Source organism: Macaca fascicularis, chromosome 1, assembly GCF_037993035.2.
Source record: "Macaca fascicularis isolate 582-1 chromosome 1, T2T-MFA8v1.1".
Classification (NCBI taxonomy): Eukaryota; Metazoa; Chordata; class Mammalia; order Primates; family Cercopithecidae; genus Macaca; species Macaca fascicularis.
The window spans coordinates 81,737,054-81,881,232 of record NC_088375.1 but is presented as its reverse complement, the minus strand read 5'-3'; the positions used below and the strand labels follow the sequence as shown (position 1 = coordinate 81,881,232).

The following is a 144,179-nucleotide window of genomic DNA, read 5'->3' as shown; positions in this document are numbered from 1 at the left end:
CAGGCCCAGAGGCCAGCACTCAGAACACTGGAATGGTAACCTCCTGGCACACATCAGAAAACTAGGAGTACATAGGCATAAACTTGAAAGTCACTTGTTGCTGTAATTATCTGCTTAGAGAGGGGATCAGATTCTTGGTAGAGTCTGCTGGCTTAATTAAAAAATAGCTCTAAGAATGCCACACTTCCTTCTAATTAACCATTTAAGGAAAAAACCATATGGTAATACTCATAATATTCCTGCCCCAAACACCAATTACTTCATTTCCTTAAACTTTTATTGGGGAAAACAATTTCACTCTTGGGAGATAGGTAAAGGGTAGTTATGATGATGCATTTTCATGCTGCAGTTTTAGGAACTGATGGGACAAAATTTGCAGCAGCTTTTCATATCTGACCATCAATGAGCCACAACCCCCAACATTGTTTTATCTTCTTTCTTTTTCTGTGTAGGTAAAAGTAGGATAGTATCTCTCTGTTTGATTAGGCAAGGATCAGGAGGTTATGGTGGTGAACAAAAATTGGTGAGCAGTGTTTCTCTGTAGTGACTACATGCCAATTTCTTCATAGGCAGGATGAGTGACCACAGATGAAATGCTCTGTAAGCTATGATAAGGCCACTGAATCATCTAGTTTGACAGGGTACTATTAAAGTAAATCACACAGTGATGAAAGGAGACCAAAAAAGAAGTACTGACCTTCTTCTTTAGAAACCTTTTCATTTTCTTAGCTTAGGCTCATTTTATTTTTAGGAGGTATAATTGTTCTTTTCGGTCCACTCAAATAGGAGCTTCTTTTCTTACATTTTTTGGCAGGACTTGAATATAATAACCTTATCCTAGGAGACTTCCTGATTACCTTTGAAATGAGAGAGAGGGAGAAGCATAAGACAATTAAAAATAAAAGCCATGGTTGGAAAAAAACTTTTAGAGGTTATTTAATTTAACTCTCCTATGTAGTAGTTTTACTTGAAACCTGAACTATTTCAGGAAACTAAATTTCTTTGCTTGAAGATTCTTGGTAAAACACTCATAACTATCCTAGACATTTAGGCAAGTATTTAAGAATTGGGTCTCAGCTAAATTCACCCTGGTGTTTCTTGCTTCTAGAAAGGATTAAACCCAGTGATAATCTACAGAGCCTTTTTTGTTTTAAAAGATTCAATAGGGAAATTAATTCTTAAAGGGGGGCCAGGTGCAGTGGCTCATGCCTATAATCCCAGCACTTTGGGAGTCTGAGGCAGGCAGATCACTTGAGGCAGGAGTTTGAGACCAGCCTGGCCAACGTGGTGAAACCTCGTCTCTACTAAAAAAAATACAAAAAATTAGCCAGATGTGGTAGTGCATGCCTGTAATCCCAGCTACTTGGGAGGCTAAGGCAGGATAATCACTCGAACCTGGGAGACGGAGGTTGCAGTGAGCTGAGATCATGCCACTGCACTTCAGCCTGGGCGACAGAGTGAGACTCCATCTCAAGGAAAAAAAAAAATTCTTAAAGGGGGAAGCTACGGGTTTAATGCTCAAACTCCACTCAAATTTTCCTTTGGATCTCATCTTAATATTGGTAGTACACTTTTAAAACCAGTACTAGGTGCAAAATTCCTGAGGCAAGAAAAAAAAGTTAAAAAAAGAAACAGTACTAGGGCATTTATACAACTGTGTAAGGCAATTACAGATGGGGAAACTGAGGTACAGAGAGCCCTGGTATACTATTAGACCATCTGGCTTTTGGGACAAAGATGATGCTTCTTCTCTGGGTAAAGATTTATCCAGATAGTGGTTTCTACAGATGAAAAATGAGTCCCAGTAGAGCCCTCAGCCTTTGTCTGCTCCATATGATCACAATCTAAAATGTAAAGCTGGTGGTGATTTGTGAGGTGTGTGTGCTGTTCCTTGGAGTAATTTTTTTTTTTTTTTTTTTTTTTTTTTTTTTTTTTTTTTTTGAGACAGAGTCTCACTCTGTGGCCCAGGCTGGAGTGCAGTGGCACAATCTTGACTCACTGCAACCTCCACCTCCTGGGTTCAAGTAATTCTTCTGCCTGAGCCTCCTGGGTAGCTGGGATTACAGGTGCCCACCACCACGCCCGGCTAATTGTTGTATTTTTAGTTGAGACGAGGTTTCACCATACTGGCCAGGCTGGTCTCAAACTCCTGACCTCAAGCGATTCAGCTGCCTTGGCCTCCAGAAGTGCTGGAATTACAGGCATGAACCACTGCGCCCGGCCTTGGAATACATTTTTATATTTCAGGGAATTTTTTGTGAGAAAAGTTTTGTTTTTGTTGTTTTCTTTTGAAACAAGGTCTCGCTCTGTTGCCCAACCTGGAGTGCAGTGGCATGATCATGGCTCACTGCAACCTCAACTTCCTGGATCCAAGCAGTTCTCCTGCCTTGGCCTCCCAAGTTGCTGGGACTGTAGGTGTGTGCCTTGATGCCGGCTAATTATTTTATTTTATTTTGTAGAGACAGAGGACTTACTATATTACCCAGGCTAGTCTGAAACTCCTGAGCTCACACAATCCTCCTGCCTTGGCCTCCCAAAGTGCTGGGATTGTAGGCATAAGCCACGGTGCCGGGCCCATAAGGAAAGTTTATAACTGATTTTGAAAAAATTTAAGTAAAAACAGTTAAGAAAATTATTCTTAAAAATGACTAAATAACAATGGAATTTTCATATATCAATTGCCAGCCTGTGGGGATGGTTTCGTGGTTCACTTAGGTTGCAACTTCCTTGTACACTTTTATCTTTTACTTCCCTTCACTCTTCTGCCAGAAAGGTGACAGGTGCGGCCTTTCTAGGCAGTCAGAACATAATCACTGTTTACTTTGGCAATCTGTTCCTACAGAAGGTGATACGCTTTTCTTTAGGGTTAGGCTTCTGAAGTAATTGCTTGACCAGGATCATTTTGTACTTTATAAATCAAGAGCTTAAAAAACAGATTTTCTGAAAAGTCTCTTCTTTCCTTTGTATCTTAGTTTGCCTTCTTTGTTTTTCTTTTTCTTTTGAGATGTGACCCAGGCTACAGTGCAGTGGTGCAATCTTGGCTCACTGCAACCTCCACTTCCTGGGTTCAAGCGATTCTCAAGCCTCAGCCTCCTGAGTAGCTGGGATTACAGGTGCCTGCCACTGCACCTGGCTAATTTTTGTATTTTTAGTAGAGATGGGAGTCTCACCATGCTGCCCAGGCTGGTCTTGAACTCCTGACCTCAGCCTCCCAAAGTTCTGGGATTACAGGCATGAGTCACTGTTCCCAGCCTCTTAGTTTGTCTTCTGCATGGCACATTATCAGAGTTCAAAAAAATCTCACGATTGTCAAAGGAGTGATAAATAATAATAATAACAGTAACAACGACAACATCAGATAGACTTCCCAGTCACTGTTCTGAGATGTGTCTAGCAAGCTTTTATAAATAAAAAGCCAAGGAAGCTACCCCTGTTGTCTTGGTAAATTACTTAGCAAATGCTGTGTGCCAGTGGGTACTTTGGGATGAAGATGCCAGCCTTTGCCATTCCTCATTCAAACTCTATGCCAAACCTCACCTTACATCTCATGTTTTCTGAGCCTCTTTCTTAGGCTTTTGGGTGTCTGAGCTTGCTAGAAAACACAGTTGGCTTTGAAATCCTTCAAGATTCCCTTCCCTTAGTAAAAGTGCCAAAGTTCTATTACTGTAATAATCTTGCAAAAATTAAACTGAAAAACAAACCTGCCCTACAAAAAGATTTAAATCACTATTGCTCACAACTAAGAAATCTTTATGAGCTGTGGATAAAGTTTTGTAACAGCCAACAAATATTAGCAGCCATAAATCCATAAATTAACTATGAATGTCAATGAATGTGCCTCTTGAATCAGATACCTGATACATTAGATTGTTTGAAAAAGGAAGGCCTCAAATAACACAAACCAGGAGCCCAGGAAAACATCTTTTCGTCTCCTTTTGTCTAATGTGGGCATTGATAGTCGGGTTCACCCAGGGAGGTGGGAACCCTGGATCTGCTTTCTTTTCCTTCTCTGTTTTCATCCCTCCCATTGTTTCCCTAGCAGGTGCCCAGTGGACCCTCTGCAGGACTACTCTTTCAAAGATTTGGCTCTCCAACCAGAGATCAGGAGCTACAAAAAAAAAAAAAAAAAAAAAAAAGAGAGAGAGAGAGAGAAAGAAAAGATGTGCTCAGAATTCACTATCTTAACATGGTTTCTTTATTCTGTTCTGTTCTTGGGTTGCCCATTTCTGCTCATGTAAGCTCCCTGGCTCCTACATCTAATAAGGGTTTTTCTATTTTCTTTCTCGTATGTCTGGATTTAGAAGAGATATCCTCTTCGATTCTTTAGTTGCAGTTCTTGCTCCATCTTACAGATTTACCACTGTCTTCCTCATATTTGACTGGCCTCCTGTGCAGTGTTACTATATAATAAGTGCTTTGTAAATATTTGTTGAGATTTGAATGGAAATGAAGTCAGAAAGCTGGAATAGCCTGAGTTTATTACCTGTGAGCTGTGGACAGCTGTAATCCGAGAGCTGGCAGGAGACACCTGAGAGGAGCATGATGAATGCATGATAGGAGTCACAGCCTTGCCCCTCTGATTTCACAGGGTTTTCGGATTTTGTTCTCCCTTGGTAACTAGAAGTTACACTTGTAAATGTCAGATGTATTTATCAAATTGGAAAGTAGGAACTTAGTAGTTTTAGAAAATCGTATGACTCATTTAAAAACCTTCCGAAGCTCAATCACTGACAATATTCAATAAAAATGCTTTATTGGGCCGGGCGTGGTGGCTCATGCCTGTAATCCTAGCACTTTGGGAGGCTGAGACAGGCAGATCATAAGGTCAGGAGATCGAGACCATCCTGGCTAACATGGTGAAGCTCCGTCTCTACTAAAAATACAAAAAAAAAAAAAAAAAAAAAAAAAAAAATTAGCCAGGCGAGGTGGCCGGCACCTGTAGTCCCAGCTACTCAGGAAGCTGAGGCAGGAGAACGGTGTGAACCCATGAGGCGGAACTTGCAGTGAGTCAAGATAGTGCCACTGCACTCCAACCTGGGCAACAGAGTGAGACTTTTGTCTCAAAAAAAAAAAAAAAAAAAAGATTTATTGCGAATCATTTCTTTTAAATTGCAGAATAAAATGGCTTTATGAAAATGTCAAGCATAGTGATTATAATAATGCAAGCTTATACTGTACTTATCTGATAATTACCCTACAGGTGATTTAAATGTTTAATAAATGCCATTTTTGTGTCTGTGGACTTGTGAGTGTCTCTCTAGGTGAAGAATTTGGAGTGGTAAAAGGTTCATTTCTCGAAGATGGAAGCAAAACCTCAAGAACTCTGAGTAAAAGAAAACCTTTGCAATTCCCAACAAATCAGAATTGCTCAGAGATCCCATTGCAGCAGCCTGTTTCTTTGCTTCTTAGAAGAACCATTGGAGGAGCAGCATTGAACACTGACATGTGCACCCTCTTCTAAGTGGGGCGAGGTAGTGGTAGAAATAATGGAATTGAAGGCTATGACACCTTTAGAATTGGATTCTCAGTGGGCCACACAGTGTTCTGTGCAAATGAGCTTTTTAATGTTCATAAGGAGAAAGACACAGACTCGTTAAAAGGAAAATGTAAAAATTTCTGGAAGGGACAAAGGATTAGTGGCCCCCTGTGGCCTGATGTAAATTCCTTCCCTGGTACTCTTTTTTACATTTTTAAATTATTTTACTTTATTTTTTGAGATTGAGTCTCACTCTGTCACCCAGGCTGGAGTGCAGTGGCACAATCTTGGCTCACTGCAACCTCCGCCTCCTGGGTTCAAGTGATTCTCCTGCCTCAGCCTCCCAAGTAGCTGGGATTATAGGCACACACTACCATACCTGGCTAATTTTTGTATTTTTAGTAGAGACAGGTTTCCCCATGTTGCCCAGGCTGGTCTTGAACTCTTGTACTCAAGCATTTCACACATCTCAGCCTCCCAAAGTGCTGGGATTACAGGCATGAGCCACCGCACCCGGCCTTTTTTAAAAACATTAATCTGGAAATCAGCTCCACCTTCCCTGGTACTCTTTAGCCAATTCCTTCCTTCTCTGCTAACACTTAGAATCTTTTTCTATTTTGGCAACACCCTTTTTCTCCTGCCTATAAACATGTTCAAGTTATCTCCCATCTAAAAAAGAAGCTTTCTCACTTCAGTGAAATTTTTAGGGGAAAATGTAAAAAAATGTAAAAGGAAAAGAAAAAGAAAAAAGAAACTTTCGTGATACTGCATTTCTCTGTTTCCTCCTTTATGTCATTACTTGCAAGAGTAATAGTCTACACAGTGTTTGACATGTAGTAAGGTACTTTGTAGTTTTAGAATAGCAAAGGCATGCAAGTCGTAAAGACTGTCTTTAAAAAGGTTTTGTAAAATTTGTTTTGTAAAAAAAAAAAAAATTTCCTTGAAAAGTAGACATTGATAAGGAAGAAGAGGAGTTCTGAGCTTTGGTGGTTTTAAAACATGGCCCCCAAAATCTGTGATGCTGTTCTCATTGAGAAGTGGGGTCTATGTCCCCTCTCCTTGAATCTGGATTCTGTGCCTGCTTGGCCAATGAAATATAGCAGAAGTGAACAGTGCCAGTCTCCAGGTCCAGGTCTTCAGAACGTGGCAGCTTCCACTTCCTGTCTCTTGGACCCAGGCACCATGTGATGAAGCAGCCCAGGCCGCACAGAGAGACCATCCTTAGATGTTCCAGCTGAGGGTCAAATAAAATGGTTATGGTACAACAGATACGTTTTGAGGTGGTGTGGTATGTAGTCCTAGATAACTGGAACTGAGCTGGTCTGTTCCTTTTCTAATCTTGCTTTCCATTAATCCTAACTGGCAGATGTAACTCCTTTAACTGGCCTGCAGGCTCCCATTCACTCGCATCTGTAGACCTATCTTGCCACTAGGCAATAGTTACAAACTCAATGGCTTCAGGGCAGAGAACAAAAGAATCTAGACCAGCATAGCTTAATAGAATGTTCTGATGGAAAGTTCTTAATCTACGAATCCAATACTCTGGCACACAAAATGTGGCTAGTGTGAATGAGGGACTGAACTTTTAATTTAGTTTAATTTTAGTTTAGTTTTTTTTTTTTTTTTTTTGAGACACAGTCTCACTCTGTCGCCCTGGCTGGAGTGCAGTGGTGCAGTCTCAGCTTATTGCAACCACCACCTCCCAGGTTCAAGCGATTCTCCCGTCTCAGCTTCCCAAGTAGCTGGGTGGGACTACAGTCATGTGCCACCATGCCTGACTAATTTTTGTATTTTTAGTAGAGACAGGGTTTCACCATGTTGGCCAGGCTGGTCTTGAGCTCCAGACCTCAGGTGATCTACCCACCTCAGCCTCCCAAAATGCTGGGATTACAGGTGTGAGCCACCATGCCCACCCAATTTTAGTTAATTTTAACATGAAATGTAAAAGTCACATATAGCTAGTGGCTAATTATATAGAGTACAGTTCTAGACAATACCTGCTTATATGAAAGAAAACACAGGTCTAATCACATTGTTTTAGCATTTCTTAAGTCAAAGTTTTAGTGTTTTCTGATTCTTAAAAATTGCATTAGTAGTACTAAAACAGCAGATTCCTGCCCCATCTTTTAGTCTCACTCTGCAGAGGCACCCACTTTCACTTCTCTTGGGCATTTCTTTTGATATTTACCTCCATATATAAATAATATGTTTGAGTTGTTATTTTAAAATTTATCCTTTTTGGACACTATCAATTTATTTCCTGCTATAATAGATGAAGATTTAGCAAGTATTAGAGAATAGATAGTACCCAATCTTTTTAGCATCATAAAATAAGCCAGCTGGCTTGGTGGCTCATGTCTGTAATCCCAACACTTTGGAAGGCTGAGGTGGGCAGATCACTTGAGGTCAGCATGTCAAGACCAGCCTGGCCAACATGGCAAAACCTCATCTCTACTGAAAATACAAAAATTAGCCAGGCATGATGGTGTATGCCTGTGGTCCCAGCAACCTGTGAGACTGAGGCAGGAGAATTGCTTGAACCCAGGCATCAGAGGTTGCAGTGAGCTGAGGTCACGCCTCTGTACCCCAGCCTGGGTGACAGAGTGAGAATCTGTCAAAAAAAAAAGTGCTAATGTATCAGTTTCTTATCGCTGCTATAACAAGTAATCACAAGCAAGCCTAATGGCTTGAAACAACACACACTTATCTCACAGTTCTAGAGATCACTAGTGGGAGAAACACCTGGTTGGGCTAAAATCAAAGTGTTACAGGGCTGTGTCCCTTTCTGGAAGCTTTAAGGGAGAATCTGTTTCCTTGCCTTTTCTAGCTTCTAGAGGCTGCCAGATTTCCTTGGCTCGTGTCTCCTTCCTCCCTCTGTAAAGCCCACAATGTTGCACGTCTCCAACCATTCTTCTGTAGTCACATCTCCCTCTGACTATGAACTTGGCCAAGAAAGGTTCTCTGATGAAAAGAACCCTGTGAATGGATTGGGCCCGTCCGGATAATGCACGACAATCTCCCCACCTCAAGGCCCTTAATTTAATCACATCTGCAAAGTTGCTTTCACTCCGTCAGGTAATGTCTTCACAGATCCCGGGGATTAGAATGTGGATGTCTTTGGCGGGTTATTATTCCACCTTCTGGATGTACCTTTCCTCTTTCTATTTTCAGTGACATTACCTAACCTTTAAAAACACTGTGGTGGGGCGGTATATAAGATCTTCAAACTGTTCCTCTCAGACTTGTTCATTTACCTCTACTGGATTTGTATTTCGCCATGCAGGGCATAACAAACTGTACCTGCAGGTCGTATATGGAGGCTGGTCTTCAGTCCGTGACAATTGCATCAGAAGTGCTGTAAAGAATCCTGCTTCAGTGAATCCGAACTGATGGTCCAATGAGTCTTGTTTCTTGGAGCTCCTTGAGGGCAGGGACTATTCTCCATTATAGTCCAGTGCCTGGCACATACTAAGTGCTCAGAAAATGCTTACTCCAAGACTGAAGGATCTCTTCCTGACACTGGAGAACTAAGATTAAAGCCCCCTCCCTGGGCTGAGGGTCCTTAACATGTGTGGCCTGGAGCTTTGATCTGTAGGACCAATCCTGACCTCATAGAGAGGCACTTGACCACGTAAATCAACATTCTAGGACTGCCTCTAATTCACCCTTGCTTCTAGACTAGAGGAGTCTGTGAACTGGTTCCTATGCCTGGTTTGATGTGATCACTAATGTGCTTAGATCTGTCTAGTACCCTTTCTATTCAAATCTCAGAGTTTACTTTCTTCCCACCAGTACCATCTACTCCAAAAAGCCAGTCTGTCCAAGGGCCATGGCCTGGAGATTGGTGGCCTGCATTCAGTGAACAGTTACACAATGCTAACTCCCTGATTTCTGAGTATTATAGGTAGGGCTTCACCTGTCTCGCAGGACACCCTGAGACATCATGTTAGTCACTGGGTACTCACCATGACTTTGTATATCATCTGAGTCATTGTTCTGCCTTCCTGTGAGGCAGGAAAATAGGGTCTGGAGGCAGGGAACATTAGGCCAATTCACACTTACCCTATAACAGAAAATATCCTCTCCATAGGGTGTACGCTGTAAATGACTGTAACTTTACTTCATCCTCTCCATTTACATGGGGCGTACCCAAAGTTACCAATGGAATTTTGTAGGGGGTATTTAAACTCCCAAAAATTCTGTAACAGGGCCTTTTGAACCCTATGCTCAGGCCCACTCCTGCACTGCGGAGTGTACATTCATTTTCAATAATCCTTCCATTCCTTCCTTGCTTTGTGCATTTTGTCCAATTCTTTGTTCAAGATGCTAAGAACCTGGACACCCTCCACCTTTAACCCCTGAAGAATTTTCTCTTCGGTGCAGTTGCTGTCCTGCTACCTACTACTGGTCATTCCTCAAGCACCTACCACACCCCTGCTACCAGATCTAGTTCAGATCTACCCATCTTGCTGCCGTGCTAGCACTCAAACTGACATAGCGTGGCCATAGCATGACTCAGTGTATGGAAATGAAGATTACCAGATGGGACAGTGGTAAGTCTAAATAGTTTATGGTGGCACATGATTAGCGGTTTCTACATCATTGCAGAACAAGCAGAGCTGTGTTTTAAGGAATGATGAGCCTGCCATAAGGCAGATTTCATGTGTTTCCAAGTTTTATTATTTTCAGATCATTACAAATGTTTCCCTCTCTGGGAAGTTAAAAGGATATGCTCTTTCCTCCCTCCCACTAAATACACACTCCCTACATTTTGTTTATAGGTTTCTGCATCCAGAATGGGTTTTGAATGTCGTTACTCAGAGTGTCACAGGCGTCCATGTTTCTGCCTGACAGAAATCTCTTCAACTTGGACCCCCCCCCGCCAACCATACCTTGTGTAATTTACTTTTGCTGCCCAAAGAAGCAGAATATAAAATATTCCCTCTGTTGCCCCAGTGAGGGCAGAGCAGGGAACAGAATAGCTGAGCACAGAGGTCACCACCAGAGAACTCTCAAAGAAAGAAACACTCAGATCAGAGGCAGCAGAAGCTGTAACCGGCTGTGGGCATTTTGTATGGTGGGTGTGAGGGAAATAAAGAGCCCATGTTGGATTTCAGTTGAACTTGGAGTTGGTGTGGAGCAAAGTGAAAGACAGAGCCTTGATACGACGTGAGCATTGAGCCTCCTGCAGAGGAGCTGCAGGAGAAAAGGAGGAATAGGGAGGAGGCCCACGGAACCAGACAAGGCAGCGAGGGAAACTGGGGATGGAGGCATGTTAACATCACAATTCATCGTGGCCGAATTTGTCTTTCTCACTCCATGGTGTGGGTTCCTTCATTATCCTGGTTGTCTTTACAATCCCTGAGACTTATATACAGATGGTGGAAGGGGAAAGAAGGGGCCAGGGGAGCAGGGAAAGAGGCCCTACTTCTATTCTTTTTTTTTTTTTTTGAGATGGAGTTTCACTGTGTTGCCCAAGCTGGAGTACAGTGGCATTATCTCAGCTCGCTGCAAACTCTGCCTCCCAGGTTCAAGCCATTCTCCTGCCTTAGCCTCCCGTGTAGCTGGGATTATAAGCACTCACCACCGTGCCTGGCTAATTTTTGTATTTTTAGTAGGGTTTTGCCATGTTTTCCAAGCTGGTCTCGAACTCCTGACCTCAGGTGATCCACCTGCTTCGGCCTCCCAAAGCACTGGAATTATAGGCATGAGCCACCCCGCCTGACCCCTACTTCTATTCTTAAAGGCTTTGTAGCCATCTCTGACATGTGACGGTTAGGTAGATATCCAGACTCAGGACAGTATTCAATCCTAGTGCCAAGAGTAGGAATGCCAGATCAACAGTCCTGCCAACAAAATGCCGCCCCAGCAAGGGCTCTTTCTGCCTAGACATCGTGTAATAGCACAGTTAAGAGCATCAATGCTGGAGCCAGATAGATCTGATTTCAATTCCTGGCTCCTCCACCAAGTCATTTTGTGAGGTCATGAAATGTATTGCCCTCTCTGTGCCTCAGTTTCTTCATTTGTAAAAATGGATAAATAATAGTACATAGCTTATAGTATTCTTGTAAGAATTAAATGCCTTAATGCTGTTAAAAGGTTAGCATGGCTGGGTGTGGTGGTGCACACCTGTAATCCCAGCATTTTGGGAGACCAAAGGGGGAGGATTGCTTGAGTAGAAGAGTTCAAGAACAGCCTGGGCAACATGGGGAAACCTGTCTCTACAAAAAATAAAAAAATTAGCATGGTGGAGCATACCTGTGGTGCATAGCTGAGTGGTCCCAGCTACTCAGGAGGCTGAGGTGGGAGGATTGCTTCAGCCCAGGAGGATGAGGCTCTGGTGAGCCATTCATGCCACTGCACCCCGGCCTCGGCGGCAGAGTAAGACACTGTCTCAAAAATAAATTTTAAAAAATAAAATAAAAATTAAGAAGGCACAGTGTTTCATATACAAGCATTTAATACTTATCCACTACTATCTTGTAGTGGATACACTATGCGCTTGTTGCCCAGTCTGGAGTGCAATGGCATGACCTCAGCTCACTGCAAGTTCTGCCTCCTGGGTTCAAGTGATTCTCGTGCCTCAGCCTCCCAAGTAGCTGGGATTATAGGCATGTACCACCACGCCAGGCTAATTTTGTATTTTTAGTAGAGGCGGGTTTCACCATTTTGTCCAGGCTGGTCTTGAACTCCTGACCTCAGGTGATCCAACGACCTTGGCCTCCCAAATTGCTGGGATTACAGGTGTGAGCCACCGCGCCTGGCTCATCCACTACTCTTATTTGTGAACATAGAAGAGCAAACTCTCCATTGGACCAGATGGGTAGAGGACTTTAGGATTAATTAGGAGAACCTATGAGGCAAATCAATGCCTTCTCGCTAATGAGGGAAAAAAACTGGTAGACCCATGGTATGGTCTGGCTCTGTGTCCCCACCCAAATCTCATCTTGAATTGTAATCTGAATTGTAATCCCCACATGTTGGGGGAGTGACCTCTTGGAAGGTAATTAGAGCATGGGGGTGGTTCCCCCCATGCCATTCTCATGATAATGAGTGGGTCCCACGAGGTCTGATGGTTTTATAAACGTCTGGCGTTTCCCCTGCTGGCATTTTTTCTCTCTCCTGCTGCCATGTGAAGAAGGACATGTTTGTTTCCCCTTTCACCATGATTGTAAGTTTCCCGAGGCCTCCTCAGACATGTGGATCTGTGAGTCAACTAAACCTCTTTCCTTTATAAACTACCCAGTCTCGTGTATTTCTTCATAGCAGCATGAAAATGAACTAATACAGTCCACATAACCAAATAACGGAATCCCTTTCCCAATGATCACTATTACTACTCAACTTAAAAATGCTACTGATAGGAGAGCTGCAGGTAAACTCTCCCCTTTTCTCACATGAAAAACCTATCAGAAAATAGAGGTGAAGCATCTGATTATTGAATGTTCTATTTTTGTGTTTTCTCTTTTCTCTTTCTAGAAATAATCCCAAACTTACAGCAGAGTTATGATAGTACAAAAATTTCCACATTTGCTTTACCCCAATTCTTAACATTTTGCCACATTTGCCCATCACTCCCTATGTTATTACTCTCTATGTATTCACATTACTTTTTTCCTAAATGATTGGTGCCCTTTTACTTCAAAATACTTTAGCAGAAATCTCCTAAGAACATTCTCCCACATAGCCATATGTATTAGTCTGTTCTCAGGCTGGGTAATTTATGAAGAAAAGAGGTTTAATTGACTCACAGTTCTACAGGCTGTACATGAAACAAGACTGGGAGGCTTCAGGAAACTTACAATCAGGGAGGAAGGTGAAGGGGAAGCAAGTGTGCCTTACCATGGTGAGGCAGGAGAGAGAGAGGGAGAGAAGGGGAAAGTGCTATGCACTTTCAAACAACCAGATCTTGTGATTATTCTATCACAAGAACAGCAAGGGGGAAGTCTGTCCCCATGATCCAATCACCTCCTACCAGGCCCCTCCTCCGACATGTGGGGATTACAATTCGACATGAGATTTGGGTGGGGACACAGAACCTATTACCATGGCTCAATTAGAAAATTCAGGAAACTTAACCTTGATATGATATTGTTATCTAATATTATATCAGTCGCTGTTCAAATTTTACCACTTGTCTTAATAATCTCCTTGAGATAACTCTTTAGTCTCCTCTAATCTGGAACAACTCCTCAGTGTGTGTTTACTTTTCATGACCTTGCTGTTAAGTGTGTAGGCCTGTAGTTTTATAGACTGTCTCTCCATTTGGGTTTGTTTCATGTTTTCTCAGGATGAGATTCCAGTTGTACATGAGAACATGGTGAGAATAGCCAGAAGTGGTGGTTCATCCTTCCTGGGGCTGTACATCAGGAAACTCATAACTGTCAGTTTGTCCTGCTGTTGATGATGTTAATTATTTTTTGATGTTTTGATCATTGACAAGCAGAATAAGAACCAGGGAACAAAGAATAACCAATGTGTTGGAATCCAGTTAAGTGGAAGGATTTCTTAGAAGAGTGCCATGCATTATCTGATTTTTTTTGGTGTCTGTTTCCAAGTTTCCTTTTGTGTACACCTTCTCATTTTCAATTTGTTTGGGAAAAGTAAATAATAGTAGTACTGTGGCAAGATGAATTTAAGGAAGGAGGATTTGAAACATCTCCTGACTAAGCCCAGGCAGGCCCAGGCTGGAGATGGACTGAAGGGCTGGTGGGCACCCCATCTTTGAGTAGCAGGTGTTAAAGTGGATGGGGTAATGAAGGGCACACTCTGGTCCTGGGACTTACCAAAGCCACAGGTGGACCCAAAGATTGGGAGGTGAGGCCTGATCACCCCCTTAATGCCTTCTTTCATTCACATCCTGCGTTCTAATGTACAACTGGTGCTGGCCATCCTGTTTCCCACTTCTGGCCTTTGCACAGGCATGCTGGTCCAAATGGATGGGAAGAGGAGAGACTCATGTTTTTTGAGCTTCTGCTATGATCCACTCACTTTCATGACAAATAGATGAGGAATGGTCAACTGAGTAATCAGGAAGTAGAGCTCAGTGGAGAAGGGAATCAAACAAAAGCCCAGGGAGTCAGGTGTCAGTGTCCAGAAGTTCCTTTTGAAAGAGACTTTCCTTATCTTTTAAAATGCTTTTTACTTATTATTATCGTTATTTTTTTAGAGACAGGGTACAGCTCTGTTGCCCAGGCTAGAGAGCAGTGGCATGATCATAGCTGACTGCAGCCTTAACCTCCTGGGCTTAAGTGATTTTTCCACCTCAGCCTCCCGAGTAGCTGGGATTCGTGCGTTTTTAATGTCATATCAGGACTTGTCGCTTGGTGGGGGTAAGGGGGAGCTGTCTTTCAGGCAGAGAGACCTCTGCTGAGGGTACTAATAATAATTCTATCAAAAATAGAGCTGAAATTAAATGCTGCTATTTTAATTACTCAAACTATCTCAAAGGATATTCAAGAGTTGACTGGATGATGGGAATAGTGTTCAATAATGAATGAGTCACTAAAAAAAGATAGTGAAGCAAAATGCGTATTTGTCTTTGTGAATCAGTTATCATTGTTATTGTTTAATAACAAAATATGTATATTGCCATGTTTCTGGAGAAGAATTAGAGGGTGTGCTGACGCAAAGGGATGGTTTTGACTATTTAAATGCTAAATCTTGATCATTCACATGCAATAGTAATGAACTCTGCACGTGGCATTTTCAGAAGAAGGAAGATAGAGATATAGATTGAGTATCCTTTATCAGAAATGCTTAGGACCAGAAGTGTTTTGGATTTCAGATTTTTTCAGATTTTGGAATATTTGCATATATATTTAATGAGATATCTTTGGGCTGGGACCCAAGTCTAAGCATGAAATTAATTTGTTTCATATACATCTTATATACATAGCCTGAAGGTAATTTTATACAGTATTTTATTATTTATTTATTTATTGAGACAGGATCTTTCTCTGTTGCCCAGGCTGGAGTTCAGTGGTGCAATCTTGGCACCTTGCAACCTCTACCTCCCTGCAACCTCCACTTCCTTGCAAACTCCACCTCCCGGCCTCAAGAGATCCTCCCACCTCAGCCTCCTAAGTGGCTGCACGTGCACACCACCACTCCCAGCTAATTTTTTTATGTTTTATTTTTTTTTTTTGAGACAGAGTTTTGCTTGTCGCCCAGGCTGGAGTGCAATGGCGTGATCTCAGCTCACTGCAACCTCTTCCTGGGTTCAAGTGATTATTCTGCCTCAGCCTCCCGAGTAGCTGGGATTGCAGGTGCCCATCATTATGCCCAGCTAATTTTTGTATTTTTAGTAGAGATGGGGTTTCACTATGTTGGCCAGGCTGGTCTCAAACTCCTGACCTCAAGTGATCCACCCACCTTGGCCCCCTAAAGTGCTGGAATTACAAGTGTGAGCCACCGCGCCCGGCCAGCCTGGCTATTTTTTTTGTATTTTTGGCAGAGATGGGGTTTTGCCATGTTGCCCAGGCTGATCTCAAACTTCTGAGCTCAAGTGACCCACTTGTCTCGGCCTCCCAAAGTGCTGGAATTACAGGTTTGAGCTACTATGCCCGTTCTGTTTTATGCAATATTTTAAATAATTCTGTGCATGAAACAAAGTTTCGGCTGTTTTGACTGCGACCTGTCACTTGAGGGCAGGTGTGGAATTTTCCACTTGTGGTGTCAGGTCGGCTCTCAAAAAGTCTCAGATTTAGGAGCATTTTGAATTTTGGAATTTTGGATTAGGGATGTTCAACCTGTATTATGCTGATTGAAGGTGAGAGAAGGCGTGACTGAGGACCCTGGCAAAGATGAAGAGGAAGTAACAGGATTTGCCGGAAATAGTGATGATCTGTTAAGATGCTTCTGTATGTATGTGAAGCTAACCAATACATTGTGGTCTGTCTAGGTCCTATTTAGTTTTTCTTGTTGCAGCTGCCCTCCAGGAATCATCTGAGCTGTAATTTTCTGATATAGCCACCAGGTGGCCTTTAATTCCCTTGGGTGCCTGCAGGACAAGTTGAGCCGGCCAATTGGCCTGTCGCGGGTCCCAAGGCGGGTAGGGGCATCAGTAATTAATCCTGTCCCGGATATTCTTTCTTCTACCAGTACTGACCTATTACTGTGCCCATCTGGTCCTCCTTGTTCTGTTGGACTGCCTGCCAGATGGATAGGCTCTCTTCTGTGAATTTAAACAACCATTCACACAACATAATGAATACATTATAAACTATTTCCACTCCTCCAAATTAATTTTCTACTTTCGATCATGTCTCTGCATAGACTTATATAATTTTAACCAGTGCTTATCCATTATTTGCTATACTGCTTTTAATTCAATATTATCTAACATGTTAGAATTAGTCTATCTACATACTTACATTTTAGAAAGTAAAATCATGGCTGGATGCAGTGACTCATGCCTGTAATCCCAGCATTTTTGGAGGCCAAGGTGGGTGGATCATGAGGTTAGGAGTTCAAGACCAGCCTGGCCAACATGGTGAAACCCCGTCTCTACTAAAAATACAAAAAATAGCAGGGCGTGGTGGTGTGTGCCTGTAATCCCAGCTACTCAGGAGGCTGAGACAGGAGAATGGCGTAAACCCAGGAGGTGGAGGCTGCAGTGAACTGAGGTCTTGCCATTGCACTCCAGCCTGAGTGACAAAGCGAGACTCTGTCACACACACACACAAAAAAGAAAGTAAAATCATGTTTGTTATGCTTCTAATTTTGTTTATTAACATAAGTAGCATTGACATGAACCTGGGAGCTTTGGACCCAAAGTAGAACTAGAGGATAAAAGAATGATTTTATAATTCTTATATATTCCTAAATTGCCTTACAGAAATACAAAATTCTATTTAATTGCCATTTTTCCCTAAGGCTGCTTACCCCCAATAAACAAGTAAGTTGCTGGTGCTGGTGTCTTGAAAAGTTGTAAAATGCCTCCCTCCCCATCTCCTCTTCTTACCACTTGCCCTCTTTTCTGTGCAGCTGACATGCGAACTTGCTCCCTCCATAAGAGTAGGCTGGATGGGAACTTCCATGTATTTGAACGGACATGTATCAGCGTTATTTGGGAAAAGGTACGCACACATCATTCAAATGAGTGGAACCATTGGGAAAGTTCCAGTTTTACTGGTTTTCATTATTGATAGTATAATGCTTCTTGATGTTGCCTAAATCTGTGTTTCTTTCATTAGTAACAAGGCTCGGCCCTCCCCAGCAATGAACCTGCCTGTATTTACTTGTCTGAAACCACTTAATAACTCTGACCACTCATCAAGGGAAATCTGAGCACTAATGCTATCCATTTTGTAATACTATGCTGGTAGGTTTTTCACGCCTATTTTTTCAATTTTCAATTTTCATTAAAACCTTTAAGTTACATTTTTCTAGTGAAGAAGCTGTTTAATTGAATAATTACTTACGTTTAAATAGTTTAATAAAAATCCAAAAAGTTTAAGACAGCATAAGTGAAAAGTTGTTTCAACATCAACCCACCACACCCCCACCAAGTCTTCCAGCTTCCTTCCCTAGAAGCAACCACTGTTTGGGCTTTTGTTTTCAGATTCTTGTAGACATATTTAATAGATATAAACTATATATATGTCCTTTTGTTTTTAGACACTGAGAGTAACTACAAATACATCATTTTAGTGTCTTGCCTTTTAAAAAATTTAACAATGTATCTTGGATATGGTTTTTTTTTTTTTTTTTTTTTTTTTTTGTGAGACGGAGTCTCCCTCTGTCACCCAGGCTGGAGTGCAGTGGCGCGATCTTGGCTCACTGCAAGCTCCGCCTCCCGGGTTTACACCATTCTTCCGCCTCAGCCTCCGGAGTACCTGGTACCACAGGCGCCCTCCACCTCGCCCGGCTAGTTTTTTTTTTGTATTTTTAGTAGAGACAGGGTTTCACCGTGGTCTCGATCTCCTGACCTTGTGATCCGCCCGCCTCGGCCTCCCTAAGTGCTGGGATTACAGGCGTGAGCCACCGCACCCGGCCTTGGATATGTTTCTATGTCAAGATGTATGAACTATCTCATTGTTTTAACAGCTGGGTAGTATTTCATTGTATGGATAGATATATTGTAATTCAGTAAACAGTTTCTTTTGGATGGACAGAAAGGGTATCCGTACATTTTTGCATCCATCCATGTATGTCTGTAGGATAAATTTTTTTGTTTTGTTTTGTTTTGTTTTTTAGATGGAGTCTTGCTTCTTCACCCAGGCTGGAGTGCAATGGTGCAATCTTGGCTCACTGCAACCTCCGCCTCCTGTGTTCAAGCAATTCTCCTGCCTCAGCCTACCAAGTAGCTGGGATTACAGGCACATGACAGCATGCCTGGCTAATTTTTGTATTTTTATTAGAGACGGGATTTCACCATGTTGGCCAGGCTGTTCTCAAACTCCTGACCTCAAGTGATCCGCCTACCTCAGCCTCCCAAAGTGCTGGGATTACAGGTGTGAGCCACTGCGCCCAGTCATGGTAAGTGTTTAGAAGAGAAATTATGCGTCAAAAGTGTCTGAATTTGAAATTTGATAGCTATTACCATTTCCCCCCCATTGAGCTTTTTTCATTTGCGTTTTAAACATTTTAAGTAAAGTCAGGAATATTTTAAAAATTGCCTTGATTTTTTAGAGCAGTTTTAAGTTCACAGCAAAATTGAGCAGGAGGTACAGAGATTTCCAGTATGTCCTCTGCCCTACACATGCATAGCCTTCCCCATTGTCAACATTCCCCACCAGATGGGGTACACTTATTACAGTCGATGAACCTGCTTTCACTCATCATTATCACCCAGAGCCCATAGTTTACCTTAGAGTTTACTCTCCATGTTGTACATTCTATGGGTTTGGACAAATGTATCATGACATGCATCCACTATTATAGCATCATATATAGTAGCTTCACTACCCAAAAAATCATCTGTGCTCCACCTATTCATCCCTCTGTCCTCCTAACTCCCGGCAACTGCTGATCTTTTAACTATCTTCATAGTTTTGCCCTTCCAGAGTGTTATACAGTTGGAATCATACAGTATGTGGCCTTTTCACATTGGCTTCTTTTACTCAGTAAAATCGTGGTTGCTTCAAGTTTTGGCAATTATGAATAAAGCTGCTATAAACATTGGTGTATAGGTTTTTGAGTGGACATAAGTTTTCAACTCCTTTGGGTAAATACCAAGGAGTGTAATTGCTGGATCATGTGGTAAAAGCATGTTTAGTTTTGTAAGAAATCACCAAACTGTCTAATGCTGTAATGGCCTTTTAGAAAAAAAGAAAACAAACAAACAAAAGAAACCACCAAATTGTTTTCCACAGTAGCTGTACCATTTTGCATTTCCATCAGTAATGAACAAGAGTTCCTGTTGCTCCATATTCTCACCAGCATTTGATGTCAGTGCTCTGCATTTTGGCCAAATAGATGTGTAGAGTATCTTGTTGTTTTAAGGTTAAGCATTTTTTGATATAAGAAGTCAGTTTTGTTTTTTTTTTTTTAGACAGAGTCTTGCTCTGTTACCCAGGTTGGAGTGCAGTGGAGTGATCTCACCGCAACCTCCGCCTCCCGGATTTAATCAATTCTTGTGCCTCAGCCTCCAAGTAGCTGGGATTACAGGTGTGTGCCACCAGGCCTGGCTAATTTTTGTATTTTTAGTAAAGATGGGGTTTTCCCATGTTGGCTAAGCTGGTCCCTAATGTCTGGCCTCAAGTGACCCACCCGCCTCAGCCTCCCAAAGTGCTGGTATTACAGGCATGAGCCACTGCGCCCTGCCAAGAAGCCATCTATTTTTTCTCTCTTGAGTAATATCTGTTCATGTTCTTTGTGCTTTGCTGAGTTTTAAAAATTGATTTATAAGTGGTCCTTTATATATTAAGGAAATTAGCCCTTTGTCATATGTGTTACAAATGTTTTCTGGAATTTCCACCTATGTCTCATTTTGTTCATTATATTTTCCTACAGAATTAAAAAATATGTAAAATTAAATACATGAAATTAAAGCATATACAGATGTTCCTTGACTTATGATGGGATTACATCTTGATAGATCCATGGCAAATTGAAAATATTAAGTCAAAAATGCATTTAATACACTTCATCTACCAAACATCACCAGCTTATCTTAGCCTACCTTTGAATGTGATCAGAGTACTTATATTAGCCTACAGTTGGGCAAAGTAATCTAATACATTTTATAATAAAGTATTCATAATACAATACAGTGTTGAATATCTCATGTAATTTATTGAATACTGTACAGAAAGTGAAAAACAATATGGTTGTATGGGTGCTGAAAGTACAGTTTCTACTGAATGTTTATCACTTTTTCAACATCATAAAATAAAAAAATTAAGTCAGAGACCACTTGTATTAAATGCATATGCATACATAAATACATATCGTGAGTTGAGATTCTTATCCAAATATGACATCACAAGCTTCTTCCCCAACTCTTCCTATTCACTATCGTATCTCCCTTATGCTCAATTACTTTGCTCATTGTTCTATCCTATAATACATAACAAATAGTTGCAGCGCTGCATCACCAATGCCACTACTGACAATAAACCTGCTAAGTAAAGCTCAATATTTCTTTCTGGTTATGGCCACCAAAGGAGTCTCCATTTAATAGCATTGGTCCCCTCGACCCATTCCTGGCCAGCTATTGAGAAAATTAAGCCTGGATTTAGTATTGAACCTCTTCCTCAGTTCTTTCTGTCCTTACAATATGTCTCACTAATGGTGCATTATGTTCATAATTTATTGAAATAAACTTCATTTGTGTAGTTATGAAATCAATTTGAAATGTAATATAGTTTATCAGTTTTTAAGAAAAGGCATCTGGATTTTGTGTATACTTAGAACAGCTTCCCCTACCAAGATTATGTAGAACTTTCCCCATGTTTCTTTACGTACCTTAGTATTTTTTATTTTTACATTCAACTGAAGCGAGGAATGCAAAATTAAATAGAAGAGTGATAGAGGAAAAGAAAATGTTTTTAAAACCACCGAAAACTACAGAAAATGTACAAACAGGGTAGGGCTCTAGTCTTGGGAGAACCAGGGTAGTGGTGACATTAACAGAGAAGGGATCTGGGGACGCAGGATCAGGCAAATTCCCACTGCTGGGAGCAGGTGCACAGGGACGGGCTCTGTCCCAGGAGTGGATCGGAGGCCCATGCCTTACTTAAGGCCTTGGCGCTCAACAGCTGTGTCACCTGATGCTCATCCGGGCTGCTCCATGTGCCCTGATTCCCTTGTTTGAACACAGACTGGTTTTAGAGCTTGGGGAAACAGGTCCTCTGGCAGGTGATTTTCAGACCATCGTAGGAGATTTAATGACCAGAAACTGGATTCAGATGCTTCAAATACTCACTCCCATTCCCCTTATTAAGGATGCTAGTGGTATGGCTAATTTAAAAATATTTTGTAGAGACAGGGTTCACGCTCTGTTGCCCAGGCTGGCCTCAAATTCCCAGCCTCAAGCCATCCTCCCACCTCGACCTCCCAAAGTGCTGGGATTACAGGCATGAGCCACTGAGCCCAGCCAATGGTGTGGTTTTATTGTCTTGAGCCAGAAGTGGTCTCATAAACATTTTATTTTGTGATATGATTATTGTCAGAAAGAAGGATGGAGACTTCATATTTTAAATTATTGTTTTTGTGGATATTTTGAAAAGGTAGTTGTTATGATAGCCATTTAGCAGCTTGGTTGTTACTTAGGGATGTGTGTGTGTGTGTGTGTGTTGTAAATTTTTATTAAAGTGTAACACATCTACAGGAACCATAGAAATCGTAAGTGTACCTCCCTATGGTACCTTAATCAGAGAGAACATTACCACTCCCTGGAGGCTTCCCTCATGCTCCTTCCTTGCTCCTTTCTGTCCCTCTTGCAATTTACATCACCACAGATGAGCTTTGCCTGTTTTGAACTTAATATAAATGAATTATGCAGCGTGTACGTTCTGTGTCTTGAGGCTTTCATGCAACACTATGTTGTGGTGTGCGGCAGTAGTTGGTTATGCTCATCCCTGCATTTCCCAGTGTTTCTCCCCCATTCTACTGTTACTGAGAATTTGGGTTCTTTCCAGTGTTTGATTATAAATAGTGCTGCCATGAATATTCTTGTGCATGTCTTTTGTGAATATATGTTTGCATTTCTGCTGGGTATATGCCCAGGAGTGCAAATGCTCAGTTATGGGGTACGCATGTGTTCAGATTTGGAAGAAATTGCCAAAGGTTTTCCAAAGGAGTTGTGTCCACAAATGTGAATTTTTCTCCTAACTCATAATGATAGATACTCTGAAAATTAGGTTGCTCAAAACCAAGTATTTTACTGGGACCCTTTTTTAAGAACATTCTAAGTGAAAACTATTTTGCCACTGTTCTCCAGTTTAGAACCTTGGGATCTTGCTCACTTTTTCATGTGCTGTGAAATGGGGTATGGCCACCAAAGGACACTCCATTTAATAGCATTGGTCTCCTCGACTCATTCCTGGCCAGTTATTGAGAAAATGAAGCCTGGATTTAGTACTGAACCTCCTCCTCACCCCACCCCTGGAAAACACACAGTTTTTGACTTTTCATTTTATGGATTTGATGAAGCCTACATAGCTTCTTCAAGTGGGGGAGTGGAGCTTCATCAAATGGGGGAGGGGGGAGTGCTGGTGGGGGAGGATGATGGGGAGGAGGGAATTGCTGGTGGGGAAGGGGATGCTGGTGGGGAGGGGGTGCTGGTGGGGAGGAGCTGATGGTGGAGACAGGGAGGTGCTGGTGGGGAAGGGGGAGTGCTGATGGGGAGAGGGGAGTGCTGGAAGGAAGTGGGGTATCCTGGAGGGGAGGGGGAGTGCTGGAGAAAAGGTGAGAGTGTTTATGGGGAGGAGGGTGTGCTGGAGGGGAGGGGGAGTGTTGGAGGGGAGGGGGTTTGCTGGAAGGGAGGGAGTGCTTATGGGGAGGAGAATGTTGGAGGGGAAGGGGGAGTGTTGCAGGGGATGGGGAGTGTACTGGAGGGGAAGGGGGTGTGCTGGAGGGGAGGGGGTAGTGTTAGAGGGGAGGACGGTGTTGGAGGTGAAGGGGGAGTGTTGGAGGAGAGGGGGGAGTGTTGGAGGGGAGGGGGTTGTGCTGGAGGGGAGGGGTAGTGTTGGAGGGGAGGGATAGTTTTGGAGGGGAGGGGGTGTGCTGGAGGGGAGGGGGGAGTGTTAGAGGGTAGGAGGGTGTTGGAGGTGAAGGGGGAGTGTTGGAGGAGGGGGGAGTGTTGGAGGGGAGGGGTAGTGTTGGAGGGAGGGATAGTTTTGGAGGGGAGGGTTTGTGCTGGAGGGGATGTGGGAGTGTTGAAGGGAAGGAGGGTGTATTGGAGGGGAGAGGGGAGTGTTGAAGGGGAGGGGTACTGTTGGAGGGGAAGGGGTGTGCTGGAGGGGAGGGGGAAGTCTTAGAGGGGAGGAGGGTGTTGGAGGTGAAGGGGGAGTGTTGGAGGAGAGGGGGGAGTGTTGGAGGGGAGGGATAGTTTTGGAGGGGAAGGGTTGTGCTGGAGGGGAGGGGTAGTGTTGGAGGGGAGGGATAGTTTTGGAGGGGAGGGGTTGTGCTGGAGGGGATGTGGGAGTGTTGAAGGGAAGGAGGGTGTATTGGAGGGGAGAGGGGAGCGTTGAAGGGGAGGGGTACTGTTGGAGGGGAGGGGGTGTGCTGGAGGGGAGAGGGGATGTTGGAGGAGAGGGAGGAGTGTTGGAGGGGAGAGGGGAGAGTTGGAGGGTAGGAGGGTGTGCTGGAGGGGAGGGGGGAGTGTTGGAGGGGATGGGGGAGTGTTGGAGGGTAGGAGGGTGTGCTGGAGGGGAGGGAGGAGTGTTGGAGGAGAGGGGTAGTGTTGGAGGGGAAGGGTTGTGCTGGAGGGGAGGGGGGACTGTTGGAGGGGAGGGGGGAGTATTGGAGGGGAAGTGGGGGTGTTGGAGGCGAGGGTGAGTGTTGGAGGGGAGGGAGAGCAGGGGGCAGTGTTGGAGGGAAGGGGGGAGTTTTGGAGAGGAAGGGAGAGTGTTGGAGGGGAGGGGAGAGTGCTGGAGGGGAGGGGGGGAGTGCTGGAAGGGAGTGGGGAGTGCTGGAGGGGAGGGAGGAGTGCCAGAGGGGAGGGGCTGTGCTGGAGGTTAGGGAGGAGTGCCGGATGAGAGGTGGTGTTTGGGTCTACAATTCCTCGCAGCGGGCATTTGCAAGGAAATGTAGCTGCAAACCCCACCTCACCTCAGGCAGTCTGCCCTAACCTCCACAACAACCTTGCTTTCGGAGATCAGTGTGGTGTGTTTTTGCTGATCTGGATGCTGGCCACTGAGAAGGACCCATGGCCACTTTATCATTTTTCAGACCAAGCATGTATATTACGTAGGGCTCTACAGTGAAGAGTGCACAAGATCTATCTTACTTACGTGAACATTCCATTTCCTCTGGTATTTAGAGTGTTTACTTATACTGACAACTGATATCTGTCAAAAAAGAGAGGTTTTAGATTGTCATTCTGTCTTTTGTAAATATGAGTTTGTAAAACACCGTTCTAGTGGGCTCACCTAACAGAGGCAGCCTAGATGTTTTGGTGATTAAATTGGATGGAAGTAACTGGATGACTGTTCATGGGCTTATTTCCTGAAGGGCTGAGAAACTCTGCTCTGACTGGAAAATCTATGTAAAGACTCCAACATTGTCTCGCATGCAAAAGGATCATTCACCCATTCATCCATTCAACAAAATATTTAAAATACATTGTGAAAAATATATATATATAGCGGCCCATGTACTATGTTTCTAGTGTGGGAGGGAAACAAAGATAAACTAAAAGTAAAACTTAGATTTACCAAACTTATTCTTCATATCTAGAAAGGGGTTAGGCCAAATGCATACAGAGCTTGAAAAGAAAGTTCAAGTGTCAAGATAAAACATAAATCAAGTGTGCCAGGGGTCCAGATAAGAGGGAGGTTCTTGTAGCCTGAAGAATTTGGAAAAAATTATAAGGGAGGTGGGATTTGAGCAGGGCCTGGAAGGATGCGGAGGATGCAGACTTGTGGAACTGAAGGAAAGGAATTCTTGTCATAACTCTCAGTGCTGGGGGGCTGGGAGTATCTGATACCGAAGATCAGATGGGCACAGTAGAAGAGAAAAATAACAAAGGCGGAGCCCAAGCTGAGACGCAAAATGTCTACGAAAATGGAAACTTTCCAAGAGGGGAAACAGGCACAAGCTTCTTGGTAGTAGCTGGGGTATATCTGGGAGTGCGCTCTTAAAGGTGTCTGAGAGCGTGCTCCCAGCTGTGACTGACCCCTGGGAAACAGGATATGGAGGCTGTTTGTGGCTCTCACCTCTGCTGTCTTTTGGTGCACAGTAGGTGCCTTAAAGGGATGAGCTTCATATGCGAAATGCTGCCTGACTACGCCAGGGGAAGGGAATGTATGATCAAAGATCTGAGAAAGGGTTGCCTGGGATCTGTTTAGGAAACTGTCAACAGTGTAGCTCAGTTTGGTCAGCAATGGTGTGAAGGGGAACCAGGAGGCACATGATGTGGATGATAATTTGGGTGAGACCATGCAGGACCTTCATCACCAGGCAAAGTGCTCTGGACATTTTTTTTCTGAAGGCGATAATATTCCTTTGAAGGTATATGTGATCTGTGCCAGGAAGATGATTCTGGCAGCTGTGTAATAATGAACCCAATCTCCATGCTTTGGGCTGTTTTAGAAGGTCCTTGAGGCTAAAGGTACTCATTTATTATCAGTCACTGTTTACTACCATCATCCTCTTTAAAAGGACGAAGTCCGCTTTTTGTAGTGTCTGTGTTCCCATTCCCAAGGTCAAGGTGAGAAAGAGGAGGGGTTGGGAGATTTCCTGGGAGCAGGGAAGGGGGCTTGAGCCAGGAAGGGTTTGAGCCACATCCTGGTTGAGCCAGAAGGCAACAGGATGTGTTCCTGGAGTAGGCAGCCTCATAGAGGAAGAGAAAGCACAGCCAGAGAGCTAACAGTCACAACAACTTCGAAGGGTGAGCTGAGGATGAAACGAGGTCCTGCTCTAGACATCAGTGGCCTGCAGAGTTGAGACTAGGGCAGACACTTGGACAGTCTGGGACTTGTCTCTAACTTTTTACTAATGCCTGTACATATGAGTTGTGGTGGAGACTGTGGTTGAGATCCTGAGCACTCGAGTTTGTGTCCTGATGCAGAGATGTGTAAAAATGGTAAAGCAGGAGGAAGAGTGAAAATGTGTGTGTGTATTTGTATGTATTACGGACTATGTTCATTGTGGGTGGAAGGAAAAAAAATCAGGTATTTTCATGGGCAACCAAATACTGAAAAATTACTTCCAAGCAAGGTCTTTACAAATGGTATCATTATGACATAGGTGTGACTTCTAAGCATTCTGGTGTGAAAAGGGGTTCGTTGGAGGGGTGTGGTTGTTACTAATGGGAATCTAATGGGTCACACACAGGGCCCCAAGTGATACCTCTGAAGGGCTTGGCTCAACCCTTGGATTTTTTAGGTTCTGAGCCTGGATTTCCTTCATCCACCCTGCTGTGTGCTGAGCTGACCACAGACATGTTCATCAGAATTCCAGCAGAATGATTTGCAACAGGGATTTCCCCTTACAGTGACAGATCGCCTGGGTCACCAATCCATGCCCTTAGGAGGAGCATTGCCATCATTTCTAGTGGACGGGCTCTCAGGTGACGCATCATTAATCAGAGGGTTCTTTGCTAAGCATGGAACCGGAAAGGAAAGCACCATGGCTGTAGGGTATACGTCACCTGCGTTCCCATAAAGCCTGATGGAAAATCTCTTCTCAGCATAGAATACTTCTCCAGTGACTGGTCTGTGTGTTCAGTGACCCCAGATGCAGAGTCTCGGATGGGCTAGGTGTTTTTGACAACCTATGTCTCCTTGTATCTATTTTTTCTTCCTAGCTCAGTTCCTCTCAGACACATTGTTTTTTTAGATGGCTTTAGTGCCACTGATTAATGCTACAGTCAAGGGCTATTTCTGCTGGCCTGGCAGATGACGCAGAGTCAAATGTTGCAGAATTTGAGGGGTGGATTACTGTCTCAGCTAATACTGTTTATTAAATCAGGAGCTTGGGAAGGATTTCAGCTTCCCTGCATTTTTTTCTAAGTTGACTAGTCTGTTATTTATGTTGGGAAATCAACATGATCCCCTTTCCCAGAAGCCCTGATTACTGTCTTCTCTGCAGCCACAGTGAAGAAGAGCAAGCCATTCTACAGAAACCTTCTAGAGAATATACAAACTCCTGCAACACACCTTGTATTCCCCTCATTTGAACTCCTGAACTCAAATGATTCTCTGGCCTCTGCCTCCCAAAGTGCTGGGATTACAGGTGTGAGCCACCATGCTTGGCATTGTCTGATTTCCAGTTGCTTCATTCACAAAAGTAGTAGGTAGCTTTGCTACAGGGAGTGGGCCAGGTCATTACCCTTGACACATTGCTTTCAGTGTGAATCTTTAGCTCACATTTCTCTGGTCTCACTCAGGGACTCTTCATTAATGCCTAATCTCTGACGCTACTTCCAGCATTACATACACCATGTTTCAGGAGTGTGTGTGTGTGTGTGTGTGTGTGTGTGTGTGTGTGAATATGTTTCCCTAAGAACATCTTAGAAAATCACATGGTAGGCTGGGCACAGTGGCTCACATCTGTAGTCTCAGCACTTTGGGAGGCCGAGGCGGGAGGATCATTTGAGCTCAGGAGTTTGAGACCAGCCTGGCCAACATGGTGAAATTGTCTCTACTAAAAATACAAAAGTTACCCAGGTGTGGTGGTGAGCGCCTGTAGTCCCAGCTACTCAGGAGGCTGAGGCAGGAGAATCGCTTGAACTGGGGAGGGGGAGGTTACAGAGAGCCAAGATGGTGCCATTGCACTCCAGCCTGGGTGACAGAGTGAGGCTCCATCTAAAAAAAAAAGAGACAATCACATGGTAGAGATCCCCTTTTAGTCCCATTGCAACTCCCTCACAGAATGAGCCTGCAATGTGTGGACACTGAGGCAGAAGGTCCTTCAAATGGAAATCCCAGAGGATGGAAGTAGGTACAGCTCAGGGTGAATGAATGCCCTCAGGGTTGCTGGCAGGCTGATACGTGGGCGAGGATCATGTATAGTCCTCGAGCTAGGATGAGTCATCTCAGGAAACAGAGTAAACAGGTGGAGATGGGAGGTAATGTCACACTGTGTGCACTTGTTTTAGAGTTAACGTGTTTATTGATCTGCAATGATTTAAGCAAACCATTCGATTCTGTTCTAGAAAACAAACATGGAAAACCCCATGTAGTCACGAGGTTGAGGTAAGAGATTAAGGGCCGTTGACCCAAAGGAAACAGTGCTGACCTGTCTCCTCGGTGGCATATCACTCTTCAGCCACCAAGCCCCCAGGTAGGTCAGGCTTATGTAGTAAGAAGGGTGGGATTTGGAATGAAACTGACCTGGGTTTTAATTACAGCTCCTCCACTTACTTGGCTTAGGTTACTTTACCTTTTTGACTGTTGTTTTTTTCCTCTGTGAAGTGGAGATATAGTAAATAACTATTTCACAGAGTTGTGAGAAGTTAGTAAAATGATATCATAGATATGCTCTATAAATTGTAAGCACTCAATAAATGAAGGCTTCATTATCTAGGAGACTGAAAAATGCCCAATTGGAGCTCTGTCTAAAGAGCTTCTTCCTCCTCTTCTCTATACTTTGAAATGCAATCCAGCCCTCGACTGACAGTTCAAATGTAACCTGTACTCGTTTCTATTGCTGTGTAACAAACTACCACAAAAGTAGTGGCTGCTGTGGTTTGAATATTTGTCCCCTCCAAAATGCGTGTTGAAATTTAATGGCCATTGTAATGGTATTGGGAAGTAAGGCCTTAAGAGGTGATTAGGCCACAAGGGCTTCACATATATGGGTGGGTTTAATGCCTTAATAACAGGGTTTTCAGGAGTGGGCGCGCTTTCCTGGCCTTTCCACTTTCCGCCATGTGATCCAGCCGTCCTCCCTTCCAGAGGACACAGTGGGAAAGGCACCATCTTGGAAGAAGAGAATGGCCTCAGCAGATGCCAAACCTGCTGGCGCCTTGACCTTGGGCTCCCCAGCCTCCAGAACTGTGAGCCAAAAAGCTTCTGTTCATTATAAAATGCCCAGTCTCAGGTATTCTGTTTATTGCAGCACAAGTGGACTAGGACAGTGGCTTAAACCAAGAGCCATTTATTGCCTTTTAGTTCCAGAGGTCAGAAGTCATAGCAGGCTCAACTGGGTTCTCTGCTCAGGGTCTCACGAGGTAGAAATCAAGGTGTCAGTTGGATTGTGCTGTTACCTGGAGACTCTGGGCAAGAATCTGCTTCCAAGCTCCTCTAGGTTGTTGGCCAGATTCACTAGAAATGAGGTCCCTATCTCCTTGCTGGCTCTTGGGCAGGAGTTTCTCCAGGTCTTTCCAAGGCTCTTTTCCATCTCAGCAACAGAGGACCTTCCTCAAGTCAAATCCCCCCTTCACACTGAATTTCCTTGACTTCTTCTACCACCAGCTAAAGAAAACTCTGCTTTTAAAACGATTCATGTAATTAGATTGGGCCCAGCTGGATAAGCCCTCACTTTGCCATGTAAGGCAACATTATCATGGGAGTGGTATCTCTTCATATCCACAGAGTCTGTCCGTACTCAAAGAGGAAGAGATTATACCAGGGTGCGGGGACATTGGGGGGCGGAGGGACGGTGGGGGGCCATTCTTAGAATTCTGCCTACCATACCACTTCTTCCAGAAAGCCCTTTTCTGTCCCCTTCTTTTATTACTTATTTTTTTTTTTTTGAGACGGAGTCTTGCTTTGTCGCCCGGACTGGAGCACAATGGCGCGATCTCAGCTCACTGCAAGCTCCGCCTCCCGGGTTCACGCCATTCTCCTGCCTCAGCCTCCCGTGTAGCTGGGACTACAGGCGCCCGCCACCACGCCCGGTTAATTTTTTGTATTTTTAGTAGCGACGGGGTTTCACCGTGTTAGCCAGGATGGTCTCAATCTCCTGACCTCGTGATCCATCCACCTCGGCCTCCCGAAGTGCTTGGATTACAGGCGTGAGCCACCGCAACCGGCCTTCTGATCCCTTCTGGTGAGAGCTAGCTCCTTCCCCTGCGCCCCATAGCACTATATGCTAATGAACGCATTTTATATGCATGGGAGTTGCTGTGATCTAGCCTCCTCTCTGTACAGGGAGTAAGAGGCTCCTGGCTTAGCTTATCTTCCATTCGTCTTTCTTGGTATTGATTCCTCAAAGTTTCTGAATCATTTTTATGCCAAAATATATATTTAGTACTGTACTATATTTAAATATAGAGAGACACATGAAGGACAAAATCTCAAACTGTTCAAAGAAATGTACAGAGCAATGAAATAAGTGAAATTCTAGGGAAGAGAAGGTTCTCGAATCTAATTTTTATAAATGTTTTCCATGATATTTTTTGTTGTGTCTTCTTGGTGGGTTAAGTATGAAATATCCTTCTTTATTTCTTTTATTGCTATTTCTTTAAATTCTGTGGTTTTTTTTATTGTGGTATTAATTCTCTTTTCATAAGTGGTAAGGTGTATGTCTTACAAAGATCATTTAGGCTGGGCGCAGTGGCTCATGCCTGTAATCCCAGCACTTTGGGGGGCCGAGGTGGGCAGATCGCGAGGTCAAGAGATCGAGACCATTCTGGTCAACATAGTGAAACCCTGTCTCTACTAAAAATACAAAAATTAGCTGGGCGTGGTGGTGCGCCCTTGTAGCCCAGCTACCCGGCTGAGGCAGGAGAATCGCTTGAACCCAGGAGGCGGAGGTTGCAGTGAGCCGAGATTGCACCACTGCACACCAGCCTGGTGACAGAGTGAGACTCTGTCTCAAAAAACAAACAAACAAAAAGAGCATTTAACTGGAACTTTAAAATCCAGTCTAAGAGTCTATCTTTTAATTAGCATGTTTACCATTTACATTTATAGTGATTACTAATGTATTTAGACTTGTCACTGCTATCTAATTTTGTGTTTTCTTTTTCTCATGCCTTTTTTCTTTTTTTCTGTCTTTTATTGAACAGAAATTGTTTTCTTGTTATAATTCTAGGTGCAATGTTTTGGTGGGTTTCTTACATTTTTAACATCCATACTCTTTTTTTTCCCAAAAAAGTTTAAAGTTAATCAGTATTTATATCCTCTTCCTGAATGAGGCAAGAATTTAATGCATTTTAACTTCCTTCCAAACTGCACTCCTATACTTAGTCTGATATTGGTATTTGGTTCAGTTTGTTTTTAAACCTACCAAACCCATTATTATTATTACTTTTTTTTTTTTTTTTTTTTTTTTTTTTTTTGGAGACAGAGTCTCACTATGTCACCCAGGCTGGAGTGCAGTGGTATGATCTCGGCTCACTGCAACCTCTGCCTCTGGGGTTCAAGTGATTCCCATATCTCAGCCTCTCAAGCAGCTGAGACTATAGGCGTGCGCCACCTTGCCCAGCTAGTATTTTTTTGTAGTTTTAGTAGAGACAGGGTTTCACCATGTTGCCCATGCTGGTCTCAAACTCCTGACCTCAAGTGATCCACCCGCCTCGGCCTCCCAAAGTGTTGAGATTACAGGCATGAGTCACTGCGCCTGGCCCCATTATTATTATTGCTAATTGACTATTAGTGGTCAATACATTTTTATATTTAGCTATACAGTCATGCATCACTTAATAACAGTGATATGTTCTGAGAAATTAGTCGTTAGGTGATTTCATCATTGTGCAAACATCAAAAAGTGTACTCACAAAAACCTAGATGGTATTTTAAAATTTATTTGTATTTTTAAATATGGAAAATCAAATGTCCCAGCACTATTACTGAATATTGATGATTTCCCCCACTTGATCTGCAATGCCAATATCAAATGCCACATGCCAGATTTCTATATATGCTTCATTACAGTTGTATGGGACCACTGTTATATTGCATCCATTGTTGATTGAAATGTCATTATGTGTCACATTACTGTATTATCATCTATTACCAATATTTCTGTTCATTCTTATTTTTCATATTCTGTATCTTCTTTTATTTATTTATTTATTTCTCCCTCTCTTTCTCTCTCTCTTTCTTTCTCCCTCTCTCTCTCTTTCTTTCTTTCTCCCTCTCTTTCTCTCTCTCTCTTTCTTTCTCCCTCTCTTTCTCTCTCTCTCTTTCTTTCTTTCTCTCCCTCCCTCCCTCTCTCCTTCCTTCCTTCCTTCCTTCCTTCCTTCCTTCCTTCCTTCCTTCCTTCCTTCCTTCCTTCCTTCCTTCCTTCCTTTCTTCCTTCCTTCCTTCCTTCTCTCTCTCTCTCTGACTGAGTCTTACTCTGTCGCCCATGCCGGAGGGCAGTGTTGTGATCATGCCTCACTGCAGCCTTGACCTCCTGGGCTCAAGCAGTGCTCCCACCTCAGCCTCCCGAGTAGAGGGGATTAACCACACCTGGCTAATTTTTGTATTTTTTGTAGAGGTGAGGTTTTGCCATATTGGCCAGGCTGGTCTCGAACACCTGAGCCTCCAGTGATCCGCCTGCCTTGGGCTCCCAAAGTGCTGGGATTACAGACGCTGAACCACCATGCCCAACTTCCTTATTCATTTCTATCCTTTGGTAATTTTTCAGTGAGAGTATTTGGGCAGTAAACGTTCTAAGTCATTGTTTATTTTAAAATAATTTACTTTTTCCTCCCCTACCTATTCATCCCTGCTCCCTAACCCCTGGCAACCTCTGATTTTTTTTTTTTTTTTTACCATCTCCATAGTTTTGCCTTTTCCAGAATGTCTTATAGTTGGAATCATACAGTATGTAGCCTTTTCATATTGGCTTTTTTCACTTTGTAATATGCATTTTAAAGTTGTACTTCTTTTAAAATATTGTTTTGGTTATATGTGTCACTTTGTATTTCCAGATACATTTTAGAACCAATTTGTCAGTTCACACACACACTTGTGCATGCACATACACATGCACAAATACTTGTTAGGATTTTGGTTGAGATAATATTGAATATATAGATGAATTTGGGGGAAATTACTATATTTTAAATATTCAGTGTTACAATTTAACCTTTCATTTATTACATCATTCTTAATTTTTCTCAATAATGGCTTATACTTTTCTTAGTAGGGATGTTGTACATCTTAGAACCCTATTGGTTTTCTAATTATTCATCAATTAGCTTGGTAAATTGTACTTCACTAGGAATTAGCCAAGGTCACCTAAATTTGAAAATTCATTGGCTTAAACTTGTTCAGAGTCCTTTTAAAATATTTTTCATGTCTTCAGTTTCTATTAAGATGCTTCCCTTTTCATTTACAATGTTGATTATTTGAACTTTTTTTAAAAAAAATTCTTGATCATTATCATCAGAGTTTCATCATTTGATTTGGGTTTCCAAAGGGGCCAAGTTGGACTCTGTTGTTCTTCTGTCTTGTGTATTTGTTTACAATTTGTATTGTTGTTATTTTTATTATTTCCTTCCTTCTGCTTTCTTTGATTTTATTTTGCTATTCTTATATGACTTTCTTGGATTCTCATTGGCTCATTGCTTTTCAGCTTGTCTATGCTAGTCTGCTGGAGTGAAATGAAAGAATTACTTTTTTTATTTGTTTAAAAAATGTTTAATAACATAAAATTCAAATATATTCAAAAGTGAATGTGTCGTGATCTTTCACGTATCCATCACAGCTTCAACTACTAGCACATGGACATCATTTCATCTGTATCCTTACTTCTACTTGCTCCCACTGGCTATTGATTATTTTGAAGAAATTCCACATTATTCTTGCAGTGACAACAAACAATAATTCCTTACTATCATCAAATATCCAGTCAGTGTTTATATTTCCCCAATTCAATTCCCTTCTCTCTCCCTCTCTCCATAGTTTAATATTTAAATTGGGATTCAAATAAAGTGCAGACACAGTCTCTCGATCTGTGTGCTCTTCCTATGCCCGTCTCTCACTCCCTCTTTCCTTTGCAAGGTGCTTTTGAAGAAATGGGACCATGTAACCTATAGAGTTTCTCTTTGGATTTTTCTAATTGTGTCTCCTTGGTGTCATCTAACACATGGGTCCGTGGCCTATTAGGAACGGGGCCGCACAGCAGGAGGTGAGTGGCGGGCAAGTGAGCATGACTGCCTGAGCTCTGCCTCCTGTCAGATCAGTGGCAGCATTGGATTCTTACAGGAGCATGAACCCTATTGTGAACTACACAAGTGAGGGATCTAGATTGCATGCTCTGTATGTGAATCTAATGCTTGATGATCTGAGGTGGAACAATTTCATCCTGAAACCATCCCTCCTCCCCACCTGGGTCCGTGGAAAAATTGTCTTACATAAAACTGGTCCCTCATGCCACAAAGGTTGGGGACCGCTGATCTAACCTGTTGTTTGGTCCCCTATATTTCCTGTAAGCCAGTAGTTAGATAAGAGGCTTAATCCTTCAGGTTTGATTGCTTTTGGCAATGGTTTATATCCAGAATACATAAATAACTCCCAAAAGTCAATAATACAGAAACAAACAACCCAACTTTAAAAATGCATAAAAGATAAGAACAGATACATTTCACCAAAGAAGATATCTAGGTGGCAAATAAATACCTGAAAAGATCCTCATTATTAGTCATTACTAAATGATCTAATTTTAATTATTTAAACTAATTCATTAATAAAAATCAACTAATATGATTACATTAATAATAATTATGAAAGCAACCATGAAAATTACTTGCATTAATGTATTTAAATTTTTATGTTAAATACAAATTAACAGCACAATGAAACATCACTGTCTAATTAGTAATCTAATTAGAATGGCTATAATGAAAAAAGACTGACCATACCAAGTGTTGGCAAGAATGTGGAGTAACTGGAATTCTCATACACTCCTGGTGGAACATAAGATGGTGCAAATACTTTGGAAAATAGCTTGAAAGCTTTTAAAAAAGTTAAATATATAGCTACTATATGACCACTCCTAGCCATCTACCCAAAAGAAATGAGAACATGCTGTGTCTAGGCAGACCTATACACTAATGTGTTCATAACAGCTTTATTCATGTTTTTTTGTTTCTGTTTTTGTTTTTTTGAGACAGAGTTTCACTCTTGTTACCTAGGCTAGAGTGCAATGGTGTGATCTTGGCTCACTGGAACCTCCACCTCCTGGGTTCAAGCGATCCTCCCACCTCAGCCTCCCAAGTAGCTGGGATTACAAGTGTGTGCTACCACACCTGGCTGATTTTTGTATTTTTAGTAGAGGTGGGGTTTCACCACGTTGGACAGGCAGGTCTTGAACTCCTGACCTCAAGTGATCTGCTTGCCTCAGATTCCCAAAGTGCTGAGATTATAGGCGTGAGCCACTGCACCTGGCCGAACAGCTTTATTTGAAATAGCTCAAACCTGAGAACAACTCAAAGGTTCATCAAGAGATTAATGGACAAACAAATTTTGGTACATCCAGACCATGAAATACTACTTAACAGTCACGATAACAACAAAGAAGAAATGAAATATTGAGATACATAAAAACATAGATAAATCTCAAAATAATTATGTTAAGTGAAAAAAGCCAGCTCCCCTAAGTATATACTGTATGATTATACTTACATAAAATTCTAGAATATGCAGAGTAATCTATAATGAGAGAAATCAGATGGTGGCTACCTGGGGATGGAGTTAGGGAGGAAGGAAAAAAGAGGTAGGGATTTCAAAGGGTGCTGAATGTTAGGTTGAAACGTAATCCCCAATGCAATAATATGAAGAGGTGTGGTCTTTGGGAAGGGATTAGGTAATGAGGGCTCTGTCCTCATGAAGGGATTAGTGCCCTTATAAAAGAGGCCCAAGAGAGCTTGTTCACTCCTTCTGCCATGTGAGGACACAGCAAAAAGGTGCCATCAATGAAGCAGAGAGTCCCCACTAGACGCCAAATCTGCTGGTGTCTTGATTTTGGACTTCCCAGCCTCCGGAACTGTAAGTAATAAATTTCTATTTATAAATCATCCCATCTAAGGTATTTTATTATAGCAGCCTGAATAAACTAAGACAAACAGGCACCAGGAAACTTTGGGGTGTGATGGATATGTTCATTATCTTGATTGTTGTGACATCTTTTCACAGGCTTATGCATGTATCTAAGCCGTCACTTTGAATATTGCAACTTTTTATGTGTCAATCATACCTCAATGTGGTTGGCAGAATAACGGCCCTAAAAGATGTTCAAGTTTTGATCCCCAGAACCTGGGAATGAATATATTCCCTCTATGGCAAAAAAGGAATTCAGGTTACAGATGGAATTAAGTTTGTTAATCAGCTAACCTTAAAATAGAGAGATTATCCTGGATTATCTGGGTGGGCCCAATGTAATCACAAGTGCCCTTAAAAGTGGAAGAGGAGGCAGAAAAGTTGACCATAAGGATGCTACCGGAGAGGGATTTGAGTTCACTTTGAAGGTAGAGGCCGTGCGTGAAGGAAAACAACTTCTGGAAGCTGGGAACAGCCCCCATGTTACAGTCAGCAAGAAAATGGGGATGTTGGCTTTGCATCTACAGAAATTGAATTCTGCCAGCAGCAAGGAAATGGATTCTCCTCTAGAACTTCCAGAAAAGGGTATAGCGTGCTGACACCTTAATTTTAGTCCAGTGAAACCCATACTGGACTTCTGATCCACAAAACTGCAAAATAATAAGTTTGTGTTGTCTGAAGCCATTAAGTTTATGGACATATGTTATAGCAACAAACTAATGTACTCAATAAAGCTATTTTTATTTTAAAATGAATCTATTTTTAAAATTGCACTTCAGGCCGGGCGCGGTGGCTCAAGCCTGTAATCCCAGCACTTTGGGAGGCCGAGGCGGGCGGATCACAAGGTCAGGAGATCGAGACCACAGTGAAACCCCGTCTCTACTAAAAATACAAAAAATTAGCCGGGCGCGGTGGCGGGCGCCTGTAGTCCTAGCTACTCAGGAGGCTGAGGCAGGAGAATGGCGTGAACCCAGGAGGCGGAGCTTGCAGTGAGCCGAGATCGCGCCACTGCACTCCAGCCTGGGCAACAGCGTGAGACTCCGTCTCAAAAAAATAAAAAAATAAAAAAATAAAAAAATAAAAAAAAAATAAAATTGCACTTCATAGACAGTATTGCATACTTCTGTCAAGAGGCATATAAAGTCTAGTTAACTATCTGTGACGTTAGCTGCCATCAATTGCCTAGATTATTGCCTAGAACCATTAAGTCATCATCACTTCCTAGTGATGGCCTCTCAAGGCACAACATTTCCTTCTTGGTTAACTCAACCAAACTTCCTCCTGAGATTTCTACTCATTGAATCTAAGCCTTTTCTACGCTGTGGCTCCTTAAATATTTGAAGACATATCCTTACTTTTAAAAATCATTTTATTATGAAAAAATGGAAACACTATATAAAAATATAATAATATAATGAACCCCTTTATGCCCATTTCTCATCTTCAACAATTATCAACTCCAGACCAATCTCATTTCATTTACACCCTCATCTACTTCTTCCATCCTTTATTATTTTGAAGCAAATCCCAGATCTCATATAATTTTACCCATATATAGTTCTGTATATATAACTAGAAGAGAACTTAAAAAATAACCACAATATTATTATTACTCTTACGTTTACAATGATCTCATAGTATCATTAACTATTCAATGACTTACTCCTATTGGTTAAGCATATAATATTTATTTATTTATTTATTTATTTATTTATTTATTTATTTTTGAGAGAGTCTCAGGCAGGAGTGTAGTGGTGCCATCTCAGCCCACTGCAGCCTTGACATCCCAGGCTCAAGTGATCATCCCACTTCAGCCCCCTGAGTACCTGGGACTATAGGCACCTGTCACCATGCCTGGCTAATTTTTGTATTTTTTTGTAGAGACGAGGTTTTACCATGTTACCCAGGCTGGTCTGAAACTCCTGGGCTCAAGCGATACACCCGCTGTGGCCTCCCAAAGTGCTGGGATTACAGGCTTGAGCTACCACACCCAGCCTCATATGATCTTTTGTTTTGAAACAATTCTCATGAAAAGATCTTTCTGACTTAGAAAAAAAAAAAATGAGACACTCAGAAGAGGAGTAAATAATTTCACCTCCAAGTTCCATATGGTGACAATTTTTGGGCACATGATAATGATAGAAACAGGCTCACTGGGAAAGCTGAGTAACCATGTATACTTTGTCATTGGCAAAAACCTTATTCAGACTTACAAAACAATGATGTTAAAATGTAAAAAGTTATGCCTTTATATAATTCACAATTATATAAAAATGTCATTTTTTAATCCATTGAAAGTTTATTTTTGCAAATGTTTTATTGTTATAACTTAATTGTTAATTCAATTTTTCATAACCTTATTGCAACTATATGTATAAATGTATACATTTTTGCCGTGTCTGCATATTTACATATGCAAAACATATATGCATATGTATCACATGCAAAACAGATCTGCATATGCAGCACATGCAAAACATATCTGCATATGCAGCACATGCAAAAATATATGCATATTTTGCATATGTAATACCTGAGATGAAATAATAAGTCTGCTATTCCCTGGCGCTGTCTTACAAACCTCCAGTTCCTACACATCCTGACATGCTTCTTAGCAGCCACTCCATGGGTGCCCTAGTTGCCCCTAGATTATTTCAGTACATCATGCTGCTACTGCTGCTTGAGGTATCTGGGTGGCATTTCGTTTGCAGTTAGAACACCTACACCCAGAGATTCTGCCTGCCCTCTTTGCAGCCCTTCTGTTGTGGAAAGCACCTCTTTTCTGAAGCACACTGAGTGAGCAGCTGGATGATCTGATTTCCCAGCCTTCTACTTAACTGCTTGGGTTCTAGATACAGAGTTGACCACATGCTATGCACCCTATCTTGGTCTTGGACCATTTTGGTAGTTGGTAGCTAGGTTGCCTTTTCTTTTCCTCTGTCATTGCTGTGGTGGATGGCCTGAATTGTGCTCACTTGCTTGCTCTTTCCTGAAAGACACCTTTTTATTATTTTCCAAAATGGTTGACTCAACTCAAGAACCAGCATCTCCCCAGATTCAAAAGGGGTAAAGATTCTTAGTCTGTGCTGCTATAACAAAATAGCTGAGACTGAGACTGAGTAGTTTACAAACAACAGAAATTTATTTCTCATAGCTCTAGAGGCTGGGAAGTCCAAGGTCAAGGCACTGGCATCTCTTCAGATGTTGCTTTTTGAGTTGAATCAATCATTTTGACTTAAGTCTCCCATTTCTCCGTGAGGTTTCACTTCACCTGTATAATAATATCTGATCCCCATAGCAATCCTGTGAAGTAGGAAAAACAGGCATTATGATTCCCACTTAAAGACAAAAACTGAGGCTTAGAAAGAATCGTGTAGGGTTTTGAGAAGGCATAGATCTGTGAGGGAATGACTTGAATTAAAAATTCTGGCTGGGAGTTGTGGCTCATGCCTGTAATCCCAGCACTTTGGGATGCTGAGGCAGGGGGATCACCTAAGGTCAGGAGTTTGAAACCAGCCTGGCCAACATGATGAACCCCCATCTCTACTAAAAATACAAAAATTAGCTAGGCATGGTTGTGCATGCCTGTAATCCCAGTTACTTGGAAGGCGGAGGCACAAGAATCACTTGAACCTGGGAGGCAGAGGTTGTAGTAAGTTGAGATCGCACCTTGGCACTCCAACCTGGGCGACAGAGTGAGACTCCATCTCATAAAGAAAAAAAAAAGATTCTTAGTCTGTGCTGCTCTAACAAAATACCTGCGACTGAGACTGAGTAGTTTATAAACAACAGAAATTTATTTCTCATAGTTCTAGGGGCTGGGAAGTCCAAGATCAAGGCACCGGCAGATTCACTGTCTGGTGAGGACCCAGTCTCTCTGCTTCCAAGATGCCATGTTTCTGCTGTATCCTCTGGAGAGGAGAATCACTGTGTCCTCACATGGTACAAAGCAGAAGGGCAAAAGGGGCAAATGCCAGTTCCTACTATCCCTTCCATAAGGTCACTGATACCATTCATGACTTAGTCACCTCTTAAAGGCCTTGCTTCTTTTCTTCCTTCCTTTCTTTTTTTTTTTTTTTTTTGAGATGGAGTTTCGCTCTTGTCGCTGAGGCTGGAGTGCAATGGTGCCATCTTGGCTCACTGCACCCTCCGCCTCCCAGGTTCAAGCGATTCTCTGGCCTCAGCCTCCTGAGTAGCTGGGATTACAGGCACCCACCTTATGCCCAGATAATTTTTGTATTTTTGTAGAGATGGTGTTTCACCATGTTGGCCAGAATGGTCTTGAACCCCTGACCTCAGGTGGTCCGCCTGCCTCAGCCTCCTAAAGTGCTGGGGTTACAGGTGTGAGCTACCATACCCAGCCAGGGCCTCACTTAATAGTATCACATTGGCAATTAAATTTCAACATATAAATTTTGGGGAAACATTCACACCACAGCAGACTGTTTGGGGTAAGACTGGACAGCTACTTTGCTTGGGGAATGCAGAATCTAAAGAATACCATGGAGACCTGGGCTTCAGAGCCAAGGGAGACGAGGATTCTGGATAGAGAGATTCAGTTTTCCAAAGACTTTGCTTTACTAATCAACACCAACAGCAAGTAGTCCTGAGTGGGGAGGGATCTGACTCTAATACTGTGTAAAAATAGTTGCAGCTACCCCTTATGGAATGCTTATTAATGGGCCAGGGTCTTGGCTAAATATTTTACGTATACCATCTCCTTTAGTTCTCACAGTAAGTGTTTTCCTTATTTTACAGATGAGGAAATAGAGGCTTCCAGAGATTAAATACGTTGTCCAATACCACATGGCTATTAAGTGGCAGAGGTGGCTTCCAGTAGGGTTCTGTTTGACACTGCACCCATAATTTTAGCCATTCTATTTCTTTTCAGGGACTGACGTTCTTGAACACCAAGTGGGCTTTATTTTAGGGGCATAGCTAGGTGGACTTATGTTGTCCCTAAAGGAGCTAATTTTCCCCTGCTTGTGTCTAAGAAACATTTGTTAACAGAGACTCAGCAGGTCTTTGATATCTCTCTCTCTCTTTTTTGAGACAGGGTCTTTCTCTGTCACCCAGGCTGGAGTGCAGTGGAATGATTATAGCTTACTGCAGCCTTGAACTCCTGGACTTGAGCGATCCTCTTGATTCAGCCTCTCAAGCAGCTGAGACAACAGGCATGCACCACCATGCCTGGCTAAGTTTTAAAATTTTTTGTAGAGATGGAGTCTTGCTATATTGCCTGGGCTGGTCTTGGACTCCTGGCCTCAAGCAATCCTCCTGCCTTGCTCCCCACAAAGTATTGGGATTATAGGCATGAACCACCATGCCCTCTTGATGGACCAATCTGTTGCTGTCCTGAAGGTCTTGCTGCCCAAGAACTAACATACTTGGTAGAGGTTTTATTCTAGTCTGTTGAAAAATCCTTTTGTTTATTGCCCTGTACCTTTGTTTTTGGAAACTTATTCTGAAGTTTAAAATAAAAATAAATTAAAAAAAAAAAGGGCCGGGCATGGTGGCTTGCGCCTGTAATCCCAGCACTTTGGGAGGCCGAGGCAGGCGGATCACGAGGTCAGGAGATCAAGACCATCCTGGCTAACACGATGAAACCCCGTCACTACTAAAAAAAAAATACAAAAAATTAGCCGGGCGTGGTGGTGGGCACCTGTAGTCCCTGCTACTTGGGAGGCTGAGGCAGGAGAATGGTGTGAACCCGGGAGGTGGAGCTTGCAGTGAGCCGAGATCGCGCCACTGCACTCCAGCCTGGGCGACAGAGCGAGACTCTATCTCAAAAAAAAAAAAAAAAAAAAAAAGATTTAGGCTGCTGGCATTATCTGAAAGTGACCACTTACCTTACCGTTGTCCACCAAGATCTGCAAACACCGCTCACCATTTTTAGGTTCAATCTGTTTTGGGTTTGTAGGCTTAACTTACCCCTTGGTTTAATGTGCAGCTTCAGCTCATCTTTATAGTCAACATTGTCTTATCTAAACCTACATACATACTCACCGGAAATGACTGTACCAGCTTGTAGCTATGAGGCCTCAGTTCATCTCAACCTTGCCTTCCGGGAGTAGCCAGCCTATTATCTGGTTCAACGAGTTCTGTCAGTTAACCCGAAGCCCAAGAAGATACTAGTTGGTTCCATGTATGTCCTTGCTAGGATGTTTAGACCTGAGTCATGTATTTGGGCCCTACCTCAAAATCACAAGGGCTGTGATTTGTATCCCTTTTTATGGTTACCTAGAACTTTTGGTAGCCTTGAATTTGGGGAAGAAATCGGATACTTAGTAAACACCTACGCATTTGTATTCATATAAAGAAGCAGATAATCTGACCAAAAGAAACCTCTCCCAGTCCTCATGGAATTCTAAGAAATGATTAAATCCTTCTTGAGAATTTTTAATGCATACCCTATCCCACTTCAATTTTTGCAGCCTTGAGCATACTAACAAAAGTGACAAGCTTCAGCCTCTGCTGGGGAACACACAAGCTGTAGCTGCTGCTCTTACTGCTGCTGCTGCTGCTGCTGCTGCTGCTGCTCAGAGTTCCTGCAAGGTTTCATTCAGCTTTAGGAGGCACTACAACTTATGGTTAGGAGCCAAAGCTGTAGCTTCTAATTCTGGTCAAGATGCAATAACTGGCACTGGACTAGCCTTCCTGCCATGAACAAACATAAAACTAGATGAAACATATGAAGCAACTGTTTCAGGCATTAAACAACAAGACAGTCCAGGATTGTGATCCTTGAGGAAAAGAAAACGCATGGGGTGAGCCCCATTCGCCCTGGCTATCTATCTGGGAGCAATTCCTAGGCTATGACAGCACTAGGTAGAGACCAAACAGAGCATGAGAGGACTCCTCTGACCTGAGGAGGCAGAGATTAGAGATTAGGGCTGCTGATAAGGTTTAAACCTGTGGGACAGGGCACTGAAGAAGAGAGAATGCTTTGTAGGGGAAAGAGGGCATGGATACCGTGAGACATATAAATCAGTGGGACAGGATGGAGAGCCAAGGAACAAACCTGCATTTATATAGTCAATTGGTTTTTGACAAAAGGGCCAAGATAATTAAACAGGGAAAGGAACATCTATGCCACAAATTGTCCTGGGAAAACTGATATCCATATAGGAAAAAAAAAAAAAAAAAAAAAAGAACTTTGGCTCTTACTTCACAACATTGTATTAGTCTGTTCTCACACTGCTAATAAAGACATACCCAAGACTGGGTAATTTATAAAGGAAAGAAGTTTAATTGATTCACATTTCCACATAACTGGGGAGGCCTCACAATCATGGCTAAAGATGAATGAGGAGCAAAGTCATGGCGACAGGCAAGAGAGCATGTGCGTGGGAATTGCCCTTTATAAAGCCATCAGATCTCGTGAGACTTATCATGAGAACAGCATGGGAAAAACCTGCCCCCATGATTCAGTTATCTCCACCTGGTCCCTTCGGTGACACGTGGTGATTACAGGAACTATAATTCAAGATGAGAGTTGGGTGGGGACACAGTCAACCATATCAAACATATACAACAAATAACTAAAAATGGACAATTTCGCGCCAATCTTGACCGCGCGTTCTGTTTTAACGAGCGGGCTCGGAGGTGCTCCAGCTGCTGTCATGGTTCATTTGCTAAACTGCATCGTCGCTGTGTCCCAGAACATGGGCATCGGCAAGAATGGGGACCTGCCTTCGCCGCCGCTCAGGAATGAATTCAGATATTTCCAGAGAATGACCACAACCTCTTCAGTAGAAGGTAAACAGAATCTGGTGATTATGGGTAAGAAGACTTGGTTCTCCATTCCTGAGAAGAATCGACCTTTAAAGGGTAGAATTAATTTAGTACTCAGCAGAGAACTCAAGGAACCTCCACAAGGAGCTCATTTTCTTGCCAGAAGTCTGGATGATGCCTTAAAACTTACTAACAACCAGAATTAGCAAATAAAGTAGACATGATTTGGATAGTTGGTGGCAGTTCTGTTTATAAGGAAGCCATGAATCACCCAGGCCATCTTAAACTATTTGTGACAAGGATCATGCAAGACTTTGAAAGTGACACCTTTCTTCCAGAAATTGATTTGGAGAAATATAAACTTCTACCAGAATACCCAGGTGTTCTCTCTGATGTCCAAGAGGAGAAAGGCATTAAGTACAAATTTGAAGTATATGAGAAGAATGATTAATATGAAGGTGTTTTCTGGTTTAAGTTGTTCCCCCTCCCTCTAAAAAAAGTATGTATTTTTACATTAGAAAAAAAGCATTTTATTGACTTTAGATCTATAATTATTTCTAAGCCACTTGTTTTTATTCCCCACTACTCTTGACTCTGTCAGATACCATTTATGAAACATTCTTGCTATAAATAAGTGCTTCTCCAAGACCCCGACTGAGTCCCCAGCACCTGTTACAGTGAGCTGCCTTTCCACACCCATCGCATGTGACACTCTTGCCAGTCCTTGACATTGTCGGGCTTTTCAAATGTTGGTAATATTTATTAAAGATGAAGATCCACATACCCTTCAACTGAGCAGTTTCGCTAGTGGAAATACCAAAAGCTTCCTATGTGTATATCCAGAGGTTTGTAAATAAATGTTGCAGCCTTGTTTGTAACAGTGAAAAATTGAAAACAACCTGGAAGTCCAGTGATGGGAAAATGAGTATGTTTCTGTCTTAGATTGGGGAACCCAAAGTAAATTCCAAGACTGAAATTTCAGTGAAAGCAGTTTATTTGCTAGGTCATACCAGAAACCATGGGTTGAGGTATGGAAAAACTGAACTGAGAAGGTAAGAAAACCAGTTTAAAGTCAGCGAGCAGGTTCTCACTGGTGACAAGCTCCATACTGCTGAGATACAGGGAAATGGAGGGGGAGAAAACTGGAGTGTTGATTCCCCTCTCTTCCTTGGTTGTCAGCTCCCTGGCTGTGGGTGGGTGGAACGTACTCCAGCTGCTCTATAGTAAGTCCCAGGTGTTTGCAGTAAGAAGCTGCTGGCATGCACGGAAACAGCGAATGCCAAACACTTAAAGCAATTCCATGTTTAAGTATATAAGCTCTCCATATATATATATATATATATATATATATATATATATATATATATATATATATAGTTTTTTTTTTTTAGACAGTTTCCCTCTTGTTGCCCAGGCTGGAGTGCAGTGGTGCAATCTCAGCTCACTACAACCTCCGCCTTCCCAAATTCAAGCAATTCTCCTGCCTCAGGCTCCCAAATAGCTAGGACTAAGTGCACGCCACCATGCCCGGATAAATTTTTGTGTTTTGTATTTTTAGTAGAGACGGGATTTCACCATGTTGGTAAGGCTGGTCTCAAACTCCTGACCTCAAGTGATTCGCCCACCTCAGCTTCCCAAGGTGCTGGGATTATGGGCGTGAGCCACCACACCTGGCACATCTTCATTCTTTTTATGTAGTAAAAAGAATAAAACCACACATGGTTTATTTGAAATATTCTATAATTTTAAAAAATACAGAAGCAGGAAAACCAATTCTAAGTTCAAGTGAGGGATGATGGTTGCTTGAACCAAAGAGTTGCATGTAGTAAGAACTTCTGATTTAAGATATATTTTAAAGTTGTAAGTAGCAGGATATTCTGATGGAGTTTGACTTTGGTTTTGGGCCCACTGAGTTTGAGATGCCTTTGAGAAATGAAGGAAGTAGAGAGAGAATAAAAGAAAAACTAGCTGGGCACAGTGGCTCACGCCTGTAATCCTAGCACTTTGGGAGGCCAAGGCAGGTGGATCAGTTGAGACCAGCTTGGGCAACATAGCAAAGCCCCATCTCTACAAAAAACACAAAAATTAGCTGGGCATTGTGGCGCACACCTGTATTCCCGTCTACTCAGGGAGCTGAGATGGAAGGATCAATTGAGCCCATGAGTCCGAGGCTGCAGTGAGTCGTAGTTGTGCCACTGCACTCCAGCCTGGGGGACAGAAGAGATCTTGTCTTGAAAAGGAATCTGAAAACAATGGAACCATGCCTTCAGAATTCTAGAAAGTTATTTTCAACCGATAAATCTATATTCACCCAAATAATCAAAGGTGAAGGTAAAATACATTTTTAGACAAGCAAAGACTCAGGGGTTACCTCCATGTACCCTTTTTTGGGAAGCTATTGGAGAAAATACTCCAGCAAAGGGAAGGAGTACACAAACCAGAGAATGACATAGATCCAGCAAATAGGATCCAACACAGGCAATATTCCAGCTATGGAGCTGACTTTAAAAAGAAACAGTAAAAATATTAATAGGTTAGCTGGGTGGAATGGCCCATGCCTGTAGTCCCAGCTACTCAGGAGGCTCAGCAAAGGATGGCTTGAGCCCAAGAGTTCCAGACCAGCCTGGCTACCTTAGGGAGATCCATTCTCTTAAAAATAATAAGTTATTGCCAAATTTGGGGCATTTGGAAAGAAGTTCATTGAAGATAAAGCAGAAGTAAAAAAAATAAGGGGAAAGGGTTGGTTAGGCAATCATTAATTCTAGGGCAGAAAGAAGTACAGGATAGGAAGAGCATAATACACTGTTTTTCTCAACAAGGAGCAATACATACACAGTCATAATGATGTGGTGACTGCTTAGCCCCTAAATATGGTAACCGCTTTGGGACAATATGGGAGGAAGTGAAGATAGTGATGGTGTAAGAGCTAAATCCTCACCTGTTATATCCAGAAATCACTATATAATGTATAAAATAATTAAGAAATGACTAAGTAGTTATGTGAGGAAAAAAACAGAAGACATTGCTGGAAGTCATTGCTCTGGAGAATTAGGAGGGATGGGGCAGGGGACTGTTAGGATGCATTATAAACTGAAGAGGTTTTTAAAAATTTTATGTATTAATATATGCATTCACTTGAAAAACTAAAAAAATAACAATTTGGAAAAACCCATGAAGGTAACTAACAGAAGGAAAAACTAAGAGAATGAAAAGTGTTTGCCTCTGGAAAGAACAACTGGCAGGACTGTCGTTTTCATTGTAAGACTTTTGGAGCCATTTAATTGTACTTAACCATTTTAATCTATTTCTTGAATAAGAACAATTCTATCTTAAAAAAGAGTTACACTTGTTCATTAAAAAAATAACTAAAAATGGATCATGGACCTAAAATTATAATATGAAAGTGCTAGAAAATGGGAGAAAATGAAACCTTGGGTTAAGCAAGATTTCTTAGAATGCAAAAAGCACAGCACAAAAAAGAAAAAAATGGTAAATTTAACTTCATCAAAATTAGAATGTCTCCCCTTTGAATGACACTGTTAAGAAAATGAAGGGGAGGGGCAAGAAGGTTGAATAGAAACAGGAAGGGGAACATCACACACCGGGGCCTAACATGGGGAGGGGGGAGGGGGAAGGGATTGCATTGGGAGTTATACCTGATGTAAATGACGAGTTGATGGGTGCAGCACACCAACATGGCACAAGTATACATATGTAACAAACCTGCACGTTATGCACATGTACCCTACAACTTAAAGTATAATAATAATAAATAAATTAAAAAAAAAAAAAAAAAAAAAAAGAAACAGCTCCGGTCTGCAGCTCCCGGTGGGACCAATGCAGAAGGGGGTGATTTCTGCATTTCCAACTGAGGTACCCAGTTCATCTCACTGGGACTGTTTCGGCAGCGGGTGGAACCCATGGAGAGTGAGCAGAAGCAGGGTGGGGCATTGCTTTACCCAGGAAGTGCAAGGAGCCAGAGGACCTCTCAAGGGAAGCCATGAGGTATTGTGCTACCTGCCCGGGTACTGCACTTTTCTCATGGATTTTGCAATCAGCAGATCAGATTTCCTGGTGAGCCTACACCACCAGGGCCCTGAGTTTCAAGCACAAAACTAGGTGGCTGTTTGGGCAGGCACCCAGCTAGCTGCAGGAGTTTGTTCATACCCTAGTGGCACCTGGAACCCCAACAAGACAGAACCGTTCACTCCCCTTGAAAGGGAGCTGAAGCCAGGGAGCCAAGTGGTTTCACTCAGCAGGTTCCACTCCCATGGAGCCCAGCAAGCTAAGAACCACTGACTTGAAATTCTTGCTGCCAGCACAGCAGTCTGGTCGACCTAGGACGATTGAGCTTGGTGGGAGGAGGGGCATCTGCGATTACCGAGGCTTTAGTAGGCCGTTCTTCCCTGACAGTGCTAAGGAGACGGAGAGGTGTGGACTGGGTGGAATTTGCCATAGTGCGGCAAAGTGACTGTGGCCAGAGTGCTTATCTAGATTTCTCCTCACTGGTCAGGGCATCTCTGAAGGAAATGCAGCAGCCCTAGTCAGGGGCTTACAGATGAAACGCTCATCTCCCCGGGACAGAGCACCTGGGGGGAGGGGCTGCTGTGGGCACAGCTTCAGCGGATTTAATCTTTCCTGCCTGCTGGCTCTGAAGACAGCAGCTGATCCTGACAAGGGGGATTCTCCCAGCACAGCACACCAGCTCTGCTAAGGGACAGACTGACTCCTCAGGTGGGTAACTGACCCCAATGCTGACTAGACAGTTAAAGATGTGCTGAAGCTACACATTAAACCTCCCAACAGGGGTCAACAGACACCTCATACAGGAGAGCTCTGGCTGGCATCAGGCTGGTGTCCCTCTGGGATGAAGCTTCCAGAGGAAGGAGCAGGCTGCAATCTTTGATGTTCTGCAGCCTTCCAGGCAAACAGGGTCTGGAGTGGACCTCCAGCAAACTGCAGCAGACCTGCAGAAGAGGGGCCTGACTGTTAGAAGAAAAACCAGCAAACAGAAAGCAACAACAACATCAACAAAAAGGACCCCCACACAAAAACCCCATCCAAAGGTCATCAGCCTCAAAGATCAAAGGTAGATAAATCCATGAAGATGAGGAAAAATCAGTGCAAAAATGCTGAAAATTCCAAAAACCAGAATGCCTCTCCAGTAAGGGCATAAAACTGGATGGAGAATAAGATTGACAAACTGACAGAGGCAGGCTTCAGAAGGTGGGTGATAACAAACTCCTCTGAGCTAAAGGAGCATGTTCTAACCCAATGCAAGGAAGCTAAGAACCTTGATAAAAGGTTACAGGAACTGCTAACTAGAATAACCAGTTTAGAGAGGAACATAAATAACTTGATGAAGCTAAAAAACAAACAAACAAACAAAACAAAAAACAAAACATAGCACGAGAACTTCAGGAAGCATACACAAGCATCAATAGCTGAATCAATCAAGCAGAAGAAAGGATATCAGAGATTGAAGATCACCTTGCTGAAAAAAGGCATGAAGACAAGATTAGAGAAAAAAGAATGAAAAAGAATAAACAAAGCCTTCAAGAAATATGGGACTATGTGAAAAGACTAAACCTATGATTGATTGGTGTACCTGAAAGTGACAGGGAGAATGGAATCAAGTTGGAAAACACATTTCATGATATTATCCAGGAGAACTTCCCCAACCTAGAAAGACAGGCCAACATTCAAATTCAGGAAATACAGAGAACACCACTAAAATACTCCTCGAGAAGATCAACCCCAAGGCACATAATCATCAGATTCTCCAAGGTTGAAATGAAGGAAAAAATGTTAAGGGCAGCCAGAGAGAAAGGCCAGGTCATCTACAAAGGGAAGTGCATCAGACTAACAGTGGATCTCTCTGCAGAAACCCTACAAGCCAGAAGAGAGTGGGGGCCAATATTCAACATTCTTAAAGAAAAGAATTTTTCAGCCCAGAATTTCATATCCAGCCAAACTAAGCTTCAAAAGCAAAGGAGAAATAAAACCCTTTCCAGACAAGGAAATGCTGAGGGATTTTGTCACCACCAGGCCTGACTTATAAGAACTCCTGAAGGAAGCACTAAATATGGAAAGGAAAAACTGGTAACAGCCACTGCAAAAACACACCGAAATATAAGACTATTGACACTATGAAGGAACTGCATCTACTGATGTGCAAAATAACCAGCTAGCATCATGATGACAGCATCAAATTCACACATAACAATATTGACCTTAAATGTAAATGTGCTAAATGCCCCAATTAAAAGACACAGACTGGCAAATTGGATAAAAAGTCAAGACCCATCGGTGTGCTATATTCAAGAGACCCATCTTATGTTCAAAGACACACATAGGCTCAAAATAAAGGGATGAAGGAATATTTACCAAGAAGCAAAAAAAAGCAATTTTTTTTTTCTTGCTTGCAAGTAGGTTGCAATCCTAGTCTTTGATAAAACAGACTTTAAACCAACAAAGATCAAAAAAGACAAAGAAGGGCATCACATAATGGTAAAAGGATCAATGCAACAAGAAGAGTTAACTATCCTAAATATATATGCATCCAAAACAGGAGCACCCAGATTTGTAAAACAAGTTCTTAGAGACCTACAGAGATACTTAGGCTCCCAGACAATAATAGTGGGGGACTTTAACACCCCAATGTCAATATTAGACAGATCAATGAGACAGAAAATTAACAAGGATATTCAGGACTTGAACTCAGCTGCGGACCTAATAGATATCTACAGAACTCTCCACCCTAAATCAAGAGAATATACATTCTTCTTAGTGCCACATGGCACTTATTCTTAAACTGGCCGCATACTTGGAAGTAAAGGACTCCTCAGCAAATGCAAAAGAATGGAAATCGTAACAGTCTATCAGACCATAGTGCAATCAAATTTGAATTTAGGATTAAGAAACTTAAGACTTTCGCTCGCCGAGGTGCGTATCAGTCGGAATTTTGAGGAGCCAACCGCGCCGTCTGTCTCTGGCAAGCCAGTGGCGGTTTAAAGGACGTGGTGGGAAGCCTGTGTGTGCTCGACTTCGTGACCCTCATGGTCGCTCCGGTTTTTCACACCTGAAAATAACATAGCAAAATAAGCCAAGATGTCTGTGAATCCAATGACCTATGAGGCCCAGTTCTTTGGCTTCATGCCACAAACGTGCATGCTTCGAATTTACATTGCATTTCAAGACTACCTATTTGAAGTGATGCAGGCCGTTGAACAGGTTATTCTGAAGAAGCTGGATGGCATCCCAGACTGTGACATTAGCCCAGTGCAGATTCGCAAATGCACCGAGAAGTTTCTTTGCTTCATGAAAGGACATTTTGATAACCTTTTTAGCAAAATGGAGCAACTGTTTTTGCAGCTGATTTTACGTATTCCCTCAAAAACATCTTGCTTCCTGAAGATAAATGTAAGGAGATACCTTATAGTGAGGAAGATTTTCAGCATCTCCAGAAAGATTTTGAACAGTTACAGGAGAAGTACAAGACTGAATTATGTATTAAGCAGGCCCCTCTTGCAGAATTAGAAGAGCAAAAAATTGTTCAGGCCAAACTCAAACAGACGTTGACTTTCTTTGATGAGCTTCAAAATGTTGTCAGAGATCATGGGACTAGTGATTTTAGGGAGAGTTTAGTGTCCCTGGTTCAGAACTCCAGAAAACTACAGAACATTAGAGACAGTGTGGAAAAGGAACCAAAATGACTGAAAATATCTTAATTGCTCAGTAGTCAAAAGGAGGAGCCTGTCAAAAAGTAGAATCATAAGGAATTTATACCAGTGACTGTTCAAACCAACCATACTTTTTATTAGATTTGCTTTGTCAACTCTTTCTTCTATTCTGTGTCTTCCTCTTTTTTGGTCCACTTTCCTGAGGTATGTGTGTACTACTTTGAACTAGGCTGTAGCATCTGTTCCTTAGAGTCTTCTAATGAGTGGGAAGGGATCAAATGAAGAAGCCATGGCTAGTTAAAGATATTTGCAGAGTTACACCTTGGTCATAAGTTCTTTGTGACCTTGATGATTTTGACTTACTCTTTGGATGAGACCAGATGAGAAAAGGATTAAATGGGTGGCTCCTTTAGTATTATTGTTATTTTTGAGGCAAGGTCCCCTTCTGTTACCCAGGTTAGAGTAGAGTTCAGTGGCACAGTCTTGGCTCACTGCAGCCTCTGTGTCCTGGGCTCAAGTGATCCTCCTGCCTCAGCCTACCAAGTAGCTAGGACCACAGGTGCGTGTCACCATGCTTTGCTAATTGTTTTTGCAGAAACGAGGCCTCACTATATTGCCCAGGCTGAGTGGCTTTTTTATTAACCAGTCATTACACTGTGGGACAGCCAACATAGAGTACTTTCTCTCACCCTGTAAATTTTCTTACATCAGGGAGTCAATATGTAGTGGAAAGAAGCGTGTAGCAAAAAAGACAACCTTGGTCTTTAATAAAAAAGAAGTTGGTTTATTTCCAAAATAAATCTGACAAAAAAAACCTGGTGATGTTAAGCAATTTACTGTCTTAGAGTCCTGCCGGAGAAGACCTTAGACAAAAAAAGAGAACCCATTGGAATAGAGAAGGAAGCATATAGCATACTCAGTAGTGAAATTTAATTTTACTGACTGTTAGGTATCTATGCCAATTTATTTTCATACTTCAGTTGGTTTCGGAATCTGCCTTATACCTAATATTTAATTATTTATTCACACTCACAAGCATCAAGCATTTAATTCCCTCAGTGGGAAATTTGTGTTTAAACTCAATGGAATCTAGGATTTCTTTATGTCATTAGTCCCTGTAAAATGTTAGGTCACCCAAGGAAAGGGGAGAAATAGCAATGGCTGGAGAAATAGCAATGGCTGCTCCTAAGGTGTTGCTAGCCCTCCATGTCTTCCTAAAGAGCAGAACTTGGAGTTTCTCCTTTATGTAGAGAAGAAGTAACTTAGGGTGTATTTGCAAAGAAATATTCATAGACACTGAAAGCTTGTGTTTACATGAAATATGTTTATTATCAAGAAGTCCTTTTTCCAATTCTGTACATTAAATAAATATGTTTTAAAAGGAAAAAAAAAAAAAAGAGACTTACTCAAAACCACACAACTACATGGAAGTTGAACAGCCTGCTCCTGAATGGCTTCTGGGTAAACAACAAAATTAAGGAAGAAATAAAGAAGTTCTTTGAGACCAATGAGAACAAAGAGACAATGTACCAGAATATCTGGGACACAGTTAAAGCAGAGTTTAGAGGGAAATTTACAGCACTAAATGCCCACATTGGGAAGCTGGAAAGATCTGAAATTGACACCCTAACATCACAATTAAAAGAACTAAAGAAGCCACCAGGTGCGGTGGCTCACACCTGTAATCCCAGTACTTTGGGAGGCTGAGGTGGGTGGATCATGAGGTCAGGAGTTCGAGGCCAGCCTGGCCAACATGGTGAAATCCCATCTGTACTAAAAATATAAAAATTAGTTGGATGTGATGGTGGGTGACTGTAGTCCCAGCTACTTGGGCGGCTGAGCAGGAGAATAGCTTGATCCTGGGAGGCAGAGGTTGCAGTGAGCCGAGATCCCACCATTGCACTCCAGCCTGGGACAGAGCAATACTCTGTTTTTTAAAAAAAAAAAACTAGAGAAGCAAGAGCAAACAAATTCAAAAACTAGCAGGAGACAAGAAATAACTAAGATCAGATCAGAACTGAAGGAGATAGAGACACGAAAAACCCTTCAAAAAATCAATGAATCCAGGAGATGGTTTTTTGAAAAAATTAACAAAATAGATAGACCACTAGCTACACTAATAAAGAAGAAAAGACAGAAGAATCAAATAGACACAATAAAAAATGATAAAGGGCATATCACCATTGATCCCACAGAAATACAACCACCATCAGAGAATACTATAAACACCTCTATGCAAATAAACTAGAAAATCTAGAAGAAATGGATAAATTGCTGGACACATACACCCTCCCAAGACTAAACCAGGAAGAAGTTGAATCCCTGAATAGAGCAATAACAAGTTCTGAAATTGAGAAAGTAATTAATAGCCTACCAAAACAAAAAAAGCCCAGGAACAGAAGGATTCATAGCTGAATTCTACCAGAGGTACAAAGAGGAGCTGGTACCATTCCTTCGGAAACTATTCCAATCAATAGAAAAAGGACTCCTTCCTAACTCACTTTATGAGGCCAACATCATCCTGATACCAAAACCCGAGACACACACACACACACACACACACACGAAAACAAAATTTTCAGGCCAATATCCCTGATGACCATCAATGCAAAAATCCTCAATAAAATACTGGTAAATCAAATCCAGCAGCACATTCAAAGCTTATCCACCACGATCAACTCTGCTTCATCCCCAGGATGCAAGGTTGGTTCAACATATGCAAATCAATAAACGTAATCAATCACATAAGCAGAACCAATGACAAAAACCACATGATTATGTCAATAGATGCAGAAAAGGCCTTCGATAAAATTCAACATGACTTCATGCAAAAAACTCTCAATAAACTACGTATTGATGGAACATATCTCAAAATAATAAGAGCTATTTGTTACAAACCCATAGCCAATATTATACTGAGTGGGCAAAAGGTGGAAGCTACGAGCTGCCTGATGGCCAGGTCATCACCAACGGCAATGAGCAGTTCCACTGTCCCGAGGCGCTCTTCCAGCCTTCCTTCCTGGGCATGGAATCCTGTGGCATCCGTGAAACTACCTTCAACTCCATCATGAAGTGTGATGTGGACATCTGCAAAGACCTGTACATCAACACAGTGCTGTCTGGCGGCACCACCATGTACCCTGGCCATCGCGGACAGGATGCAGAAGGAGATCACTTAGCCCTGGTGCCCAGCACGATGAAGATCAAGATCATTGCTCCTCCTGAGTGCAAGTATTCTGTGTGGATCGGCACCTCTATCCTGGCCTCTCTATCCGCCTTCCAGCAGATATGGATCAGCAAGCAGGGATATGACGAGTCTGGCCCCTCCATCGCCCACTGCAAATGCTCCTGTGCGGACTGTGACTTAGTTACATTACACCCTTTCTTGACAAAACCTAACTTGCACAGAAAACAATATGAAATTGGCATGGCTTTATTATTATTTTTTTGTTGTTTGTTTGTTTCTTTTTTTTTTTTTTTTTGGCTTGACTCAGGATTTAAAAACTGGAACGGTGAAGGTGACAGCAGTCGGTTGGAGTGAGCATCCCCCAGAGTTCTACAATGTGGCCGAGGACTTTGATTGTACGTTGTTCTTTTTTTTTTTTAAAAAATATTCATTCCAAATATTGTGAGATGCATTGTTACAGGAAGTTCCTTGCCCTCCTAAAAGCCACCCCACTTCTCTCTAAGGAGAATGGCCCAGTCCTCTCCCACGTCCATACAGGGGAGGTGATAGAATTGCTCTGATGTAAATTATGTAATGCAAAATTTTTTAAATCTTTGCCTTAACACTTTTTTATTTTGTTTTATTTTGAATGATCAGCCTTTGTGGCCCCCCCTTTTTTGTCCCCCAACTTGAGATGTATGAAGGCTTTTGGTCTCCCTGGGAGTGGGTGGAGGCAGCCGGGGCTTACCTGTACACTGACTTGAGACCAGTTGAATAAAAGTGCACACCTTAAAAAAAACAAAAAACAAAAAACAAAAAAACAAAACTTAGATGACGGGTTGGTTTGTGCAGCAAATCACCATGGCACATGTATACCTATGTTAACAAACCTGCATGTTCTGCACATGTATCCAAAAACTGAAAGTAAGATTTAAAAAATTAAAAAATAAATTAATTAATTTAAAAAAAGAAAATGAAAGCAATGCACCTTTGGGAGAAAATGTTCTCAATACACATGTTTCTTAAAGGACATTTTCCCAGAATCTATAAAAAATTCTTACAACTCAATAATAAATAATTCAATTAAAGATGGTCTTAAATTTGGACAGATACTTCACAAAAAAATACAGATGGCCAATAAGCATATGAAAAGATGCTTATCACAAGTTATCAGACAATATCAAGTGTTCTCAAATATGTGGCACACCGGTACTCTTTTGTACATTGCTGGTGGGAATGTGAAACAGTACAACTGTCTTGGAAAAGTCTGCCAATTTTTTAAATAAAGGTAAACATACACCCACCAATTCTATTACTAGATATATATCAAAGAAAAGTGAAAACAGGTCGGGTGCAGTGGCTCCCAGCACTTTGGGAGGTCAAGGTGGGTGGATCAAACTCCTGAGGTCAGGAGTTTGAAACCAGCCTGGCCAACGTGGTGAAACCCCTGACTCTACCAAAAAATACAAAAATTAGCTGGGCGTGGTGGTGGGTGCCTATAGTCCCAGCTACTGGGGAGGCTGAGGTGGGAGAATCACTTGAACCTAGGAGGCGGAGGTTGCAGTGAGCTGAGATCATGCCACTGCACTCCAGCATGGGTGCCAGAGTGAGACCCTGTCTCAAAAAAAAAAAAAAAGGAAAAAGTGAAAACGTGTTCATAGGAAGGCTTGTACATAAATGTTCATAGCAGGTTTATTCACAATAGTCAGAGAAATAGGAAACAATTCAAATATCTCTCTGTAGGTGAATGGGTACAAAAATCGTGGTACATGTAAATAGTGGAAAGTTATTTAGCAATAATAGAAATGAATTACTGATATATGCCATAACATGAATGAATCTCAAAAGATTATGCTGACTAGTGAAATTTGCTAAGAGAGTAAGTCTTAAATGTTCTCACCACACATACACAAATGGTAATTATGTGAGGTAATGGGTGTGTTAACTAACTTGATCATGGTAATCAGTTTACCGTTTATATGTATATCAAAGCATGTCGTATATCTTAAATATATATAATTGTATTTGTCAGCTATACCTAGTAAAGCTTGGGAAACCCCTTACACACTTAAAAAATATAACACTGTAAGAGGCAAACAGATGGCAATTCTGCTTTGCACAATACAAGCAAGGTTTGATCTTATTCATATGACTTTTAAAATTGTATATAAAAATGAGACTCAGGCCGGGTGCGGTGGCTCATGCCTGTAATCCCAGCACTTTGGGAGGCTGAGGTGGGCGGATCACCTGAGGTCAGGAGTGCGAGACCAGCCTAGCCAACATGGAGAAACCCTATTTCTACTGAAAATACAAAATTAGCCGGGCGTGGTGGCACATGCCTGTAATCCCAACTACTCGGGAGGCTGAGGCAGGAGAACCGCTTGAATCCAGGAGGCAGAGGTTGCGGTGAGCCGAGATGGTGCCATTGCACTCCAGCCTGGGCAACAAGAGTGAAACTCCGTCTTAAAAAAAAAAAAAAAGAGACTCAAAATTGAAATATCTCTTTGAGAAACAGATACTTATCTGTGTAGGGTACAAGTATTTCAGATTATAATTCCCCCAAAAATATAACAACAACAACAAAAACGTTATGCTGAACAAAAGAAGAGCAAGACGAAAGAGTACATACTATGTCGTTTTATTCATACGATGTTCTGGAACATGGAAAACTACTGTCTGGCATCAGAAAGCAGATCTGTGGTTGCCAGTGTAGGGAAGACTAATACAAAGGGGTATGAGGGTGAAGGAAATGCTATATAACTTGATCTGTTTGTATTTGCAAGGGTGTATACATTTGTCAAAACTCAAATAACTATACATTTAAGATACGTGCATTACTTTGTATGTAAATTATACCTCAATAAAGTTGATTTAAAAAATGAAGAATACAGGCTTTTGCATTAGAGTGACCTGTTACTGCTTCTCATTTGTACCCCTTGTATAAGTTACTTATCTAAGTTCAAATTTCTTTATCTGTAAACTGGGAATATTAATAGTATCAATTTCATACGGTTGCTATGAGATTTAATAAGATATTATACGTTGTATACTTTCAAGATCTGTCATAGAACTTAAAAATCAAAGGTAGTTCCTATTATTGCTACACGTGGTTTTTTTTCTAATCACATCATGAAAGAATGCGGTTGATAATTCAGCCCATTTTTCAGAAGAGCTGCCTTTATAGATCTCAGAGTAGATGTGCACCTTTGCCTACCACCCACAGATCAGGCAGGCAGAACATACAGACCACACTCTGAAAAAGCACCTTCTTTAATGCCAACTATTAGCAGGGAAATTAGGCTAAACTTCCTCTCCCAATTGAGCTAGAGTATGACAATCTGTGTGCCTGGATATGGGGAGGGGCCCCATCTTTTAACACAAATTGAGACTTCTTTGGAGCAGAGCTACCCAGTTAGCCTAGAGCTACTCCAGGCTGACTCCAGTAAAAATGGGCTCCCTGACCCAGCTAGGTGTCAGAACAACAGATCTGTCTTAGATTCATCTGTGGTGTTATGTTTCACTAAGGTTTTCTGCCCTCCTTGTCTATGACAGCTTGCTTGGCAACTTGAGCCTGCTCTGCCCACAATTTGGTTCTCTGCCACTTACCTTATGATTACTATCTCAGTAACAGCTCCTGTCTGAACTTACCAGTCACACACCAGTTTAATCACAGCCTGACTAGCCAGCTCTGCACCACCTCCTGCAGAACTTCTTGCCCAGATGGCTGCTGCCTTCTTGCCCAGATGGCTCTTCTCTTGGAGCCACCAGAAGAGTGAACCCTTCAGACTGAATAGCTCTCTGCTGGCACCTGGGAGAAGCAGGAAGAAATTTTTAGATTAAGCTTATTTGAACTTCTAATCTGAAGTATCAGAGATGCATTCCATCAACCCTGCCAGGGATTCCAGTCTAAGATGAGAATTGAGGATGCATAATGGTTTGAGATTAAGACCAGGGTTTGATGAAGCGGGGTTTGATACAGCTCATGCATACGATGCCTTATTTGTCTTTGTATCTCCTGTTTTAGAGGAAGCCTTTCTGTTTGCAAGAGTTTCCTCTCTTTCGACTTTTGATTCCATATGTTCCCTTGCCTTTGGATATTGCTCAGGTTAACCTAAAAACACACCCAGTGATGACAACGCATAGAACATTCTATTTGTTTCTTTAGGCAATATTACATAGTGGTTTTCACCTTAGACAGGCACAGATCTGAATCATCTCTGCTATTTATGAGTTGTGTGATTTGGGGTGAAGCCCTCTGCTCTAGCCATTCTGGCCTTTCTTCTGCCTCTCCAGCATGCCAAGCTCACTTTTCCAGGGTTTTTGCATTTGCTCGTCTCTCTGCCTGAGACCCTTTTCATTCAGGTCTTCTGAGGATAGTTTCTTCTTGTCACTCAGATCTCAGTTCAAATGTCATCTCTTTGGATAGAACTTTCCTCACTATTATTTCTAAAATGCCCCACCTCAGTCACTACTGCACCATCTTATTTTAGTGTCTTCATAGCATTTATCTTATTTACTTGTTTATCATCTGTCTTCCCCAATTAGAATAAAAACTTCTAATCTGGGCACGGTGGCTCACACCTATAATCCTAGCACTTTGGGAAGCCGAGGTAGGCGGACAGCTTGAGCCCCAGAGTTTGAGACCAGCCTGGGCAACGTGGCCAAATCTTATCTCTACAAAAAAATACCAAAATATTAGCTGGGCATGGTGGCATGCACTTGTAGTCCCAGCTACTCCGGAGGTTGAGGTGAGAGGATCACCTAAACCAGGGGAGGTTGAGGCTGCAGTGAACTGTGATCGTGCCACTGCACTCCAGCCTGGGTGACGGAGTGAGACCCCGTCTAAAAAAAAAAAAAAAAGAATAAAAACATCTAGAGAGCAGGGCAGGTCAGGAGGAACTTATCTTTTTCACCACAGTATCCCTAAAGTTTAGAATTGTACCCAGCACATACATAGCAGGTTTTTAGAAAGTTATCTGTTGAATCAGTCAGTAAGTTAGCATCTCCAAGCTTTAGTTTATCTATAAAATAGAGATAATAGTACTTTCCTATAGGGTTAATGAAGATAATATGAGGAAATGTTTGTAAAGGGCTTAGCATGATGCCTGACATAGTAATTGTGCTATAAATAGTGGACATAGTTATTATTATTTCTGCCTGCATTTCCCCTCTCCTGAGTATATAAGCTCCTCTAGAGCACAGATGATGTCTTATTTGTATATTTCATATTGCTATGGATATAGTAGACAATAAAACTTAGTTTCAATGAAATAAAAATTTTTCCTAGTAAATCAAGGCTTCAAATAGGTGAAATAGAAAATACACCAACTGAACCAACCAAAGATGGTGAGCTCATCTTTTGGACTCAGTTAATCAACCCTCCTCCCAATGAGGGCTTTCCTGACTATCTCGTCCTGGGAGGGTCAGGGGATAAGGTGACTATCCCTTGTGTGGACTTCAGCCAGAGCACCAGTGCATTTGATTTCAGTCATGTGCTCATAGGTACGTTTTCCTTTGCTAGACTGCATGTGCTTTGATTTACTTACCTTTGTATCCCCCCCAGCTGGCCCCTTGCCTTCTCTCGTATGCAGTATAGAAGTATTGAAGAATAGAACAGTGGTAAAGGGGCAATAGCACAGGGATTAAGAATGTAGACTCTGGACTCAATGCATCTGGGTTCAAATCCTAGCTTCTGCCACTTACCAACTGGGAGGCTTCAGACAAGTTACTTGACTTCTCTGTGGGCCTCAAGTTCCTCATTCATAAAATGAGGAACAAAAGTACCAATTTCACGAATAGGCAATGAAAATATTTTCTTCCTATAGGTTCTTAAAATAATGCTTTCTTTATTTTATTTTATTTTATTTTACTTTTTTTGAGACAGAGTTTGCCCTTTTGGCCAGGCGATCTTGGCTCACTGCAACCTCCGCCTCCCAGGTTCAAGCAATTCTCCTGCCTCAGCCTCCTGAGTAGCTGGTACTACAGGTTTGTGCCACCATACCTGGCTAATGTTTGTATTTTTAGTAGAGATGGGGTTTCACCATGTTGGCCAGGCTGGTCTTGAACTTCTGACCTCAGGTGATCCACCCGCTGCGGCCTCACAAAGTACTGGAATTACAGGAGTGAGCCTCCACACCTGGCCAAATGCCTTCAATTTTATGTGTACTTCATTTCACATAGATGTGCCCCAGACAGTGACTGGATCATAACAGACATTCAGTCGTGTTTATTGAATTAAATTGAAAACTTTAATGTAAATTGATAATCAGGGGTAAAGAAAAGCATGTTTATTTATTTATTTTTGTAGCTAGGACTATAAGCACATGCCACCATGCTGGGCTAAATGCATATTTAAATGGACAGGGAGAACTATAGTCAGTTCTTTGGTATAAGCATACTGATTACTTTTTTCAATTTCATATTTATTCTATTAGATGTGGTAAATGTGATGTATATTTGAAAATAGATTTCGGGGTATGTGTGGTTGGGGAATTCATGTGGAGGTCAGAGTGGAAGCAGGTGTGAGAGGGTCCAGCAGAAGAAAACATGGCTGCCAAAGTGTTTGAGTCCATCGGCAAGTTTGGCCTGGCCTTAGCTGTTGCAGGAGGCTTGGTGAACTCTGCTTTATATAATGTGGATGCTGGGCACAGAGTTGTCATCAGTGATGGAGCCCATGGAGTACAGGACATTGTGGAAGGGGAAGGGACTCACTTTCTCATCCCATGGGTATGAAAACCAATTATCTTTGACTGCCGTTCTCGACCACGTAATGTGTCAGTCATCACTGGTAGCAAAGATTTACAGAATGTCAACATCATACTGCGCATCCTCTTCCGGCCCATTGCTAGCCAGCTTCCTCGCATCTTCACCAGCATAGGAGAGGACTATGATGAGCCTGTGCTTCTGTCCATCACAACCAACATCCTCAAGTCAGTGGTGGCTTGCTTTGATGCTGGAGATCTAATCACCCAGAGAGAGCTGGTCTCCAGGTAGGTGAGCGATGACCTTACGGAACAAGCAGCCACCTTTGGGCTTATCATGGATGACGTGTCCTTGACATATCTGACCTTCGGGAAGGAGTTCACAGAAGCGGTGGAAGCCAAACAGGTGGCTCAGCAGGAAGTAGAGAGGGCCAGATTTCCGGTGGAAAAGGCTGAGCAACAGAAAAAGGTGGCCATCATCTCTGCTGAGGGCGACTCCAAGGCAGCTGAGCTGATTGCCAACTCACTGGCCATCGCAGGGAATGGTCTGATTGAGCAGGAAGCTGCCGAGGACATCGCGTACCAGCTCTCACACTCTTGGAACATCACCTATCTGCCGGTGGGGCAGTCCATGCTCCTCCAGCTGCCCCAGTGAGTGCCTCCACCTCTGCAGGTTGACCGGCCACAGCCCCGATAATTCTTAACATCGCCTCCCTTCTGCCCCCACCCCAGAAATCACTGTGAAATTTCATGATTGGCTAAAAATGAAGGAAATAAAGGTAAAATCACTTCAGATCTCAAAAAAAAAAAAAAAAAAAAAAAAAAAAAAGAAAGAAAGAAAGAAAGAAAGAAAATAGATTTCAGAAAACAACTACTTTAAGAAAAAACATCTTCAGTGGTTACAGTTTGAGGACTCATCAGTTTGAAGTGAAAATTCTCTCTAAGTAGATACTACTCTCCTTTTTCAGTTTTGTAGTCTCCTAAATTTACTTTCTCTGCTGACCTTTTAAAAGCTCCCTCTGGGCCTTAACTAGAGCAATAAAAAAAGAGTTTGACAAAGACTTTTAGAAATGTTACTCTTGGGTGGCTCTCTGAACCTGCCTAATAAAATACAAAAAAATGTTACTCTTCCTGAATTAATCTACATTGGGCAACAATAGGGGGTGGAGTGAAATATTCTCAACTGTCAATTAATAACAAACTTAAATGTCACATATAACAGTTATTAGAAGTGAGTTATGGATTCCTCATAAGTGGGGTTTAAATGATGATATAAAATCATCTAGTTAGTTAGTCTTTCTTTCTTTTTTTTTTTGAGATGAGTCTCACTCTGTCACCCAGGCTGGATACAGTCACGTGATTTTGGTTCACTGCAACCTCCACTTCCCTGATTCAAGCAATTACCCCGTCTCAGCCTCCCGAATAGCTGGGATTACAGGCGCACACCACCACGCCAAGCTATTTTTTTTTTTTTTTGTATTTTTAGTAGAGACAGGGTTTCACCATGTTGGCCAGACTGGTCTTGAACTCCTGACCTCAGGCAGTCTGCCCACCTCAGCCTCCCAAAGTGCTGGGATTACAAGCATGAACCACCTTTCTAATAAATAATTAGAAAAGTTTTTCCTTTTTAGCTATTCAGAGAAAAACTTTTGTGGCAGCAACACAATTATATTCATTTAGTAATTGAGAGTCAAACATTGTGTGCTAGGCTAAAGGGAATACCAAGAACTTTAAGAACTGGTCCTTTCCTCAAAGGAACTTAGGCCATGTATCTGTAAAATCAGTGTGTTTTTCATAGGCATTCTTGAAAATTACTTGAATAAATCCCAAGTTTAAAAATGATTTAAAAATGATTCTTATCTGACATTGTGTGTTTAAGAGAAGACCAAGAATAAATACACGTACATTCCTTATAGTAGAATAAAGCCCCTTTGCAAGGGGGAGAACGGAAGCTGCAACAGACTTTGTTGGTGGCCACTGGGCCTTTGTGAGTTCTTGGCACTTGGAAGCCTATTTTCAGTATTTCAGGTTAAAATTCTCCTGCTTGTCAATAAAGAAGCCTTAATTTTTCTTTCTAAAGTCTCAGAGTCTCACTCTTTTGCCCAGGCTGGAGTACAATGGCACCATCTTGGCTCACTGCAGTTTCCGCCTTCTGAGTTTAAGTGATTCTCCTGTCTCAGCCACCAAATAGCTGAGTTAACATGTGCTCACCACCATGCCCAGCTAATTTTTGTATTTGTATTTGTATTTTAAAATTTATTTTAAGACAGAGTCTCACTCTGTTGCCCAGACTGGAGTGCAATGGCACAATCTCCACTCACTGCAACCTCTGCCTCCCGGGTTCAAGCAATTCTCCTTTCTCAGCCTCCTGAGTAGCTAGGATTATAGGCAGCCACAACCACGCCCAGCTAATTTTTGTATTTTTAGTAGAGACAAGGTTTTGCCATGTTGGCCATGCTTGTCTTGAACTATTGACCTCAGGTGATCCACCCGCCTTGGTCTCCCAAAGTGCTGGGATTACAGGAGTGATCTACTGCACCCGGCGAGTGTATTTTCAGTAAAGATGGGGTTTCACCATGTTGGCCAGGCTGGTCTCAAACTCCTAACCTCAAGTGATCCACCTGCCTCGGCCTTCCAGAGTGCTGGTATTACAGGTACGAGCCACCGCCTGGCCTCATAAATATAGTTGTTTACGAAAGACACCACCACTGGCCAATCATCAGGAGGGCAAGCACTTTAGGTCTGTATTTCAGCAACAGATTTACAGTCCATAGATCCTTTCACTCTCATTCAATCAGAACTTTTTGTAGGCATTTATGAGATGGCTATTTGGGATGACAGATATAATCTATGGCCATAGAACAGGGAAATGTACAAAACACTGACTCGAATCATGTAAGCTACAGACAAATGAATAAATCATTTATTTAGTCACTCTTTAATTAATTAATGTATTTATTCATTCTACTATTATGGACTGAGCACAGTTTTAAGTACTGAAGAATCCATGCTAAATATAGTATTGTGGGAGAGACTGACATTAATTGAATAACCCAAACCAGTGTAATGAATACAGTGAATACAGTGGTGACGCATGGTGAAGGTGAGGTCCTTGGAGTTATGCTACAGCATGTGCTAGAGGAAGCATGAAGGGCAAAAGGGAAACTGAAAAAGGTGGTGTGGCTGAGTCTCACAGAAGGAGAGGACCATGGTACCTGGTACCACTGAAGGATGGGCAGAGACAGGCATTCAAGGGCTTGGAGGCGGAGTTAAGGAAGGACATCAAGCAGTGCTTTCTTGTGATCAGATTTATGAGAAATGATGGTAGCTTAAATGGCATGGCTGTAGTCAAGGAAGAAAGAGAGTTTGATGAGATATTGAGGAGAAGGAATGAATAGAGCTTGATGATTGAATAGATCTTAGAGATGAGGGAGAAATAAGGTCAAACATGATTCTCAGGTTTGTGGCTTGAGAAAATGGAAGAACACTCGTGGCATACACTGAGATAGGAAGTACTAGATGAGAACCAGGATTGGGAATAAAAACTATCCCTTGGTTTTAGACACGCTGAGTTGAGACATGTTGATATGGAAATTCGGCACTATTCAATAGAGCTTTCTGTGAGGATGGAGGTGTTCTGTACCTACACTGCTGAGTATTTTAGCCATTACTCACATGTGGCTATTTACATTTAACCTAAAATAAAAGATTTAGTTTCTCAGTGGCACTAGCCACATTTCAAGTGCCCAACAGCTATATGTGGCTAGTGATTTTTGCATTTGACAGTACAGTTCTAGAGCCTAGAGAAGCAGCCTAGGTTGAAAATATAAAAAATTAGCCAGGCATAGTGGCTTATACCTATAATCTCAGTACTTTGAGAGGTCAAGCCAGGAGAATTGCTTGAGGCCAGGAGTTTGAGACCAGCTTGGACAACACAGTGAGATCCTGCAGCTATAAAAAAATATGAAGATAGTCTGGGAGCAGTGGCTCACGCCCGTAATCCCAGCACTTTGGGAGGCTGAGGCGGGCAGATCACCTGAGGTCGGGAGTTCGAGACCAGCCTGACCAGCATGGAGAAACTCCGTCTCTGCTAAAAATACAAAATTAGTCTGGCATAGTGGCGCATGCTTGTAATCCCAGCTACTAGGGAGGCTGAGGCAAGAGAATGGCTTGAACCCGGGAGGCGGAGGTTGCAGTGAGCTGAGATCTTGCCATTGCACTCCAGCCTGGACAATAAGAGTGAAACTCTGTCTAAAAAAATAAATAAATACATAAACATTAAAAATTAAAAAGTTAAAAATTAGCCATACGTGATGGTGCGCACCTGTAGTTCCAGACTCAGGAGGCTGAGGTAGGAGTCTTGCTTGATTCCAGGAGTTTGGGGCTGCAGTGAACTATGACAGCACCACTGCACTCCAGCCCAGGAACAGAGCAAGACTCCATCTCTTAAAAAAAAAGAAAAAAAAAAAAGAGAGAGAGATGTGTGTAGATGAGGTTTAAGACTGTGAAGACAACTTTCTAAGGAAGAAGGGAAGGTAGTCAGTGAGGAAATGGCTAGGACTGAGACTACAGGACCTTCAACCTGTGAAGGCTGGTGAAGAAAAATGAGCCTTCAAAGGATACCAGGAAGTAATCAGGGAGGTAGGAGAAGAATGGTAAGAGCTTTGTCATATAAGTCAAGAGAAAAGGGTGTTTTGAAAGGGAGGAATAAGCAACAGCTAAGTGGTTCTAGAAGGTTGAGGAAGACTAGACTGAAGGTGTTTATTGGATCAGTGAAACAGAGGCCATTGGTGACTTTGGCAAGAGCTGTTTCAGAGGAGGGATGAGGCTGAAACGTAGACTAGATGAGTGAGGAGGGGGTGAGGTAATGGAGAGAGACTGACAATAGAAGAAAAGAAATCATGAGCTCCTTGTTCCATGGGCTACCAATAAAACAGGGAATTATTTTACCAAATCAAGCTAGAGTCATATATCATAGATATATGTCTTCAAAGCACTGCATTTATCCTACAATATTACCAATTTTGAATCCTTTGTCATGAATATGAGGAGACATATGTCTGCTGGGCTTTATTCCTACTCCAACTACCTTGGAGGGTGAGTATGAAATAGACCATGTGAGGGCCTAGAGGCCATGTTGAAGTACTCTTTATCCTAACAACAATAAAAAGCAACTGAAGGCTTTTCTTTTTTAAAAGCCATTTTATTATCTAAAATGTAGGAGCATACAGAAGAAGAGAGAAAAATGTAACTCATCACTCCCGGGTATTACTCATCACCTGACCCTAACACCCTTCAGCCTTTAGTTCTGGCCCATCCATACCCCATCGACTTAGACGAAAAGTTTTAACCATGGGAGTGACATGATTACACTTGTGTTAAAAAGACCATTCTTGCTGCTGGGTAGAGCAAAAGTCAGCACATTTCCAGATAGTAAATATTTTAGGCTTTGCTGGCCATACAGACTCTGTTGTAACTACTTAACTCTTGTTGTAGCTTGAAAGCTGCACTAGACAATATGTAAATAAATAAGTGTGACTGTGTTCCAATAAAACCTTATTTATGGACACTGAAATTTGAATTTCATATAGTTTTTGCATATCACAAAATATTCTTCATCTTGTTTTGATTTTCCCCCTCACAATTTAAAAATGTAAAAATGAATTTCGCTCATAGGCAATACAAAAACAGGTGGAGGGCCAAATTTGGGCTGTAGTTTGCTAAGCCCTAGGGTACAGAATGAATTGCAGCAGGCAAGAGAAGTTGTAGGAAGACTTGCCCAAGGGTATTGCAGGAACCAGGATAAAAATCTCACTATTCCTGTACCTAGTAAAGAGAAAAGACAGCATGGTAAGCATTTATTAGGTACTATACCATTGAGTATCTGTTATGCCCTAGGCACAATGTTAGGGCTGAAGATATACAAATAAATGAATAAGAAATAGTTTTTGCAATTGCAGCTAGTTAGGGAGACAGATGTGTTTTTTTCTGTCATGTTGTAAATACCACAACATGGTACTATGGAATATACATGAAATATTGATTAATTCTGCGTGAGAAACATCAAACATGGCCTTAAGAGTGACATTTAGCCAGTGTAGTGGCTCATGTCTGTAAGTCCAACACTTTGGGAGGCTGAGGCAGGAGGATTGCTTGAGGCCAGGAGTTCTAGACCAGCCTGGGCAACACAGTGAGACACCGTCTCTACAAAACATTTAAAAATTAGCCAGGCGTGGTGATGCATGCTTGTAATTCCAGCTACTTGGGAGGCTGAGGTGGGAGGATGGCTTGAGCTCAGCAGTTTGAGGTTACGGTGAGCTATAATCATGCCACTGCACTCCAACTTCAGTAACAGTGTAAGACTTTTTTTCTTAAAATAAAAAAAAAGAGACATTTAGGCATTTAGGTAGGAACTTGAAAGATGAATAGAAGTTTACCATATAGGGTAAGGTGGAGGGAGGGAAAGGTTTTTAAGGCAGAGGGAAAAGTATAAATGGATGCAAAGAGGCTTGATACACAAGCTTCTGCCCCATCTTTCTTTCAGATTACTGCTAACTTGAGGGGAATGTAGGAGGTAACTGAATAAATCTGTACAGGTTAAAGAATCTATAAAAATGGAGTATCTCTTGTTTCAAGAGAGAGGATAATTGGTGGAATATTAAATGATCCTACATGACCTGGGCACTGGCTACATCTTCCACCTCTCTTACCACTCCCCTCCTTGTTCACTCTGCCCTGGGCACACTTGTCTTTTTGCCATGTCTTTGAGATGCCGAGCACAAGGCTGCCTCAAGCTCTTTGTCCTTGCTGTTCCCACTGCCTAGAGTCCGATTCCCTCCCTCCCTCATTCCACAGAGGCCTTCTCTGGCCAGCCTATCTAAAATAGATGCTATTCTCTTAAGTTTACCTAGTTGCTTTCTTTTTTTTTTTCCGTAGCTTTTATTATTACCTTATTCATGTGTTTGTTGTCTAGCTCCTCCCAACTAGAATGTAAGCTCCATGAAGGCAAGTCTCTTCTCTATTACCTCTAGAGTCTAGAACAGTGCCTGGCAAAATACAGCCACATGAGTATTAGTAAAATAGATCAACAAAAGGAGTGGGGAGAGGGTAGAGAAGAACCCAGATGAGTTGGTATTGCAGGAGTGCAAGCTCAATAGTCTCTGTTTCGTTGGCTGAGTAAGATGGGAATTCATCTTCTGAGAGGAGACTGGGACTCAAAGTTTTGAACGTCTCTGGAAGTTGAGAAAGAGTAACACAGGGAGAAAGTTGGGAACTTAAACATTTGAACTCAAGCCAAACAGATAATTAATTGTACTGTGCCAAGGTGGGGGGGTGGTGAGAACCAAAAGAGAAGATAGCTCCTCCACACTCAGAATGTGGTAATTTGACTTATCTTTCTTGGAGTTGAATAGAGAATTATAGGGTGGGGAAAACCAAACAGAAGCTCTTGAAAGAATAAGCACGTGAGGATGGGAGTGGAGAGAAAGTGAAACTTGGTAGAAAACAACCCATCTGAGAGCCATGTTTGAGTGGTACAGAATCTGAGAGAATGAAACCGAAGCACAGACAAGGATTCTTTGGTTTCATGCTTCTGTGATTAAAAAAAAAAAAAAAAAAAAAAGAAAAGTCCTCAACATACCTGCTGTTTGGCAGCTGGGAATTCTCAATTGGCTAGAAGTGAGTTTCAGGACATATTGCCAACTGCTGTCCCTTTTCTCCTCCCTTCCCTTGGGCAGGGCATTTGTGTAAACAGACAGCAAAGAAATAGAACTGGACTGTCTTATTCCAATTCTTCTCTCCTTGCTTCCATTTCTATTGTAATTATTTTATTAATAAGCCAGGGCTGCCAACGCTCATACTAAATATAATTTACTATTGTGTACAACCAGTTTTAGGGTGGTAATGAGACACTGTTTTTTGGTGAGAACTGGAAGGTTAGCGACTAATATCCAGAATTCTTTTTCTGGATAACTGTGGATTATAATATCTTCGGCTGTTTTGGGGGCTTCTTTGTCTGCAAAAAAAATAAAAAAAAAAAAGTGGAATATGAAGTAGGTTTTTTGGTGTAAAATAGTCCCTTTATGAACTGCAGGTTACCAAAAAGAATTGTTGCTTCCCAGAACTACCATTCAACCCAGGAATCCCATTACTGAGTGCATACTGAGGAATATAAATCATTCTACCATAAAGACACATGCATGTGTCTTTATGTGTTCATTGCAGCACTATTCACAATAGCAAAGATGTTGAGTCAACCCAAATGTCCATCAATGACAGATTGGATAAAGAAAATATGCTACATATACATGCAGCCATAAAAAATATCAAGATCATGTCTTTTGCGGGAACATGAATGGAGCTGGAGGCTATTATCCTTAGCAAGCTAATGTAGGAACAGAAAACCAAATACTGCATGTTCTCACTTAGAAGAGAGAGCTAAATGATGAGAACTCATGAACGCAAAGAAGGGAACAACAGACATTAGGGCCTACTTGAGGGTGGAGGGTGAGAGGAAGGAGTGAAGCAGAAGAGGTAACTATTGGGTACTGGGCTTAATATTTGGGTGATGAAATAATCTGTACAACAAATCCCTGTGATACGAGTTTGCCTATGCAACAAACCTTCACATGTACCCCCAAATCTAAAAGTTAAAAAAAAAAAAAGAATTATTGCTTCCCACATACGTGCTAAATTTCAGTATCAGGGTATCTTTTATTATTAAGATTCTGAAAGTTAACATGTTCTCAAATGATCTCCTCTTTTCTGTAACTTGGTCCACTCATGGTCTTCTCCATTATGGTTTGTGGCAACTTCCATCCTTTGGGACAAAAACTTAGGGCATCTTTCTCTCATATTCCACATCTGTCAGGAAATTCTGTGGGTTTGGACTTGAAAATATATCCAAAACCTGACCACTATTTGCCATAGCCGCTGTTACCGCCCTTGCGGAAGCCACTTACACCTTTCGCTTGGCTTATTACAAGAGTTTCTTATGGTTCTCTGCTGACTTTGTTTTCCACAGCAGCTGGAGTGATCCTCTTAAAATATGTCAGCTCACAGCACTCTTCTGTTCAAAACCTTTCCATAACTCCCCATTTCACTCAGAGCAAAGGTAAAGTCCTTAGAATAGCCTACAAGGCCCTTCTTGTCTGGCCCTTCATATCACTCCATCTCATCTCCTACTATTCTCCCCTTATCGTCTGCTCCAGCTATCTTAGCCTCCCTGATGGTCCCAGAATTTGCCAGGCAGGCTCGCACATTAGGCCTTAGCGCTGGCTGTTCCCTCTGCCTGGAAATCTTCCTTCATATTCGTGGAGTTCACACCCTCATTTCCTTCAAGACTGCTCACACACTGCCTTTTCAGTGAGGCTTACCTTGACCACCCTATTTAAAGTTGCACCTGTACACCTCATCCCCTTCCCTTCCCTTATTCTATTTTGTTCACAATAACTACACTTGTCTTTTGAACTTTTTGTTCATTAATATATCCCTAGGACTTAGAAGAATATCTATGATGTGGTAGGTATTTAATAAATATTTACTGAATGAGGGATGAATTTATTTTGCTTAACTCAGTGTAACCCTCTTAAGAAAAACAAGACTATAAACCAGATCTTTTGAGAACGTTAACTTCTTTTTTTTTTTTTTTTTTCAGATGGAGTTTCGCTCTTCTTGCCCAGGCTGAAGTCCAGTGGGGCGATCTCCACTCACCGCAACCTCCGCCTCCCGGGTTCAAGCGATTCTCCTGCCTCAGCCTCCCGAGTAGCTGGGATTATAGGCATGTGCCACCACGCCCAGCTAATTTTTATATTTTCAGTAGAGACGGGGGTTTCACCACGTTGACCAGGCTGGTCTCGAACTCCTGACCTCAGGTGATTCGCCCGCCTCGGCCTCCTAAGGTGCTGGGGTTACAGGCTTGAGCCAATGCGCCCGGCCGAGAACGCTAAATTCTAATTGAATTAACCGTAATTTAGTATTGCCACATACAGTAGCTGAGATGGTGCAACAAGGAGTTTGATGGAGATTCTGGTAAGGGACATGGTGGGCTAAGAAAGAATTGTCTGTTCTTGAAACTAGATAAACTCAGGGGCTTTACTCCCCTTCAGGTACTAGAATCATGTATAAAGGCAGAGAAAAGTGATTCTGAGTGAACTTGCACTGACAACTTACTAGAACGAGGCTTCCTGGAGTTAGGGTTCCCGGAGTATGTGTCTCCCTGGAAGGTGGAAGAAGAGCCTGAACCTGCTCTGCTACTCTTTGGAAGAGAGCCCCGCCATTTCCCTAGGCCTTGGCCTCCCTCCCTGGAAAAGGATGGTATCCACCGACTCCCCGTATGGGAGGCTGCTTGCAGGGTGTTCCCAGCACCTCCCAGGGAAGCTCCTCAGAATACTGCCTGCCACATTTTTAAGCTTTTTTAAAAAAATTATTTTTATTATGGTAAAACATACACAACATAAAAGTTATCCCTTTATCCAGTTTGCGGTGTACGTTTGTTAACCTCACAGCAAGCAACACATGAGTTTTAAATTAGAATTTGGACAACGGCAAATGAAATGAAAGGCGAACAATCCGAGAGCCGGGTCACAGAGGAGCTCTGGGAACGAGCCGCGGGCTGAAGCCACACGGGGAACTCCATTTTGTCCGGACAGGGTCGGTCGTGGCCACCCTCAGGGAGTCGAGTCGTTTTCGCGGCGCGGCCCGGGCCTCCCCCGGGGGTCCGCCCGCCTCTCTCCGCCTGGCCCAGCGGCGCGGCCGCGGTAGGACTCTGTCCACTCGCTCAACCTCGGGCGCCCAGTTCTTAAGGCAAAGGGTCCCCTGCCTTGCACAACTCGGAGCCGCCGAGGAGGTGACGGCGGTAGCTCTGGGACGGCTCGGTGCCATTCACTACCATTCTGTTTTCCTGAGGCGCCGCCTTCCAATTGCTCCGGCTCCGCTAGGAGGCGCGCGCTCCAGCCGCTCCGCCGCGCGGCCCCGACCGCACTTAAGTCCGAGGCGAAGAAAGAAAAGGCTGTCGGCAGCCGCAGCTCCCGGTCCGCGCCGCCAGGCCCGCGCAGGCGCGCGCGGCTCCTGTTCTCGCGGGCGCCCCTCCCCCAGGCCTCCAGGCGCGCCGCGGGCGGGGTCGGCGCGGGGGGCGGAGCCGGCGCGGGCTCGGCTGGGGCCCGGCCCGGGATTAGTTGGTTTCGGAGCGGAGGAGGGAGCCCCGACCGTCGCGAGCGTCAAAGAGACAAAGCACGTCAGGGGGTCCGGCCGGGGGGGTCGGCCCGGGGCTCGGTGGTGCCCCAGCCCGCGCGGAGGGCCCTGCGGACCCGCGCGCCGCCGCCGCCGCCTCGCAACAGGTCCGGGCGGCCTCGCTCTCCGCTCCCCTCCCCCGCATCCGCGACCCCCGGGGCGCCTCAGCTCGGCCGGGGCCGCAGTCTGGCCACCAGCTTCCATGCGGTTCGGGTCCAAGATGATGCCGGTAAGGGGGCGAGCGGCCGGGGCATCGGGCCCGGAAGTGTGCGGGGTCGCGTGCCGGGGGCTGGTCCGCGCCCTCAGGCGCGTCGGGGAAGGAGCCCGGGGCCGGGAGCCCGCGCGGAGGGGCCGGGGCTTTCCGAGCTTCGAGCGGGTTTCTGGAGGGGGAGGCTCCATCCTCAGCGTTCTGCGCCCACAGCCGGCCTGGGGTCGCGGCGAGACCCTGACCGCGAGGCGGGTTCCCCCAGCTGCTTCGGAGTCAGGCGTGCCGCCCGCGAGCCCAGCAGCCACTCAAACTTTTCGTCTTTCACTGGGTCTTGACTTTTTTGCAGTTCTTGAAGGTCAAGAATACGGGAACTGGGGACCTTGTTCTTTGCTGGGTCTTTTTTTTTTTTTTTTTTTCTTTCAACTTTTTACTGGAGTGAAACATACGTTACTGGAACGGGTACCTTTTCGAATTTCGATCTTGATATCCGCAGTAGCAGCTAAGTCACCCTTACCTCTTTGTGGAAACTGGTTGTGGTAAATGCAGTCTCGGAAGTTTTAGATTGCAGGAAAGCGTACGTGCCTAGCTCCCTTCATTTCCCACAGCTTGTTTAGCAAGACCTCCGGAGAGGATTAGTGTGTTCTTTAGGAGCTCCGCAGGCTTTTGACACGGCCACCAGGCCACAGGTGAACAGCAGGTTTGAGACGTTTCTGAAATGTCTCTTGTCATTTAACGATCGCGGAATGGAGGTTTGCGGTGGGTTGCGGTGGCTTCTGCAGACTTAAGTAGCGAGTTTCTTCGTGGAAGTTGTACTTGCACCTCTCCCACTGAAGTGGGGACGTCTTGCAGGTATCCTATGCTTGTGGCTCCGTTTGTTTAGACAAAGAAACAAAAAGCTTTTACTTTTATGAAGTCTGTGGAATAGAGTGATGACAAAGTTTGCAGTCACGCATACAGAGTATATAATATGCTGTCCCCTGGCCCCCTACTTGTGTCATGGAGGGCGTCCTGAACTCTCATTGGGCCGACTTAACAATTCACTAGAATTAGTAATTGGGTTTAGATGGTTTGGGATATTTTGTCCTGCCAGGATAAAAGGAATTTGAAAGTAGCATTATGCATCTTAGTTTAATGCCTGGTTATGAAGTCAGGTTTGTGGTGTGAATACTCAATATTGAAATAATGAACCATAGCATAGATAAGGGTGATGGATTTTGCTGTTAAGATTTTTATTTCTTGGATTTACATCTCTTTTTGTTGAAATAACTTGTACGGATTGTCTGTGAATTTTTCCTAATAATGGGAGCAAGAGAAACACGTATCAGTTGTTGCTATATGGTTTCTTCCTTGTTTTTTGTCAAGGTATCCTTTGGAGATACCCTACGAAGGTATCCGTTGTGTAGCCGAATTCATAAAACGTTATGTGGCTCTTGAGACTACATTCAATTTAGCAATATGGTTCTTCTGATTGCCTTTCTGATGTCAGAATAGAATCCTAACACGGACTCATTGTGGTGTGATGGCACGTACACCAGCTTTGAAGTCAGACTAACACTTCAGTATTGCTCAGCTACTACCTTTAGTGGCTATAGCCACTTAAAAAGTTGTCCCTCAGTTTCATCATCTGTAAAATGGGGATAATAGTACTCAGCTCTTAGGGTGGTTTGAGGATTAGAGTTATGTTTATGAAGGAAGTGTGATTAGTATGTCTAGCTTGCAATAGGTGGTAGATAAAAGCCTTTGAATTTCCAGTGTTGGTTAAACTGGAGATTCTCAGATTTGTGATATATAAAAATATGAAATAATTTTTCATTTAGTAGACTCATGTTATATGTGTCTTTATACTGTAATATTTTGGATATTTGAAAATAAAACTTTTATTAAGTATATATACTTTTATTAAGTATATTTCTCATCTTTGGCTTTTAATATGCTTGGACTTTTATTCCAACATGAATGTAATTTTGTTACATTACTTTGAAAAATTCTAACCAACTTACCAGGAAAAGCACATTTAATGTAAAAAAATGGGTAGTCTCAGAATGTAGACAGTTGGCCTTGATGTACTTTTATTGTGGTAAAACATGCATGAAATAAAATTTACCATTTTAACTATATTTAAATGTACAGTTCTGTGGCATTAGGTACATTCCTTGATTTGCTTTTAAAGGCATTCTGAAGATAATGGTTTACTATTTAGACTGCATTTATTAAAAATGTGCAAATAGGCCAGGCGCGGTGGCTCATGCCTGTAATCTCAGCACTTTGGGAGGCCGAGGCGGGCGGATCACGAGGTCAAGAGATTGAGATCCTCCTGGCCGGCATGGTGAAACCTCGTCTCTACTAAAAATACAAAAATTAGCTGGGCGTGGTGGCATGCGCCTGTAGCCCCAGCTACTCGAGAGGCTGAGGCAGGAGAATTGCTTGAACCCCGGAGGTGGGGTTGCAGTGAGCCGAGAGAGACTCCATCTCAAAAAAAAAGAAGTGCAAATAAATTGTGTTCGTGTGTTTTCTTACCAAATGGTACAGGATCAAGTGGTTTTCTTTTATATGGGACACGAAGCGATAATTGGTTCCAAAACCAAAAGTGGAAGATGTATTTTAGAAGGCTAACTAAGAATAAATAGCAAGCTCTGCAAATCACAGTAGAGGTAATGATAGGGTACTGCAGAAATGGGAGTGATAATTACTCTCACTTTCAGATACCTGCCATTGTTAGTATCTCTAGTTCTGTGATATTTCTACAACTTGCTGAGGAAAAACTGGTTATACTTTCATACTTGACATCATCTTTTTCCTGATGAAAGAAGAGATTTATTTGCACTTCGAAAGTTTGGCTTTTTAGTGATCCATTAGTTGTACTTGATTATCAAATAAAGGGAGGCAGTTATCGCAAGCAAAAATTCTTAGTCATTTGAAAATTACATTAGATATCTTTTATTCATTACTTTGATTTCGTGAAGTGTTATGCTCAGAACAAAAATGTGTTCTTAAGAAAGAGCTTGGCTAACTCTAAAAGCTACTCTGCTCTTTTCAGCTAATAGTTTCATAAAAATTTTTGTTTGTACCTACTGTTGAAATGATAAATTAAAAAAAAATTATTTACAAAACTACACAGTATTTGGTAGCGCCACCTGGAAAACCAGAAGGCTTGAATTTGCCTGTCACTTGGTAGTTGGAGATGCTGTATATTTGGCCTGAGTGTCCAGCTGTAATGGAAATGCTCTGTATCTGTGCTGTCCAGCATGGCAGTCACCAGCCACATGTGGCTACTGCACTTCAAATGTGGCCAAGGGAACTGAAGAACTGAACTTAAGAGTTAATTTTAATTATATTTAAATAGCCACATGCCTGGTGGTTACTGTATGACAATGCAGTCAAACCGACATCATCATATAGCCTTTATACAGATATTTTAAAGAAAATAACAGATGGGCCGGGCGCGATGGCTACGCCTGTAATCCTAGAACTTTGGGAGGCTGAGGGGGTGGATCATGAGGTCAGGAGTTCGAGACCAGCCTCAACATAGTGAAACCCTGTCTCTAATAAAAATACAAAAATTAGCGGGTGTGGTAGCGTGCGCCTGTAATCCCAGCTACTCAGGAGGCTGAGGCAGGAAAATCGCTTGAACCCTTGAGGCAGAGGTTGCAGTGAGCTGAGATGGCACCATTGCACTCCAGCCTGGGGGACAGAGCGAGACTGTCTCAGGAAAAAAAAAAAAAAAAAAAAGAAAATAATAGCTTATTTTAAAAAGCTCAGTTGAAGTGATCATAGTTTAATTTCTAAGTTTATGGCATTTTATCTTTCAGTGCTGCACAGGCATAATTATTTCATGATGCTGCAAAATAAAATTTGAGCTTCTAATTTTGAGGGTCTAGGGAAAAAATGGGATATTACAGTATCTCCTTTAGCAGTTTGACCAGCTGATCAGTAGAATTTGTATATTTCTGAGCATAACTGCAAAGTGTGCAGCTCCACAGACCAGTAGCTTAACTTTTGCTTAAATTCTTGTATTATTATTTACAAAGGTCTGGTTTTATTTGCACAGATTTGCACAAAACAACTGAAATTGTGTTTTGAAACAAAATCTTTCAAGTTATGTATTTGGAACATTATATTTGTATGATTTCAAGTTATGTATTTAAAACATTTTATTTGTATGATTATATCATATTTTGAAAGAATTCTTTTTGCTTGAGTAATAGTGTAGAAAATTAGCTTAGATCAGGCTTTATTCCAGAATAAAGTTTAGATTAGGTCCCTAAAGAGAGGTTCCTAGCTTTATAGAATTACAGTTACCAAAAGCTGTTAAACAAATAATCTATTTTTAGAGATGTGCAAAATATTTCACATTTCTTTCTTTTTTTTTTTTTTTGAGACAGAGTCTCACCACTCTGTGACTCTGTAGCCCAGGCTGGAGTGCAGTAGCACGATCTCGGCTTACTGCAGCCTCCGCCTCCCAGGTTCAAGCAGTTCTCTGCCTCACCCTCCCAAGTAGCTGGGATTACAGGTTACACTCAGCTAATTTTTGTATTTTTTTTTTTTTTTTGAGACGGAGTCTTGCTCTGTCGCCCGGGCTGGAGTGCAGTGGTCGGATCTCAGCTCACTGCAAGCTCTGCCTCCCAGGTTTACGCCATTCTCCTGCCTCAGCCTCCCGTGTGGCTGGGACTACAGGCGCCCGCCACCTCGCCCAGCTAGTTTTTTGTATTTTTTAGTAGAGACGGGGTTTCACCGTGTTAGCCAGGATGGTCTCGATCTCCTGACCTTGTGATCCGCCTGTCTTGGCCTCCCTAAGTGCTGGGATTACAGGCTTGAGCCACCGCACCTGGCCTAATTTTTGTATTTTTTAGTAGAGACGGGGTTTTACCATATTGTCCAGGCTGGTCTTGAACTCCTGACCCTGGTGATCCACTAGCCTCGGCCTCCCAAAGTGCTGGGATTACAGGCATGAGCCACCGCGCCCGGTAGTGTCTCACATTTCATGTGCATTAGTTTTGTTGCCTTGTGACTTCAGCTCTTAAAAGCTGAAAGATGTTTGAAAATTTCTGTATTTTTACCTGTTTCAGAGAAATCAGATTTAGACTTTTTAAAAGAAATTTACACAAGCGTACACCTGCTTATATTTAACAATTAAGGAGAATCTATTTATCTGGAAGACACATGGAGGGTCATTTATTCACATACACTGCTTCTAGGAAGAACTGTGTTCCCTCTGTCTTTATCCCCACCGCCCCAGCAGACAAGAAAACAAAACTTTCTTTTCTGGAGCTTTTAAGAATACTGTAGACCTTTATCTCTTTTGGTGATCTTCCATAGTGTGTGGCACTCTTAAACAGTCTTTCTAAAGCTAAGTTAACACTGAGTATTCTTGAAGCTCGTGTTATCTAGCCTCTCCTTAGCTTAAATAGGATAACTGCATACCAGTATGTGCTCTCACCAGCTTCTCCACAAGGATCTCACAGAGTAAGAAGAATAGCAGTTAAGAGTTTAGCAATTAAGAGTTTAGGAATCCAGAGTGTTCTTTTCAGCTCATGCCACTTAAGCTGCACATTATTTAAATACTTGTTTTTTGATGGTGTGCTAGTTATTGAACAGAACATTCTCTTTAATCAGATGTAACTGAAAAAAGAAAACATAGATAATGTGACTATGTATGAAATGTATAGTTATATTGAAGTGGTAGGTGAGACATTAAAATTCTATGTCTTATTGGGTCATTCGGGGATCCTTCAGGAGCATTAAGTTTTAAGTAGTCAGTGATTTCTTAAAACACTTTGCATACCGTCTTATCAAAATAAATGTCTTATCAAAGAAATGCAACTTTTAAACATTATTAGATAATGGGCAGGAAAAGTAGTTTTACAGATTTAGAAACTTTTTTCTACATAAAATATACTCAAAACCAAATTATTTATTTGGATAATCAAACCAGATTTTTGATGAATAGGTTCATTTGGCCAGTAAGTACTGAACTTTCACTTTTTTGTTTGTTTGTTTGTTTAGACAGAGTCTTGCTCTATCACTCAGGCTAGAGTGCAGTGGCATGGCGTCATCTCAGCTCACTGCAACCTCTGCCTCCTGGGCTCAAGTGATTCTCTAGCAGCAGCCTCCCGAGTAGTTGGGATTACAGGAGTGCGCCACCACACCCAGCTACATTTTTTTTTCTATTTTTAGTAGAGACGGGGTTTCACCATGTTGGCCAGGCTGGTCTCGAACTCCTGACCTCAAGTGATCTGCCTCTCAAAGTGCTGGAATTATAGGCGTGAGCGACTGCACTTGGCCGAACTTTGACTTTTGAAGTGCATACTTCAGTTGTTTTTTTGGATACAGGTTTATAACTTAATACTACTTTATTTAAATTTCAAACATATCAACCCAAAATCCCTTAAGGCACAAGCATTGAAAGGTAGTAGAAAACCATGATGAATAAACTATTATAGATTACCAGTAAACTACTTGTGGTAACAAAAAATAATTAAGGCAGTTTACTGTTCTTCCACAGGGCAGTGAACAATTTATATGTAAAAGCAGGGAGAGTGTAAGCTTCACTCTAACTTCTCTCCTGGAGATGAAGAGGAGCCCCCTTTCTGTGCCTCACACTGTGCCTGGTGATTTAGGTTGGTTATCCTGTCTAATCCCCTTATTACACTCTGAAGTTGATCTTCCCACTCTCATTCAACAGATAAGGAATTTGAAGCTCAAAGGGTTTAAGTAATTTGTTTCTGGTCACTAGTAGAAATGAGATTTGAACTGCCTGCCCGCAAACACATGCTCTGTTCAAGATGGCAAATGCTTGGGTCACAATATTTTTATATGTTTGACAGGACAAACAGTGGTAATGATGTTCTTTTGGCTAATTGTAACTTCAAAAATTGCTTTTCAAAGCATAACCCTACTGTAGTTTTAAAGTAGAAAAGGAAAAATGAAAAAAAAAAAAAAATGGAGACATCTTTCCTAACTTAAATCCATACTGCATGAGAAGATTGGTAAATAGTTCTCTTATGGACTTGTTAAATGATGTGGAGGTGGTTACCTCCCCCTGGGCAAAGGAAACATCTCAATAGCTATTTCTTCCCACCTCTATCTAATAATACTACCATAGACATCTCAGATCTTCCACATCTGCAGGGAAAGAGAAGGGGTGTGATAATTAGCTTTTGAATAAGGGGTGTTAAATAGTATTTCTTGAGATGATATCTGTAAATGTGGCTTGAAGGTGATAATATATTAGGTTGGTGCAAAAGTAATTTCGGTTCTTACCGTCACCTTTAATGGCAAAACCACAGTTACTTTTGCACCATCCTAATAGGAAAGGAGCAGAGTAGGATAGGCATGTTGGGAGAAGTGGAGGACAGGGACACATACAATGTCTGCTGTGAGATGACCAGTGTCATTCAGCCGTTTCCAGTTACTTGAGTGGTGCAGCAATGACTTTGACGTGTCCAGATGGGAGTGGAGTGAGTGTCTCCACTTGCAGCTTCAGGACTGTCTGTGAAGGGAGCAGTAATTCAATGTAGTCAGATACCTTTGTTGGAAATAGATTAGGGGCTGATTTTGAATGAAATCACATTAAATCATTGCTTTTCATTCTCCCTCATTAACCATTTGGTTGTTTTTGGATGGCCTTTTGGGGATAACATCTGCTCAAAAGATACTTAGTTACTATCTTCCGTATTCCAGGCACTGTTGTAAATGCTATGGAGACAGGAAAGGAAGTTTTCAGGGAGCTTTACCTTTCTTTTTTTTTTTTTTTTTGAGACGGTGTCTCGCTCTGTCTCCCAGGCTGGAGTGCAGTGGCCGGATCTCAGCTCACTGCAAGCTCCGCCTCCCGGGTCCACGCCATTCTCCTGCCTGAGCCTCCCGAGTAGCTGGGACTACAGGCGCCCGCCACCTCACCCGGCTAGTTTTTTTTGTATTTTTTAGTAGAGACGGGGTTTCACCGTGTTAGCCAGGATGGTCTCGATCTCCTGACCTCATGATCCACCCGTCTCAGCCTCCCAAAGTGCTGGGATTACAGGCTTGAGCCACCGCGCCCGGCTACCTTTCTTTCATAGTGCTTAATGGGGGATTTGGGTGGGAGAGAGAGAGAAAATAAACAAAAAAGAAAAACATGAGAGTTAAATGGGATTTAAGAAGGGTAATGTGACTGCGATGGCTACTTTAGATTGGATGGTCAGGAAGTGACCTTTCAGCTGAGACCTGAATGACAAGGAGCTGCTCCTGTGAAGATTTGCAGGTGGAGCATTTCAAGTGGGCATGATTCCCAGGGACTGGTGCAGAGGCCCCGAGGAAGCACTAGAGGCTGGGGCGGGGGGCGGGGGAAGAGGGGGCGGCAGGGTCAGGGCAGGGCTTCATGGGCAGAGGGCAGAGTGACTAGAGCTGAGGAAAAGACCAGTCAGCATATAGGTTTTTGTGGGCCAGAGGGAAGGGTGGAGGTGGCATGGGAAGGGACGTGGGAGCCACAGAAGAGGTTTAGTAAGCAAAAGCGACAACCTGATTGATTAGGAAAGCTCACTCTGTTGCCGTGTGGACAGCGGATCTTACAGGTGCCAGAGTGTAAGACTTGGGCAAGATGGGAAGAGTAGGAAAGTCTACAGAAAGCTGCCAAAAATAAAGGGTTTTAATTTTATTTATTTTTTTGTTTTTTACTACACCTAAGGCCCAGCTGACAGTAAGAATTGGTTGTGAAGGCACTCAAGAGTTTGTCACTTTCTCTGATAAATTGTTTTATTGACCCTCAGACGCCCCAAGGGTGAGAGGAGAAACAGTAGCACTTACCCAGGGTTGGAAGTAAGACAAGACAGGAATCGTGGAAGATCACTCCTGTATCCACAACTCCTTCCTGTGGATCTAAAGAGAAACCATACTTTTTATATCACCAGAGAGCTCTGACAGCTACACAGAGCAGTTTAAATTTAGGCTTGAGAGAAAGCCTTCTGTCACCATGTTTCTTTAAAACCGAGTAGTGTGTATCAGGTTTCTCAAGGAAGCTGAGTAGTGTGTATCAGGTTTCTCAAGGAAGCCAGTAGTCTGTCCTACAATGCTTTAGGACAGCTTTACTTTTGATCACATGATCCGAGTGCGCTGGAAGCTTCTGATGCTTCAACCTAAAAGTTCCTTGACTCCCCCGCCTTTTTTTTTTAATTTTAAAACAATAATATCTTCATTTTTCCGGCATAAAGTAGCGAGTGACCTAGGAAAATCAAGTCAGAGTTAACTTTAATTCTAGAGACGGTCTCTTTGTGCCAGTGTTTTCTGCATCACAACAAGATCTAGATAATAACTGCTTAGTTTGTGATATGTAGGTAATTTTCAAAAATTTTGTTAATTTCCTGAAAAGGTTGGGGGGCATCTATTTTGGATAATGCTTTTATTTTAAAGGTAGATTGGCTCTTTCTCTGGTAGGTTTTGCTTGTTGCTTTTAGTAGCCAGGGACCTGGACTTTCATCCTGCTTCCTTTCCTCTCTTCTGTTTTCTCCTGGAGCTGTTGAGTCACCAGGGCACACAGATCCCTGTTCTCCATTCCCTGGGGCACCTGTTTGGCCTCACCCCTCTCCTACCTGTACTGTTGTAATGCTCTCCTTATCTATGTTCTTACCTTTTCTGTTCTCTGCCCCATCAGGCCATTTAAGGCACTGCTTCTGTGGTGGTCTTTTAGAAACAGCAGCGTGTCTCTTCCCTCTCCAGAATTCTTCAAGTCTGACCTCTGTTCCTTACAGCATAAAATATATAAACTCTTTAGTGAGATAGAAAGTTTCTTTATTGTGTAGCCCAGTGGATTTCAGCCTTTTTGTGTCATTGATACATTTCCATTTCAGAACTTTTAGCTGCATAATGGAAATGATTGAAAAACTCAAAACATCAAGTCATCTATTAAAACATAGCACCAGCTGTGGCACAGTAGTGGGAATGCCTTGTGCTGTGCAGAAGAGCACTCGGTCACCTCGCAGTTCATTCGCCCTGCCTTTGGAATTGTGTTTCCTCTTGCTCACTGCAAGTTGTACTCTGTTGCATATTGCTCTCCACTCTTGCCTATTGCCCTCCATGACTTGCTCCACTCCATCGGACTTTGCCTTAACAGTGTGTGTATAAAAAAAATTTTGTGCATTGAAAGTTTTTGCAGCACATTCGTGGCTTGTGGATTGAGAATTGACCCATCTCTTCTTATTTGTCCTGCCTTGCCTCCCACCTCTATGCTTCAGCGGTTCCAGGACTATAATTGTGAGGGCATGCCACAGTTTCCTGTGTCTTTATACACAATGTTTCTCTCCCTAGATGGTTCTCTTCCTGCTTGTGTTATTCATCCTACAGTTTCAGCTTAATAGTACTTAATGTTAAGCCTTCTTCCACTGCTTGGAGGGGATTTTTTTTCTGTTCTCGCTGGACTTCAGATGCTTTAAATATACTTTCACCAGGAAGTTCTCATTTCTCAACATTGCACCCTTTTCATTGTTTGCGGTGCTTCTTCGTTGTTCCATAAGCTCTAAGAGGACGTGGACCATGCCTTTTCATCTTTGTGTTTCTAACACTTACACAGTGTTTGGCATACTGTAGGGATTTAATATTGTTTGAGTTACTGGATGAATGAATATTCTTATTTTGGATTTTCTTTGGTGAGTGTAGTTCTTGCCTCTACTTCCATAGGAAAGTGGGAAGTAGGAAGGAAATAACTAGAAGCAATGGATTGGTTGTAGTTCGATCATCATGGATAGATCTTAAAAAATGTAGTGCTTAGTGAGTAAAAATAAAAAATAGAATGAAATCTGTAACAGTACCTTTACATAAAATAACACAAATGCCTGGCACACAACAAGGCTCAGTTTAGAAGGAAGCACACCAACACTAAACTTATCAATAGTTGGAGTCAGGGAGGAATTAACTAAATGTATTTGTTCTTTTGCTTTATACATTGGTTGTTTGTGACAGATATTGAAGCAGAGTAGCCTAAGATGAGTTGCTTTAGAGGATACGTTCAGAATTTGAAACCTATCTAAATTCAGCTTCAGGCATAGTTGAAAGAAGAGAAAAGGTTTCTTAGGTTTACTTAAGCAGAATTCTTTGAGACATTGTCTGGCTTTGAAAACGTTCACTGTGAAGTAATACCATTTATAGATAAACATTTCTTGATGCTTCAGAATGTGAGCATCCTCTTTGTCATGTTCTTGTCGCCTGTTAACTTTCTCCTCTTTGTGGAACTTTGATTCCCTGAGTCACAGTTTCAGTTCAGTTCAACAAACTTGTATTGCATATTTGCTTTGTGTGAGATCTGACAGAGTTTTTTTGGGGAATGAGGTACAATGTAGGAGGAGAAAAACCAGGGAAAAACCATTTAAGAACCAAAACCTGTGTCCTAAAGAATGTATGGACCAGTAGGACAGATAAGACAGGGATACAAACAACTACAGTGTGAATGGTTGTCAGAGAAGCAAAGAGAACATTTACTTCTGGCTGGAGGTAGGTGTGTGGGTAGGGACGGATGGATTGGAGGAAGTTTTATGGTCTTTGAATTATTCTGGAAGGATGGGGATGACATTGACACTACAGGACCGTGTAGGAATCAGGTGAGCTACTCTGGGGAGAGAAGTGAGGAAAAGTGTGGCTATTTTTAGATTTCTCATTTGGTGACTTGAGGCTATAACTGTGGAGTAGATAATTTAAAATACGTTTTAGGTCTTAATATTTCTTGTAATTGAAATGGAATTCCTTGAAATTCAAAGTATGCAAATATAAATACCCGTGTATATGATCATAATGTATTGATATTGTTGTTGGGTTAACTACTGGTATTGTAATTAATATATACATAGATTAATACATACTGCTGTTACTTGCTAGCGAAACTAATACTCTACATTATTTACAGCAAATTACTCAGAAACCTAGCTTCATGTTACTTCCCTGCTCAAAACCCTCTAATGCAGTGGTTCTTAAGCTTAAGTGTGGGTACTGGGCCTCACCTCTGGGGTTTCTGAATCAGGAGGTGTAGAGCAGGGCCTGGGACTTCATATTTGACAAGTTGCCAGGTGATGCTGATGCTGTTTGAGAATTGCATGTTGCAAATCACCACTCTAGTGACTTTTCCCTTGCAATAAAGTCCATACTCCTTATTCTTGACCTATAAGGCCCTACTCGAGCTAGCCCCTGTTCTACCTCTGCCCTCATTGGCACAAGTCTGTATTCCTGATGTGGCGTTTTTTCCGGTTGTGGAATTACCACCTCTGGGCCTTTGATGAAATGTCTTCCTTCAGATGTTTCAAGTGACTGTGGCTTCTTCAGTCTCAGCTCAAAAGTCCCCTGCACCCTGAGGTGTCTTTCCTAATCACGATCAGCCATCCTCTCCTCATCACTTCCATAATTCTTTATCATATCACTTTATATACTATGCTCATTTGTGTACTACCAGCCTCTCTTCTGTGCCCTAAAGAAGGCAAGCTTTTTCATACTGTGTTCCTTTTGCTTTAACTGCTTTCTTAGTAGGTGTTTAGTAAGTACTAATGGGTGAATGAATGAAACTTCTTATTGATGTCAGCAAGAAGTTAGGATTGAGGGGAAGGCATAGAACCAGGAGCTTCTTTGGCATGGCTGGCTTTGGTAGGATGTGACTCCTATAAGTTTCTATGTAGAGGTCCCTGTTACCTGTTTATGTATACGAAGTGGTTCTCTTACCAGACATCAGTGACCAGCAGGGCTACTTTATGAATTTTTCCTTAATTAAAGTAACCACTTCATATTTGCTCTATCATTTTCTTCCAGAATGTTGATTATTTCAGAATATGATTGTGTGCTCCAGATGGTATTGAATGGATGGTCAGGATAGTCCATGCATGATTAATGTTTTAACAGAATATTGTTCACATTGATACTGAGACTTCATGTTATTGATTTCTGAATTCTATTAACTTGCTATAAGTGAGCAAAGAAATAGTTTATGATGTAAAAAAATCCTTTGAATATGATTTTATGATTTTGCTTTAAATAAACTCAGATGTAACTGATAGGAACTGATGGGTTGATGTTAAAAATATGCCATCATAAAAATTGGTACACTTAGTGTAGAAGTAGGTTTAATATCATTGAGCCTTAATAGAACATTGGTATAAGTAACTCATGGTAATTGATGAAGATTTTTAAAAGCAGTTTAATGGCTCCAGGAGTGAACTCTAGAGAAACAGCTAAGAAATCATGATAGGCCTTTGTAAACAGTGATTCTCTGATAACTTTAATAAGGTTGGGACCCATTGTCAGGGAGGTAGAGAGTGTCTCTTTGAGGGAAAGGACTCAAATATGTAGTGTCCCTGTGACTCCTGAGGAAGGTTCCGGAGACCCCTGTGGGTTGCCTTCTCAGATATTGGAGAGACAAGGAAGGACAGCCCAGGCTGGGGTAGTTGAGCAGCACACTTCTTGCAGAATGCTGGCAGCCTAGCCCACAGCTAGGGTGCAGCATGTCTGAATTAGGGAGCCAAGCTCACCAGTGCCCTTGGTGTGCAGTCCCAGCTGGCAGAGTGAGCACCGGAGCAGAGTTCCAGGTCTGTGCAGAGACAGGCAGAGTATCCTCGAGGACTGTAATGGTCTGCATCTCCTTCCTAAACCCCGCCCAGTGTTAGAAGCCATGGTTGGGCTAAATGGCTGTGTATGAGTTTGAAAGAAACTTTGGTTATATCTTAATTTAATCCCTGCTCTGTATCGCAGTGTTGGGAGAGGTGTTTTTGCTTGACTGGGTTATAGGAAGCCTAGTGGCATCCTCCTCTTACAAAAAATATTTTCAGGCCTTCCTTCGTAAGAGGTACAACAAAATATAGAAACTGAAGTAATAGTTTTACATTTATCTTTCTACAGAGGAATTGTGAAACACAGAAACCATTAGGATTTTCCCCTAATCTCTCTACAAACGTAATTGCCTGGCTGTTCCTGTGGTATTTCCTGTGAGTTGCAAAATTTGGGGAGGATTTGTGTCACTCTTTTTACAGATTGTTCATTTCATAATTTTGTCTTTTTTCCTCTTAGGTAAACTTGAAGGATTTGAGTTTTTATAAATGAAAACTCTGAAGGTGCTGTTGTAGAGCTTAATTTCCCTTTGGTGACAGGGAATATCTTATACTCTTGGTTCCTTTCTTCTTTCTTAGAACTTCACATGATTTTCTGAATCAAATGAATAAACGTTAGACTCTGACTCATTTTGTAAATGCCCTAATCATTTATTTTTGTATTTCCTCTTAGAAAAGTCTTTCAGATTTTAATCTGAAATAATTCCTCTTTAAAATGAGTCATTCTTGTGTTGATAGCATAACATCATAGTTACAGTACATACATGCTCTATAAACACAGAACTCTTAAATCTGTGACCCATTGTTTTTAAATGAAAATGATCTGTGACTTTGAATTTTTGGAAGGGCAAATCTTCATTTGGATATGACTGATATGAATTACTGTGCAGCGAGTCTGTAGGTGGCCTGGCACAACTTAACACAGTGTTTTTTTTTTTTTTACTTTTCCCTGAACTTTCCTTCTCTTGAGATAGATGACTATAGGAGGTAGAAACAAGTTGTAATCACATTTACCATTTTTAATGAAATATTTTCATGTTCCTTTATCCCAGTTTGTATTATGTATACTTTAAATTGTAATTTATTATAAAACTATTTTACTGTTGAGATTTTAAAAATTTAAAAGTGATGTCTATACTTGCCCCTGGTGTCGCTGATTTTCTGTGTATTTCATACAGGTCAGTATATATATATATTTTAGATGGTACATATGTGTGTGTGCGTGTACCGACATACATATTTTTACTTTTTGTTTTTTTTTTTTTTGGGAGACAGCCCAAGCTGGAGTGCAGTGGCACGATCATAGCTCACTATAACCTTGAATTCCTAGGGTCAAGCGATCCTCCCACCTCAGTCTCTTGAGTAGCTAGGACAGACTACAGGTACATGCTACCACACCCAGCTAATTTTTTTTTTTTTTTAATATAAATGGGGAAATGGGGTCTTACTGTGTTGCTCAGACTGGCCTCTAGCTCCTGGCCTGAAGTGATCCTCCCACCTCAGCCTCCCAAAGTACTGAGATTACAGGCAGGAGCAGGAGCCACCCTGTCTGGCCAAGGTGGGGGGTGTATGTGTGTATCTATGTGTGTATGTGTGTATATATGTGTGTGTGTGTGTGTGTATATATATATAAATTTTTTTTTTTTTTTTTTTCTTTTTGAGACTGAGTCTTGCTGTCTCCCCCAGGCTGGAGTGCAGTGTCGTGATCTCGGCTCACTGCAAGCTCCGCCTCCCGGGTTCATGCCATTCTCCTGCCCCAGCCTTCCGAGTAGCTGGGACTACAGGCACGTGCCACCATGCCTGGCTAATTTTTTGTATTTTTAGTAGAGACGGTTTCACCATGTTAGCCAGGATGGTCTCGATCTCCTGACCTTGTGATCCGCCTGCCTCAGCCTCCCAAAGTGCTGGGATTACAGGCGTGAGCCACTGCACCCGGCCGATGGTACATATATTTTTAAAGTTAAAAAAATCTAGTGTTGTTCTGTTTTGTAACTTTTTCTTAACATTTTCCTAACACTATATTTATGTTTACAGGAGTTGGTGGCTGGGTCATAGTCCTTCTGGCAAGTGATTTTAATTTACTTTTTCCCTGTTTAAAGACTTTTTCATGTTTTTGAATATTTACTTTTCCATCTTACTGTATGTGTAGACCTCACACTGCAGTGAAAATCTTCAGGCGTTCAGAGTTTTTCTTCATTTCAATTTTTTTTTAGGATAAATTCCCAGGAGTAAGATCATGAGATATACATAATTCTGTGACTTTTGATACATTGTTTATTTTACTTTCCAAATAGGATTTTAAATAATTTATAGTACTACCATTGTGTATTTGAGTAAATAACTTTTTTACAACCTCATCTATGTTGGATCTTGTCTTTTAATTGAAGACAGCTTAATACAGGTTGAGCATCGTGAATCCAAAAATCTGAAATCTGAAATACTCCAAAATTGAAAACTTTTCTGAGTGCCTACATGATGCTCTAAGGAAATGCACATGGGTGCATTTTGGATTTTGGATACTTGGATTAGGGATGCTTAACTGGTTATCCATATATTCTAAAATCAGAAAAAATTCTGAAATATGAGGCACTTCTGGTCCCAGGCGTTTCAGATAGGGGATACTCAAACTGTAGCTGTTAAGTGGTACCTCATTGTTTTAATTAATATTGATTTCCCTGCATGTCTTCATATTTGTATTGTCTTGTGGGATCTGTCATTTATATCTTCTGCTCTTAAATATGCTTTAGAGTTTATTGTTTATTGATTAATGTCTTCTCTTTGTGGTTTCTACTATAAAAAATGATGTTCCTGATTTCTAAGTTCAAAGGAAGTTAACATTTTAATGTGTATGTGGTCACCAAGAAGGGCTGATCTAATATGCACATTTTCTACCTAAGGAGGAAAAACTACTCTGTTACCAAGTAAGCAAGCTGTCATGAGCCTTTTCAGATGTCGCAGCAATTTGCTGTCCTTGTAGTATGGGTAGATCTGTAACAGCTGTGTTGTTTTTTTTTTTTTGACCCGATTATTGCTGCACTCTTTATGATGAAAACAGTTTACCTCAGAAGTTGACAGGAGCACATTTATAACTTGATTCAATGAGAATAGTCAGATTTCTCACAACAGCTTCCCAGAGGCTTTAACCTTAGGGAACCCCATTTTGCTTGGTTCCTTTATGGGAAAGGAGCTAATAAAGTCATCTTACATTCTTGAGAATATGGTATTTAAAGAACATAGAGTGTCAGGAAAAGGCATTTTGGAAGTAAAGTTATGACAGATAGTTTAAAAACATTATTTCTTTATGCTTACTATTAATTTATGCCTGTTTGCTGAAACCTCATCTACCTCAGTTCATAATCATCCTTTTCATTTCTGAATTTCCATTTTACCCACATTCTCATTCATGTGATAGAGTACTAAATTGTTCTTTTATATATATATATATAGAGAGAGAGAGAGAGAGAGAGAGAGAGAGGGAGAGCGCGCTTTTGAGACAGGCTCTCACTCTGATGCCCAGGCTGGCGTGCAGTGACCTCCTGGACTCAGGTGATCCTCCCACCTCAGCTTCCTGGGTAGCTTGGACTGTAGGTATACGCTACCACTCTTGGCAACTTTTTTGTATTTTTTTTGTAGAGACAGGGTTTTGCCATGTTGCCCCGGCTGGTCTGCTCTCAAATTCCTGGGCTCAAGTGATCCCCCTGCCTCGGCCTGCCAAAGTGCTGGGATTATAGGTGTGAGCCACCATGGCCTGGCCTGAGATTTTTGTATCTCTCACATACTAAGCATACAGTGGGCTCTTTTTTTTTTAATTGATGTATTCATATACCATAAAATTCACCCATATAAAATGTACAATTCAGTGGTATTTAGTACATTTGCAAGATTGCGCTGCCATTACCACTAATTACAGAACATTTTCATCACCTGAGAAAGAAACCCCATGCCTTTCTCAGTCACTCCCTATTCCCCCTTCCTCAGCCCCTGGCAATTATTCATCAACTTTTTGTCTGTATGGATTTGCATATTCTAGACATTTCATATAAATGGAATTATATGCTATGTGGTCTTTCATGTCTGGCTTCTATCACTTAGCATAATATTTTCAAGGTTTATCCATGTGGTAGTGTGTATCAGTACCTCATTCCTTTTGATGGCTGAAGAATATTCCATTCTAATATAGTGGACTTTTAAGATGTGCTTCTTAATTGCTTGTTTTTAATCATTCCTGACTAAATTTGAGGCAAGATAGACAAGAAAAACACTCTCAACAGACATTTGCCTTCCATATCTCACAGTAAGGATCCAGGGAAGGCACAATGTGTATGAATAAAAATGGTATATGGTTATCTTATTTTCATCATTGATTGCTTAAAGAATCAATTTGATTGTGCACGTGGTACATTCTAGAAAATTTAAGCGTAGATGAGTTCCTAAAAATTCACTTAGTCATCCCACCACCAGGGCATAACTACTGTTAATTTGGTGAATATAGTTTCAGGCTTTTTTCTGTGCCTGTAGATGTGTATGCATAATAGGTTACAGTAAGCACTATTTTATAACAAAACAAACATGTATAACTGAAATATTTTTAATAAAAATGTTTCATTTTTTGTTCATTGCCTTCAAAAATATTTTCGTATCTGATGGAGGAAACTTCTTAGATTTAACGGTTTTATTTTTTATCTTTTAAAAATGATGGATTCTAGGCCAGAATTGTTTTCTGAAGGACTTAGTTGATAGAGTAGCCTAACATTTGTTTTCTAAGTAAAATTTTCAACATGCTGATAAAAACTGCTTCACTAAAATTCATTTTTTTATTAGAAAATTCAATTCCTTTTTGACTAATTCTTTTATCATCTTGTAATACAGTAAATTTGTAAAACAAAGATAAAAGGATGGTAGCAATAAAAACAACATGTGTGCCTGCATTTTCTCATGTTAACATGATAGGTTAGTGAAACCGGCCTCTCTTTCGATTATTTTTCTTATTTTTTTGTTCCTCTTCCAAGTAAAGGAAGGAAAAGGAAATTGATACATATTGGAAAAAAATAACCTTTATAACTTGAGGATATACTTATGTCTATCATTAGTTTCTTGTCAACACCATTTTCCCTCTCAACTAGGCCATTCCCATCAATTAAAATGATCTGTAAAAACTCTCATCTTGAGATAAAAACGAAACACTCCTTTTACCCTGTGTCTCCTTCCCTAGGTGGCTCCATTTTCTCTCCCTTGGGTTAGGCAGAACACACTGGAAGAACTAGTTGTCTGTACTGTGCCTCTGCTTCCTTCCCTCAGGTTCTCTAGCCTGTTCCTGCCGGGTACCTTATACCCATGACTCAGTGCTGGTCAAGGCAGTCAGCAGCTTCCACCTTGCCAAGTCTGACTGTACACTTTTGCATCTTCCTCCCTCACACTTTCTTCGCTTGATTTCTGGTGTCCTGCACTCTTCTGGACTTCTTCCTGTCTTTTTTTGGTGGCTCTTTCTCAGTCGTCTTTGCTGGATCCTTGTCCTTCGTGGGATCTCTGGAGGTTGCTTGATTAGCTCAGGACACAGTCCTCAGCGTTCTTTCCTGTCTCTAGCTGTTCTCATCCAGGCTTAGGTTTTAAATGCCTCTACATGCTCATCTCTTGCTTACTCATCTCAGTCAAACTTGCGTATTAAACAGCCTTCTCATGCCTCCATTTGAACATTCCATAGGTGTCTCATATTTAACATAGAGGCCTCATCCTGCGGGCCCTTCCCAACCTGTTCCTCCTTCCTCACTTTGTACCTGGTGCGTAGGTAGCAGATCCAGAGTCACTCTTAATTTCTCTCTACTTTCACATCCCACATTCTGTCCACCAAGAGAGTCTTGCTGGCTCTACCTTCAAATGATAATGCAAATCCAGCCATTTTCATCACCTTTGCTGTTAACTTGTACTCTGTGTTACCATCATATCTCATTTTGTGTGTGGCATTTACCTCTTATTTGGACTTTCATGCCTGTCCTCCTGTAGTTTGTTCACATAGTGAGTTTTTTTTTTTTTTTTTTTTTGAGATGGAGTCTCGCTCTGTCGCCCAGGCTGGAGCGCGGTGGCCGGATCTCGGCTCACTACAAGCTCCACCTCCCGGGTTTACGCCATTCTCCTGCCTCAGCCTCCCAAGTAGCTGGGGCTACAGGCGCCTGCCACCTCGCCCGGCTAGCTTTTTGGATTCTTTAGTGGAGACGGGGTTTCACCGTGTTAGCCAGGATGGTCTCAATCTCCTGACCTAGTGATCCTCCCGCCTCGGCCTCCCAAAGTGCTGGGATTACAGGCTTGAGCCACCGCGCCCGGCCTATAGTGAGTTTTTTTAATGGCATGAATAGCTACCCTGTTCAAAATCCTCCAGTAACCTCTTATTTTTAAAAACTGAGATATAATTCACATACGGTAAAACTAATCATTTTGAAATATACAATTCAGTGGTATTTAATGTATTCACAATGTTGTGCAACTATCACCACTAATTCCAGAATATTTCCATCACCCCAAGAAGTAGCCCTGTACCTATTAGCAGTCACTTCCCATTTCCCCTTTCTGCAGCTCCTGACAGCCACTGATCTACTTTCTGTCTTTAACGATTTGCCTCCTGTGGGCTTTTAGATTAAAATCCACAGTCCTCGCTCTGGCCTTAGACAGTGGTTTCTAGACCGGCAGTATCAACATCACCTGAGGGCTTGTTAGAAATGCAGAATTTTCAGTCTCCATCCCAGATCTATTGATTTAGGAATTCTTGGGGTGGAGCCCAGCAATCTGTGTTTAACAACAACCCTCTGTCCACACCAGAGTTTGGGAACCTCCAGCCTATAAAGACGTGCATGATCTGGCTTCTGCTTGCCTCCTTGAATTAACCCTTTCCTCTTGCTCCCTCTGCTGTGACCTTCCTCTTGTGCAAATGTGACAAACTTGTTTCCTTCTCAGGGGCTTTAAATGTGTTGCCTCTGCTTGGCACATTCTTCTTCCAGACCTTAGTTGGGCTGTGTCCTCACTTCCTTCAGATAGTTGCTCGGTTGCTCAAGAGCCCTCTGACTGCATAGTACAGAGAGGAGGGCTCCTGTGCTGGGTGTCTTTTTTTTGCCCCTCTGCATTCACTTTTCATCTTCCTCCATCCTGCTTTTGTGCCTTAGGAGGTTGACTTCTCTAAATTGCATCAAGCGCTTCCTTTGCCATCTGGTAGGTAGTTGGGTTTGTCCAGTGAGGAATAGTGGGTGGACATGAGAGGGAAGGAGCCAGGTTGTGGTGTTTATTTTTTTGGCTTCCTTCTTGTGGGCTGGCTGTGCCCTTCTCCACATAGCTTTCTTTCTCTCTCTTTGAATTTTGTACTGCCTGTAGTATTGGCTGTTTAGTAAAGATTATTTCTACATTAGAACAGAGACCATATAGTAGATGATCTATAAATAATGAATGAAAATAATGTTGAGACAGAGGTAGAATGACGGTAGCAGAATGTAAGCTGAAGAAATGAGAGGACAACACACTGTCATTTGAGAGTATATAGCTGTGCTACGTACTACATGCCATACCATTTAGCACTACCTGCAACAAAACTGACCGTGAAAATAAATCAGAGGTGAGATGATGGATTGTGGGCAAACTGTTGCTCTAAAAGACAGAACTGGAGGCAGTGAAACACTTGGCACCGTGTGGTCCAGATTCAGGAGAGTCTTTACCTGTATGCTCTTGAGGAAGGGACTCAATCTTGGTTTTGCCATTTAATAGCTGTGTGACCTGGGTGAATTACTTAAATCCCTCTGTGCTTCAGTGTTTTCATCTGTAAAATGCAATCACATTTGCAAGATTTAATACTTAGTGCATGCTTGTTACATAGCAGGCACAGTTCTAGGTGCTGAGTATACAACACTGAACAAAGACAAAACCTTTGACTGTATGGAGCTTACTTTCTAGTAGGAAAGGCAGATAATAAAAATGAGTTAAATAAATATACCATATGGAATGTTAGTGACTGTGCTAAGGAGGGAAATAAAGCAGAAGAATGGGCTAGGGTATGTGTGTGTGTGTGTTTGGTGTTGGAATTCTAGGTAGGGTTCCTAGGTAAGGCTTCACTGAGAGAGTGACATCTGAGTAAAGGTGTGATGGAGATAAGGAAGTAAGAGTTATACTGGCATACAAAGAAGAACATTCCAAATAGAGGAACAGCAAGTACAGAAGCTCCCACGTGGGAACATGCCTGATGTGTTTGACGAACAGCAAAGAGGATGCTGATAGAGCACAGAGTGAGGGGGGATTAGAAGGAGATGGGGGCCAGATCATGACTACGGCAGACCTTGTAAGCTGCTGTAAAAATGTTTACTTTTACTCTGGTACCTAGTAAACATTTACTAAATAGTAGCTCTTAGGGAACTTTTTTTTAAAAAAATTAATTTTAATTTTAAGTTCCAGGATGCATGTGTAGGACGTGCAGATTTGTTACACAGGTAAACGTGTGGCTATTGGGGAACTTAAAGACTCATTTTGAAGATGAGGATGCTGAGTTTCAGAGAGGTGACATTACTTGCCTAAGGTAGTCTAACTAATTATGAAGTATTCTGGAGTTTGAACCAGATCTTCTGCCTAGGAATCGACAAAAATACCATGTTGCTGGGCCAGCATCGCATACTGCTATACAATTACTAAAATCACCACAGAGCTAATCTCCATACATGATAGGTAGAAATGGGGTCAACTCATACACGTACTGTTGATACTGGTGTTAAACCTGTGGGAAAAGTAACCATAAATAGAACACATCTGTCATCATTCTTAATTATACTTTTAAATAAATGAAGCTGTTGGTTTTCCAGAAAGTAAAAGATCAGATCTCTGTTAAAGTGTGGGTAACTGGTTAAATGGAGCATTTCCTAATATTTTCTTTCTATAAAGCACAGCTTAAAGAATAGAGGATAGATCAGAAGAACAGAATTGTACCCTTACCTTCCCATTTCAGTAGGCAAGTAGATCACTTATCTGAGTCTTTTTCTTCATTTATAAAGAGAAAGTAACACCTGCTGTTTATCTGAGAGTTGATGTAAGTTTCTGAGATAACGTGTTTGAAAGATGAAGTTTAGGGAGGTAAGGTGCTATCTCACATAATAGGCTTTTATTTGTTGATAAGGTGTGTGTTTAGCATATACTCTGTATTTCCAGGATTTCTGTAACTTAACACTTCTAAGCCTCATGTTTACAATGAAAAGTTACTATTTTCTAAGTGATAAACTTCAAAGCAAGTTTTCCTGTCGGTAGAGAGTATGGAGAGGTAGTATTTAATGCTAAAATGTACATTATTTGTCTCCATCACTGAATATGCTGTATACTTTGGGAGCAGCAGATGAGTGTAATTCTGTGCTTTGTTATTTTTTCAGTGATTTAGTCAAGCCTTTATGACTTTTGTGTCATAATTTTGAGTGCTGCTTTGTTGCCTAAGTTGAACCCTAGAACTATGTACCTTTATGTAGTCAAAATGTGAAAAACCTGAGATAATTAGCTTGAAAGCTTCTGAGCTCATATTGGGAAAGTCTACAGTGTTTTTTTTTTTTTTCCCCATTAAAAATTGTTTCAACAGTGTTCACTATTTTAATTTTTCCGGATCACCCTCTGTTTTACCTGTTTATGTGAGTTAACAGCTTTGGTTGCAGAATGTGGAGGCTTGGACTGGCTTGAGTGCAAGGGGCCACCCTTTGTCTCATGTATATCTTCTTTTACTCTGACCAAATCTTGAGGCACTGAGTCTGATGTCTTAGCCAGTTTCCATCGTCATCCCTAACCAGGTGCTGCCTTTTCGCAAACAACATCTTAATGCAGCTTTCTCCATTTGGGGGTAATGGACAGAGACATTTAAACTGGAAGGGGAGTTGTGTGACTGTTGGTAGGCCCTCCGATTGCTGTGTGATGTCCTCGTGTCATTGTGGTCATAGTGTATATCCTATTTATTCTGCTTTTTTGCAGTCTTAAAACCCAAACTTTTCCCAGTGCTTAGCATAATTTCATTAATGATTTTAAAAGACTAAACTTGTCCCTCAAGTTTATGTTCCATAGGTTATGCATTCTTTCTTTGATTGGAATTATTTTCACAGGATGTATTCTCACTGTGAGGTAACGCTTTCAAATTATTATTATTTTTTAATCCTGATGCGTATTGATTTGCATGGAGTTACTCATTGAATTTAATAAACATATAGGGGCTTACTAATTTGCATCACCATCAAAAATTTGTTTCCTGTTTTACTTAGTTTCTTCATTGGAAATTAACAAGTTTTTTTTTGTAATTTAATAGGTGTGAAAACTTTAATTCTTTAGTAGCAGTGTTTCTAAGAAACAGCGTCTTTTTTTTTACTAGGAGAAAGATTGTTAAGATTGTTGGTAAGGGGCTTTTTTTTTTTTTTTTTTTTTGGAGTCAAGGTCTCACCCAGGCTGGAGTGCAGTGGTGCAGTTGCTTCTCACTATAAGTATGACCTCCTGGGCTTAAGCAGTCTTCCCCACTCAGCCTTCCAAGTAGCAGAGACCACAGGCATGTGCCACCATGTCTGGCTGATTTTCTTTTAATTTTTGGTAGAAATGGAGTGTTGCTTCCTTGCCCAGACTGGTCTTAAACTCCTGGACGCATGTGATCTTCCCGACTTGGCCTCCCAAAGTGTTGGGATTACAGGTGTAGGCCACTACACCCAGCCTATTAGTGAGTTTTAAATGTAAACCTTCTGTTAGTCTCAGTGTTTATATACAAGGTCATGTAGGTGTTAGCATAACAGCTACTCATTTCTACTTAGACTTTGTTAATGAAATCTTACATTTCAAAGTAGGTATTTAATTTGCTTAAAACATTTTAGAAGTACAATTTTTTTGGCCAGGCGCAGTGGCTCATGTCTGTAATCCCAGCACTTTGGGAGGCCAAGGCGGGTGGATCACCTGAAGTCAGGAGTATGAAACCAGCCTGGCCAACATAATGAAACCCCGTCTCTGCTAAAAATACAAAAATTAGCCGGATGTGGCGTGGTGTAGTGTGGCATGGCATGAGCCTGTAATCCCAGCTACTCGGGAGGCTGAGACAGGAGAATCGCTTGAACTCGGGAGGCGGAGGTCGCAGTGAGCCGCGATCATGCCATGCACTCCAGCGTGGGAGACAGAGTGAGACTCTGTCTCAAAAAAAAAAAAAAAAAGAAGTACAGTTTTTTGACTAGGTAATATATACACATTAGATAAAGATTAGGTTTATACAGCCCCCACAAGCTCTGTTCCCATCCCCCTCCCACTTCAGAAGCAGCATGTTATGTTCTTATGTGTCCTTCCAAAAAAGAGACTATGCATAAATAAGTATATATGGATGAGGTTATCTCATCAACCTTTACAGGATTAACAAGAAGATATATTTGTGATATGGGTCCAGCAGATATAAGTATTTGGCAAACAACATTAATAAAACTGGCAAAAACAGATATAATTTGAACTGGTGTGACTGTATTCCAGGGTCACTGGGTTCTAGAGCTACTGCCCATGGTAGAGGCTGGGCTCCAGGTCTCCCTCAACCCCCCGTCAACACCTCATCTTTGGCCGGGTGACAGCCAGACTGTTCTGTTGTACATTTGCACTTCCAACTGAGATTTTGTTTGGAGAAAGGAATTTAAGGTGAATACCGCATTAGGCAGACAGTACCAGTAACTGTCTTAATTTTCTCTCTTAATTTTTAGATGTTTCTCACCGTGTATCTCAGTAACAATGAGCAGCACTTCACAGAAGTTCCAGTTACTCCAGAAACAATATGCAGAGATGTGGTGGATCTGTGCAAAGAACCCGGAGAGAGTGATTGCCATTTGGCTGAAGTGTGGTGTGGCTCTGGTGAGAGACGCTGATGGCCTCGTGCTTCAGTTCTTTTGTCTTCTATTAATGTTGGTTTGTAGATGTGGCACTGTGTAAGTGCTCATGTTTCTCCGGGGAGAAACTGTAGAATAGCATGTCTGGCAGAACATAGTGTTCCTGATCCAGCTTTGGTATGATACATTAAGTCTTTTTGCTGTTTTCTTTTTCTGCAATAAAATGGAGACACCACAATATAAAATATAAAAAGTCATCTGGGATGTTGTGGTCCAATGGATGGTGCTCAACAGTGTCTTTGTATGTGTAAGCTTTACTTAATTAGAAATTTGAGTCATCCTGATTGGTTTGCCCTCTCTCAATTTCTGTAAGTTTTTAGAGGAAGCTACTCAGTGTTGAGGAACTGTAGTGGCAGACAGCAATGGTGAACTCATGGGCATTGTTGTAAGCCATGAAATCAATCCCTCTGTATGGTTCTTTGGAGCTCTAAAATGGGATAACCTGGTTTCTTTTTGGCTCCATAGGAGTTGGTAGATGTGGGAGTAATTTTTCATCATTTCTGCCTTGTTCCTGCACAGGCTGGGTGAACTCCTGCTGGTTTCCTTTTTCACCTCTGGGGATGCCAGATGTCCCCAGAGCAAGTTACACACTGTGTTAATTGAGTTCATGCCATTCATGATGGCTAACTTCAGCTGAGCTCCCCCTTCTTTTCAGGCAAGTCCTTTTATTCATCTTTGGTTGACTTTTCTACAGTTGGATGTTCTAGAAGGTCTTCTGCAGTCTCTCCGAATTACTTTCTTTTCTCTTTACGTAGGAACCAGATTAGAACAATCACATGAAGAAACCCAAGGGATCTTTTGAAAATGAAAATCAGATAATTTCACTTTCCTGCTTAAAACTAGCGACTTCTCTTCCACTTACAATAAAATCCAAACTTTTAATATGAGGTTGTGAAGTTCTGTAGATTCTTAGTCTTTGCTCTTATCTGGTACCATTTTCTTCTCTGCTTCTTCCTGCAGCTTTAAAAATATTTCTTGAATATGCTAAGCTCATTCCCACCTTAGAGTCATTGGTGATAGCCATTCCCACTGTTTGTATTGCTCTGTCTCCAGATACTGTCATTGCTGGTTCCTTCTGGATTGTAGCTAAAATGTTAACCTCCTTGGAGAGGCTTTTCCTGAGCACCCTGCCAAAAGTAGCCATGAAGTTAGTTCTCAGTTATATCATCCTGATGTCATCCTCTGCAGAAAGTGCATCACTCTGACTTTGTGTGTGTTATCCTGATAGCCCCAAACATATGCACTAGAATGTAAACTATTTAAGGATATAGACCTTGTTTATCTTGTTCATTGCTGTATCCCCAGCTCCAGGGGAGTGCCTTGTACCTAGTATGTGCTGTAGAAATATTTTTGGAATGAGTAAATGAACTTCTAGCTGCTCCTGGTAACCTCCTTGCATTCAGCAAATTACCTTCCTTTATTCTTTACTGAGATAATTGAAACCATCCATTGTGTGCTTCCTCAGTTTTCTTACTCTGTACCTTAGATTCCCTCTGTGTGTCTCCCTTTTTTTCTCATTTTCATAGAGGAAGAAGTGTTCTTTCTTTGCTAGGGCTATACTCTGTTCCTTGACACTTTTGATCCCACTTACTCCTCTTGCTCACTTGAATTTAATAACCTTTACTATGTGATGATGACATGTAAAGGATTTTCTTTCTTACAACTTTTTTTTTTTTTTGAGACGGAGTTTCACTCTTGTTGCCCAGGCTGGAGTGCAATGGCGCGATCTCGGCTCACTGCAACCTCCGCCTCCTGGGTTCAAGCGATTCTCCTGCCTCAGCCTCCCGAGTAGCTGCGATTACAGGCATGTGCCACCATGCCCAGCTAATTTTGTATTTTTAGTAGAGATGGGCTTTCTCCGTGTTGTTCAGGCAGGTCTCGAACTCCTGATGGTGATCCGCCTGCCTAGGCCTCCCAAAGTGCTGGGATTACAGGAGTGAGCCACCACACCTGGCACAACTTTTTAATTAAAAAAACTTTTGGCTGGACACGATAACTCATGCCTATAATCCCAGCACTTTGGGAGGCCGAGGAGGGTTGATCACCTGAGGTTAGGAGTTTGAGACCAGCCTGGCCAACATGGTGAAATCCCACCTCTACTAAAATAAAATACAAAAATTAGCCAGGTATGATGGCGGGCGCCTGTAATCCCAGCTACTGGGGAGGCTGAGGCAGGAGAATTCCATGAACTTGGGAGGCAGAGGTTGCAGTGAGCCGAGGTCGCGCAACTCCACTCCACTCCAGTCTAGGTGACAGAGCAAGATTCTGTCTCAAAAAAGAAAAAAAAATTTTTTTAAATGACAACACCGATATGTGTTCTAGGTTTTTTTTGTTTTGTTTTGTTTTTCTTTTCTTTTCTTTTTTTTTTTTTTGAGATGGAGTCTCGCTCTGTCACCAGGCTGGAGTGCAGTGGCACGATCTCGGCCCACTGCAACCTCCGCCTCCTGGATTCAAGTGATTCTCATGCCTCAACCTCCCAAGTAGTTGGGATTACAGGCACACGCCACCACACCAGCTAGTTTTTTTTGTATTTTTAGTAGAGATAGGGTTTCATCATGTTGGCCAGTATGGTCTTGAACTCCTGACCTCGTGATCCACCCGTCTTGGCCTCCCAGGGTGCTGGGATTACAGGCGTGAGCCACTGTGCTCAGCCTCTAGTTTAAAAGAGGAGATAATATAAACAAAATGGATATCTCTCTCCTAAGCAATTCCCCTCGTCTCTTGATGTAATCACTTTAGCCAGATCATTTCTCAGACCTTTTCTCTGCATTTGTAAGTAACTGTAGAAATATTTTTGTGGTGTTTCTATATATTTTCTTTATGTAAGCAGTAGCATACATATCCGTGTTCTCCAATTTACTATTTTACCTTACAACATAGCTTGTAGATCTTTTCTTTTCAGATTAGTATGTGTAAATCTGTATCTTTTTTTTTTTTTGAGACGGAGTCTTACTCTGTTGCCCAGGCTGGGGTGCAGTGGCACCGTCTCGGCTCACTGCCACCTCTGCCTTCCAGGTTCAAGCGATTCTACTGCCTCAGCCCCCTGAGTAGCTGTAACTACAGGCGCCCACCACCACACCCAGCTAATTTTTATATTTTTAGTAGAGATGGAGTTTCACCATGTTGGCCAGGCTGGTCTTGAACTCCTGACCTCAAGTGATACACCAGCCTCAGCCTCCCAAAGTGCTGGGATTATAGACATGAGCCACCGTGTTATTTTTAAATTATCACATAATTTCCCCCAGTATGCATAAACTGCAGTTGAGCTAACAATTGCTTTATTTATAAACATTTAAATTAATTATCTTGTTTTAATAAGTGCTGAGTAAAAATCCTTTTAGGAACCTCTTCTGATCCTATGCAAGCATTTCTCTAAAGGGTGGATGCCAAAAATGGAATTCTTTGGTTAAAAGTTCATAACTTTTTTTAATTTTCAAAAAAAATTTTTTCTTCTTCTTTATTCCCCTCCCCCTTTTCCTCCCCATCCTCCTCTCCGTCTCCCTCCTCCTCATGCAGTAACCGATGTGAAATATTTTATTTTTTTATTGAGATAAGGTCTTGCTGTGTTGCCCAGGCTGGAGTGCAGTGTGGTGCGGTCTTGGCTTGCTGCAGCCTTGACCTCCTAGGCTTAAGTGATCCTCTCACCTCAGCCTCCTGAGTAGTTGGTACTACAGGAATGTGCCACCACACCCAGCTAATTTTTCTATTTTTTGTAAAGATGGAGTTTTGCTATGTTGCCTAGGCTGGTCTGAAACTCCTGGGTTTAAGTGATCCGCCAGCCTCAGCCTTCTAAAGTGTTGGGATTACAGGCGTGAGCCACTGTGCCTGGCCAGGCCCCACATTTTTTTTTCTTTTTTAAAAATTTTATTGTGTGTATTTAAGGTATACAACATGATGTTATGGGATACTTATAGGTAGTAAACAGGTTACTGTCATGAACCAAATTAACATAAAGTTTCGCACATTTGAAAATGTAATATATGTTGTCAAATTTTCTTCTGCAAAGGTTATATCAGTTCATACCTTTTCCAGTTATTTCTAGATGTATTCCTCATCAAGTTATAATATTTTAACTTTTACTAAACTGATAGCTGAAAACTTGACTTTTGTTTAAATTTGCATATTTCTGATTTCAAATGTGGTTGCCTGTTTTTTCATTTGTTCGTTGGCCATTTGGCTTTTTGGTTTTTGAAATTTGTTTCTTTATATCCTTTGCTTATGTTTACTCTGGCTTTTTCCCTTCCCTCTTGATTTGAAGGCATCTAAAAACCATTCAGGATCTCAGGCCTATCTATATGTGTGTTATTAAAAAAAAAATTTCTTATTCCAAAGCTGTAACTTAATTCTCTAAGTGTTAAGCCTTTGTTCTCCTCTCTTGTCTTCCTCTTCTTTCCTTTTCCATTTCCTCACTACCCACTTGTGCATTTGCTTAGTGGATATTTCTCGGATGCCTGTTACGTGCTAGGGACGGCACTTGATGGAGAGGGATAGAGAGATGAAAGTTACCTTTAGGTATCTTCCAGGGCACAAAGAGAAACAAGTATCCACAGACATTTATAATACAATGTGATAGTTGCAGTAATAGATGTGTTTCATCTGCAGGAAAAAAGGGTGCTGGGGGGCGGATGATGCATGATAGGAATGGCTTGTTCAGAGTCATATAGGCAGGAATGCCAAGGAGATACAGTCGTGTGTCACTTAATGATGGTGATATGTGCTGAGAAATTTGTCATTACGTGATTTTGTTGTTGTGTGAATATCATAGAGTGTACTTACACAAATCTAGATGGTATAGCCTACTACACACCTAGGCTATACGGTATATAGCCTAACACTCCTAGGCTACAAACCTGTACAACATGTTACTGTCTTGAATACTGTAGGCAGTTATAACACAGTGGTATTTGTGTATCTAAACATGTTTAAACATAGGGAAAGGTACAGTAAAAATATGGCCTTACAATCTTATGGGACCACTGTCAACACGCAGTGCATGACCGTAGGTGTGGTTGGCACATAGGTGTTAGTAGGGAGCTTTGAGAGCCTTTGAAGTGTCTGTTTCAGTTTATGCAGGCCTATGCCTGATCTTTTGCCATCACAGGCCCATCGGGATGTCAGCCTGGAGCTTATAAGAAAGTCCATATCCTTCTGGGGCAGTCCGACGTGGACTGCAAGCTACTATACTTCCTTTGAGTTGTCTTTTTGCTCCTGAAACCTGGAGATTTTACTTGTTTTGAGTACAGCTTGTGTGTGTCTGTTTTGTAGGGGCGGGTGGAAGGTCTACTCAGAATTTCTTTTGGAGGGTTTCTCTCTAACTATGGTGTATCCTTTTTAGGGGGTCTTAGAATATGTGTGGTTTATAAAAGGGGATAATCTGTGTCAACTCTCAGTATGTTATGTGACTGGAAGTAGAACCAGAACCGCACTTTGTTGCAGCCAAGCAGGTTAAGTTCAGGGTTGGTTCACCAAATTGGCTGCGTGAATTGAATTGAATGCTTGCCTGCTCTGTTCTCTCCCATGTTTATTTAAGGTGTTGATTACTAATAAATGTGTTGAGTTTTCTTAGGGTATTTCAACATTCTTATATTTAAAAATTATGTTGACATTACTGGCGTTTCGTTGATTTTAAGCAGTTGCTGCCTCAAACAGTATGTCTTGTTTTTATATCCAGATCCCTTGAGATTGGAAGATTTTTTTTAGGACAGCTTGAGATATATTGTTTCTCTTGAAGGCTTCTATTTTTACTGCGTATTTAGGTGTGCCCTTCTTTTTTTTTTTCCAGAAAAATTCTGACACTGGTATTCTCACTGGAAGAAGGGCAAATATAGATACATTTTACAGCAGTAAATAGACTTTTATTTGGAAATGGATAGGTCTGATTTTTTTTAACATTGTTTGTAAAATTATAATTTAAAAATAGCCTGTATTGAAAACTACAATAAAAAAAAAAGACTAGGCTATTTAGAAAGTTGCTTTTTAATTTTTTTGTATATTCAGAGAATCATGAACATTAGTGTTAGAGGGGACTGTCTGATCTAATATAGATTTTACAGAAACTTTTGGAACTACAGAAGTTAAATGGCCAGGTGCGGTGGCTTATGCGTATAATCCCAGCACTTTGGGAGGCCGAGACAGGTGGATCACGAGGTCAGGAGATCGAGACCATCCTGGCTAACACGGCGAAACCCTGTCTCTACTAAAAATACAAAAAAATTAGCCGGGCGTAGTGGCCTGTAGTCCCAGCTGCTCAGGAGGCTGAGGCAGGAGAATGGCGTGAACCCGGGAGGCGGAGCTTGCAGTGAGCCGAGATCACGCCACCGCACTCCAGCCTGGGCGACTGAGCAAGACTCTGTCTCAAAAAAGAATAAAAGGGAAAAAAAAAAAAAAAAGAAGCAGTTAAATGGCACGCCTGTGGCCAGCATGGAGCCCACTGGATTAGACTACTGAGCTCCCGACAGCTGGCAGAGATGCATTGCCCTTTCTAGTATTCCACCCTGGCTTGACTTTGATCGTGTGTGTGGAAAATCTGTGTTACTTCATTTTCTAAGACGTGTTTTAATGAAAAAAATTTACCTGAGATACTAAGCATTTGCTGTATCCGTAATGTATAATTTGCATGAAGGATAGATGGTGAATGATATGTTTATCTTTCTTTTACCTGAAAATAATGTGGTTTCTACTCATTTGCTTTAGAACGTCCAGTTGCGGATAATGAGCGAATGTTTGATATTCTTCAGCGATTTGGAAGTCAGAGGAACGAAGCTCGCTTCTTCCTTCGTCATGAACACCCCCCTGGCAGGGACATTGGTAGGTAGTGCTCTGTGAATTGTGACAGATATTTAAGCTTTTATTTTGTGCTGGTGGCGCATGATGAGAAGCCAGGTAATTTGAGAGGTGAAGGAGAGGTTAGGAAATGTAAACAGTGGAAATAGGATGAAGAGAAGTTTGACTATAGTTTTTTAATGCGCATGGGAAGGAGTCATTAGAGTAGGGGTTTGAAACTCTAAGAAAGAGAATACTTGTTAGTCAGGGTCCCTGATTAGGTCCTTCTGCAGCCCTGAGGATTAGGATCCTTCCTTAGACAAGAGGAAGGATCCCTCTTCCATAATAACAGGACAGAAATAAAACTGTGGCAGATGTGGCTAAATTTGTGCATTTTGTGGGAGTAAGTTGAGGGATTTCTTATCTAAAAACATTTGTTTTCTCTGAGGTAGGAGTGATGATGTAGGTGGGTGGGAAGTTTGAGCTGTTTTGGAGATTAGGAGAGAAGGTTTACTAGGGAAGCCAGGCTGCTGGGAACCGTTGAGGCCAGTTGAGATTAGAGACCATGAGACCATACGTGATTTTTCTCCAGTGGTTGTCTACAGCCCAGGTGGGTTGTAAGAAGAGAAGAAACCAAAGGTATCTAGACAAATTCTTTCTAGGCAATTGTCTAGGAAACCCAGGGTTTCTAGACAAATTCAATGGAAGATCAGTGGGGATACCTCAGCTGGTTGGGGAAGAAGTGAAGACAGGAGGGACTTTGGGGAAAGAGTAGACAGAGTTAAGAGGCTGCGAGTCTCAGATGAAAGAACAGGTGTCATGAGAGGAAATGAGTGAGACAGGCAGATTGAAAGGAAATAGTGTTCAAAAAACAGAAGGTTTGAATTGAAAATTTCGGAGGTAGAGGGCTTCTAGTGTTGTGGTCCCAGGTGGGGCCCTGAAATGAACCTGAATTAGAGTGGAGACGAGAAAACTAGAACTGAGAGGCTAGCATTTGGGCAGTAACATCATCCAGAATGAAGGCAGGACTTGGAGGTGGAGAGAACAAGGGAGTCAACTGGTCACATTGTTAGTGACCAGGATTGTGACCAGAGTTTATAGATGACTGTAAGGGGAAGGTGGAGGAGAGTGTGGGTGGGAAGCAGCAGTAGACACTGGGGACACAGCCATCCCTGTGACCCAGCAGTCTGGTAGGATGTGGGAGAACGAGCAGGATTATTGGACATTATAAAAGCTCAGTTTTGGCTGAGCGTGGTGGTTCATGCCTGTAATCCCAGCACTTCGGAAGGCTGAGGCGGGAGAATCACGAGGTCAGGGGATCTAGACAGACCATGCTGGCCAGCATTGTGAAACCTCGTCTCTACTAAAAATAAAAAAACTAGCTGGACGTGGGACCTGTGATCCCAGCTACTCAGGACGCTGAGGCGAGAGAATCGCTTGAATCAGAGAGTTGGAGGTTGCAGTGAGCCGAGATGGCACCACTGCACTCCAGCCTGGCGACAGAGCAAGACTCGTCTCAAACAACAACAACAAAACCAAAATTAGCTGGGCACCTGTAATCCCCCCTACTTGGGAGGCTGAAGTAGAAGAATCACTTGAACCTGGGAGGCGGAGGTTGCAGTGAGCCGAGATCACACCATTTGCACTCTAGCCTGGGCAACAAAGCAAGACTCTGTCTCCAAAAAAAAAAAAAGCTCAGTTTCATTAACTAACTGTTGCATTAACGCATGTGTCTATATGGTACCTGACCATTGGGAATGATTAAATTTAGAGTATGGGTTAGCTGAGGGGCAGAATTGACTTAGTTTGGCCCCTTCTACCCTACAGATGAGAAATGCTGATACTTAGGGGTTAAGTGACTTGTCAGAGGCCACACACCTAGAGGCAGAGCCAGGAGTGGAACCTGAATCACCTCAGCCAAGCTGCCTGGTTGCCTTTTGGTATCTCTGGTGTCTTTAATTTTATTTTAAGTAAACATGTATTTTTTTCCGTAGGCTTTTTTTTTTTTTTTTGGTAGTTTTATATTGGCATTTGTATCTTATTTTTATTTTGTTCTCTATTTACATCGCATGCACTCTTTTCTAATTAGTTGAATTTTACCCATTCATCTACCTGTTCAAATATCTTGCTGTCTAGTACTGGATAAATTATTGAATAGTCTCTCAATAGTGCAATATGCAGTTTCAGTGTCTGTAATGTGAGAATTATAATCTGAAGATAAAGGAGCTGTTTTCACATTGTCACAAAACACCAGTGCCACATAGTGTTGAAATTGGGATAAAACAGGATTGTTTTTCAGTCTCCTTTATTAAGGTGTTAACTTACTCTTTTTGGTCTAGACCTCTCGATTAAGGATTACGAGACTGTCACCATATTCTTTTTCCAATTCAGTTAGGACCAGTGACCCAGAATGTATATGAAATTATGTTTAAGGCTCTTGCTTCTTACTTTAATTAGGTAACTGATTATACAAAGGAGGAGCTAGTTAAGTGCTCTTTCTTTAAGACAGCAAAGAAAGCAATTATTCTGAAATTATTGAAGTTTTTTTTTTTCTTACAGAAATATTGTGGCAGATTACCTGAGCTATTTTGTCAGATAATTGAGCTGCATTTTAAAAATAAAAGCTGATTGTATTAGAATTAGGTGTAAGTGTGATACTTGGCTCTGAGTAGACATGTTTATTTATTTGTTTATTAGCAATGGGAATTTGTGCTAAGATTCCTGACGGTTATAATAGACATTTTACTTAAGTTTCTTGGGAGGTAATTTGATGATTTTTTTAATTTCTGGGAAGTACAGGTATGAGCTTAATTTAATGTATTTTTTAAATTCTGTTGGTATTTTTGCTTCTTATAATGTATTAGTTTAAATTAAGATGTTTCTTTTTATGATACATTAAGTGGTACTGAAAGATCCATGTATTTTGACTTTAAAAATTCTTTTTAGCCAAAAAAGCAGAATATATAGTGTTTCTGGATAGTTCCTTCACAAACTTAAACAAATATTTTGCTTAAATAAATGTAGAAGTACTTCATAGTACTTACAAATTACCACAAAATGTTTGCAGTAAACCAAATAATTAAGATACTACTTGTTCCATTTTTAAGTGCTTTCTTCTCATAATAATTTAAAAATATTGTTAGTGAGTACAAGGATGCATTGATGTAATTTTCAACTATTTCAGTAAAGCTTTTCTTGATTTAACTACTGAGTAGCTAAATAGATGACTAGGAAGAGCAACTATCAGCAAATGGTATGAATTACTCATAGTCAGAAGTACATTAAGTTTGTTAAGTTTTCCTCCTTTGGTATGTGAATCAGACAGGTTTCCTAATGACTAGGTGGCATGTGATACTTAGTAGTGCTAAGTATTCACTGTTCCATGAAATTAATTTTGCAAAACACACTGAGTTATGAGACCTTAAGTCCATTGCTATTAGAAAGTATTTTGTTTTAAGGATATATTCAACTTAAAATATCAAACAGCAGTAATGACAGAACTTGGAAATGAACTGGTTCTTAAAATATCTGTCAACTCTAGTGTTAATGCATAATTTTTGGATTTTGTCCTTAGTGAGTGGACCAAGATCTCAGGATCCAAGTTTAAAAAGAAATGGTGTAAAAGTTCCTGGTGAATATCGAAGAAAGGAGAATGGTGTAAGTTGTTTTAATCCATACTATATATACCACAGTCTATGTATTTTTTAACTTCAAATCTTATTCATTATTACTATGTTATTCAATAGGCTAAGGATGGCCCCTTTTTAAAGGTTATTTTAAATTTGTTTTATAGAAACTTAATTTTAATGATCTCTTTATGGCTGACTATTGGAAGAAATTGTATGTTTAATGTGACACAAATTCAGAACAAAATAAAAGCTGAGCAAGTTTGAGGAAGTATTTCTTATTTGGTGATTTTATTTGTTGCTATCATCGCTTTATTAAAAATGGAAAATCGGCCGGGTGCCGTGGCTCACGCCTGTAATCCCAGCACTTTGGGAGGCTGAGGTGGGTGAATCACCTGAAGTCAGGAGTTCGAGACCAGCCTGACCAACATGGAGAAACCCCATCTCTACTAAAAATACAAAATTAGCCAAGTGTGGTGGTACATGCCTGTAATCCCAGCTACTCAGGAGGCTGAGGCAGGAGAATCTCTTGAACCCGGGATGCAGAGATTGCGGTGAGCCTAGGTTGCACCATAGCACTCCGGCCTGGGCAACAAGAGTGAAGCTGTCTCAGAAAAAAAAGGAAAATTATATATTTATGCTCTTGCTATTGCATGTGAATTTGAGCATGCATCTTTGGTGTATTTGGAAGACATTTCTTTTCAGAGGTCACTATTTTTAGTGCCATTAGGGATTAGCTAAATTACCTTTTTCCAATCATCAGTACATTTATAGTAGAATTCAGATGATCTTAAGTACCATTTGCTCTTACTATGTCTTCATATTCTTCTTTTTCTTTTCTTTGACTTATTTTTATTTTTATTTTATTTTACTGTTTTCTGGGACCAAGTCACATTCTATTGCCCAGGCTGGAGTGCAGTGGCATGGTCTCGGCTCACTGCAAACTCTGACTTCTGGGTTCATGCCATTCTTCTGCCTCAGCCTCCCAAGTAGCTGGGATTACAGGTGTGTGCCACCACACCCAGCTAATTTTTGTATTTTTAATAGAGATGGGGTTTCACCATGTTGGCCAGACTGGTCTTGAACTCCTGACCTCAAGTGATCCACCTACCTCTGCCTCCCAAAGTGCTGGGATTACAGACATGAGCCATGGCGCCCAGTCTTTTCTTTGATTTAATAGTTATCTTACAATGATGAAAGGATGATATGCAAATGATAAAAATGATCTTAGCCATTGTTTTAGTGCATATGGACACAATGTATCTCCTCCTCCACCAACTAGAGGCTGAGGCGGGAGGATCACTTGGAGCCAGAAGTTTGAGACTAGCCTGGGCAACAAAGCGAGACTGTGTCTCTATTAAAGAGATAAATTATATCTTTATATATGTATTTTTAAAAAGCTGCCAAATGTTTCCAAAGTGATCATATTATTTTACATGCCCACCAGAGTTTTACTGTTTCCACATCCTTGCCAACGTTTGGTATGGTCAGTTTTTTAAATTTTAGCCATTAAAATATATGTGTAGTGGTATTGCATTGTGGTTTTAATTTGTATTTCTCTAATGACTAATGATTTTGGACATCTTTTCATGTGCTTATTTGCTCTCTGTGTTTCTTCTTTGGTGAAATTATTTGTTCAAATCTTTTGCCCAGTTTTTTGCTCTCTCACTGAGTTTGAGAGTTCTAATAGTCTGGATCCATTTTTTTTTTTTTTTTTAATGGAGCATACTTTTAGTGTTGTATCTAAGAACTCTTTGCCCAACCCAGGGTCACAGAGATTTTTTTTTTCTTTGTTTTCTTTTAGAAGTTTTGTGGTTTTCAGTTTTACCTTTAAATCTATGATCCCTATTGAGTTAACATTTGCATATGGTGTGAGAATCAAAGTTCTTTTTTTTTTTTTTTTTTTGAGACAGAGTCTTAGTCTGTCGCCTAGGCTGTAGTGCAATGGTGCGATCTCAGCTCGCTGCAAGCTCCACCTCCCAGATTCAAGTGATTCTCCTGCCTCAACCTCCTGAGTAGCTATGATTATAGGTGCCCGCCACCACGCCCAGCTAATTTTTGTATTTTTAGTAGATATAGGGTTTCACCATATGGTCAGGCTGGTCTTGAACTCCTGACCTCAGGTGATCCACCCGCCTTGGCCTCCCAAAGTTCTAGGATTACAGGCGTGAGCCACTGTGCCCGACCCTAAAGTTTATCTTTTTAATATGAATATCTAATTGTATAAGCAGTATGTATTGGAAAGATTATTCTTTTTCCATTCAGTTGCTTTTGCACCTTTGTCTAAAATCAGTTGCCTCCTGTGTGGGGCTATTTTTGTACTCGCTATTCTGTTTCATTGATCTGCTTGTCTGTTTTGACGTCAATACCACATGATTGGTCACTGGAACTTTTATAAGTCTTGAAGTCAGATAATGTAAGTTTTACACTTTATTCTTCTCAGAGTTGTTTTGGCTATTCTAGATGCTTATTACTTCCATATGAATTTTAGAATCAACATCAATTTTTACAAAAATGCCTGTTTGTATTTCAGTTGAGATTTTGTTGAATCTGTAGATCAGTTTGAGAAGAATTGCTGTCTTGACAGTATTGAGCCTCCAATTCATGGACATGGTGTAACTCTCCATTTATTTGGATTTTCTTTCAGCAATTTTTGAGATTTTGGTATATACATCTTACATATTTATTAAATTTATCCCTAAGTATTTCATATTTTTGATACTATAAATGGTATTTAAAATTTTTAAATTTATAATTGTTTCTAATATATTGAAATGTACTTGACTTTTGCATATTTGATTTTTTTTTTTTAATCCTGCGGTCTTGCTATGTAACCTATTTATCTGGTAGTTTTTTTTGGAGATTCCATAGTATTTTCTTCATAGATGATTATATTGTCTATGAAGGCAGTTGAACTTCTTTCTTACCAATCTGGATGCTGTTTATTTGTCTTTCTTGTTTATTGCATTGGCTAGAACCTCTAGGTCAATGTAGAATAGATGTTGTGAGAGTGGATGTCCTTGCTTTGTTTCTGTTGACCCAATGTGTCTTGAATTTTTTAGTGCTATTGTATTTTTAAATGATATTCCAGTGACTAAATTCTAGGTTTGCTGCCAGTGCCTCAATACCATGTTTAATATGATCAAATAGATGATCTTCTGTTGTAATATAAATTACAGAACAAGGTAATTCTGAGTTGTTCCATTTATGTCCCTGACTGTTGAAACTATGTAATTTTAAACTTACAACTTAAAATAAAAGATTATTGTATATTAATATGTTTTATATCTTAAAAAGTCAATGTGATGAGTATTAATGTAAGAATTAATGGTCTGCTTAATATTATGAAAGAAAAATCACTAAATAATTTTATCGTAGTTGGTTCAGATGAAGCTTTTACATAGACTTTTGAGGGTAGAAACTCTGTGATAATTTTATAGTAAGTTGGGATTGTGTTTATTTGTGTTTTTACTTGTAGGTTAATAGTCCTAGGATGGATCTGACTCTTGCTGAACTTCAGGAAATGGCATCTCGCCAGCAGCAACAGATTGAAGCCCAGCAACAATTGCTGGCAACTAAGGTAGTATCTTCTTTTTTTTTTGGAGATGAAGTCTCACTCTGTCGCCTAGGCTGGAGTGCAGTGGCACGATCTCCGCTCACTGCAACCTCCACCTCCTGAGTTCAAGTGATTCTACTGTCTCAGCCTCCCAAGTAGCTGGGATTACCGGCAAATGCCACCACACCTGGCTAAATTTTGTATTTTTTGTAGAGATGGGGTTTCACCGTGTTGGCCAGGCTGGTCTCAAACTCCTGACCTCAGGTGATCTGCCACTTTGGCCTCCCAAAGTGTTGGGATTACAGGCGTGAGCCATCGTGCCTGGCTGGTAGTATCTTCTTGTAAAAGACCTAACAGGCCGCTATTGTTAATGTATGTGTAAGGCTATTTACGTTCTACCCCCATTAAGCCAATTACCTCACAGATATGAGGTGACATTGTCAACCCAAAAGCCACCTGCTGTTTGGTGCTCTCTTGGTGCTCTCTTTAAGTCCTTACTACAGCATTTTGTAGAAATCCTTGTATCATCCTAATTATTCAAGATCTTCCTGACTCCTGATTCTGATCAACATTAACTATGCTATGCTGGTTATCAGTCAGACAGGAAAGGTGGAAAGAGCCCTTCATCTTTGCTCCTAGGAACTACTGTGGGCCACAGCAAGAGGAATATTAAAGTTCTAACATGGCATGGTTAATCTTGGATCAGAATAATCTAATACTGTCCCCTTCTGGAGCTTGGAACCAATAATGGGCTGCTTGCCTTTTTTTGGGGAACATTCTTTATCCACAAACTAACGCTAGTCCTGGCCTTGAACAAGGAAAATATAAGAAGCCACTCCGTTACCATCAGAACTGCTGCTTCTCCTGCCAGCCATAGGCTTCCAATCTGACCCAAAAGCCAACAGACCTTTCTCTGTAAAGGGCTACATAGTAAACATTTTGGGCTTTGCAAGGTTTGCTGCCTCTGTTGCAACTACTCAACTCTGCTGTTATAAGCTGTCATGGATAATAGGTAAACAGATAGTGTGGCTATGTCCCAATAAAACTTTACTTACAAAAACAAGATAGCAAGCTGGATTTGGCCTGCAAGCTATAGTTTGTCAATCCCTGGTCTTAACACCCAGGATCCACAACTGACCAGTCCTTTAGTGATTATAAGGCCACGTGAAGCAGGGGTAGACACTTGTTGGTTTGTCATGGGCAAAGTTACCCAACAGGGCTTTGAAATAATGGCCAGGAATTCTTCAAGGCAGTTCTCAACACGCAGTGTGGACTTCCATTTCATACTTTCTAGGGTTCCTGTGTATCCATTTCTGTTTGTAATACCAGACCCCAGTTTTTCCAAAATCATATATATCATTGCTTCTCAAACTTTAAGATACATATGAATCTCCTAGGGATTGTGTTGAAAATGCCTATTCTGATTCAGTAGGTATGAGTTGAGATTTGAGCTTCTGCATTTCTCACAAGCTTCCAGGTGATGCTCATGCACATTACATTGAGTGGTAAGGATATATAGTCAAATAAAAAGGTTGGTTGTTGAAGAATAAATCTCTAACCTTTTTAGTCTTCAAGGACTAAAAAACAAGTGCTTGTGGGTTTTTTTTTTTTTTTTCTTTTGATATAGGTTCTCACTGTGTTGCCCAGGCTGGACTTGAATTCCTGGGTTCAAGTAATCCTCCTGCCTTAGCCAGGGTTTTTGTTTTGATTATTTCCATGTTACTTATATGTTTTTGGCATATTAATCTAAGAACTAGTTTACCTGTGATTATAAATTGTGTGGCTCTGTTACTCAGTTTTAGTTAAAATTTTTAATGTAATAAATACAAAATTTCTGCTATAACAAAAGTACCTTGGGGCAGGGGAGAGAAACAGTTTCAGATTCCATAATTGCAGCTTTCTAAAGGTGTTAAATATTTCTTTAGCTCTTTTCAGTGACCGTTTATTGAGAATATACTACATAAAATACCATTTAAAGACATTTACATTTCACATTTCATTTAATCTTCACCGTAGTAACATTGGTAGTTACTATTGATCATCCCTGTTTTATAGATGAAGAAACATAGACTTGCATACTTGGTGAGGTTATGCAGTTTGTTCAAGGTCTCATAGCTAATAAGCGGCAGAGCTTGGGTTTGAATCTAAATGTACTCCAAATCTTATACATTTAAATACTTTCTTATAATGCTTCCCATTTCTACATGAGCTGCTTTTTAAAATTGTTGCAACAGTTTATGAAAACTAGTTCAAGAATCGCTGCATCCTTGCTGCATGAGAACCACTTGGGTTAAAAATACTGATTCCTAGATCTTATCCCCATGATTCTAGGGTGGGCTTAGGAGTATCTGTTTTGAACAGACTTCCATTGTGATTCTGATAGCAGTGTTTAGGAAGAAGGGAGACCAGACCAGGGTTACAAGTGTACCTCAATCTCAACATCTAAGTGTTGCGGTTAGGCTATTTTGAGCTTAGTGGTGTACCTATTTAAAATGACATACCTAATGATTACTTTTATTTTTAGGAACAGCGCTTAAAGTTTTTGAAACAACAAGATCAGCGACAACAGCAACAAGTTGCTGAGCAGGAGAAGCTTAAAAGGCTAAAAGAAATAGCTGAGAATCAGGAAGCTAAGCTAAAAAAAGTGAGAGCACTTAAAGGCCACGTGGAACAGAAGAGACTAAGCAATGGGAAACTTGGTAAGTTGTTCCTCATAGATTTACTTTTTTCTATATCTTTTTGTCTGGTTTTTTTTTTTTGTTTTTTTTTTTTTTTTTGAGACAGTCTTACTATGTTGCCCAGGCTGGTCTTTTGAACTCTGGCCTCAAGTGATCCTCCCACCTCAGCCTCCTGAGTAGCTGGGGTTACAGGTGCAAGCCACCATGGTTGATCTGTAGATAACTTTAAAGGGAATCTTTTAAAAAAATATTATTCACTGCAGTTTTGATGCCGCAGGTTCCTCTGAATTGGATTCAGCTGTTGAATGTTTTATACAGGATTTCTAAGATACCTTTGGAAAATGTAGTATTTTTTCCTCTCTTAACATTTTTTGACTGAGAGTTTGATGAAGGCAAGGATTTTTATTCATGTAATAGCTCCATCTATTACATACCATTTTAATCAGAATGTTAATGATTTAATAGACCCACGTAATCTTATAAAATTGAAAGTTCTAAAGAAATTTTCATTGTTTCTAAAATCTGGAGTTTAATAATATTTTTAATGCAAATTCCAATAACGATGCATTGAGATTGAAGCACAGAGGTTTAAAGATGTCTCTGCTGGTTTCAGTTGCTTCTGAAAGAAGTAGGTTGCTTCTAGGACATTCTGAAAAATTTTTCTACTGTTTATTAGAAAGTTTATTGTAAAGCCTGTTGCCTGGGAAGTAGTCCATTCTTATTTTTCTTTTCAACTGTTGTTGTTATTCTCTCTCTCATCTAGTGGAGGAAATTGAACAGATGAATAGTTTGTTCCAGCAAAAACAGAGGGAGCTCGTCCTGGCTGTGTCAAAAGTAGAAGAACTGACCAGGCAGCTCGAGATGCTCAAGAACGGCAGGATTGACGGCCACCATGACAATCAGTCTGCGGTGGCTGAGCTTGATCGCCTCTATAAGGAGCTGCAGGTAGATCGTAGCTGTTTGCCAAATGCTGTACAACCTCCTTTCCAGAAACAGAGTTGCTCATATAAGTAGCAAGAGGTGCTAGATTTCAGTTGCCTTTCCTTAAAGAAAAGGCAGGTTGTAGGGGGAAGCTAAACTCCAGAGAATCCAGAGTAAACTTTATAGTACCCCAGACAGGAAATTTGAGACATTCCTCATAACCACAGCTGGTGGTCTTGCACAGGTGTCACTTAATTTTAAACCATGAGATGAGAAGTGTGGAGGGGTGGAGGGACCTCATATTTTTAGAAATTATGTAATAGTTAACCATGTGATTAACGTTTGAGACATTTTCTTCCTACTCCTTGGCTACCTTTTTTCCCCTCTCTTTTATTCAGCTAAGAAACAAATTGAATCAAGAGCAGAATGCCAAGCTACAACAACAGAGGGAGTGTTTGAATAAGCGTAATTCAGAAGTGGCAGTCATGGATAAGCGTGTTAATGAGCTGAGGGACCGGCTGTGGAAGAAGAAGGCAGCTCTACAGCAAAAAGAAAATCTACCAGTAAGTGGGCCGTTTTGTAATGGTTTGGGGGAGGAGGGAAAAGGATGACCAGCCCGGTGAGGTTACTCATAGGCACCTTCTTCAGAATCATTATTCAGTGTGCCGTCAGAAAACAGACGCTGTTTATGGATCCTCAAAAGACAATCCGCTGCTTTTTTACTTTTTAATGTTATTACCTGTGTAGCTCTGTTTGTCTTTCTAATACTTGTAATAAAGTGTGGGTGAGAGTTCATTGAGGAGTGTTTATTTTGGAATGTTTTTCTGTAGACTCTATGGCTAGATTCTGAAAGTCCTCATTTTAAAAAAGAAAATGTCACATCTTAGTTTCTAAGTCTGATCTCCTGAGGTGATTTTTAATACTGAAGGACCTGTGCTTCTTTCCTAAGGTTTCATCTGATGGAAATCTTCCCCAGCAAGCCGCGTCAGCCCCAAGCCGTGTGGCTGCAGTAGGTCCCTATATCCAGTCATCTACTATGCCTCGAATGCCCTCAAGGCCTGAATTGCTGGTGAAGCCAGCCCTGCCGGATGGTTCCTTGGTCATGCAGGCTTCAGAGGGGCCGATGAAAATACAGACGCTGCCCAACATGAGATCTGGGGCTGCTTCACAAACTAAAGGTAAAAAGTCCTGCAGAGCCTAGTTCTTTCCTATCCCCACTATTCTTTCTCCCAAGTTTGAGTTTTAAAAAAAATCTCTCTTTGTATTCATTATTCATGTTTGAATTCTAAAAATCCTTTTGTATTCTTTGCTAGTGTAATGGTAAGTTAAAAAAATTAAAATTGATACCATAGTTGTACAAGGATGATTTTTCTTAACCCTAAATAATACAATTCTATTCAGGAAATGAAATAAAATACAATATCTTTATAAAGCTGAAAATTGTTTTAAAAAGTTCCTTTTTGTTGCTAAGGAAATTTTGATCTGATATTAATAACTTGAGAACTTTTCTTTTTGTGTAAAAACATATGTAAGTGTTCGTGGTGTCATCTTTACAGAATGTGAGGTTCTGAATCTATTATGTTGATGAGTGGTGTTAAATATTCATATCTGCTTACATGTGAGAATTTGCTGATAATTTTTAGAATAACATTAAACGTATCGGGAGATTAAAAGTGAAAATAGCAGAAGCTCCTTGTGTTAGTGATCTTTGCATTCTGTATACTTCTCAGATACATGGAGAGGTGCAAGCCAGTGTTTTGTAATGGGAGTAGAAAGTGTAGGGAGAATTGTAGGAAAATTGGGGGTAAAGCATCCTTTAATGACCTTACCATTCAGACCCCTGGACAGAAGAAGTAATAGCTAGTATTGTCTCTGTTCTCTAACCGTTATCATGTGCAAAAAAATAGCTGATTTTCAAATTATTTGTTATTTTCCCATAATTACTACTGTGAAACAATAGTACCATGCAGTCTGGATTTTATTGTGGAAAGAGTTATATTTGCTTTGTTTCTGTGAGGAAAAATGAAAGCGGTGGCTTTTGAAATTTAAGTATCTGTGTAGAAAAAACCTGAATATGCTGATTTGTGAAAGACTGCAGTTGAAGTCCTAGAGTAAGGGTCCACATATTTACTGTTGTGCATGTGTCACTTAAAATACCATTTATAAAATACACCTTAGACCCTTAGGTCTCTTGAATTGGAAATTATTTTCTGGGTGTGATGGTGATGTTTTCTAATACAATGAAGAATAATGTGTCTTTACTGGTTCAAGCAGACTTGCTGTGACTACTTTTAAATTGCTTGAGTAAAGTACTAAATTAGAATATAAAATATAAAATATAATACAGTATTTTCTAAGTAAATTTATTGGGGTTGTTGTGAGTCTGGAATTTAAAGATGTTTTTAGAGATTGAAAGTCTTAGTAGTAAAAATCATTAAAAATATCTTTAGAATGCTGAGTTATTTGTAGCTGCTTTTCTGTATTTTAGGCTCTAAAATCCATCCAGCTGGCCCTGATTGGAGTCCTTCAAATGCAGATCTTTTCCCGAGCCAAGGCTCTGCTTCTGCACCTCAAAGCACTGGGAATGCTCTGGATCAAGGTGAGATTTATTTGTGCTACTCCTGGACATTAAATTTTGGTCATCTAAAAGGTGCTGTGTATTCCTTTTAGATAGTTCATTTTCTTTCCTGTCCTTGTCCTTGTCCCTTCCTGTCCTTGTCCCTTTCCTTTCCTTTCCTTTCCTTTCCTTTCCTTTCCTTTCCTTTCCTGTCCTGTCCTGTCCTGTCCTGTCCTGTCCTGTCCTGTCCTGTCCTGTCCTTTTTGTTTTGTTTTTTTTAGAGACAGGGTCTCACTGTGTCACCCAGGCTGGAGTGCAGTGGTGTGCTCATGGCTCACTGGTGCAGCCTCCACCTCCTGGGCTCAAGTGATCCTCCTACCTCAGCCTCCCTAGTAGCTGGTACTACAGGTGTGTGCACCATGCCTGGCTAATTTCTCTGTATTTTGTAGAGATGGGGTTTCACCATGTTGCCCAGACTGGACTTCTGGGCTCAAGTGAACTACCTGCTTCCACTTCCCAAAGTGCTTGGATTACAGGCGTGAGCCACTGCACCCGGCTAATAGTTCATTTTCTAGTGTGTTAACACAAGGGACAATATTTAACGGTATTTAATTTATTTCCAGAACACCTTAATTTAGTGGGAGAACTCAGGTGCGATCATTATAGTGCTTGGGTTATCCTTTTATTAATTTAATTAAAAAATAGGAATGTGCTTTGTGGACACAGATTTTCAGGGAGATTTAGGAGAGAGAAACTTACGAGTGAATGAGATATATTATTCCAAACAGTTTGAATGTCATTGTGATTTTTTGGTCTTTAGTTGATGATGGAGAGGTTCCACTGAGGGAGAAAGAGAAGAAGGTGCGTCCGTTCTCAATGTTTGATGCAGTAGACCAGTCCACTGCCCCACCTTCCTTTGGTACTCTGAGGAAGAACCAGAGCAGTGAAGATATCTTGCGGGATGCTCAGGTACCTACAAATATCCGGGTTTTTACAATTTAATAGTAATTCTATAATGTAGTGTTTAGAAGGGATAAAGTATTATGTGAGGGAGAGCAGAAGAAACAGGATGTACGTAGGAGATTAGAAAATACATTAGCATTCTGTTATTTTAATTTCTCTTGCGTGAGTCTGTGCTCTCACACCTGGTGGGAGAATGACTGACGTGCTTGTTTTGGGTCGTATTTCGTATGATTCTCTAAAAAGTATAAGTGCATCAAAGAACACTGTATTTGTATTATTAAAGTATGTTATTTCTTCAAAATTACAAAATGATTGTGTGGTGAATTTTCTGTAACTGTTGCAGTCTTAATCGTTGATAACCAGGTTATGTGTGAGTGCTCCAAGTTAGGTGTGTTTTATTACAGTTGTCTAGATTGCATGAAATTCCAGTGAACAAGAATGGTTTCCCATTATTGATGCCATCTGAGTATGAAAGATGACAGCAGAAGTTTTCAAGTGGGCACTTAAATGTATTAAAATTGCCCGATAGGAAGTGGAAACAAGGTGGAAGTCATAAAGGGGAGAGATTGTATTGCATTTATGAAGTTCATTATTAAATGTGAGTAAATATAGAGATTTAAAACTAGTTGCCGGTCGCGGTGGCTCACGCTTATAATCCCAGCACTTTGGGAGGCCGAGGCAGGTGGATCACCTGAGGTCGGGAGTTCAAGACCAGCTTGACCAACATGGAGAAAACCCGTCTCTACTAAAAATACAAAATTAGCCGGGGTGGTGGCACATGCCTGTAATCCCAGCTAGTCGGGAGGCTGAGGCAGGAGAATCGCTTGAACCCGGGGGGCGGAGGTTGCGGTGAGCCAAGATCACGCCATTGCACTCCAGCCTGGGCAGAAAGAGTGAAACTCTGTCTCAAAAAAAAAAACAAAAAAACAAAAAAAAAAACTAGTTAACAGCCAGGCGTGGTGGCCCACACCTGTAGTCCCAGCACTTTGGGAAGCTGAGGTGGGAGGAGGATCACTTGAGACTAGGAGTTCGAGACCAGCCTGAGCAACAAAATGAGACCCTGTCTATACATAAATAAAAGAAATAAATATATAAAAGCAAAAACTAACTATTAAAAAATATGAGTTTATATAAATATATATTATTTTCCGAGATGGAGTCTCGCTCTGTCGCCCAGGCTGGAGTGTAGTGACGCAATCTTGGCTCACTGCAACCTCCACCTCCTGGATTCAAGTGATTCTTCTGCCTCAGCCTCCCAAGTAGCTGGGACTACAGGCGCCCACCACTATACCTGGCTGATTTTTGTATTTTTTTTTAGTAGAGATGGGGTTTCACCATATTGGCCAGGCTGGTCTCGAACTCCTGACCTCTTGATCCGCCTGCCTCGGCCTCCCAAAGTGCTGGTATTACAGGCATGAGCCATTGCACCGTGCCAGAGCTAATATTTTTATAGTGTATACTTACATTTGTGAAATTAGGTTATCTAGAACATCCTGTGTACCCAGTTGTATAGTATTTTAACTGGCTTTTTGTGTGTGTGTTATAGGCTGCAAATAAAAATGTGGCTAAAGTACCACCTCCTGTTCCTACAAAACCAAAACAGATTAATTTGCCTTATTTTGGACAAACTAATCAGCCACCTTCAGATGTTAAGCCAGATGGAAGTTCTCAGCAGTTGTCAACGGTTGTTCCGTCCATGGGAACTAAACCAAAACCATCAGGGCAGCAGCCAAGAGTGCTGCTGTCTCCCAGCATACCTTCAGTTGGCCAAGACCAGACCCTTTCTCCAGGTTCTAAGCAAGAAAGTCCACCTGCTGCTGCTGTCCGGCCCTTTACTCCCCAGCCTTCCAAAGACACCTTACTTCCACCCTTCAGAAAACCCCAGACCGTGGCAGCAAGTTCAATATATTCCATGTATACGCAGCAGCAGGCTCCAGGAAAAAACTTCCAGCAGGCTGTGCAGAGCGCGTTGACCAAGACTCATACCAGAGGGCCACACTTTTCAAGTGGTAAGGTTCTTCACGTTCGTAGGTGACGTGCTTAAGTTCTACACCAGAGCTGCCATCTCTCAGCAGACCGCAAAATAATCCCTATTTTGACTGATGCTAAGGGTTTTTAACTGTAGCTTCTGTTCTTTACTGGGAGTTTAAAAGAGTGCTTGCTAAATGTCTACTCCTACAGTAGTAGGCACGAAAGATAATAGATGAATAAAGTGTGGTCTCAAGTCTGGAGGGGCTTATTGGTGAGTGGGAACCAAATATACATGGGTCATTACAGTGCACAAGGAAGGTGTGTGTCTTCACTGTAGGTTGACCAGATGTTCTTGTCACATAGAGGACTGGATCACTGCCCGTCTGTGTGTGTGTGTGCGTGTGTGCGTGTGTGCGTGTGTATGTGTGTATGTGTGTATATATACACATATGTGTGTGTGTGTGTATAGGTATATACATGTGTATATGTGTATATATACATATATACACATATATAAACATACATAGACATGTATATATATATATACACGCATCATACACATATTTGTGTGTGTCTGTATAATGTGTGTCTATGTGTCTATATGTCTTTATATATATTATTATTATTAAAAATATTCTCTACTGTGACTGGGCTCAATGGCTCACGCCTGTAATCCCAGCACTTTGGGAGGCCAAGGTGGGCAGGTCTCCTGAGGTTGGGAGTTTGAGACCAGCCTGACCAACATGGAGAAACCCCGTCTCTACTAAAAATACAAAATTAGCTGGGCATGATGGCACATGCCTGTAATCCCAGCTACTCAGGAGGTTGAGGCAGGAGAATCGTTTGAACCTGGGAGGTGGAGGTTGCAGTGAGCCGAGATGGTGCCATTGCACTCCAGCCTGGGCAACAAGAGCGAAACTCCGTCTAAAAAAGAGAAAACATGCATGTATTCTCTACTGTATTTTAGAGTCATTGTAATGAGGACATAGCCACTAGCTAAATGTAAAAACATAAGGTTAGTTCGTATTAAACATACACAGTTTGGAAATTTGTTGGATTCTTTCTAAATTATTACTTCATAGGACTAGAATAAAACTATGTTTTAATTGAATGAAAATAGCTTTGTAGTCATGAAATAACAATGTAATTGTGACCTAAGATGTCATAATTAAAGTTAGATAGCAAAGAATCAGTATATATGCTACCTGTTACTCTTTTCATGGGTCTTTGGTGAAAATGGAATAATTTGGGAATTAGATAATTTTAATATAATCAGAATGTTAACAGGGAATATCTTTGGTAACTATAAGTGGTTCTTAATAATTTTGTAAGCCAAATAGAAGTTCTCAACGTTGATTCACTTTTAAAAAGTGAAAGATGTTTAGTTTTAATCTGGACACATGAGAGGATTATCTGTTTTCATTGGTTCTAAATGTTTTTCACATTTTGTTATTTTAAATTTGGATGCTACAGTCAGTGATTTTTTTTTTTTTTTTTTTTTTTTTGAGACAAGAGTCTTGCTCTGTTGCCCAGGCTGGACTGCAGTGGCGTGATCTCAGCTCACTGCAAGCTCCAGCTCCCGGATTCATGCCGTTCTCCTGCCTCAGTCTCCTGCCACAGCCTCCCAAGTAACTGGGACTACAGGCGCTTGCCACCGCGCCTGGCTAATTTTTTGTATTTTTAGTAGAGACAGGGTTTCACTGTGTTAGCCATGATGGTCTGGATCTCCCGACCTCGTGATCCGCCCGCCTCGGCCTCCCAAAGTGCTGGGATTACAGGCCTGAGCCTCCACTCCCGGCCACAGACAGTGATTTCTTAAAATTGACAACATTTTCTTATTGTTTCATGAGGTATGGTGCATGTTACACTCAGTGGGGATTTTGATTCTGTAATAAGTTTATTATGCAAAGATGGGTTCCCTGCTTTGTAATTTGTTATTTTTAAAAATTAATTATATTTGAAGGGGATTATGTAGTAACAACTATGAAATTAAAAGAGGCTTTAGTTATTGTTAGCTGTTTCTGTTTCTTGCCAGTTTTGTTTAATTAATGCTAATCAGGACTTTTTTTTTTCCTTTTCCAATTAGTATATGGTAAGCCTGTAATTGCTGCTGCCCAGAATCAACAGCAGCAGCCAGAGAACATTTATTCCAATAGCCAGGGCAAGCCTGGCAGTCCAGAACCTGAAACAGAGCCTGTTTCTTCAGTTCAGGAGAACCATGAAAACGAAAGAATTCCTCGGCCACTCAGCCCAACTAAATTACTGCCTTTTTTATCTAATCCTTACCGAAACCAGAGTGATGCTGACCTAGAAGCCCTACGAAAGAAATTATCTAATGCACCAAGGCCACTAAAGAAACGTAGTTCTATTACAGAGCCAGAAGGTCCTAACGGGCCAAATATTCAGAAGCTTTTGTATCAGAGGACCACCATAGCGGCCATGGAGACCATCTCTGTCCCATCATACCCATCCAAGTCAGCTTCTGTGACTGCCAGCTCAGAAAGCCCAGTAGAAATCCAGAATCCATATTTACATGTGGAGCCCGAGAAGGAAGTGGTCTCTCTGGTTCCTGAGTCATTGTCCCCAGAGGATGTGGGGAGTGCCAGTACAGAGAACAGTGACATGCCAGTTGCTTCTCCTGGCCTTGATTATGAGCCTGAGGGAGTCCCAGACAACAGCCCAAATCTCCAGAAAAACCCGGAAGAACCAAATCCAGAGTCCCCCCATCTGCTTGATGTGTATCTGGAGGAGTACCCTCCATACCCACCCCCACCATACCCATCCGGGGAGCCTGAAGGGCCAGGAGAAGACTCAGTGAGCATGCGCCCGCCTGAAATCACCGGGCAGGTCTCTCTGCCTCCTGTAAGTAATGTGCTATCTCATGGCCTTTTCTGGAGTCCTTTACTTGGTTATGGTCTTCTTGGTGGTCACATTCTTCTTCCCAGTTTGCATTTTTATTTTACGATTCCCTTGGCACAGAGTGGATCTTATAAATGTTTTCATAATGCATTTTATTCAATATAAAGAACAATTTTCAGTTTTAGAGAGAACCCATTTATTTGTGAAAGAAACAGAGTTTTGTTCCTACCCCTGTAAACACTGCATTTGCTGTTTCTTCTCTAGCTGATGTCACATATTAGGGAAGCAGCACTCGACCGGGACTCAAAAGACCTGGGTTTGAAACTTTTGATTACTAGCTTGGCTGTGTGAAATCAGGCAGATGGTGTAACTTCTCTCTTGGTGATGTCAATCTTCTTTAAAATTTTCTAGCGGTGAACTTTTAAAAAATGAAATGTTAGGTGAAACCTCAAACTTACAACAGTGGTAAAATTGGAAGGGCTCTGGATGAAGTGAGGGCAGGGAGGTACGGTAACTGGGCTGAGGGACCCCTCTTCAGCCTCTTCTTCTCCTTCAACGAAGTCTGAAAATCTCTGGCGACCATGGTGATCCCTAAGATTTCTTTGTACTTTAACATACGAAAGTTATTCTAAAATTTTGTGTGTTTTGACTTGAGTGCACCTTCCTCACTCCTTCCAAATGGTAAGCTTTTGTTTGAAATTTAAGCTTCAGTTCTCTCACTTTGAAATAGGTGAGAGAAAATAAAAATCCCAGAATGTCTGAATGAAGTATGCTTTTTCATAGTTTAATTTGAAGCCACTTTGCTTCAGTAAGCACGGAAGGAAGTAGGATGCTGAACTATGAGTTTAAAACCTGGTCAAAAGCAAAATAACATTAAAAGAATTTTTTGTAAATGTACTTTGCGTTTGATTCCTTATTATCTTTTAGATATGATAGTATTCAAAGATAATTATTGTCCAGAGTTATTTTTAACAATTGGCTACAGTAAATGTTTGCTTAAAACTTTTATGTACTAAACATTTGAAGCTAGAAAAAAAAGTTTTAAAATAGAGGTTAACAGTTTTTAAACAACTCTGTGGCTCCTAAGTTCTAAGGCTTGATTCTCTTTGAGTTTTAAACATAAGAAAAGAAGGAAGTTTTATGCCACATTGACCAAAACTAATCCACGTTACAGCCACTTGTTACTTTCTGGCCTTTTTGTTGCTGTGTCAAAATAATCCACATTTTCAAGGAGAAAAAAGGAAAAATAGAATTGGTAAAAGTATCATACTTTCTTTTTTTTTTTTTTTTTTTGAGACGGAGTCTCGCTCTGTTGCCCAGGCTGGAGTGCAGTGGCGCAATCTTGGCTCAGTGCAAGCTCCGCCTCCCGGGTTCACGCCATTCTCCTGCCTCAGCCTCCCGAGTAGCTGGGACTACAGGCGCCCGCCACCTCGCCCAGCTAGTTTTTTGTATTTTTTAGTGGAGACGGGGTTTCACCGTGCTAGTCAGGATGGTCTTGATCTCCTGACCTCGTGATCTGCCCGTCTCGGCCTCCCAAAGTGCTGGGATTACAGGTGTGAGCCACCGCGCCCGGCCTCATACTTTCTTTTTAATTAAGATTCTGCTGTTCTTTTCCTAGTAAAGTGTCTTACTTTTTTCTTCTCGTTTTAAGTAAAATAGAAGCAACTATCTCGTACATTCTTTAACAGTGGGATTGACAAGTGTCATTATACTGTACTGCTTATGATTTATATTAACCACAGTCAGATAACATTCAAAGAACAACATTTTAGCCATTGCACATTGTGAAGTATATTGTCACTTAATGTTTTTTAAAACTTGGTGATTTTCCACATCTGAGATAAAATGAAAGAAGCATGTGGAGTACATGTATCACACTTCACGACAGTAAATGTCTCTACTTTGTTGGGTGTGTTTAAGAGACCTGTTTTATAAGATGTTGGATCTAGTCTTTAAAATTTTGCCTTTTTTTTTTAAGCCTGATTCATTAAAAGTTTAAGGTGGTAGGATTTCTCCTTGTTATACCTAAGACAGACTAACAATCTGTATTATTTACCTTAATTATATGTTTTCCCCTGAGGAGGCATTCTGGTGTGAAATGGTTAAGATGGCGGACTTTAAAGAAGTCAGCTTACCTGGATTTACGTCCCAGCTCTGCCATTTACTAGCTGTGTGCCTTGGTTTCCTTATCTGTAAACTAGGGACCATAGGGTTTTTGTGAGGGTTAATGAATAATCATTCAATATAGGTTAGCTGTTGTAGTTCTGAACTGTGCTGTTGCCCACTTTAAGAGAGTGGAGTTTGCTATGCTATATTAGGTAGGCAGTCTAAAGACCAGTCTTGGCTAATTCTGATACTTGACAGAAAGCTGGCCTATTTGCCACTTCTGATTATACTCTTAGTTTAGTTTATACTATAATGTATTACCCAAATGTAATTATGTTAGTTTTTTTAAAGTTATGTTCCTCCAACTTTGCTCCATGGTGTTTGTTCACTTTGTGAAAATTCATTACGCTGCATATTAGTTCTGTACACGTTTCTGAATAATGTTATACTTCAATAAAATGTGCCAAGTCTATGTTAAAGTTCCTCTCACTAATGTAACTGAGAAGTCATTCCTTCCCATTTGCTGATGTTCTCTTGCTTAGACCAGGATCCTAAATTTTCCACCCATTTTCTTTGCAGGGTAAAAGGACAAACTTGCGTAAAACCGGCTCAGAGCGTATTGCTCATGGAATGAGGGTGAAATTCAACCCCCTTGCTTTACTGCTAGATTCGTCTTTGGAGGGAGAATTTGACCTTGTACAGAGAATTATTTATGAGGTATGATTATAATTAGTAAATTTCTAAATACGACCTTGTATTTTGTTTTAAAGCTCTAATTAGAAAGCTACTATAGAGAAATTGTATTTTAAAATTGTTTTCCTTTTAGGCATTGTGGGGTTGTGTTCAGGAACTCTTGGGCATGCTTTAGAATAGGCTATGCTATTTTAAATTCTATGCTATAGAATTGTCATCATTTGGAAGTTCAGTTTTCACTTGGAGTCCTCTAGAGTACTTTTCTTTCTTAAGAGAGAGCATGACTCCCCTTTGGAAATTGTTCATGTATAGATTTGTACTATACTGTATTAGGTTAGAGATGCGGTCTCTACTTTTAGAAGCCTACTATTTAAAATATTTTTAGTTGACCTTTTTTTTTTTTTTTTTTTGCTTTCCATAGCAAATGCAGCTTCTACTTAGAAACTAATTTGTGGTGAGAAGTTGGGAGGATAAATAAACAAAAATGACCATAAGGATATAGTTTCTCGGGCTTCTTTTTTTTTTTTTTTTTAAAAACCTTTTTATAGTGACTGCCTACTTAATGTGGTTATTCTGTCTGTCTTATTTCTAGAATTGTTCTTGGTATAGTTTTCTTGGCTCCTTTAGGTTTTAATTATGATTTTTGAAAGTGTCACAAGAGTCTGTTTCTGTCCTCTTGACCCTAAAGTAGCCAGTTAGTAGTGACAGTTCAGGTTACAAGAAACTAGAGTTATGTTCACCCTTCTTATTGATATAGGTTGATGACCCAAGCCTGCCCAATGATGAAGGCATCACGGCTCTTCACAATGCTGTGTGTGCAGGCCACACAGAAATCGTGAAGTTCCTGGTACAGTTTGGTGTAAATGTAAATGCTGCTGATAGTGATGGATGGTAAGATTTTCCTTTAAACTCCAGTCAAACTTCAGTTGTGGGAATCGGTTTATAAGCAGTGTCATAGTGCTGTTGGAAGACAAAGAAGTATGTCAGTGTATGTCCTCGAGCTTGTAATCTAGCTGGAGAAATGTATCTATTTTTGAGGAATTAACATGTGTTCATGTAACAGTCATCTCATTCCCGTCCTGGAGGTAGGTAGAGTTTTAACAAGTTTAGTAGTTAATGATAAAAATAAATGTAACAAAGTAGTACGCAGTTAATTAGCATCCTTAAGCAAAGCTTAAGAGAGAAGTGCTGATTTAGGCAAGGTATCCCCAATCCCCTGAAATCGTTCACAGTCTTCAGTATATTAATGTCCATTCTATATCTCCAAGAGGGGATTATAACTTGCAACATATCCCATATATATTTGACCATGGAATCCGTTTGTCATGGAACCAGGGTGTACGTAAAACACAAGCAGTACTACAAGTGATGAGTATTGTTTGCAGGATAGGAGAAATGTTAGTCAACATTAAATAATAACAGTAAAGGTCCTAATAAGATCCTGTCACCCCCAAAACTAGCAGAATAGATAGCAAATTTTGTATTTTATTTGAAAAAATGTTTTAAGTTAGAATGTGTTACTTTTGTGGAAGAATACAATTTACTTTTTTCTTTATAGGATTTTAAAAAGTTGTAATCACACTGTATTTACTCCAGTATTTTAGTTTCACAACTTGTTTTTCTCATAATATGGAAAATAGTTACAATATAAAGTTCTCATGTATGCATATATAAATTGCATGCACAGATACATACATCTCAGCCTCATATTACTCTATCACATGACTGCATACTCATTGTGACAGTCTCCCTTTTATTAGACATTGAGATTGTTTTCCAATTTTTGTTTTAATGCTTGGAGAAGCACTTTGGTTACAATTTTTAAACATTTACATTTTAATGTGTGTCCACTGTGGAAAACATGCAAAATAGAAATAAGAGGAAAACAAAGCCATCTGTATCCCCACAGTGTACAGGTAAACACCATTCATATTTTAATATATTTTCTTCAGGGTCTTTTTTAAAAAGTTATTTTTATTTTTATTTTTATAGAGACAAGGTCTTACTATGTTGCCCAGGTTGGTCTCGAACTCCTGGACTCAAGTGATCCTCCTGCCCCAGCCTTTCAAAGTGCTGGGTTTATAAGTATGAGCCACCGTACTTGGCCCAAGCTCTTTTTCATATGCTTTTCACAAATGTAGTTAAGCTCCTAACATATGTAATGTTTAAGCCTGTATTTTTAGTTTAACATTATAGCATAAACAAAACAAATTCTTACTGTGTCATAATGCCCTTGTTTTCCTAACGTTGGGCATTTATGTTGTATATAATTTTTCATTATTAAAGAGCATGCAATGAAACAATCTATAGTAATATTTGCCAAACTATTAGTAATAGTGTTCTGGCCAGGCATGGTGTCTAATACCTGTAATCCCAGCACTTTGGGATGCTGAAGCGGAAGATCACTTGAGCCCAGGAGTTTGAGATCGGCCTGGGCAACATAGAGAGACCCTGTCTCTACAAAAAATTTTTAAAAATTAGCTAGGTGTGCTGGTGTGTGCCTGTAGTCCCAGCTATTGGAGAGGCTGAGGTGGGAAGATTTCTGGAGCCTGGAGGTCAAGACTGCAGTGAGCTGAAATTGCATCACTGTACTCCAGTCTGGGTGACAGAGCAAGACCCCCCACAAAAAAAAAAAAGTGATCTAGAACGGGGAATTAAAAAAATTTTTTTCTTTCTTTTTTTATTTTTTTGAGTCGGGGTCTTGTTCTGTCCCCCAGGCCGGAGTGCAGTGGCACCATCTTGGCTCAGTGTAACTTAGCCCTCTGGGCTGAAGTAGGCTGAAGCAATCCTCCCATCTCAGCCTCCCAAGTAGTTAGGACCACAGGTGTGTGCCACCACACCTGGCTATTTTTTTGTATTTTTAGTAGAGATGGAGTTTTGCTGTGTTGCACAGGCTGGTCTTGAACCCTTGAACTCAAGTGATCCGCCCTCCTTGGCCTTTCAGAGTGCCAGGATTACAGGAGTGAGTCACTGTGCCTGGCCAAAAAAATACATAAGTAAGTTTTTCTTTGAGACAGACTCTTGCTGTGTCACCCTGGAGTACACTGGCATGATCTTGGCTCACTGCAACCTCCGCCTCCTGTTCAGGTGATTCTCATGCCTCAGCCTCCCCAGTAGCTGGGATTACAGGTGTGTACCACCACGCCTGGCTAATTCTTGTATTTTTAGTAGAGTTGGGGTTTTACCATGTTGGCCAGGCTGGTCTCAAACTCCTGACCTCAGGTGACCTGCCTGCCTCGGCCTCCCAAAGTGCTGGGAGCCACTGTGCCTGGTCCGTTTTTTTTTTTTTTTTCAAGTCTATATACCCAAGGAGAATAAAGAGGAGAGGAAACAGTAGAGAAACATTAAATCTTATGTACTTCAGAGCCTGATTAACAGTTTCAAACTCACCTTCTGAGTTTGGGCAGTGGTACTGGTTCTTGTTATACCTTTACTATTAGTCTAGGGTCGTTTATAATTTGTTATAAAACATTTGAGATGCTGGAGAAGGTTCTCTTTAATGGTATTAATTAATTGCTGCTGGCCAGTTACCTATAGTAGATTGAAATGTGTGTATTTTACAGTCACTTTTCTGGTCTCAATTGATTTGACAAATTTTTTCCATTAAAATTTATTTTAACTTGGGATTTAACAAATATAAAAGTAGTTCATATATGCAACTTAATTCCTTCAAAATTGGTAACAATAAATAGTTATATTTAAAGGCCAGTGTTTTGAGTGAAGGTGTATAACTTAAATAACTTAAGGACTGTTAGACCTTCTACTCTGACAGAAAGAATTAGGCTGGGTGCTCCAGAACATAGAACTAAATCCGTTTTAATATTGTTTTTCTTAAATGTTTATACAGATTTCATTTCTGTTTATCCACGTCCTTGATTCTTCTCACCCTTTGCCAAGCTCCCAGCCCCAGTGTGGTCCATGATTCTCTGAAATTTTCATTTGTGGCTGTAATTCTTTGATGGGTTCAATAATCTATGTTGAACTGGTTTTTAAAAAACTGTTTAAGAGGTTTTCAGAAGAAAGATTGGTAGATGAAAGACTCAACAACTTTCTTTCCAGATATCTTATCACAGCAGGTGTCATTCAGTTTAGGAAAACAGTTCTAGCCCTTGTGTCTTGCTTCACAGGACTCCATTACATTGTGCTGCCTCATGTAACAACGTCCAAGTGTGTAAGTTTTTGGTGGAGTCAGGAGCCGCTGTGTTTGCCATGACCTACAGTGACATGCAGACTGCTGCAGATAAGTGCGAGGAAATGGAGGAAGGCTACACTCAGTGCTCCCAGTTTCTTTATGGTATGTGACAAGTAGAACTAAATGTATTGATTACTGCATTCATTTATTCATATCTCCAGGGTGTAATTCAATAAGTATGTTTGTTTGGAAAAAATCTTGTATTATCCACAGTCTTGGACCTTGAAAATACAACAGCCTTGGTCACAGATAATACAGCTTCTGTTTGTATGCTTAGAAACAGCTATTGTCAGGGACTTCTTCAACTACAAAAGACAGTGCTGCAGCATCTGACCTAGTGGTGTTAATGACTTTACCATCAAAAGAGCCTCTATTAAGGCTTTAGTACTTATAGATTGATGGTGTATCCTTGCAAATAAGTAAACAGACCCCCCTCTCCAAACAACATGATCAAGAGAAGTGCGGGATCAGTTTAAGAACCCAAATGGTCCCAAGGTTTCCTAAAAATCAAACTTGTCATATAGTGAAATAAAAGCAACATATATTTTGGAGCTGTCTTTTATTTTTTTTCTCTTTTGTTTTCTTAATTTTGAGTTTATGGTTCTGATTGCTACCATCAGATCTGTACCTAGAGGAAAATGGACTTGAAGTTTTAGATGGATATATGTTGATTGGCGTTTGTATTTACAAGGAAATTTTTGTTTACAAGGCTTAGAAGTTGAGGTAAATTTTCCTCTTTAGTTGGGCTTAAGAGGAATTAAAGAAGGAGGGAAGACAGAGACAAATGAGGAGGTCCCAGAACTCCATACTGCTCAGGTTTTCAGTTAACTCCTTTCCCAGTTGATTGGAAGACCCCTAAGGGTAAAACAGACGCCTCTGCCCTCTGTGCTGAACACTTTTCCCTCTGTCTCTAGGCCTTTTTTCAGGCCCTAGTCAGAGAACCACAAACCTCAAATTCCCTTCTTCATCTCTCTCAGCTGGCAGTTTTTATTGTTGATATTTGTGATTATTTTATTTTATTTTATTTTTTTAGAGGCGAGGTCTTACTCTGTCACCCAGGCTGGAGTGCAGCAGCATGGTCATCTGTAGCCCCGAACTCCCAGGCTTAGGTGATCCTTCTGCCTCAGCCTTTCAAATAGCTGGGACCACAGGCATCTGCTACCACATCTGGCTGATTTTTTATTTTATTATTATTTATTTATTTTTGAGGTAGGGTTTTGCTGTGTCACCCAGGTTGGCGTGCAGTGGTGCAGTCACAGCTCATTGCAACCTCGACTGCCAGGGCTCAGGTGATCCACCTCAGCCTCCAGAGTAACTGGGACTACAGGTGTGTACCACCACACCCAGCTAGTTTTTGTATTTTTAGTAGAGATGGGATTTTGCCATGTTGTTCAGGCTGGTCTCCAACTCCTGAGCTTAGGCAATCTGCCTGTCTTGGCCTCCCAAAGTGCTGGCATTACAGTTGTGAGCCACCATGCCTGACCTTTTAAATTTCTTTTGGAGATGGGGCGTCACTCTGTTGCCCAGGCTAGTCTCAAACTCCTGGCCTTACAGAATCCTCTTGTCTCAGCCTCCCAGAGCTGAGATTACAGGTGTGAGCCACATGCCCAGCCTTTTATGTTTTGTTTTGAACTCTGGACCATAGAATATTTTGATATAGTAACATATTTAAAAATTGTTATATATATAAGTATAAATTATATATATATATATATATATATATATATATATATATGTATTTTGTTTTTGAGACAATCTCGCTCTGTTACTCAGGTTGGAATGCAGTGGTGTGATCATAGCTCCCTACAGCCTTGAACTCCTAGGCTCAAGCAGTCCTCCCACCTTGGCCTTCCAACATGCTGAAGTTATGGGCGTTAATGTGTTGGCCGGGTGCAGTGGCTCATGCCTGTAATCCCATTTCTTTGGGAGGCTGAGGCAGGTGGATCTCTTGAGGTCGGAAGTTTGAGGGACCAGCCTGGCCAACATGGTGAAACCCCATCTGTACTAAAAATACAAAAATTAGCCAGCTGTGGTGGTGGGCACCTGTAATCCCAGCTACTTGGGAGGCAGAGGCAGGAGAACTGTTTGAACCCGGAGGCCGAGGTTGCAGTGACCTGAGACCATACCATTGCACTCTAGCCTGGGCAACAAGAGTGAAACTTTGTCTCCAAAAAAAAAAGCCAGTCGCGATGGCTCATGCCTGTAATCCCAGCACTTTGGGAGGCTGAGGTGGGAGATTGAGGTCAGGAGATTGAGACCATCCTGGCTAACACGGTGAAACCCCGTCCCTACTAAAAATACAAAAAATTAGCCTCTCTACTAAAAATACAAAAAATTAGCTGGGCATGGTGGCGGGTGCCTGTAGTCCCAGCTACTCTGGAGGCTAAACAGGAGAATGGTGTGAACCCGGGAGGAGGAACTTGCAGGGAGCTGAGATCGTGCCACTGCACTCCAGCCTGAGCGACAGAGCGAGACTCCGTCTCGGGGGGGGAAAAAAAAAAATATATATATATATATATACACACACACACACACACACACACATATAATGTGTTAATATATATTTTGCTGTATTAAATTTATTGACCATCTTGACCTATATTTAGATATGGAGAATGATTTTTTTAAACATTAGAGATATTTGGTCAGATTCTTAAAATTTATGAAGTATATCATAGATACCAGGATGTGCTGTTTAAGTAATGATAATAGATTACACACAGTGAGTAACTGTGTACCCAACTTAGGAAATAGAACATAACCACTATCTCTGACATCGTTTGGACTCCCCTCCCTGATGTGGCCCCTTGTTACGTCTGTAGTGACCACTGCTTTCACATTTAGCACTGCTTGTTGTGTAAAATAATTGCATCATTTGTATGTGAATCCTATAACTAATATTTTCAGTTTTGCTTGTTTTTGCCCTTTGTATAAAATCATACTGGTGATTCTGTGGCCTGCTGTTCTCATTCATCACTGTTTTTGAGATTCACTCGTGTTGCCTGTAGCTATAGTTTATTTTCACTGTACAATTTATCTTTTTATTCTACTTTCGAAGGACATGTGTGCTGTTTCCCTCCTTCCCTCCCTCCTCCTTTTCCTTCCACTGTAAACATCCTTGTGAACATTTTGGTACTTGTCTTCTGGTGTTTATCTACAAGTGGACTTGCCAGGTCACAGTGATACACATCTAGCAGAGGGTTCTTTTTACTCCACGTTCTCTTTAACTGTTGGTGGATTTGGAATGATACCTTGTTGTAGCTTTAGTTTGCATTTCCCAAGTTACCGGTAACATTGAGCATGTTTTTAGTCCCCTCTAAAAATTTTTTACAAAGTAATTTACAACTCTTAATCTGATGAATAGCAAAGTAATGAGAATTTTCCTCCATTCCTAATGATTATTGGAGGCTGGGTGCAGTAGCTCAAGCCTGTAATCCCAGCACTTTGGGAGGCTGAAGTGGGAGGATCTTCTGAGCCCAGGAGTTCTGGACCATCCTGGGCAAGACCCTGGTCCCTAATTTATTGCAAATTGGGACTTGAGCTGTTATTTTGAGTATACTAAAATATCCAGAATCTCCCCCGTCTTTCTTCATTCCCATCTCAGACACTGTGGCCATTTAAAAAACTCTGTGAAGTTATAGTTATATAAAGTTTGATTGCCATGTGAGTCTGTCATGCTTTGCATGTCATCTTTAAACAAGAAAAGTTGGAAATTGTCTCTTTAGATTGGCAGAGCCTTCTTTTAGAAAAGAACAATTTCTTGTTTCAGTTTTTCCCAGAGTGAGAGAAATATACTGTGTGCTATATCATTAGTTGATATAGGAATAATTTCATAATCAATAGTTTAGTGCTCACATAAGCTGAAAAAGCTATTCAAAAGCTAGCAAGTATTTTCCTGGTTTTGTAAAAATTATAAAAGTGAAAATAATAATTCTGAATTGTGGAGAACTTTATTACCTTAATTATTTTCCTTCTCCTCTGCTTTTTTCCTATTGCCTGCCAGTTGATGATTGTTATTTCTTACTAGCATTGCCCTTTAGGATAGGAAGGTGTAAGTGAAGAAGGGCAAAACTTAAATGTGTAGTTAAGTTGCAAATCTGTTGAAAGGTGGACTTCTGAGGATTTTTCCCTTCCTAGTTTGTGGATTTCAACATCTTTTAGAATTCTGATTCTTACTATATTAGGGTTGATTATATGAAGACTTTGATCCTGTCTAAAATGCCATATTTTTGTATTCTAACGTATTCCATATATATTTTTTTCTTCTGTCTTTCCCCATTTGGAAATTCATAGAGACCATTGTGCTTCTGTTTTTTTCTCTGTCTGCTCTGAATTTTGAGTAAAGAATGAAGTAATGTTTCTAGAGTTCCTTAGTCATTACATTTGGGAGTAGACTGAAATTGGACAGGCATATCGTTCACTTTTTTAATATCCTAGATTTGAATTCTTTTTTTAGTTCCTAAGCTTGCAAAAGTTTTTGTACTCTGAGTAGCTCCTTTAAGAGATGCTTATAAAGTGCTAGGTTTTAGAGCTGTTTTAGAGATGATAGCATATAGTTATGTGTCCTTCTTATGTTCCCTATACATTGTTGCCTTCCATTGCACTCTACCCCCCACCTCAGGACATTCTATTGTATATTTAATGTAGTACTAACATTCCAGCCTGTGCCTTTTTCTTCCCATTTTGTTTCATATAGCTAAAAGTTACGGAGTGGTGTACTCCGAGTTGTATATTCTGTGCTTTATCTTACTGTCATCATTTTAGGAGTTCAGGAGAAGATGGGCATAATGAATAAAGGAGTCATTTATGCACTTTGGGATTATGAACCTCAGAATGATGATGAGCTGCCCATGAAAGAAGGAGACTGCATGACAATCATCCACAGGGAGGATGAAGATGAAATCGAATGGTGGTGGGCGCGCCTTAATGATAAGGAGGGATATGTTCCACGCAACTTGCTGGGAGTAAGTTATTCTGACACTTACGGTGTTTTCCTGTGTGCCAGAGAGGGGCCTTGTAAAACTGCTGTATGTTACGGATACAGTACACCCAACTGCCCTTTGTTAATAAGACATGGAATTTAAACATTTGATAGTCTTAGGCTTAAAGCCACATTTTCAGTGATTCTTATTATGATCAATAACATATGTTTGCCAGCCCTGGAGGTCAGGGGTCCTCCCTACATTTATGAACAGACTAAAGATAACTGGATAATATGATTGGAATTGAGCCTGTGACATCTGAAATCAGTTTTTAATCTGTCTCAATCAGGATTTGCAAATCTGGTAGAGAGCTTCCAACAGGGCATTAAGGATAAGATTCTTTGTTTTTCTCTACTATTTGATTTATATTTCATAAAAAGCGAGAAAACAATGTCATGCCAGCACATATGTACCACTTCTATAGTGTAGTACAATGGGACTGCTGTCATCATGTAAAGATTCTCCTGGAGTATTTTCAGGGGAAAGCTGGCATATGGTCAGACAGAGGAGAGAAAGCGAGAATAACAGATTCCAGGGCTTTGCGTTAAGCTCTTCGTAGATTCAGCTGTTCTCTTATAGCAGTTTTGTGTGTACAAGGGGCATGAAGAATGTATGAAATAGTGAGAGAAATGATCAGGGTAATTGAGAGATTGAGATAAAAGTTTAAAGTGCTTGCACAATCTGCTCTTGGTGAGGAGGTAAGGAAAGGGTTGAGGAAAGGAAGAGCCAGTTGTGATACACAGAAGATGGTGTGTAGGTTGTGAGCACTGGCCTCCACATTGCTTCAACCCCACCTGCAGCACCTGCTATCTGGGTATCCAGGCTGCAGAAGGAACGTGGGGAGGGCTGGAGAATCCTGCCTCCTAAGATTGGTGTGAGGATAACTCAGAGGTCTAATAGAGAGCAAATGGTAGATGCTATTCTTGGTCTTTTCATCAAGTGTCAGACAGACATGGCCTCCACTCACATGGAGCCTTTACTCTGGCATCTAGGCTATGAACAGGATTCTGCGAGTGACCCACTGCCTAGGCATTACTTTCAATGGGATTCTTTGAAATGACTTCAGTGTTGGAACCTGACTGCCTGGATTCTGACCAGCATCTCTCCCTGACTCTCCCTTCGCCATTGTTGTTTGTCTAACGTGCAGTGTAAATTACTTATACAATACCTTGACTGTTGCTGTCCTGACAGCAAAATTTATTATGAAAAAAACATTTCATAATAAGTTTTGAATACATGATTAGACAGTGTTCATTTGGGTGATCATAATGTAACTTTAAAGAATAATGAAAGTGAAAAACAAATAAAATTAGGCTATGGAGCCCTTAGAAAAAGCTTTCAGGGGCCAGGCATAGTGGCTCACGCCTGTAATCCCAGCACTTTGGGAGGCTGAGGCAGGAGGATCACTTGAGGTCAGGAGTTTGAGACCAGCCTGGCCAACATGGTAAAACCCTGTCTCTACTAAAAATACTGTAATCCCAGCTACTCGGGAGGTTGAGGCAGGAAAATCGGTTGAGCCTGGGAGGCAGAGGTTGTGGTGAGCCGAGATCCTGCCACTGCACTCCAGCCTGGGTGACGGAGTGGACCCTGTCTTAAAAAAAAAGCTTTCAGATTACCAGAGGAAAGTAGAAATATAAAGGTTGTTCTCTTTCGAGCACCCTCAGTTGCTTCTCCAGAGTCCCTAGCACTAGAGATGTACAGTCTCTTGCCTGCAGCCACTTTCCTTCTCTGATAAACATCAACAGTAAATAAGCCCTTTTGTTATCTGGGAGAGATTTTACCTTCTTAGAACTAGTTGCTTACTTGAGTCTTTTCTTTTTTTTTAATTGGCAAAAATTGTATATATTTATGGTGTATAACAATTTGAAATATGTATACTTGTAGAATGGCTAAATCGAGCTAAATAATACATGCATCATCTCACATGGTCATCTTTTTTTTGGTGAGAACATCTATTTTCTTAGTGATTTTCAAGTATATAATAATTATTAATTACAGTCACCAAGTTGTACAGTAGATCTTTTGAATTATTTAAATTTTCTAACAAAGAGGTCCTGTGGTTAATGACATGGGAAGCGTGGGTCAAAGACTGAGTTCTGTCTCCTGTGTGTGGTGTTTAGAAGATTCTGAAATTAACAGACTGGACTGAAGATTTTCATTTTAGTCCTAAATTTAGATTTTCTTAGTACTTTGAAAATCTTTTCTTGTTAGAAGTATCCTCTACACAACTTTTTTGGTTTGTTTTCCTGATTTTTTTTTTTTTTTAAAGGAAAGTGCATATTTGTTGTTAGGGCTCAGATAAAAGTCTAGAAAATTGTATTAGGTAAATGTCTTTTTTTCAGATAGAAAAATAATATTTTCTGTAACATGGATCCACCAGTTAGTGTTTTAGTTTTGACTGGAAGTCTGACTCTTTTTCTTTTTAAAATTATTTATTTATTATTTTGAAACTTTTTAATTGCGATGTAATTAAAGCCTATGATTCTACTTTCTTCGAGTAAACCTTTTTTTTCCTCTTCTTTTGTCAAGAGGGGCTGCTTTTGTTTGGTGTGTCAGTTGAATTTACCAGTTTGACTTGGTTCTGGCTCAGGCCTAGAGGCCTTGCAGCCTTCACTAGGACTCACCTTTATAGCTCTTGTGGAAACACAAAACCACAGAGTTCTAAAGCAAAAAACTCCACCCAATCTTCCTTCAATTTGTAGACTTTTAATCTGTGGCATTTCATTTCTGACAGTCTGAAGTCCCATGACACAACGTCATGTCCATTGTGAATAAAGGTAAAGGAATTCAGTCTCTTTCTTCCTTCCTAATAGAAGCTGGAGCATAGAGCATACAGCAGTTTACCTTCCTTGTTAGAGCCGATTTACAGCTCAACAAGCTGTGCAGATTGAGTTAATACCCAGAACTGTCATGGGTTTTTATATTGCTGCTTTGTAGAGTTGTCACAGTTGACGGACTCTTGTGATCTTTGAACGTCCTGTGCAGTCTAGCTGATGAGTACGTTGCTAAACGTAAAGCTCTAGGTGCCACACACACCACAAAGAGTGCTTTTCTCACTTTGATTTCCTTCCCGTGACATCTGTCCCGTAACCTCATTATTTCTTGAAATTTTGTTATATTCCCATACATCTGTTATAGTATGTAAATATTTTTTAAAACTCTCTTGCAGCTATACCCAAGAATTAAACCAAGACAAAGGAGCTTGGCCTGAAACTTCACACAGAATTTTAGTCAATGAAGAATTAATCTCTGTTTTTAAGAAGAAGTAATACGATTATTTTTGGCAAAAATTTCACAAGACTTATTTTAATGACAATGTAGCTTGAAAGCGATGAAGAATGTCTCTAGAAGAAAATGAAGGATTGAAGAATTTACCCTTAGAGGACATTTAGCATGATGAAATAAAGCATCTACGTCAGCAGGCCATACCGTGTTGGGGCAAAGGTGTCCCATGTAGCACTCGGAGAAGTATACAGCGACAATCCTGTTTTCTACAAGAATCCTGTCCAGTAAATAGGACCATTTATTGGGCAGTTGGGAAATCAGCTCTCTGTCCTATTTAGTGAGTGTTTTCAGCACCTGCTCCTAAACCAGTCCTCCTGCCACCATCACATCGCCGTCTCTGATTGTACCAGGCACCAGCAGGCCGTTGCGGGGCTCACCTGAAGGCTCGAAGGCCCTGCACACTTGTATATTGTCATTGAGGAACTGTTAGTTGGTCGTCAGTGAACAGTAACTTTATTATATGAGTTCTTGTAGCATCTTAAGAATTATACATATGTTTGAAATATTGAAACTAAACTACAGTACCAGTAATTAGATATAGAATCTTGTTTGTAGGCTGAATTTTAATCTGTATTTATTGTCTTTTGTATCTCAGAAATTAGCAACTTGCTAGACTTAATCGTAATATTTGTCAAGATCCTAGCTGACTTTAAAAACAGTTGTAATAAACTTTTTGATGCTAAGCTGTTTACTGGTTTTTGTTTTTGATGTCATAAATAGACTTTGTTTAATAGTCACAAGCCGTTAGGGTCTCTTACCCAGCTGAAAAAGAACAAACTGCTTAACATAAGTATATGTATTGTAATAAGAGTTTTTTTTTTTTACCAGCCAAGTGATTCAATGTAAGTGGTTTTCAAAATGAAATACTGTAGAGATCATGGTGATAGAAGCCTACTTTACATTTTACCTAGAGCCTCTAATAGACTGTTTTAGTGTCCTCATTGATTTACGGGGGGAAAACTTATATAGGCAAAATCTCCACATCATTTTATTAATATGTTAATAAGTTTGTGAATTGTTTCCAAACCCATTTGCTTAGTGGAACTACTTTAGTAGAAGATACAAATGAAAAACCATGGTCACTCTTCCTTACACATTTTTATGAGTAGCTAAATTCTAGAAAGGAAAGTAAATGAAAGAACATACTGTAACTTTGAGAATACCACTTTTGAGAGTAATGGAGAAGGAGTGACAACAGGAACTAAACATCAGAAGACGTGTGGTAGGCAGAATTCTAAAGGTGCCCCGCACCCCATCCCTGTCTCCTGGTTACTCCTTGTATCACTAGGTGCAGTAAGTCCTTACTTAACATCATCATTAGGTTCTTGGAAACTGTGACTTTATTTATTTTTCTTTTTTTTTTTTGGAGACAGGGTCTCACCATGCTGCCCAGGCTGGTCTCTGATGCCTGGCCTCCAGCGGTCCTCCTACCTTGGCTTCCCAAAGTGTTGGGATTACAGGTGTGAGCCACTGCACCTGGCCAAAACTCAAAGCGAAAAGGTGTATAACAAAACCGTTTCTTTTTCTCATCGGTGTTCTAACAGTACAACATGAAGTGATGTTATTCGAGGACCTGCTGTTTCTTGTTGGTTTGTTTTACATCGTTTTGCTCAAATTTGCAGTTACCGAGAACCTATTCGTGATGCTAGGTTTTCACAACTTACTGTACTTCTTTGAAGGACTTTTAAGATTTAATTAAGTTTACGAATCAGTCGACCTTAAAATAGGGTGTTTAGCCTAGATTGTCCTGGTGGGCCACCGTAATCACAAGATCCCTTCACAGCAGGAGAGGAAGGCAGGAGGGCTGAGGCAGGAGAGGAAGGCAGGAGGGCTGAGGCAGGAGGGTAGGCGGGGCGGGTGGGTGGGCAGTAAGACTTGGAGTGTGAAGACTTGACCTGCCGTTGTCGGCTTTAAAGATGAAGGGGGTCATGGAATTGGGGGTCAGGGAACATGGAAGCTGAGAAAGACCCCACCCCCGGCTGGCCCAGCCAGGAGATGAGGACTTCAGTCCTTATGGCCACATGGAACTGAACTCTGCCAACCTGAGTGGGCCTGGCTGGAAATGAATCCTCCCCAGGTCTCCAGAAGGAATGCATTAGTCCAATGAGACCAGCGTTGGACTTTTCATCTACAGAATTGTGAGATATGGCTATTTTTTTAGGCCACTAAGTTTGTGTTAATATGTTAACTGTAGGAAACAACATGGATTCTAGTCCTGGGCTGTTGTACTTACCCATTAAGTGACCTTGCCAAGGACACTTGACCTCCCTGAGCCTTGTTCCCTCATCTGTGGAGTTTAATGCCATTGCCTTGACATGCTTCCGAGTTGTTGAAGAAAACCTAAGTTCTGTGCATGAAGGTACTTGGCAAACTAAAGAATCACACAGATGTATGAAAAGAGAAGATGTGAAAAGTAGGGAACTGTGATCCCAGTTTTGTATTCCTTAATCCTAAACTGAGAAGCTCATTGTTGTTAAGTCTTTCTGTTCTTTGTTTTATTATTAAAGTAAGTATCCTTATATCAAAGCTCGTTATAGAAATAGTACAGAAAAAGGTTATGAAGGAGGGAGGGAAAAAGACCACTCTAGAGGTACTATTCATACTTGGGCCTATTTCTTTGTAGTCTTACCTATGATTTTTTTTCTCTATAGTTGAGTGCTTATTGTTTAAGCAATTCTGCATTCTCCTGTATTATACTTGATATTGTATCATAAATATTAGCATGAATTTTTTTTTGTTTGAGCCAGAGTCTCACTCTCTCACCTAGGCTGGAGTGTAGTGGTGCGATGTCAGCTCACGGCAACCTCCACCTCCCAGGTTCAAGCGATTCTCACCTCCTGAGTAGCTGGGATTACAGGCCCGTACCACCACATCCGGCTAATTTTTGTATATTTATTAGAGACCGGGTTTTGCCATGTTGGCCAGGCTGGTCTTGAACTCCTGACCTCAAGTAATTCACTTGCCTCAGCCTCCCAAAGTGCTGGGATTGCAGGAGTGAACCACCATGCCTGGCCTATTAACATGAATTTTAATGGCTTCCTAATATTCCATCATATCATTTATCTAATCATTTGTCTAATGTTGAACAATTCTTGTGTATTATAATTGATGCTATAGTCATGTTTTTATGGTCGCACAGTTTTTAGGTCTTTACAAAATAGAAGAGAATAAAGCAGGTGGGGAACAGACTGTGCTGAAGGGGAGAGTATGCAAACCAGCTGTGCATATTCGAACTGCAGTGGAGCCACTGGGGATGTGGGGAGTGTCACAGGAAAGGAGACCGAGTTAGCCAGAGAAGCAGACCTGAAGGAAACCAAAGGAATGTGGGTTCTCAGGAGAATCGTAAATGGTGTTAAAGGCAGCAGAAAGGTCCAGGGAGATAATGGCTGGTAGATGTTTATAGGGTTTGGCATTAGGAGGTAACTGGTGATCATAAAAAGCAGCAGCAAAGAGGTAGGTGACTAGACAGACTGTAGTGGGTGGAAAATGAATTGAGATCCAGTGTGGACCGCTTCTCCGGAAGCAGAAGTTCGGCTCTGGAGGAAGGAGAGGCCACAGCAGGGGAGGTAAGAATATTAAGTATACGAGAGGCCACAGCAGGGGAGGTAAGAATATTAAGTATACTTGAGGATGTGGTTGGCATAAGGGAAGAGCTGTGGAAAGAAAAACGAGAGGGAAAGAGAAAAGAGGAGCTAATTGATAGAGGGCTGGCTGACTGATGGGCCTGAGACTGCAATTCAGAGCAGAGACCCGGGAGGGAAGTAGTGAGGGTTGGGGGGTGGGCGGTGAGTTTGTACAGGCTCAGGAAGTTGAGGTTTACTTTGCTTATCATCTATTTGCTTATCTATTTTTGCCCCCTGTAAAACAGGCATTAACAAACGTTATACCAGGTGGGAAAACTCAGGATACTTGGTAATCTCTATTCCCTTTTCTTTTCAGTCTTTTCTAAATTTGCTCTGATAAGCATTATCTTACTTATTTAATGTTATCTCAGAGACTAGGTCAGCCCCACAGATGAAAGTGCACCAGGAGACGCAGGGCCCCAGAACAGTAGTCTAGGTTTGGAATGGCTTCTGCAGATGGGAGGGGCCTCCTTTCTGCCCTACTGTGTACTAGTCTCTGGTGACCACTCTCTTCCTCAGAATCGAAAGCTGATCCCTCCTGCCCTTCACTCCACCCCCTCCCAGCCTGGACCCTGGGGTCCTGTGTTGGAACCACTTCAGTCCCCACCCTCCATTCCCTTGTCCCCTGATCCTTCAGCCACCCTTCCCTTGCCCACCTCCAATCTTCAGTCCAAACATCTCCCACCTCTATCCTGCCACCTGTGCAGCTGGACAGAGAAATTACCGATGCGAGGAGGTTGGGATTCCTG

At 41.2% G+C, this 144,179-nt stretch overlaps 1 protein-coding gene and 3 pseudogenes across 7 annotated transcripts; all 4 read left to right on the top strand.

Annotated features, from left to right (window-relative positions):
- Positions 1-36,344: 36,344 nt before the first annotated feature.
- On the top strand, positions 36,345-140,490 carry TP53BP2 (tumor protein p53 binding protein 2). Of its 7 annotated transcripts, none has more exons than XM_045397704.2 (18): positions 36,345-36,456; positions 98,474-98,621; positions 105,350-105,463; positions 108,993-109,075; positions 112,523-112,624; positions 115,125-115,299; positions 116,042-116,223; positions 116,598-116,762; positions 117,149-117,377; positions 118,688-118,798; positions 119,577-119,725; positions 121,266-121,728; positions 123,777-124,552; positions 127,235-127,372; positions 128,106-128,239; positions 131,476-131,642; positions 136,305-136,504; positions 139,692-140,490. In XM_045397704.2, exons 2-18 carry the CDS (start codon positions 98,474-98,476, stop codon positions 139,731-139,733), a joined length of 3,378 nt encoding a protein of 1,125 aa, XP_045253639.2. In that variant the 5' UTR covers positions 36,345-36,456; the 3' UTR covers positions 139,734-140,490. The 7 variants fall into 7 exon arrangements, with proteins under 7 accessions (XP_045253639.2, XP_005540999.3, XP_073893256.1 ...); XM_005540942.4 differs by lacking the exon at positions 36,345-36,456 and adding an exon at positions 72,967-73,248; XM_074037155.1 differs by lacking the exons at positions 36,345-36,456; positions 98,474-98,621 and adding an exon at positions 72,967-73,248.
- LOC102124492 (dihydrofolate reductase pseudogene) lies at positions 44,069-45,032 on the top strand (annotated as a pseudogene).
- LOC135970217 (protein MIS12 homolog) lies at positions 51,266-51,971 on the top strand (annotated as a pseudogene).
- LOC102123694 (prohibitin 1 pseudogene) lies at positions 61,566-62,582 on the top strand (annotated as a pseudogene).
- Positions 140,491-144,179: the final 3,689 nt, after the last annotated feature.

Coding starts and splice junctions, on each gene's coding strand:
- TP53BP2 (XM_005540942.4), top strand. CDS start 73,222: ATGCGGTTCGGGTCCAAGATGATGCCG. Junction 112,625..115,124: donor AACAATTGCTGGCAACTAAG/GTAGTATCTTCT, acceptor TTTTATTTTTAG/GAACAGCGCTTAAAGTTTTT. Junction 115,300..116,041: donor ACTAAGCAATGGGAAACTTG/GTAAGTTGTTCC, acceptor TCTCTCATCTAG/TGGAGGAAATTGAACAGATG.